This window comes from Polyodon spathula, chromosome 1, assembly GCF_017654505.1.
Source record: "Polyodon spathula isolate WHYD16114869_AA chromosome 1, ASM1765450v1, whole genome shotgun sequence".
NCBI lineage: Eukaryota > Metazoa > Chordata > Actinopteri > Acipenseriformes > Polyodontidae > Polyodon > Polyodon spathula.
The window spans coordinates 31,040,570-31,184,748 of NC_054534.1; the positions used below are offsets into that span (position 1 = coordinate 31,040,570).

General features: G+C 37.7%; 5 protein-coding genes across 5 annotated transcripts; 2 read left to right on the plus strand and 3 right to left on the minus strand.

Moving 5' to 3' along the window:
• Positions 1-30,925: 30,925 nt before the first annotated feature.
• Positions 30,926-107,434, plus strand: LOC121317212 (death-associated protein kinase 1-like). Its single transcript, XM_041252899.1, has 26 exons — positions 30,926-31,135; positions 31,803-31,977; positions 67,969-68,190; positions 70,282-70,420; positions 71,004-71,133; positions 71,979-72,027; positions 72,115-72,141; positions 73,289-73,441; positions 76,348-76,393; positions 81,592-81,681; positions 83,435-83,527; positions 85,853-85,972; positions 86,714-86,812; positions 87,061-87,159; positions 87,854-87,952; positions 89,106-89,303; positions 90,149-90,346; positions 90,882-90,980; positions 92,521-92,598; positions 93,846-94,065; positions 94,472-94,657; positions 95,276-95,473; positions 101,121-101,259; positions 102,204-102,324; positions 103,270-103,458; positions 104,861-107,434. Exons 2-26 carry the CDS (start codon positions 31,916-31,918, stop codon positions 106,100-106,102), a joined length of 4,296 nt encoding a protein of 1,431 aa, XP_041108833.1. The 5' UTR covers positions 30,926-31,135; positions 31,803-31,915; the 3' UTR covers positions 106,103-107,434.
• A 6,342-nt stretch (positions 107,435-113,776) lies between these two features.
• On the plus strand, positions 113,777-117,889 carry LOC121317218 (procathepsin L-like). The gene is made up of 8 exons (XM_041252914.1): positions 113,777-113,862; positions 115,159-115,295; positions 115,383-115,505; positions 115,872-116,030; positions 116,294-116,518; positions 116,824-116,992; positions 117,266-117,383; positions 117,490-117,889. The coding sequence occupies exons 2-8, from the start codon at positions 115,170-115,172 to the stop codon at positions 117,587-117,589; spliced, it is 1,020 nt and encodes a 339-aa protein (XP_041108848.1). The 5' UTR covers positions 113,777-113,862; positions 115,159-115,169; the 3' UTR covers positions 117,590-117,889.
• Positions 117,890-122,149: 4,260 nt separating this feature from the next.
• On the minus strand, positions 122,150-124,484 carry LOC121317229 (late histone H2A.2.2-like). Its single transcript, XM_041252940.1, has 2 exons — positions 123,433-124,484; positions 122,150-122,585 (listed from the first exon to the last, which is right to left on the minus strand). The coding sequence occupies exon 2, from the start codon at positions 122,565-122,567 to the stop codon at positions 122,151-122,153; it is 417 nt and encodes a 138-aa protein (XP_041108874.1). The 5' UTR covers positions 122,568-122,585; positions 123,433-124,484; the 3' UTR covers position 122,150.
• A 96-nt stretch (positions 124,485-124,580) lies between these two features.
• On the minus strand, positions 124,581-133,533 carry LOC121317224 (fructose-1,6-bisphosphatase isozyme 2-like). Its single transcript, XM_041252927.1, has 7 exons — positions 133,264-133,533; positions 132,045-132,207; positions 130,791-130,883; positions 129,650-129,790; positions 128,971-129,108; positions 125,695-125,814; positions 124,581-124,847 (listed from the first exon to the last, which is right to left on the minus strand). The coding sequence occupies exons 1-7, from the start codon at positions 133,431-133,433 to the stop codon at positions 124,653-124,655; spliced, it is 1,020 nt and encodes a 339-aa protein (XP_041108861.1). The 5' UTR covers positions 133,434-133,533; the 3' UTR covers positions 124,581-124,652.
• A 2,932-nt stretch (positions 133,534-136,465) lies between these two features.
• On the minus strand, positions 136,466-143,800 carry LOC121317239 (fructose-1,6-bisphosphatase 1-like). Its single transcript, XM_041252952.1, has 7 exons — positions 143,507-143,800; positions 139,823-139,985; positions 139,365-139,457; positions 138,597-138,737; positions 138,192-138,329; positions 137,666-137,785; positions 136,466-136,741 (listed from the first exon to the last, which is right to left on the minus strand). The coding sequence occupies exons 1-7, from the start codon at positions 143,674-143,676 to the stop codon at positions 136,550-136,552; spliced, it is 1,017 nt and encodes a 338-aa protein (XP_041108886.1). The 5' UTR covers positions 143,677-143,800; the 3' UTR covers positions 136,466-136,549.
• Positions 143,801-144,179: the final 379 nt, after the last annotated feature.

The following is a 144,179-nucleotide window of genomic DNA, read 5'->3' on the forward strand; positions in this document are numbered from 1 at the left end:
TATTGTCAAATCTAGGTGTGCAAAGTTGGTAGAGACCTATCCCAACAGATCACAGCTGTAATTGCTGTCAAAGGTGCTTCCACCAAGTGCTAACTCAGGGGGTATTTTTAATATATACTTTTTTTCTCAATGAAAACTTTTTTCCCCTTAACAGTGTGGAGTATGGTGAGTAGATAAGTGGAAAAAAAATCCTCATTTAAATGCATGAAACTCTGAGGCACTGACACAACACAATGTGAAAAAAGTTCAAGGGAGGTGTAGACATTATGTAATCAAAGAAATATAAAATAATATTGCAGAATTCTACTGGAAGCTATACTAGTATTACTGTATTTCATGTTAGATTTTGAAATGCCACATTTTTCAATTTTTGTCAGTTTTTTGTTAAGTGTATGGAAAACTACAAAGCCATATGTAATTCAATATGTTAACTTAATAATATTCAGCAGGTTTCATGAAGCAAAATTTGTTAACTCTGTGTTCATTTTGACATGAAGTTCATGGCTTTTAAAAAGAGGCTTTGTCTGTATTGTTTGCTTACTTCATTATCTGCAAACTGATATTCAGTGTCCCCTATGAAGAATTCAACCAGAATACATTAGGCCAGAAAACACTGTTTAAGGATGAGGGTGGGTGTGGTGGGAGTGCTGACAGATGAGACATAATACATAGACATGGAATGATATTTCATAACATATGCTTAAAGCTTCAACTGGAAGACTTTGAGTTGTAATTGGCACTCATTTTCTCATCCCATAAATCCATTATCCCTATCAGGTTACCCTAAATCTGGAACAGGGTGAAATGTGGATATATTGGTGCCTTCAACAAAAGGTTGAGAGACAAATCAGGGCCATACTTGAATCAAACGCATAAAGTATTTCACTTTTTACATTGTTTTATTTATTTATTTCAGATCTTTTAATAGTTTAAGTATTATGTAGATGAACCATTGCTTTTTACTCTGCAGCTATTCAGACTCACTGGTCTGAATGAGGTTGTGTTTACTAAGCTAGTTATGAATCATGAACAGACTTCTTCTTTTTGTTAGCTTGGACTGTTGCATTTGCAATCTAAGTGTCTTCACCGACCTGGTTAGGATGGCATTTGTTCGGCCTTGGGACACTATTTTATAAATTGACAGATACATGTATTATTGTTTTTGGATCAATGGACGAAGCTACCTTTTAGAAATAGGAAGAAAACTTTCTGATTCTCCTTTAAAAAATGATTTTGCTTTACTGAATGGACATGTACCATACTGTAAGTGTTGAATGGTTCATATCCAACAAGGAAACCCCTCTACAGGAATTAGCCACAGTATGAATGATACATCATCCATATACCATTACCACTTGTATGACATTGCTTTAATAAATCGGAAACAGTAACCTCTACAAATATAGCTTCAGACAAAATTTTCAGCCCACCACTGTCCAGCATGGCTGATTAATTAGGTTACCTATGCTGAAATCTGGTGATTTCAATAGAATATTATTATAGTTTCAATGCAAAAAATATATGATATAGCTAGTGCTTCTGATTTTCGGTTTTAACCAATAAACCAGATAAAATATCCCAGATACAAAAAAAATGAAATCGGTGGATAGCCAATAAACACCAGAAAACACCGGAAAAACTGTGGAAATGGTTAATCAATTCATGTTAACTTTACCCTTTTCCCATTAAAAAATAAAACCTACTTCCTAGTGTTGCTGGGCAATGTCCTGCCTTCCTGACTTGCATCTATCATTGATTCATTCTGAATACTTAAAATCCACCCCGACTACTGAGTGACAGCACATTCCTACATTTCTATTGGAGACTCCGCTTGCGAGATTTAAAACAAGATTACAATCAGGATGGAAGCTTGTTTGCCAGATTTAAAGCTGAATTGTGGCAAAATGACAAAAATGCCTAAACACAAAAAAAAACAGAATGTGCCCGTGACCATGGGGATTTCGTTGTGGAAGACAGCAAAAGAAAGAAGGTACAACTTAAGTGTACAAGTACTGTCGAGTTACTACTATACATATTTTGACAAAAAATAAATAAATAAATAACACTCAAGCATTTTGAAAAATAACTGAAAAAATGAATTTCATACAGTATATCAAGAACAAAACACGTGAAAAAAAGAGTTACATAAAACTCAAAAATAGCTAAAAATAAGTACCGAAAAATACAATTAATAAAACCCAAAAAACAGAAGCCCTAGGTATAATGCACAACCTTAAAAATGACAAATAGCACATAAAACAAATTTGAATCTGGACCGTGATTAAAATCTCATTCCTTGAAATTAAGTCAGCTGATCATCCAGTGACGGGTGTAAATAGACTAATAATCATGTGACTTCATCTTGCCAACTGTCAAAATGTGGGAGTGCTTTGTTTAAACTGTTGACTTGTTGTTTCTCATCCCTGTTTGTTTCTGTAAAATATATAAACTGGAGCAGAGTACTGTTGTATTCTCTAGGCTGCCTTTGCTCGGCTGAATATAATTGCTGGGTGCCAGAATAAACTCTTAGCTGAATTCGTTTTTTTGTGTGTGTGTTATTTTTACACAGCCATCTAGGCCATGCATTTATAGCCTCCCATTAGTCTTCCATCCATGCCAGCACATTTTTGGCAACACTACACAGAATCTGAGACAGTGTGCTGCTGCGCCAAATGCAATCACAAGTAATGCACATGCCCCACTTCTGCAAGGGGCTAAACTGACTGAAGAAAATGGCTGTTTCTTAAAAGCACTTATAGTTTGAAAAGGGCTAAACAGACTTCCTTTTGAACTGATTCGAACTATATTTCAAGGATATAGGCTAATAAGCCAGTCCAGAATTTCCACATTTTATACAAGCTTGGCCATTGTGAAATTCATCTTTACTCACTTAAATCTAGGTACTGTAGATCTTTTATTTAACCAGGAAGGCATAGGAGCACAACCAATACAAAGAAGTTAATCAGATCACCAGAAACAATTTCAGAGCACTGGCCAAAACAAAAATCTGTTTAGTCTGAACTGCTTAAAAAAGTATTGAGACAGTGAGTTTCCTGAAGTTTTTTCCAAGACCATGGAGCTAGAAAACTGAATGGCTTTATTCTAAATTCCATTTGCAACTTTAGGAACTGAAAATCTTAGAACAGTCTAAGATCTTGGATTATAAATACTGCTAGAGGTTATTAACAATTTATTAAGATAAATACAAGTTAATACATATCTTAGATTTAATATTGTGAACTATAAGTAAACATGTGTGTTATATATATATATATATATATATATATATATATATATATATATATATATATATATATATATATATATATATATTTTTTTTTTTTTTTTTAACTTTATTATGAATATTATTAAAATGATTATTCCACACACACAAACACACACAAGCACAGATATATATATATTTCACACACACACACACACACACACACACACACACACACACACACACACACAGACATTTGTGCTAGCCAAATGGAATTATTGTAATGATTAATTGCTTTGGATATTAAAGTTTACGGTTCCTTCTATCTGTGCAGTTTTAGAAAGAACAGATGTTGTGAGCTCAGTGGTGGCTGGTGCAGCACAGATACAATTCCCTGCTCAGATTGAAAGAGTCGGCCTTACAGGGGGTATGGAACACTTTTCCAAGTGGAGAGCTATAGTCAAGCATACTATGACATCATGTATTTGTCATGTTGTAATTAAAGGCTATTTATAAATAATAATAATAATAATAATAATAATAATAATAAATAATAATAATAATAATAATAGCATCTACTTTACAGTTTTAAATATTTGAGTTACAATAAGCTGTAGGTATTTGCAACTGAACTCCCCCAGGCTTTTTAGTCACCTTTGATTCAATCTACTGCTGGAATTATGCTGAAAAAATATCAATTAAAGAATACAAACTGTAGTTTTATGAAAGGGGTAATAATAATTCAGTTTCCTTTTAAATATAGCATTTCTGTAGAATTTGAAATCAAAGGCCTTTCAGGAATTATGTTTTATTAAAGTTCTCAAGAGTTCCTGAGTAGATCTGAGATTTTGCAGACTGTAGACAGTATTTTTCACCACCCATGCAACCAGACATGCATTCATGATTTCTTTACACGGCTGCACTCTGCTGCACTCTCCCGTGCAACCAGACATGCATTCATGATTTCTCTACACTGCTGCACTCTGCTGCACTCTCACTTGCAACCAGACAAGCATTCATGATATCTCTACATGGCTGCACTCTGCTGCACTGTGCCGTGCTGTAAATTAGATTAGAATCAAGTGTTTTTGTACGCTTTCTAAAGCAGAATCAAAGAAACTGCCCGTTTGTTGAAACTGTACTAAATTACACGTCAATTCCAATCACCACACAGCCAGAGAAGTAAAAAAAAGGAGATTTTTAATTGATAAAGCTATGAACAGTGCAAACCTCTGTCCAGAGCACAAGATAAATCTTGACACATTTATTTCAGGATCTCAACATTACAAACTATTATATTGTGATCATTTGTCTTGTAATCTCAACATAATACAGTTTCATTTAAATGTTTTTCCATGTCCTCTATGAGCCACTGTAATACTATATACTGTAGGGGTCTCCAACCCAGGCCCTGGAGAGCCCTGATCCTGCTGCTCTTGTAGGTTTCTTTACATTATCAATGGCTAAAGATCTGGAACACATGGTAATCTTGACTAATTAAGTCAATAATCGGTTCCATTAAGTAACTGAGAGCTTTGCTGAAACAAGGTCCTGGATTCTGGAGATGATAATACAAAAAATCATTCAAATTAGTTTTTTTGTACTAATGCATATTTGTCCAATGAACATGTAGAAAAAGGACTTTAGATTTAAAAGTCCAGCAAACTGCAGGTTGATTCTTAGTTGTTGAAGCATCCCCCAAACCAAAATTACAGCATGTGGAGAAATCCCAAGTATTTTTAATAAGAAATCAACAGAAAATGTTATAACAGTATGTGATGGAAATAGATCTTGGTGGTAAATCTCCCTCCCGACCTGTGAGGGCACTAAGTAATGGGAGCAGAGTACCTTGGAGTGGTTGGCCTGACAATTTATTCCCAGGGTTAAAAGGAAGTCGGTCATTTAGAAAGGGGATGGAGCTTCGGTGCACTAACTCATCGACCTGGAAGGGAAAAGATGTGGCAGCCTTAGATTGAAGGAGCAGCTGCAATCGTTTATCAAAGGGTTATGTGTGATTGTAGAAATAGGGGTCGAATCGACGTAATCTGTTCCTTCAGTAATGGTTACGGAACAACCTGGAAGGACCAGTGTTATGAAATATATAGTGTTTTGTTTGTTTTGTCTTGTCTAAAATACTGTTTGTTATTGTTTAGATGGCTAACAAGATCCAGAGCTGTCGCCAAAGGCCAGCACCAACCAGAACAACATCTCAGCACTTTGTTTCATTAAGGACTGTTTACTAAGAGCACTCGAGCATGCACTGTGTTTGTGTTTGTGTTATATGTGGGTGAATAATAACAGGACTGTTTATTATTTGGGAACCAACCATGGATTTAAACAGAGCAATACCCACCACTGTATTGCCTGTTAACATTGTTTATTATTTACTGTTGTTATGCCATCAGGCAATTCGAATACAAACCATTAAACAAAAATGCACCTGGATTATAATCGTCTGTCTGTTTATTGATCGCCTGCACCTGCACACTGTTAACCACTTTGCCACACAAGACCAGCTGTGTTAACCAGAATTTAGAAATCATTGACAAATTTAAAAAGCATTTCCTGGCTGCTTTTAATAATTTGACTAGCAATTTGATTAAGCATGAAACTATGCAGCCCAGTCTCTACTTTGCAGTTGAAAACAGCTTCTGCTCCTTAATGTGAAATGATGATTTTAACCCATATTCTGGATACAGAATTAGAACAGCTTTAAGACATGTATTTCACGTAAGTCCTAGTCTGCCCCATTAACACACATTTATGTTGGGGGTGTGAGGCAACCTCAGTCAAGCACCATCTCATATCTCAAACCCCTGGGCATTCTAAGACAAAAAGAAGAAAAAAATAGACACAAACAAACTGAAACTTTTTCTATCACTGAAAATATAGCCACAAAAATGCAGTAACTTTGTTGACAGTCTTTCTTTATTTTGCCTATATAGTTCATACCACCAGCTTGGTCACAATTCAGCACAGTTTTCACTATTGGATGGTCGTCATCCCTCATTATTAAACTGTTATCTCCCCACCACATATACATGCCAGAGCATGTATAAACCTCTTAGAATCAAGCACAGTGCAGAGCCATACCTCAGTGGCTAATTCAGCTGGGTCCAACTCCCTAACATGTTTCACTTCCACAAAACAAAGCATTGCGTAGCTGATGGTCATCTTTCTGCTGCAGAAACGGAAAGGGACAACCAAGAAGGACCTAAAATAAAGCTGAAAAGAATGTTTGGTACTTCATGATGAGAACAGCCCTTCCTTGCTCAAAGCAGCAAATGCATTTACCATAAGCTGACACCTCAGATATATGAGAGCATGAGAGTGGAAATAGGCCTTGTCGGGGCACACTTGTAAAATGTTACAGGATGCCTGCACCCAGGAGTGCTGAGCAATGCCTGGAATGTAATACATTTCCTCAAAGCTGCTTTATATCAGATTGCAAATGTTCCCAAATTAAAATGAAGTAAGCACAAAGCAGGACTGTGGATACTTCCCACCCACTGTCAAAACCTACCATGCTTGTTGGACTAATAGAAAATAACACTAAAGTTTAAATTAGAACTTTTCTTTTTTTTTTTTTTTTGGAAGACTCTTATAAAAATGTAATGCAAAGGAACTGGATTTTAGTTTGAATCTTTGTAAAGTAACTGTGATCCATAATTACTGAGCAATTTCAGCTATAAGACTAGCTTTGGTTCCCACATATTTAAGAGTTATTGTATGCATTGGAGGGCATTTGGATAGCTACAGAAGCATATAGAGCTGCTTGTGATATCATATTCTCTTTACGTTCTAAACAAACAGCAAGTCGGACATCTTGTAAATTGAAGAGTGAGTTGTATATTCCTCGAATACTGATCTCACTGATTTGGCCTATACAAGCTGCCCCAATGCTTTTGGTGCACCAGTTCTCTGCACACTACACTAATATATTAATGTTCTCTGAACTGCAGTCACTCTGTGTTCTTCTACAACACTGAACGAGACACTTCTTGCGTAAACCTTCTCCCACAACAGTTATTCAAGAGTAACACTGGTTAGAAGAGCGTGGAGTTACATTTCAGTTTCCACACTCACAGTGAAATATAAAGTACATTACATTAGTAAAAGGAGCAATGAAGTAAAATTTGCAAACAAGAGACAGCTATTTAGCCCAAGAGTGTGCTTCATAGCAGATTGATCCCAGAAGTTTTTCTAGTTGATTCTTGCATCATTTGAGTCCGTTTTTAAAGGACTGGATGACTTTGGGGGTTCCTTATTAGTAGACAAAAACTCCAGTGTAAAAATACAGAAACAATACAAACGCGGTTTGTAAAGTTGCATTTGTAACGCTGTTTTTAAAGTTGTGTTTGTTTGAATTACCAATGATTTGGAGGATCACGATGTGCAAAGTGATTAGATAAAGAAAAAAAGTGGTGTAACATTTTTTTAAAGCCTAGGTCGTTAACCTCTATGGTGCTATGCTGCTATAAAAATGTTAACTTTATTATTATTATTATCATCACAGCTTTTTTTCTCTCCTTGTTTAAATCATGCTCTATTTCAAAGCTCTACCGTATGTGTTTTGCTTTGCCTTAGGGTTATTATCCCACTCCTACCCATTCTGACACCAGCTGCTCAAAGACTGTTTAATTCTTATTATGTGTCATCAATTTACATTCTGATCCTGGCCTCTGGGTTTAGACTGTTTTGCCAAAACAGCTGCCAGCTCCTCAGTTGTGTCCATCAGCACAGCTCAATTATTTGAAGACAGGGTCTTTGAAGTTGTGTCACTCAGCCAGGAACAAAATACGATCACAGGTCTCAAAAGATTTATTACTTTAGCCACTTTGCTGACTTTACAGATGCATTCATAAAGATATACAAGACTGAATCGTGATATGTAGATGGCTGCTCACATAAATCAATGTAACACCTTTTTCTTTGGTTTAATTGCTGATTTCCTAAAGAACAGTTTTTTTCAAAACTGAGGGCATGATTAGAGCAGAAAGAAGTCAATAAACTAGGTAAGTGGTTTTCCAGTAATATATATATATATATTGCCCTCTGGTCACACTTTTTTTCCTTCTCCAAATAAACACTTTATGACACAGGATGTGAGAAAACGCCGTAGCGTGTGTGTATTATTTACAACAAAAAGAAAATAAACAAAACAAAACCTAACCTGTCCTCGGGCCCTAGCTAAACAAATTAAGTTACTAACTAATAACAAGGGAGGCTAAGCCTGTTACCTCATCTCCAAAACCAATTCACAATCCAAATCACAATCCCAAATACCTTTCCAATAATTCGATGGCCCGTTTCCACAATACCCTGCTTACTTTCCAACTTCCTAACCAAACTCCTACCATCACCCACACGAAACATTGCCACTCACACCATTTTAAACATTAATAATTAATCTGCTAATTAGTCAATTAAATAAACCTGGAGTTGCTCCTGACTCCTGTAACCACTACCGGGTCCTAATGCCCCCATGTATGGTCTCTGCACAATAAGTATTTTAAACCAATTTAACTATTTTTAATCTCCCTTATTTAACACACCATTATTATTTACCAGTGTATTCATTACCCCACCTTTAGCTTTTAATCCCAAACACTTCACATTAATTACTTAGTTTACTAACCAGTTAGTTTACATTGTCTTTTCCATTTTTTTAATCAACCAATCCCTTGCAATGCTTACATATAGCATCCTCTTTGATAATAATAATTTAATAATAATAATTTACCTTTTGTGAGATTTTATTTACGGTACTTTACAGAAAGATTATAGTATATATTGTTAAATACAAAGTGCAATACAAACATAAACAGAGCCGCTTAAAAACATTACAGCTTGTGAAGTCTTCTTTGAGCAGTTCTGTCAGCCACAATAAAAGTACCAGCATGAAGTTAGTGGACACTTTGCAGATCTTCAAGATGTGATATTAACCTAAGGTCCTGTCTGCTTTAGTTTTCAACAGGAGTGTGTGTACAGTGGATCTTCTATCAATCCCTTGAATTGAGTTATCGGTCTGTGATCCTGTGAGGCAGCCTGATGGGCTACAGACTGAACAGGCAGAATGTCTTTAACAAGTCACAGCGCGGGCAGCGCAGACGTCCACTCCCACTGCTCTTGGCAGGTTTCACTCAAGAGTTACGGGAGGATCTGATTTATGCTTTCTTTAGAGATGTGCCTGGAATGGTTGGTCACCCCCCTCTTTCACCTATCAATTCTAGAGTAGGTACATGTAATGCAGAGCTAAACAGGAAAATAGGAAAACATTACATGCAAAGACAGGACATAATAGTCCTGTTTTATTTGTGATACACTAATGCTTTATGAATAAAGACAAGTCATTTAAGTATACTAACAGAAATAGTGTCCAGAAATAATAGCTGATAAGAATTTGCTCACAAAGATTGTTTGAGGGCAAATATGTAAATCCTATGCAGTATGTAGGGCTTATAGGCTCCTAGTATTTTATTTATTTTTATATTTTCTATTAACTTTACTGTATAGACATAGGTAATAATTGATTAGGTTACAAAACCGCAACTCCACGTCTATTGTAGAACTGTGACACTACATGATCCAGTTCTTTAAATAAAAATCTGTTCTTTTTTGACAGAACAGTGCAATATAAGGACATGGGCCCTCTAGTGGCCGGCTGTGTCCTTACCTATAGTGCTCTAACACGTCAGTACATACGTACACAGATCATAGAGCAATTTCAGTCGCAAAAGGTCTTTCAGCTTGACAACGTGATGTTTTTCTTTCTCATCACTGTTTTCTATGAGGTGTGAACAGAACCAGTTGTTTTGGTTTGGAAGGAATAGAATTAATACACATACAACACTAAAGAGTGACCAGGCCAGGCACAAGACAATACTTGTCTCAAGACTGAATGGTGGGTGGAAGATATTATCCTGGAAAAGAGAATGTTTAAAGGAGGCTGCAAATCCGCAAATCAATGGTGTCACTTGTGTTGGGTTATAACCAGGGGACAAGCAACTAAACCTGAACTCTTTCCTCTTTTAGAAATCTTCTTCAGCAGCACCCACACGGAACAGCAGAACATCATACAAGACATATTGGTGCAGTATTGTGTCATATTACTCCTAGTGCAGTGCATATGCATTAATTGTACGATTAATATAAAACTACAACCAACTGAAATTGACTACTTTTCATTTTACAGTTTAAATAAGGCAAACCATATTACATACTGCATAGAGTAGCGTAGGTGTTTTACGTCAGTGCAATGGTATTCCACATGGGCAGAATCCCACTATGGACCATGATACTCCAGAATTTTATTTAGGTACTAGTGAAAAGGGCAACCTGGTTTCCAAAACATGCAACTGTGCCTAAAGAGTTACTTGTGTGTCATAGCCCTTAGACATGGCAACAGTGTTTGGTTCATTAGAAACACTGATCCCTGCAGTACAGTATGTCAAAATCCAAGGAGGGAGCATTATAGTGTAATCTCATTGGATGTGTCGTCCGTGCTTCATTGCAAACTCTGCTGATTGATGGTACACTGCATCTAGGTCTTCTTTGACTCCAGATTGTTGAAAATGACAGAACTGAAAATGAAATCTAACAACCTGAACCCATCTAATCACTTCAAACAACAATGACTAATTTTCAAATAAAAAATAGATTTTTTTTTTTTTTATAACTATCATTTAAATGTCTTGTGCTGAAAAAAAAAAAAAAAAACATTGTGTAAGATTGCCACCTTTTGAATATTCCTTTGTGATGTCTGTGCTGTGAATCAAAGTTTGTTGAAGGAGTTTTGTTTCTGTGCTGCATACACATGACCATCTGGATCAGAGTAAGTGAAGAGCATGGCAACCACACACAGGCAGTACATCATGTAATTATTGGGACATTGAACTCTGTGTTTGAACGAGAAAGAGAATAAACTAACTAATAAAATAACTCCCATTGTTATTCATTATTTCGTTACATTAAAAATACATCAAAACTTACTGAACCCTCAGAACAATTAATGGTGCAATCAGCAGCCAAAATCCTAATCAGGGTGATTAAGCACATTTACAATCTACAATGGGACCGCCTGCTGTTCTCAATGGAAATGTGTTCAAGTTCCCTGTAGGTCACAGCACCATGTCTGTGATGTCATTGGAGGCTGAAATGAAAACACTTTTTTTGTGGAATAGGCCTAGTTCTCAGTGGACAGGTTTCCACACCTAAACAATGAAACTCAAATTAATACTAACTGGCATTTTGTGTCTGTTCAGAGACCACAAGCACAAGTGAAGGTGTAAAGACTGAGAATTTAACAGTTTTGCACAAGAGAGTTCAGATACACTGGTGACACATTTAGCAAAAACCCCAGCTATATACAGTAGCTTTCCAAAGGTCTTTACATAGACATAAACCCATCCAAACAAATAAGCAAACATTATGATCTTGCAACAGATGTGTGGGATGAGGGAAATAACCATCATTAGACGTGAATGACCTTAACTAGCCTGGGCCTGTATTTGAGTCATGAAACTGGCTTTAACTGGGCATATACGGAGGATAAGTGTTATAACAGCAGCACTGAGGGAAAACACGCACGTGCAAGGTTACAGGAATGGAACTGTTTTATTGACTCCGCCCACCATGTCCACGCACCCGCATGCATGCACACGTATTGATGACTTTAACCCTTTGGTTACCACATCCTTCCCCCTTAAGAATGAACATTACTGGATCTCTGAAACTCCCAATAATTACAGGATTACAATGAAACAAACTCTGACTGAGAGCGGGGTAGACTGCCTGCCTCTAGCGGAGGTAGACTGCCCGCCTCTAGCGGTGGTAGACTGCTCCGTCTCTAGCGGTAAGGGAAGAGGGATTATTCTGCCCATACCTTCCCACCACTACTAACTACACATCCATACATAAGAGCACTCTACAAACTCTTGAAGACCGTTGCAAGGGGACTGCAGTTAACTGGATTAGGGCTCAAGGATACAGCCTTCATAGGAGTTCCACACCTTGTCATCACTGGATCCCATGGATCAGATGGAACAGGATTGCTCTGAGACCTTATAGCACTACCGGGTCTAACTCTTCAGCCACAGTGTTGGAATCTGGATCAAACTCAGACACCACATTGTTACCGGTTACATCCGCTTTGTATAAAAGGGTTCCGTGGAGCCTAACATTCATGCCGGCCGATGGACTTTCTGACTGTCCTCTCCTAACCACGGAAGACTCTACCATGGATATTTGGCCTGAGTAGGTTACACCTGGTTCTTAGAGGTCTACCAAACATAATTTGAGCGGAAGACAGGCCAGCTGTTTTTGCGTGAGGCCTAGAAAGATAAGAAGCCTTCAAACTCAGTACTTGTGAAAACAGTTCGATTGTCCGAAACGATTGGGTGTGGCAAGCCGTGAATGCTAAACAGCTGTCATAAATGCTCTTTGACCATAAGAACATAAGAACATAGGAAAGTTTACAAACGAGAGGAGGCTATTCGGCCCATCCTGCTCATTTGGATGTTAGTAGCTTAGATCCCAGAATCTCATCAAGCAGATTCTTGCAGGATCCCATGGTGTTAGCTTTACTGGGGAGTTGGTTCCAGACCCTCACAATTCTCTGTGTAAAAAAGTGCCTCCTGTTTTCTGTTCTGAATGCCCCTTGTTTAATCTCTATTTGTGACCCCTGGTCTTTGTTTCTTTTTTCAGGTGGAAAAATTCCCTTGGGAACATTGTCAGTACCTTTTAGAATTTTGAATGCTTGAATCAGGTCACTGCATAGTCCTCTTTGTTCAAGATTGAATAGATTCGATTCTTTTAGCCTTTCTGCATATGACATGCCTTTTAAACCCAGAATAATTCTGTTTGTTCTTCTTTGCACTTTTTCTAGAGCAGAAATATCCTTTTTGTAGCGAAGTGACCAGAACTGAGCACAATATTCTAGATGAGGTCTTACTAATGCATTGTACAGTTTTAACATTACTTCCCTTGGTTTAAATTCAACACTTCTTGTTGGCCTTTTTTTATAGCTTCCCCACATTGTCTAGATGAAGACATTTCTGAGTCAACATAAACTCCTAGGTCTTTTTCAATACTTCTTTCTTCAATTTCAGTATCTCCCATATGATATTTATAATGCATATGTTTATTGCCTGCATGCAGTACCTTACACGCTATGGTAGTGGCTGAAGTTGCTAACTATACTGGTAGCACATCCAGCAACTTGGAGTCTGTGTCTTATATGACAAGGAACATCTCTCCCGTAAAACGGACCTGCATAGTCAATATGAATTTGTGTCCACGGCCGGCCGGGCCATTCCCATGGGCAAATGGGAGTCTCTGCCGGATTCTTCCTTAGCTGCTGACACAATTCACATGACTTCACTAGTTCTTCCACAGCAGCGTCCAATCCAGGCCACCACATGTAGGCCCGAGCTGGGGCTTTCAACCTTGAGATAACTGGATGAGTTTTGTGCAGCTCTTCCAAATGTGCTTGACGGCCCTGTGGCGGCACAACTACTCTCAGCCCCCACAACAGGATGCCATCTTCTACACACAGCTTGTTATGCTTATCAAAGTACAACTATCCTACTTTAGGGATCCTCAGATGGGCTCATATGCGGCCAGCCCTCTCTCACTTGCTGACACACTTTAGATAGCAGAGGATCTCGGGATGTCCATCGCTTTAGCTGTTAACAGATGATCAGAGCTGATTGCAGCTGCTTCAGCAAACATACCAGTTCTGGCGGTGCTGGGGAATATAGTGGTGCACATGGCAAGGGCAACCTGCTAAGACCATCGGCATTGGCAATTGTGGGACCCGGTTTATATAGCAAGGGGTAGGTTGATCTTCTCTTTTGCTTTCCTGCTGCACACTCAAGGTTGGGGACCTCATTTTTTGCAAAAATGACACACATCTCATGAATGGTCGTCACCACAATGGTAGCATTGCGTCATCCGAGCTGAGGGTTTGGGCGCATTTGCACACGTATCGGTGACTTTAACCCTATGGCTACCAAAATAAGGTCATGAATAAACTCTGTTCAAATCAATAGGATTGTGCAATTCAAACTACAACATGGTTTGTGAGAAACATGAACTTAGATTTTATTTTTAAAGGAGAATTTCAATGTAGAATGAATGCAAAATTAATGAGAAATGTGTTATTTTAGTACTGCTGATCATACATGAATCCAGTTACCGTGTTTCGTGATTCTAAAGACTCCTTCTTAGAAAAAAAAAGTTGAATCACACACCCACTGCAAATTACATACTTATGATTTTATAAAAGCGTAACTTGTTACACAAATAAGCAAACAAACAACACAGAATGTCCTGAAATTGCTATGTGTGTGACCATAAAATTATAAGGTAAAACAGTGATTTTATAAAGCAATAAAAGCTTAAATTATACGTTGTGGGTTTATACTTCAGCAGCACACACATTTAGCTCTTCCTAAAGGGCTGAATACCTATTTGTTAATGCATTTAATTTCCCATCCCTTTTGAACAAACATTGTGGGAAGAAAATATTTTTAAAAAATAATATGTTGCAGGTTTTATACAGAGTCCAATGGAACATGTGCACATCATAAAATATGATATTCAGTGTATTTAATTGGAATTTGGAAAGACATGTGTTTAATCCTTAAGTGTAAGTTTAGCTCAGTGCAAAAATATCTAGAAACCATAATGGATTATACACAAGTATATTTTTACCATGACTTAAATCAGTAATTATTCTGCATATTCTATTCTAGCTTTTGTATATGTCAGCTATTTTTTAACACCATCATTAGTTCCTGTTTGGAAAACTGTATATAAAAAGTATAAAAAAAAAAAAAACGTTTTTCACGGTTTGTTTTGGATTAAAGAACACTGTTATTGCCTGGATAGAAGCTAGTTACAATTTATAAAGTACATTTTAAAAATATGTATATATATTTTTGTCAGTGCTCTCTTAAAACCAGATCTGCTGAACACACTATTGAATCTGATATCTACCCTGAAGAAGCTATAGCTGTGCCATTAGTAGACCTCAGCATTAACAAAAATTGCCGCTCAGTTGATTTGTCTCTATACAGTATGACATTGGTAGTGCTATAGTACCAGGCACTTCAAAACAAATACCAACTTGTATTTTTTAATTATGCCATTCATTCACCCTTTGTAATTCTGTTATCATGTATTACAACAAATAAAATGCTGTTTATACACAGTAAAGATGTCATTTCATCTCAGGGTGAGGTTTTCTAAGTCACCAGAAACCCCTGATGGAATTAAAAGCTTTTTGCAGTCAAAATTCAAAGTTACAAACACCACACTTAACTGTACAAACTGACCATTCCAGCAAGCTACTGTATGTGCAATTGAGTGTGCATTTGTATTTATTTATGTCTACCCCATCTACAGTCCACCCAGCAGCACATTCAGTAAGTATACAGCTCTTTACCAAACGCATTGACTACCGGGATTTCAGCTGTTGAGAGAAAACTCGAACATCAGCAGAACAGGGGAAGAAGAAGACCCCTGCAGAGATACATGCCCTGCTGTTAGGGGAGTTAAAGGGATGTGGATTTTACTAAGGTTTTGAAATAAGACGGTAAATACTGCAGTCTTTGTGATTAAGTATTTCCACTGCGGTATATTATTTTTATTTTTTATTTATTTGCATAAACATTCAATTAAATATCTTCCCTTTACAGAAAACACAAAAATGCTAATTTCTACATAAGCAATTTCCAAATTGCAAGGACGTATTTTATTAGTTTTCTTGAGCAACAGCTTTAAATATATACCTTCAAATGAAAATATTGTATGATACATGTTATACTGTATTCACAAACCCAATAACAATGTTTTTAATTATCTGCATATAATTACCTACAAGCAAAAAAAGTTGTTTTTTTTGTAATTGCTTCCGTACAGTGGTTTACATTCCCATTTTTTTGTGCATTCCTACAGTAGCCTACATTCCCAATGTGTCTCCTGTGTTATAATTTAAATTCTGGAGTCCTCAAATCACGCTCTCTGGAGCCCCAAAGGCACATATTGTGAATTCATAATAGTTTTATTCAAGAATTCATACTGTGTGTATCCTTCAGAAAAGGGTCTAACGGCCATCTTTTTAATAAGAAAATATGAGAAGGACAAATTAATGTGTAAACTAAATATGAATATAAAAAAAAATTAAAACATTTCACTTCCAATTATTTTAATAGGGGCTGACAAGGAGTGAAACGAACAACCAAAGGGCAACATCACATGATAGGAAACCGCTGGGGCTGGAGAATGGGGATCACTCAGATTGCTAAAACTGACACAGTTTAGGCCCCCTGCTGGACTGGTGCCATTATAGCCTTTAGGCTTCATTTTATCCAGTCTGGTGGAAAACAACCCCTGAAATAAACAGGTTTGCCTGGTCTGAGATGCCATTTTGTCTCATTTTATCTCTAGGATACTGGAATGTGAATGCAACAAAATGACAACTGATTAAACATTTCTTGGTTCACTACCAGCCCATTGATTTAAGAGGCAGTTGGAAAATCCCTTGGAGATCAAATGACCTGAAGAAAAAAAAAAATTGCACAAAAAAGTTATATAAGCTAAATCTTTCCAGTTTTTCCAGTTGTTTTTAGTGTTAACTCTAAATTGGACAATGTGACATGCTGCTGTGCATTGAAGCCATGCATTTTATCTCCTCTAGAGTCTGTGGTGGAAATGCCTTAGAAATAAGTTGATAGCCTTCTTTAAATCAGAAATACTCACTGTAAAATCCATTATCAGTATTGTTTTTCACGTTCGGGTCTATGGCTTTTCACAAAAATGCAGACAGGGTGTTTAAAACGTTTGACAGACTACTAATATCTTTTCCATTGGTAGCTTTTCTGAAATGGTTGTTGTAAAATAAATTGACAAAGCTACTTACCAGTCTTTTTCATACAAGTGCAGCTCAATGTCTAGTTGTCAATTGCACTTAGGGATTAAATGGATGGAAAGGGTTTTAAAAAAAAAGGATTATTATCTTACCCACATCATTCTTATTTCATTATCAGTTCTTGCCGTGTTTTTGTTTTTCATTGCGCTATTGCGACTTGAAATTTAAGCTCCCCAAGGTTCATCATCACAAGCTTAGCTGCTGAAGATAATTTCAACTAGCCTTGGTTCACTGTCCCACAAAGGCATCGTTAATGTGAGACTAAAGGCGAAATGCAGAGAGTTTGGTGTTTCTTTAAAAAACGTATTTAAAATGTATGACCACAAAGGGTGCATTAATACGAACCAACCAGTTTTCACAAGCATACTCTGACATCTTGTTAACAAGGTCTTAAAGGCATAACCAACAATCAAATTATTAAATAATCCTGTATGTTAGTAAATAAAGCCACAATTTACCAGTTTCAAATCGCAATAATTCTCAGGCATTAGCCTAGTAGTTGACCTTGTCTTTCTGCTAGCACACACCTGCATCCCAACATGACAGTGTTAATGCCCTCTAATCAGGGTTCAATTGTATAATTCATCGGTGCATTCTTTTTCATGTTCTGTTTTTTTGCGATCATTCTGAATATTGAGCTGTTAGAATTTCTCTTTAAAGCCTTCAGCTGGCTTCTGAGCTTCTCTAGAGAGCGCCAGCCTTCTTCATTCTATTCAAATAATTCCATTCCCCTTCTTACAATGATCAGACTCACTTATTGAAAAGCAATCATGAATGTAAGCTGCTTTTCAGGTAGTTCAGTTTTCTGTATGAAATCTATACAATTTCTATAAATATGTGGGCAGAAAAACAACCTCCTTGTTTGTCATAAATAGATTTCTGACAAAGAGGTTTTCAGTGCACAGGTGTAGTGTTGATGTGATTACATTACAGAAAACAGACAACAAAGTTCACGGTCCCAACAATACATTTATTTATAATCCCGGTCTGGTGACCGCAAAGAACAATCCCAGACAATACACAGCAATGTGTATTGCGCTGTTACAAATGAAGGGTTTAAAGTCCCAAAGAATAAACAAATTTTGAAGGAATAAACACAGTAAAACACACATAAAGGCACATACACGATCACAAGTCCAGAGTGAGTGCTGAAGTGCTTGTGGTGAAATACAGTTTATTCGTTTATGTTGTGAAGTGTTGTCCAAGTTTAGTGCTGGCCTGTAGCAACAACTCCAGATCATGTTAGCCGTCTAATAATAACAAACAGTACAATTAGACCCGACAAAACACACAAGCACTAAACACTCACAGTTATTGGTCCTTTAGTGTTTCTCTTAACCATAAACAAAAGAAACAGATCACCAAGCCACGTCCCCTTTTGTACCTTCAGTCGCGCTCCCTTGGTTAACAAGTGCAACCGTTTCTCCTCCAATCGACAGCTGTCACATCGCTTTTCCTCTGGAGCACCAACTTCCACCTAACCCTTGGAATGAATCATCTGAACATCCAGTCCAGGGCACTCTGTTCCCTTTACGCAGCAACCTCACAGGTCGGGAATGGAGATTTATAACAAAGATTCATTGTGTGTGCTGATGCGCTGGGGAGGCAAAATAAGCTGGGCCCTGGAGCCAGCATTACATTTCAGCCATCACCACCGGGCAGAAGAATATCTACATTATCGAATGGAAAGAAACGCAAATGGATGGAGATGCAGGTGGATCACATTAGTTTACTGTAAAGCTATGTGGTATTCTTACTGTTAGATTTCTTACATCCACTAGGGGCAGAGCTATACTGAAGTTTTAAAGTCGACAAGTCATACCCTTGATGCTGTAAGTAAATAATTGATAAGATGACAGATAAAATATAGTGGCCTATGATGCTCGCTGCAAGGAAACAGGATTTAAGAGGATGAGCATATGAACAGGTGTTAATGTTAGACCCAATGGGGCAATTATAGAAACATAGCAACTGACAAATTCAGGGAGACCACACACGGAAAATCTGGCAACACAGAATACCAAGGAATAGTATCTGCAAAGGGAGTCATTGTTATTCAATGTAAAGAGGCTACCCAAGGGGCAAGTCCTTAAGTAAAAATGAAAAGGCATTGAAACATCATGCAATGCCTTGCCAACTAAGGACCAATCACATTAGGGGAGCTTTGGGGATAAATGTTCCTATACTAGAACCTGGTATAATACTCACCCTTTTGTTTATTTAAAATGTTTTCGTGTGATATTAGCCAATGCATTTTTTTGTATTTAGCATCATCCAAATTAAAACAAAATAAGTAAATCTGGGGAAAAAGTAGATTTGGACCTATGTACTTTAATAAATACATAACTATAAAGAGCTGCCACAAACAAATAAAGCCAGCATGTGATGCATTATCAGGGATGAGCTCACAGTGTCACTATTGCTTCATTATACATCTGAATGTTAGGTATAGGTATGGACACAATTAGTGGCCCCTCCGCCCCCTTCTCAGGCTCAGCACATGATTGCTTAGTTCAATGTTTTACATTAAAAATAAAAGTAATAAACAAAAGAAGGCCATTTGGCCCATTAATGCTTGTCTGGATCCAAGTAGCTGATTGATCCCAGAACTGGGTCTATTGGCTCATCCCAGTGACTCAGCAGCAACAACGTGGCTTGGTAACCCCTTCCAAACACTCCACACTCTGTGTAGAAAAGTGTCTCCTGCACTATGTCCTGAGTCTGCGTCTTCTCATTGCTTATTCATTAAAATTAAGGGTATGAAATTAGATATTAAAAATGAAAGGGTACAAAATTAGATATTGAAACTTTAACTATTTAAATATATATCTCCATCCATCCATTATCATTAACAACTTAATCCTTTACAGGGTTGCAGTGAGCTGGAGCCTAACCCAGCAGACACAGGGCGCAAGGCAGGACTGCACCCTGGATGGAATGCCAATCCATTACAGGGCACCACACACACTCACAGGGCAATTTAGAGTGACCAATCAACCTGAACAGCATATCTTTGGACTGTGGGAGGAAACCGGAGTACCTGGAGAAAACCCACTTGAACATGAGGAGAACATGCAAACTCCACACAGACAGACCCCTAGGCTGGAATCAAACCCAGGACCCTGGCGCTATGAGGCAGCAGCGCTAACCACTATGCCACCCCTATATATCTTATAAAATACAAAACAACTTCTAGATCTATTTCAATAACACATTCCTAAACAACACAGGTGGTTGCTTGGCAAGCACGTAATAGGTTTGAAAATTTACTGTAACTGGATTTCTTTGAATTTAGGCTGTTTGCTGCAATAGTCGTTGCCTGGACAAATATTGTGCAGTACATGGCCGCGGCTTATTGAGTCATGCAGCAGCCTTATAATAAAGATAATGCAGCATTAGTGGGAAGATTTATACGCAACATGATAATAACATTTGTACGATGATTTTTAAACAGCGACAAACTGAACTGCATTTTTTTTTTCTTTTTTTTTTTTTGCTATGGCAGTGAATGATTTAAAAAAACATGTCTTACTTTCAGGTAGTATGTTACTGTGCCACTTCCTAGGTTATTTCAAATGTCGCTCTCCAAGTGAGATAACCTAGTTCGGGTGCATCTAAAGAAACAGAACTGCATGATCCACTGCATTGAAACTGTGGATCCTCAGGTGCAGTTGTATTCATTTTACATGGGGGAGGATCACCATTCACTGTAAATCACACCAAATCCCTGCCGTCGCAACTAGACTTGAACATTGAATAGCATTGACCTGTGAACTGTACAAGGCATGTGTAAACATCTGCCACTTGTCTTTGCACCACCATGAAGAAAGACATCAAGTGCAAATTACATTAATTGAAAACTGAAAGAAGAATTATGTGAGTTGGTTGGCATTGTTCTATAGTAAGGAAACACAACAATACAAAGCAGGTATTGTTTTCAGTTTCCTTTGTCTTCACCAATAAGGCAAAGGGTGATGACTTCCTGTATATTAACTGAGTTATCATCTGTCTCTAGTTTAAAATTGTATTTGTTTGGTCAAAATTGTTTGTAGATAAGGAAGGTCTGATTGCTGATGCTACTCTGTTCAATTCTATTGATTGTAAAAACATTTCTGACATAGAAGTTTGATTTAGAAGACAATATACAGTAACTTCTATATATGTATATTACCATATTAACCTGTACCAGTCCGGGCTATTAATTAATTAAATTTTTCAACACATAAAAAACCTTTTTGATTACAACTCTTTGGGAAAACAGAATTTCCATCGCCAATCAGCCCAGCAGTGTACAATTGTTACACACTACCACCATCAAGTGGTTTTGAAAGGATTTGCAGTTATTTTATTTTTTTATGTGTTTATTGGTAATGAAGATAAAAAATCTAGTATTGTAGCCCATCACAGTTTTACTACATCAAAGAACATAAAAAAAAGAAGTTAAGTATTTGTGAAACTCTAAATGTAACATTATAAGGTTTTGAGATTTCACTTCTGACCTAACCAGACTGGAAGGCTGAGGTCACTTCTTGTAGTCAGGTATTATAATATAGTAATGGTATTACCTGAGTACACACTATTACCCAAAGGAAGCTGGAATTACACAATCATTGCTCCTTGCTTGTTGAAAACTGCTTGTCCCTTTGACATTCTAAACAGTTTAATTCCTGCCTCTACCACAGCAATAGATTTTAAATTACATATCACAATTCAGCGATAGTTCAGGAAGACAAACATTACCAAATCATAACGATGTTTTTTTTTTTTTTTTTTTTTCAAACAGCTATTTTACATTTAAAAGTCATATTTTTTAAAATGGGCACAACACAAGATTATTTTTGAAGATTGCAGTTGCTATGGGACCTATAGGGGATACTCATGGAACAGTGCCCATCAACTTCAATTTCTGTGTCAGTATACAACTGTAAGCCACACTGACACTCACAATTTGAAAAGTGCCATTGGAATGAAATTCTATCCCTCTTGCATAGCATAACTCCAGACTAACACCACCTAGTATCTTCACTTCTATTGGATTTCCAGTAAATTATTATTTTTAGATTATAACTCGTCCTTCTCAGCCCTGTGTTTATTCTAGTGCTCTGCGCTGTACTTTCTCCAGAGTTGCAATGTCTTTTTTGTAAGGTGAGAACACTTCTGTAAGCTCAGTGCTTTTTACAAAGTCCTCATAACCTCCCATGGTTGCTGCTCTACACTTCTGCTTATAGAGCCAATGATTCTGCTGACTTTTCTAGTCGCCTCTACTCATGTGCCTGCTTGCTGTCAACAATGATTCTCCTACAGCAGCAAGGTGTTTCTCATAGAAGGCTTGTTCAAATTTGGTACCCATTTGGTATTTTAACTGTGTGTTTTTGTCAGGGACATCAGTGGCACTGGAACAGTTTCTAAAATGGGGGTGCTGAAAGCCATTGAACAAAACTGTAACCCCTGTATATGACGGATGCCATGCAAAGCCGCACCCCCAGCACCCCTAGTTCCAGCACCCCTGAGCAGCGTTCTACACTCATGAAATTCAATTTGCCTTGTTTCTTCCCTGTTCCAGATTCCCTGGGCCACCACACATGTGCCAGACACTCACTAAGCTTTGTGTTGTCTGCATATTTTACAAGCTTGCTTATTATCCCTGTGTAGATCACTTATGTAGATAAGAAAGAGCGGAGGTACCAGTACCAACCCATGTGACACCCCACTCATTACATGACCTCATTGTTTCTTGTGTTTTAAACAGTTATTCATCCATTATTATGATCAGTAACCTGCTGTATGAGTTCATTTTGGTTTAAGGCTGGTATTATTGATCATAGCAGTCACCAGTTGTTGACTTCTCTTTGTCATTTCACAATGGTCCTTGATTTCCAACTAGTGGTCCGACCCATCAGACACTGGCTATCGTGCCCTTTCAAGGTGTAATAGAGTTTTCCTTCACAGTTTTCAGTACTGGCTGTTTTTTTCTTTAAGCATAGCAAATGAGATTCTTTAAAAAAAAAAATCATCACATGGGATTTCAAATCAATTGAGGGACTGGAAAACTTCCATGCACAATTTGACATGTAATAGAATTACACGCTGCACTGCAACACTTCCATAATGCCAACCCCACCACTCACAGAGTAGAATCAGTGCCGGATGGGACAGTGAATGAGCACCCTTCATTTCTCATGAGCATGCATGTGGAATTCCTAAGAGACATGTTTGAAATCTTCCTGGGTTTACTGCGTTAGAAAAACAATTGAAGGTGAAATATACTGAAAGTCTGTTGGACTTGTTCAGGGTATTTAAACAAATTAATATTCAAGATCTGTTAAATAGGTTCTTTCTTTGTTTTTTTTGTTGGTAAAAATAAGCTATTTGCTAAAATATCCTACACCCTTCAATGAATTACTGGTGTGCAGTCTATATGTTATGTCCTGAGTAACTTGCTTTGAAACACAAAAAACATCCTGTAGAGGTCACCATCAGTACAGTAGGAGTTTGTGAATTGTGTCCGTACTAATGGTCCTTATTAAAGTTTACTGTAAAAGTAACTAACCTATAACCTACCTTTACTGCTTCCTTTTTCAAAATGAGGCCAATTTTACACTGGATCAAAAGCCTACTGCTTCTGCAAACTATACACTTTATCCACATTGTATTGAATTAGTTAAGTGAATAACATGAGCATCTTCATAGGTTCTATTACAAAGCAAAGCACACCAATACAAATGAACAACTTCAGGTAGAAGTTCAACAGTAGCATTTAACCCTTCAAGTTGATGAACGGCAGATTTATCAAACCCTGTGTGTATTTATTTTCCTTTAGATAGAGGGTCCCTCAATGTGGCAAACTTGTAACACATAACTAAAGACACATTTGATTAACAGAAAAACAGACAGATTTGATTTAATTGATTAAAAATTTGAATGGTATGTTTATAGTTGTATAACATTGACCAGTATTTTCCTTTCTTTAAAAAAAATATTCAAAAATGCTCTTTGGAGAAACAATCTTGACAAATCTGGCCTTCGCTACTAGATAATGCATGTAAAGCATAACCATGAAAATATGAACTGTGGGGAGTTCAGCCAAGACTGGGAAAGTTGCAGGCCAGACAGTCATAATTCTGATTAGTCCTAAAAAGCTGTGCACAGCACAGCAGGAGTTTTGAACCATATGTTTATAAAATATAAAAAATACACTGTTGTAAGTTTAGTCATTGGCCATTTCTAATTGTTGTACTCAGGAATGCATCAATTATTATTATGTATTTATTTTATTTGTACCCTATTCCCCACAAAGGCATATCCTTGCTTGCTACAAATGAACAGAAGCGGATCTAAATACTGTCCTTAACATAGTAAACCAGCTTATTGTATTTAGAGATGTTAGTCTAGTACAAGGCAAATAGATGTGTTAATAGCAGCTGACAGTTTGGGGTATTTTTGGGGGGAGGGAGTACATTTATAACTCAATATGCAATTGCTCTTGTTTCATTCCACCAATCAACCCAGTGTCATTCATAAGTTATATGACACAAGCTTCTATAGAGACGAACAGCCAAACAAACATGCATCCATGAAGGATATCGATTCATCTGGTGTCAAGTGCTCTGAGATCACCCACACTTTGAAGAGTATTTATTGTATAGAGTAATACTATGTCAATTGTTCCCCTGTGGTTGAACTGAATGTCTAGTTAGAGTAAGTAATTCGAAATGTAATTTCTTTTTCTCATTTACTTTCCAATTACAGTAAATCATTGTGAGTTTTTATTGTGTTCACCTGTACACAAATACAGTTTGTGTGTGCGTGTGTGTGTGTGTGTGTGTGTGTGTGTGTGTATACATGGCTGTGTTAAAAGTACTTTCACAGGAGCTGCTCCTAGATCAGTGAAAGTGTCTTTAGAGAAGTAAAAGCCAACATCATCTAAGCAAATCAAACGGTATTTGAGTAATTGCAATAAAAAACACTCAGTCATTGCAAACGTCAAGGTGAGAGAACAAACATGTAAGCTGTTTATTATTTAATACACAGTAAAAGGCTTACAGTATTTAACTATGCTGCTATTTATGTTAAAAAGAAACAGAGGTATTGATTGAGAATAAGGACCTTTAGATTGAATGGCTGTGCCCTAATGCTTTGCATTCTCCAAGTATTTTCTAAAGTGGGTATCCATATGAAACCAACCTCATACCAAGAAATTACTGCATTTGTGTTTAAATCAACCAACTAAAGACTTGAAATACTCACATTAGAAAAGGCAGTGTAACCCTGTGCTGAAATGTTCATGTATACTCGGATAAAGAGCTTGCAAGGGTTCTTGACATCTTAGACACCACTTGTGCCTAGTCATCTATTATCACTAATCTCCTGTTTAAATTATGGAACACTACCTTCCTCCCATTCTGACCTGTGCATATTCAGTGTCTGAGCTCAGGATGCTCTTTGTGAATAAGGAAACAAGATTATACAGTATATTGCTAACCCATCCAAAGCTGTTTGCAATACTTTGTGGGATATTTGCAGCAAATCCCAAGGAGTTAGCATTGGCAGAGGCTGAATCTCCTGCTCATGATTCAGTATAATTGTGACTTCAGTGATTTATTCATAAGAGAATAGTTCAGTAATCCTTTATCAATGTTTTATTATAACCACATTTAGCCAGGATAAGAACTATCTGTAGGCTGCTGACACCATGCTTTAGAGTAAATTATATAAACCATTCTAGATTTTTACTTATATATAAACAATTTCATTTAGTCTACAAGTTAAGGGAGCGCTAACCTATTTTCTTACCTTGTTGGCTTTATTAACATTACAGGTCCTTCTATTGACTGTGACTGCTTCTCTTCTTGTGTAATACACTGATAAATACACTGATGGTACCTTTGCTATAGACTATTCAAAAAAAGGGTTTAGTTTTAGTGGTCAATGCACATGCATAAAACATAAGCATAACTAATTCTACAGATTCACCCCATTGGGTTATATGAAGCCCATAATGCATGAATATGTTAAAAGTAAACCAAGATCAATTTTTACTCATAACATTGTCAACCAGGTTTTCCTCCAGATGTTACAGACATGGAGGCTTAAAGCAGAAATTATAAAAGATTTTAAAGGAGCTATGATGCCAGATGAAAAAAGGCAGCCAACAGCAATAATAATAATAATAATAATAATAATAATAATAATAATAATAATAATAATAATAATACTTTGGGCATCATGTTTCAGCTATTTGCATCTACAACTTGAAACAACTTGTTGGTGCCATGACCAGGTGCTGCGATGTTTGGCCTTAGCATTGGAAGACAAGTGTAACCTGACCAATAAGTTGCCACCAGTTCCGTCAAAACATTACGCACAAAAGACAACATCCCTCTGATTAGGACAGCAACTGCAAAGAAAAGGTGTTAAAACCAAGCCTCGCCCAGGACAACTGAAAGCCGCTAGGGACTGGAAATTACTGGCAGATGTTGGTCAACGGCTTATTTTTCCACCTGAGATTGCCACCACTAACCTTCAACCAGATATTGTCTTGTGATCTGGATCAGCACACCCTGTTCACCTGGTAGAATTAACAGCCATGGGAGGATGCTGTTGATGAGGTGTATGAGAGGAAGAAGCTTCAGGATGCTCAACTAGCCACTCAAGAGGAACAGCGAGGATGGAGAGTCCAGGTTTACCCAGTGGAGGTGGGTTGTCGAGGATTTGTAGCACCCTCTACAACCCTGTTTCTCAGAGACGTCGGATTCAAGATTTGCGTCGCACAGTGAAGAACTTATCTGAAGCAGCAGTGAGGAGCAGCAACTGGCTGTGGTTGAGACGGAAAGATTCTGGTTGGGGATCTCAAGCACAATAGAAATAAAGAAATGCTGATGTACTGAGAAGTAAGCTGGATTGAGTTGAGTGAAGGACAGAGGGGGGTGATGCTGGGTTGCCAGAATCACCGTCAAGCCCTCTTGAGGTGTTGTGGGCTAGTCAACGAAACACATACGATGGAAGGCACCCACTTGAAGACCCCAGAGATGTACCCTACTTAGCTCAATCCAGACGGTTGTCATGCTGATGCGCTGGGGAGACCACACTGGGTTGATCTCCGGAGCCAGCATCGCAGCCGTTGTGTGCTATTGCGCTGGGGAGGCAAAATAAGCTGATCCCTGGAGCCAGCACTACACTTCAGCGATCAATACCAGGCAATATCTACATCATCAGAAGGAAGGAAATGCAAATGGATGGAGATGCAGATCACATTAGTTTACTGTAAAGCTACGCCTAAATTGGTGCTTATCTTGGCCAGAGCAGAGTTCAAATCAGCATGAAGTTTTAACATCTACACTCATATAATGATAAAAATTTGGCCGAGCCAAATATTCTGTTTTTGTTTACATGCAAGGTTTAGTATAATGGGCCAGATTTATCAGGCAACTATTTTTCCTAGCATAGTAAAATATTTAGGAAAAAATAAACCTATATTCATTTTTAAATAAATATGTGTCTGTATGTTTATTTCTAAAAACTAGTAATCCATTTTATAAGCGGAATAAGACACTCCAGGGTGTTGGTTGTGTTAGAATAAGCGCACGCCCAGGGGCCCATAAGTATGGTTATTCCAGCAGAACCAACACCCTGGAGTGTCTTATTGCTTACATATACAACAAATAAAACCTTTATAAGCAGACTGAAGTTGGTAAAGCATGAGCTGCTGGAGGAAGAGGTTACCCCCTCTTCCTCAAATTATATATATATACATATATATATATAGTGAAAATACAATGCAGTATGCATAAGTCAGTTGGACCAGTACAAATGTGGATCTTTCAGGTTTAACCTGTTGCCAGTAGGTGTGAAATGCAGTTCATGGAAAATAATTAGTTTGGGAACAAGAAACCGAAACAGGGAGTACACGTGTCAGTTCATCCTACTGATCTGCAAAGGATTAGAGGGTTATTGTGAAAAAAACTGTTGAAAACATCTGCCTGGTGCATGGCTGAAATGAAAAGAGCAAAACAAAGTTCTGTGGTAGCAGAGGGACAGGGACAGAAAACAAATCAAGAGGTGGTTTTATAAGGCAATGAACGAGACTTTACCCAGAATACTGTGTAAAGCACATACAGTACAAGAGTCACCATATACTACAGACTTTATAATGTTTATTCCACTAATAGAATGTTGCGTAAGGAAAGCAAGATGTTACAGGGGATTAAGAAACAAGGCTATGAGGAAATGTTAAGGGAGTGTGGTTTATTCTTGCTTAAAAAAAAAAAAAACTCTGGAGGTAACCTACTTGGAGTTTTTATTATTGTTATTATTATTATTGAGCAAAACTCTGATGTAACCCAGACATTATTCTAAAAATAATTTAAATAGGAACAGACAGGTATTTCAGGCAGAACTCTTTGACAAAAATACTAAACACTGTATACAAACAGAAGCCATTGAAGCAACAGTCAAGTATACATGGTGTGAAAGGACATGAAGACAAAACAAAAATATGCAGGCTTGCTGGGTCCATAGAAATGGCCTGCTCCTGTTTCTAAAATTAATTACTATACCAGCATAAGCAATGCCTGTCAAGGAGATTGAGTCTTCTTTCAAGCTACTTTTTCAGAAGATTTCAGTAATTATAAACAATATCAGCAAGTTAGATCAAGTTCAAGTAAAGTGTGCAGCAGAACTGCAGTCCCCCTGAATGGTGGATCATTAGAATGGTGTGTTACAGCTGTAACCACTCTTCCCTCCACTAGCCACAGAGCTTTTGTTTTGAAAAGACTGCCCATCCTTTACAAAAGGAGTCTTGCAAACTGCTCATTCTCAACACCACAAAAAGATACATTTGAACTTTGTCAGAAATCAAGTTGCAAATCATGATGTCAAAATGTGTTACTATAGAGCAGAAACAAAATCATTTTTAGAAGTAGATCTTTTATTTAAATATGTGTATTATTTATGGTGCTGAAAACCTAGGTGTGTGCATAAACAAGTAAAAGGAATCGAAAATAAGTCTTTACATTTTATCTATTTGGAAACAAAGCCTGAATATTCCTGATGAATGTCTTCCTCCTTTCAGTGGCTGAGCTGACTGGTGGGTAGAAACCTGTTAGGTCTGTTGACCACAAACCAGTAAACCATACATTATAAAGGTTAAAGGGGGGCTCCCAAGTGGCGCATCCAGTAAAGGCACTCCACGTGGAGTGCAGGATGAGATGGCAGGTGTGAATCCAGGCTATGTCACTGCTGACCATGATCAGGGGTTACTAAGGGGCAGCGCACAATTGCCCGGGTAGGGAGTGCTTAGGTCGGCAGGGGAATCCAAGGTTTCTTGCACACCAGCGACTCCTGTGGCCAATAGGGTGCCTGCAGTTCAACAGTGGAGCCAACAGATCTGTGTTGTCCTCCAGCACTATAGGTCTGGTGGCCTCGCATTGAGAAAAATGATGGATTGGCAGGAGCACATTTTGGAGGACTTGTGTTCCAGTCTCCATTTCCCGAGTTGCCAGGGGGTTGCAGCAGTTAACTGGGATACAAATAACAATTGGGCATTCCAAATTGGGGAGAAAACCAGGGTAAAAAAATAAATAAATAAAAGGTTAAAGAAGGGGCTACATACAAGCACAAACAAATCTCACAAGACCATATATAGTAGCATCACATCCCCTTTTAAATCATCTAAAGGTGATGCCCACCTGTTAAGATGGTCAAACTTTTTTTTTTTTTTTTAAACTGTGTTTAAAAATGTTTTTTAAATGTTATAATAATATAACACAGCTTGAAAATGTAATGGTATAGTATGTTTCAAGGGAGATAGAACGTGTGTCTCTATGGTAATTACATTTCTAATCAAGCAGAGTTCACATAAGGTTAAACTAGGTTTTTGTTTGTTTGTTTTTAAACAGACAGTTTACAAATGAACATCATTTTAGGACTAGCTTTAAAAAGAATTACTACAATAAAAAAAATGCATTAAATTATGCTGTATGCATAACGTCATTGTTATTGGAAGAAACTATTTCTTGTAATCCAAACAACGTTGGTTCTAAGGCTTATAGTTGCAGGTTTGTAATATTTTCCACTTCGTGTTAAAGCAGAAGGGAGTGACATAAACAGTCTAACCTAAAGCCACCAACACATGGCAACAATTCAGACATTCAGACACGAAATTCTGTGGTCTTGTGGACCTTTACACCAGTCTAGCAACACCTCTCCTCTTCTGATTTGCATCACAATTAAAAAAAAAAAAGTACTAACTACCAAAATATGCGTCCAAGTTTGTCCTTCTTCGGGATTGATGAATAGGATTTGTGTGGATTTTGACATAGACCAGGTTTTATTGTGAATTTAATTAGACACACCTGTAATGTCCTTCTTTTTTTGTATTTAAACCCAGAATAGTTTACTTTTTTATGTACGGTAGTTGGGATGGACCAAAATATGATGGCAAAGGGAGTCTGATTTCCTGTGAATGTGAAAATGCACTTAGAGTTTTGTGCAAATATAGCTGTTTATGCAAAAACAAGTAGCAATGGGAAATACTGAAACAATTCTCCATTATTAAGGCTACTGCCAAACCAACTTCCCATTTTCTCAGTGAACCCCCGTGCCATACTGGACATTTTACAGCTCACTCACCTGAAATCCCAGAGTTGGGAGGTTTCCAGAGAACTCGCTTTGGCTTGCCTCTCCTGACGTTTAAGCGAGAGCTCTGTTATTGGCTGGCTGACTGTGCATTTCTCCTGGGTGACCGCACTGTGCTGCCTCCTTGTGTCCGAAATACACTATCCAGCAGGACTGTGTGTAACACATTGAAACACAGGCAGTTAGAACGCCACAACACATACACAGACATTGTTACAACCCTCCCATTTCCTGCAATATTGGTTTTTTTTTAATGTTTTCTTAAAACACTACACATTTGAACCCCTGGCTTCTGGGCAACTCTGCCTTACCTGGAAAATCACCGCGTTTGGGAACAAACAAAGGTACTTTTTTTTTTGGTCTTGTCTAGCGATGTTCGGTTATTCTGAACATAAAATTAAAGGTAGTGATAATGCCGGCGAGGAGTTATTGTAATATCTGTAAGCTGTTTATTTGTCCTGTTGCTTTTGCAGATATTAATTTTGGTAGTATCAGTCTGCCGACTGAGTTGATGCTTTATGAATTTATTTCGAAAGGGATGAATATTCAGCTCAGTCCTTTTTTTTAAGAGCTATAGAGAATACTCTTTCCACGTTGCTCTCCAGGCAACTGCAAGCTTTATTGTGGAATGCTTGCTTCCTGGTCTGGGTGAATGCTGTTTACAAATAGATGGACAACTGACATTCTGTACCGGAGAGCAAGCGACATGATTGAAAATATTACTAGAAGTGAGCTTTGTTAGCTGTAGACCGAACTGCCTTGTATTGGTTTACACTGGATGAGAGCTAGAGGGAGAGGGGGGGCTGGGTGCTGGGTGCTGCCAGTTGTGTTAGAGACTGAGGAAGAACGATTATCTTATTTTTAGGCGTAGCGGTGTGTCTTCTGACATTACGTATTCGTAGCAAATCATTTCAAATGACCTTCATTCGGTGTTTTTTTGTTGTTGTTTTTTAAAGCACCTGCATAATGTATTTGTATTAAACACACTGTGTACACCTCTTTCCTTCATAGATTAAATATGCGTGGGATTCAGTTAAAGCACATCGAGAGTGAGATAAAGGTGGGCTGTTGAAACTGGGAGCTGTTGATTTGGGAATCCAAGAACTGGCAAAGCGGCTCTCAACATGACTGTGTTTAATCAAGAGAATGTTGAAGACTATTATGAAATTGGAGAGGAGCTCGGCAGGTACGTGGTTGGGGAGTTTATTTGTATGCAGGGTTTATATTAGGAACACATTGTCAGGGCGTGTGTGCTTTGAATACGATTATCAAAATAACGAATACTATAATATATTCACTGTGAAGGTAGAGCGTAAAGTGGATTTTCAGCAGGCTTAATGGAAAGCTGGTCCTTCAAACTGAAAGTGACTGATAGAGCGAGCTGAACATAAGTAGTGGAATTATACTGGTGACAAACTTGCCACAATTTCATGAAATATACTGCCTTGGATAAATTACCTAATGAGTGACACATAATTGACAACATTAAAATATAAATTATGTATGTCCCATTAAGATAGTTGGTGTGACAAGAAAAAAAAAAAAAAAATCTGTCAATAGTTTAAAAAAAAGTACATTCATAGGTGAAAAAGGGAACAAAATAGTGCATTGCATTATAATCTAGATATTTGACCCGTTCAGTTAGATAAAAAAAAAAGAAACTTTGAAATAGTCACTGTTTCTCTGAAATCAGTGGACAAGCATTATGCAGAGCATGAATACTGTGCAGCAGTGTAACCTGTTCTAAAGCAGCACTGCTAGTTGGCCCTGCATGTCCAATGTCTCATAATGGGTGGTGCTGTAACAATGTGTTAAAACATCTTGATGCTGTTTGCATGCCTTTTTTATAATGTTCTAGGTGATCGCTTTTAATAACAAACAAGGGATTCTGCTTTTCTGTTTCACTGATAGCTGCGGAGTTCTCATTATCACCTAGCTATGTAGGAGGTGTCTCAAGCTGCAGTTCCACAGTCAGAGTTCTGAGGACAGACGATTTGTGGGCCAGTCACATATTTGAAGCATGGGAGCAAGACAACCGCCAAAATGTCAAATGGGGGACGGTTTCTTATTGAGTGACAGTGATGGAGTAAGCTCTGTATGAGTAAGCTGTCGTGTGCAGACTTGCCAATCATTTCAAATGACTATCGGTTGGGTATTGGAGCTTCTCTCCTTAACTCATATAGTTTATTGTCCACAGTGCCGGTGCTAGGGTTTACTGGGCCCTGATGCAAGACAGTGAAATAGACCCCCCCCCCCCCCCCATTTTTTTTCACCAAATCAGATTGTCCAGTTCTGTTCGGGCTCCCAAAATTACGCCTTTAGTATCGCATCTCCCAATGGGGCAGTCACATTACCTTAGCACTGTCCGCTCTGCGTCCCACCTCAAGATGTCAGCTGTGATTTGTGAATATGTGTTTTGATTGACAGTCCACCAATACTACCTTGCTACATTTTTTTTTTAATCCCAGTGGAGTAGACTATATATATATATATATATATATATATATATATATATATATATATATATATCTTTTTTCTTTAATCCCAGTGGAATAGACAATATATAATATAAGAAATATATATATCGATATATTTTTTTTTATGTCTGGTATTATTCTGGTCCCCTCAGGAAAAAAAAAGAAATGTACGCTGGGCTGGGCCCCCCTAAATGCTGAGCCATACATGAAGAATACTTACACTTGGGTGAAATCCCTGGACTGTAAATGAGGACTTGACTTCAGAAAATGTAGTCATTTTATTGGTTGGCATCAGTGCTTTTCTAATATGAAAAATGTGTTTTTTATTTTGTTGGATTCAAACATAAATGTAGATTTCTTGTTAGTGTTGCTAAAAAAATTAGTGGATTAGGCTATTACTGTAAAGTAGGGCTGTTTTCAAAGGTTCATTCAATAGCTTGGAATTTGAAGATAGTTTTAAACCTTCAAAGGTCTGTCAGACGACACTCGGGCACTGTGTTTTTTTTTTTTTCTTTTTATAAATGTTACTCACATGCACAGTTTGATCTTTTGATTTGTGTAGTGCATATTACTTAAACAGAAGTTGTATTAAAATCCAACCAAATCATTATATGTAGCAACTCTATATGGTGGTGCTGGGGGAGGGTACCTATTGCGGTTGTAGTGCTTCAGTAAAATATGTACTGAATACCTAGTGTACAAGACTGTGTAAGAGAAATCCAATGATAGAATATGTTTGAAACATACTACATATATGTGTGTGTGTGTGTATGTATGTGTGTGTGTGTGTGTGTGTATATATATATATATATATATATATATATATATATATATATATATATATATATATATATATATATAAAATAACACAAATAATTTTAATTTTGCAAACTGAGCACCATCCGCCTCTTCCACCTGATAGTTCCTCACGAATCAAGCTTTCTCGATGTAGTAAATGGTAATGGTCCCTATATATCTTTACCTGTTACATAGCCTTCCTTATTGTTTAGTTAAATATTTCCATTACTGTTGATTTTGGAACATCTCTGAACCAACACTTCCATGTTGGCTTGCATATATTTTGGTTGCCCATCTGAATTCATTATTTGTAGGACACAGTGTTGAAAGTCCAATGCTGTAAGGGTTTAGAGCTCAATGAGAATAGTAAAGTCAGTACCATTCTCATTAATCATTCATAGCACACCACATACACTTATTCAGAGACATTAGGCTCTATCAAAACAGTTCTGACCAATAAGGACGTAGCATTCTGGAAGTTGTCCAGGTTGGAAAAGTACGATTTGTTACACTGTTATTTTAGCGTCAGCAGAAGATTCAGAGTGTACCAGCTTTTAGCTACTATAGCCTTTCACACTGGCACTCCTACTTAGTTCCCGACCCAGGCTCTGGCTACCCGGGTCACAATCCCACGTAGTGTGAAACCACGTACCTGGGTCGTACCCAGGTTAAACCAGGTCGCATCGACCCACGTCAGGATGTGGGTCGACATGCTTTGACCCGGCCGTTATAAGCCGACATAGTAACAAACAGCCAAGACTGAGGGAAGGTTTCACTTTTGCAAAGAACGTTTTTGTTTATTCTGCTTAGCCATATTTCTGTTGATTGAGACTCACCATTAGTCAGATTGCAGCAGAGATAAAGAAACATTTGCTCTAATCGACATCTGGGCCGATGGTTCAATCCACAGAAGCTTGAATTGAAACGTCAGTAACAAGCTGTTGTGGGGCATTGGTACACAAGCTGTTTAGCTGACCTGTATGACACCAGGTCCTGACCCGGGTAGAGCATGCCAGTGTGAAAAGGGCTTAAGAAATAGGTCCCACTGATGGAGCTTCCTGGGTGTGAGAGAAAACTTTTGAGGTTTATAATTTTTGTTATGCAAATGACATGCCCAAAATGTGATGGGCCTTTTTGTAAACAAATTGTATAATGCCAACAGAGGTCTTTTATTTTATTTGAGTAAACTGCAGATAAGCAGCCTTTAACCCTGGTATTAATCTTTAAGCTGTGTAGATTTAATTTGATGGTATATAGATGTTATAAATAGAGGTGATTTTATATATTTACAGTAAAGTTTTGTAACATGCAAATTTCTGTGCTTCTATAAGTGAAAGGCACTGTGCTTCCGCTTTACCAGAACATTTAAGCCGGCTGCTGCTGATTTTCGTATAGCTATTGGTCAAGTTTTTTTTTTTTTTTATATATAGTCGCTTTGAACTAACTGACTGATTTTTTTGTTTTGTTTTGTTTTACATAACTCTCAAATAACCATATTTAAAAGGCATAACTGTTTTTTTGTTTGTTTGTTTGTTTTTTTTTTTAAAATAAATAAAGAACATATAAAAGTTTACAAACGAGAGGAGGCCATTCGGCCCATCTTGCTCGTTTGGTTGTTAGTAGCTTATTGATCCCAAAATCTCATCAAGCAGCTTCTTGAAGGATTCAGCTTCAACAACATTACTGGGGAGTTGATTCCAGACCCTCACAATTCTCTGTGTAAAAAAGTGTCTCCTATTTTCTGTTCTGAATGCCCCTTTTTCTAAACTCCATTTGTGACCCCTGGTCCTTGTTTCTTTTTTCAGGCTGAAAAAGTCCCTTGCGTCGACATTGTCAATACCTTTTAGAATTTTGAATGCTTGAATTAGGTCGCCACGTAGTCTTCTTTGTTCAAGACTGAACAGATTCAATTCTTTTAGCCTGTCTGCATATGACATGCCTTTTAAGCCCGGAATAATTCTGGTCGCTCTTCTTTGCACTCTTTCTAGAGCAGCAATATCTTTTTTATAGCGAGGTGACCAGAACTGCACACAATATTCAAGATGAGGTCTTACAAGTGCATTGTACAGTTTTAACATTACTTCCCTTGATTTAAATTCAACACTTTTCACAATGTATCCGAGCATCTTGTTGGCCTTTTTTATAGCTTCCCCACATTGTCTAGATGAAGACATTTCTGAGTCAACAAAAACTCCTAGGTCTTTTTCATAGATTCCTTCTCCAATTTCAATATCTCCCATATGATATTTATAATGTACATTTTTATTTCCTGCGTGCAGTACCTTCACTTTTCTCTATTAAATGTCATTTGCCATGTATCTGCCCAGTTCTGAATCTTGTCTAGATCATTTTGAATGACCTTTGCTGCTGCAACAGTGTTTGCCACTCCTCCTATTTTTGTGTCGTCTGCAAATTTAACAAGTTTGCTTACTATACCAGAATCTAAATCATTAATGTAGATTAGGAATAGCAAATGACATTATTACAATTAGTGATTTGACTGTGAAAGAATCTCTCAATCTCCCAGGCCTCCATCAGAAATCTGTGTGTAGGTTGCTTTCAGATTCACAAACAGCTATATTCTAGTGCCTGTTGAGGTACTTTTTATACATCACGCAGGATGAAAGCTGTAATTTGTACCAAGTTCATATTATCCCCCTCTTTACGCTGTCAATCATGAAGTAATCTTTTTAGTACAATTAATTATACTTACCCAAGTCTAATGGGAATGTAAGCATGCAAGAAAAGTCCCGTCTTCCATTCTCTACAGAAGATTGTTCATTTGTTTTATATTAATCACAGATCTAGTGAAGCAGCTTTAGTGGAGTTTCTTATCACACATCCAGTTTTAATTAATATTGCCTGGTTACAGATGGCTACAATCTTTTAATCACTAATGCTGTTTCGCTTCTTGCTGGATTGACACTGTACCGTTACTGTTGCATAATTTCTCTGATAATTGGCTTTCAAAATATGGCTTTGTGACAGGGAGCAGCCTGTCTGTCTGTTTTGTGGTGTTTAGAGTGGATGTGAGTTTGTGTGAGGAATGTGTGAAAGGTGCTGCAGCTGATGAGGTGCGAATTGCCCAATTAGCTGCAGCACCTGTATAAAAGGGAGTGGTTGGTGAGTGTTTGTGAGAGAGTGAGTGGTTCATTGGTGTGTAGTTTGTGTTTAGAACTTGTTGTTAATAGTGTTTTGTGTTTGTTCTTTTTATTTGGCCATCTGCGCTTCCTGACTGAGTCTCCTTACCCCAACCAGCCGGTCACAGGCTTAAAATCAGTTTAAGATAACCAAGATAAACCAAAGTGTATTTTTTAATGTGAACCTTGATACCCTGGCTCTTGTCCTGTAAGTAGGAGGTTTAATCCACATCCCTTGGAATTGCATTATTTATATACCCAAAGCATGCTTTTTTACATTAATTCTGAGTCAATTCTATAAAAATCTCAGCCGTTGTCTATCGCATTGCAGCCCAGGGTTAAACTCCTAGACCCTTTCAATCACACTGCTATGCTCACAGTCTCTGGAACAAGCATACTTGTTAACTGTTTTTCATTATTTAAAAAGCCTCTTACCAAGACTGTCTATAGTCTAAATGAAGTAGGTCTCTTGAATAAGTCTCTGTGTTTGCTTAGTTTGTATCCACTGAGTTGTGTAAAGTTCTGTTTTCAGCTAAAAGTATTTCAAATGCCTAAATAGGCAAGGAATATAGAATATGGATTTATTAAAGTTGTTAAGTTTTGTATTTGTTGGTTAAAAATATAACAAAGTGGTAGTAAAACTATACCTTTCACATCTTGTGATGAGTAAAAATAATTTGTCTAGTAAGTACAGTATAGCGTGATAACGTAAGGATGCGGATGCAACCCTGGTTCTCTGAAAGAGAAAATAGCCATCAACTAGTGGGTATTGCAGTCAAGTGATAGGATTATGCTGAGCTTAATATAGAATTGCCTTTAGGCCTCCGTAGCTCTGACGTCAGTGTCCCGCCCCTCGGGTGCTGAATGACTATGCAGAGCGTAGGAAGCCCAGCCTCTCTTGCTTCAGGCAGCAAGGGCTACTGAAGCGACCTCGCTGCTTGATGGCTATTTTCTTTCAGAGAACCAAGGTTGCATCCGTAATCTTACGTTCTCTTTCAATTCGAAAATAGCCATCAACTAATGGATACTGTGTACCAAAGCAGTCGCGAGGGAGACCATGCGGCAGTAGGACAGGATCGGTCTACTTGTAAAAAATATACACGGAACAGTGCCTCAGCGTGTGGTTCAAAAGACATATGTCCTAACACTGTTCTATGAACAGAGGGTCTTTAACTGTACAATATCGTACCGGGATACTCTTACCACATGGGTAACGCTGGAGAGTGTGCTCAAAGAGTACAGCAGTCTAATCCAGACTAGCACTAAGTGGTCTTTTCCACTGGTGTAATAGAGTCCTAGACCGAAGCTCCAAAGAGTGGAGCAGAGGAATCCAGCACATTCAGTTTGTAGAACCTCATGAAAGTGTGTGGCGTAGCCCAGCTAGCCACATCACATATTTCAGACACAGGGACACCTCGAAAGAGGGCCCAAGATGTTGCCAGACCCCTGGTAGAATGCGCCTTCAATTGCCCCGGAAGGGAAAGGCCAGCAGATTCATAAGCCAGAGCAATGGTGTCCACTGTCCAATGGGACAGGCGCTGTTTGGACAATAGCTGACCCAGCGTCCTAGAACCATAGCACACAAACAACTGTTCAGTGTGTCTGACACCCCTTGTACGGTCAATATAGCACCTCAATTACTGCACCGGGCAGAGCATGTGCAACCTTTGGTCCTCCAGAGAAAAGAAGGGAGGAGGATGGAATGCCATCAACTCCACAGATTGGTTCACGTGAAACGCGGATGTTACTTTTGGCAAAAATGCAGAGTTTGGTCGCACGGAGACCCTAGACCCGTCTCCAGCGAAGAGAGGGCAAGAAGGGTGCATTGAAAGCTCATGCAGCTCACTCACCCATTTTGCTGAAGCAATAGCCAGCAAAAACGCAGTCTTTAAGGACATGAGCTTCAAATCCACAGTGTGGAGTGGCTCAAATGGGGCTTTTGTAAGGGCTTCCAGCACCACATCAAGGCGCCACGAGGGGAGGCTAGATGTCCTGGGAGGAAGCATCATCCTCGCACCCTTAAGAAATTGGGATGCCAGGAAATAGTTTCCAGGTGATAACCCATCTATGTGCATGTGACAAGCAGATATGGCTGTCAGGTACACCTTCAATGTGGAAGGGGACCTACCGTGATCTAGGAGAGAGGACTTGTCCTGCTCCTGAACTCTAGCCTAGGAAAACCAGAGTTGCCGTCTGGTGACCACCAGCGCCGCGAGGCATCGGCCCTCCGCTCTGGTTGTGAGTTGGGCCAGTCTGGTGACTGCCTCAGAGACCTGGTTCAGCTCTTGTCTGTGAGCCGCGGTGACCATATCAGGGAGCTCCTTAATAAGGATGGCCTGATAAACAGAGAGCATGCTCGACACATTGGAAAGCCGGGCAGCTTGGGAGCAAGCAGCATACGCCTTCTTGAGGTGCATCTCTGTTGTCCGACACTGTCTGTTAGGACATTGTAGGTCCTTGGCTGGTCCAATGCCTGGTGTCTGTACGAGGGCCGCAATGGCGGAGTCCACTGGGGGGAAGATCTCCCTGATGAAGTCAGGGAAAGGGGGCAGTGTCCTGTCCTGTACTGGCTTAACAGAGGAGAACCAGGAGGCCTGAGGCTCCTTGTCTCTGGGCCATTCCACCCGTAGACGTTGAGCCGCTCACTCAACCAAAGCCTCAAACGCTGGGCCTGGAGATACCTCCGGTTCCTGTTACAGCTCGTCCACCGAGTTGCAAGAAGGTCCCTCCTGCACAAGGTCATCGTCACCAGATGCCTGCAAAGAGAGGATGTCCTCTTCATAGTCTGAGGTGGCCTCAGGTTCAAGCTCAAGCTCAACAGTCGGAACGGGCAGCTGGGGAAACGATGCAGCCGTTGTGCCAGGGGCTGACAACATACTCATCGTGAGTGACTGTTGTCCCATCACCACCTCCATAAAACGACCAATCTGGTCCATGAGGGCCAAGATCCCGTTAGGATGTCTCTACCTAGGGGACCTGGGGTGCGCATGCTTCCACACGGGAGGTGAACGCTCCTTAGGAGGGGAGCGCTGATGCTGCCCCACGTTCCTGGTAGGTGAGCGAGAGCGTCGCCTGAGAAATGGGGAGGGTGACCTGGATAGTTGCAGGTGGGCAGGAGATGATGCTGTACTACCTGAAGGGGGAACAGACTCACAATGAGATCCCCTGCTAGAAGGAGATCCCAACCCCACTGCCCTGTTGGCTCTAGCCTTTAGGACCCGCCTCTGGAACTTCCTGCAGATAGCGCAGAATGTTTTTTCAGACAGACCCAAAGCAGCATGTTCTGGACCCAGGCGTGAAACACAGAATTCATGCGGGTCCTCTGGGGGCATTTTTCGGCTATAAGAGCAGCATTCATGGAAACCCGGCATAGCGCACAGCACTTGCCCGTGTTGCACGGTGGGTACAAATGTGCACAGGGCACAAGAGCGGTTATGCGCACGATGTACATGATAAGTGCACGGGCACAGAACAGATGTGCACCGATGAGTGCACGGGGTGCTTGGATGCATGGGCGCATGGGCACCAATGTGCACGGAGAGCGCACAAGCCACAGGTGTGCGGATAGATGTACCAGCACGGAAGTGCACGTGTATGCACAGGGTGCACGGGCACGGATGTGCACGGAGCACAGGTGTGCACGACACGGATGTGTCTTACATGCACGGAGTGCACAGGGGCGTGTGTCGCTACGAGGTTGTGTTGAGACACACTTGGGGAATAATCCCTCAGAAAATCAGACTAAAATTTAGATTTGGAGATCTAAGCCAACACACAGGGAAAAAACTCTGTGTGCAGCTAGTGTCTGGAGCAGGCTATGGTCTAATAAAGATCGCTGCTGAGTGTCTAGCAGGCTATGATCTAAAAAGATTGCTGCTGTAGTGTTCCGTCTGGCTCACGGCCAACACACACACACACCTCATGTTTCTCTCTGAAAGAAAGAAAAGCAAATGTTAGTACAAGTAATAAAATATACAGGTAATAACAACAAGCTCTCAAAGTAGTAAATAGTAATAGTAAGCGAGACAGACTCAGAGTCAGCAAGCTGAAAAGAGCGAGAACACTCTAATAAGCGACTCATCCGAGTGCAATAAAGGGGCAGTGCCAGTCGGCACGCCGAATATGAGAGATAAAGGCGGGTGCAAAACTCAACCGAGCCCGGTGAATTGCGGACCGCGCTCAGCAAACGTAACTAGGTTTTCAGTGAGATAAACCCGGGGAAGGGGCAGCCACCAGCTTCCCGTGCACAATTAAGGCAACGGAGGGTACAAACACTGAATTTTATTTTTTAATAATAAGAGCGTTGTAGAACAACAATTAGATTACGCTCAATCCTGATCAGCAGCTGAAAGCAAAAGAGGCTGGGCTTCCTACGCTCTGCATAGTCATTCAGCACCCGAGGGGCGGGGCGCTGACATCAGAGCTACGGAGGCCTAAAGGCAGCTTTTATATTAAGCTAGCATTAATCCTATCACCTGACAGCAATACCCATTAGTTGATGGCTATTTTCGATTTGAAAGAGAACTCTAAACTATAACTTAAACATGGTGGTGGGGGGGGCATTATTAGTTAAATCCAAAACAACACAATCATACATCATAAATGTTGATGTAAAAACACAAATAGATGATGATAATAATAATAATAATAATAATAATAATAATAATAATAATAATAATAATAATAATAATAATAATGTTTTGTCTCATGCTTCCATCAGTGTAACTTTGTTCTTTCGAAATTATGTACGCAACATTTTTTATACCATTAGGCAAATCATTTGCCATGTCTTTGCATCTTTTGATAGTTGCATAAGCAAAAGGAGACAGAAAGCCAACCGTAGGTAGTTCTTTAAAAAAAAAAGTTTTAAAAAAAATGTAAATATGCAATTAAAGCAGTTATACAAAATATCTCTGGGAGAAGTGGGAATATTTATTTATAATTTGAAGTGGCAGATTCACATTGGATTTGGGTTTTACCTGCGCTTTAGGATTTCAGTAACAGACATCATGTCCCTTTTAACTAATGCAGAAAATCTTGGTGCACATTCTTCAAATGAGCAGATGTCATAATTTCTCTAAAGCCCCTTTCACACTGGCATGCTCTACCCGCATCGAACCCTACCCAGTTCATGACCCTGCTGCTTTTTGAAGAAGCAGGGTCTATCTGGGTGACAGAAGCAAATACACAACATGCGGAGCAATGCCCCGGAAGCAGCTTGTTACTGACGAGTCCATCTAAGCTTCTCTGGATTGAGTCATCGACCCAAATGTTGATTAGAGCAAACGTTTCTTAAAAATGTTTCTTGTGGAGGTGAAACCTTCACTCAGGCATTGCTGTTTGTTACGAACGGCCATCATGCATTTTGTCTCTGTTGACCCGGGTCAAAGCATGTTGACCCACATCCTCAGACGGGTCGCCGCCAGCCCAAGTATGACCCAGGTATGTGGTATCACACTACGTGGGATTGTGACGCGGGTTGCACCAGTGTGAAAGAGGCTTTTTGTGCCAGGGTAATTTATGAGAAATCGTTATCATTTTCCTGGTGGCACAATAAATCAGGTGCACTTATTCACATCTGTTGTGTTTCCACAAAAATGGTGGAGTGGTGAGGTGAGGGAAACAGACTTTATATGTATAAGGAAACAGGATACATCTTGGCCATTTTTTAAGCAGAATTGCTGTATAAAGCATTCTTTTATTTTTTTACTGTGCAAAATAAAAGCACTTTTGCTAAGTTGCACACACACACAAATTATATATATATATATATATATATATATATATATATATATATATATATATATATATATATATAATGTGTTTTAGAAAAAACTCAAACTGATTCACTACACTGCAAAGAATGAGGGAACACTGGTATTGTCCCTCAGTTCCGGTTTTAAGTTCAACTAAGGATACATATTTGTTCTATAGTATGTATCTGTATGCTAGGCTGCAGAAAAAAGGTTTTCTAAGGCAACAGGGATTTGAGTAGGATGCACGATTACATCTCTGCTTGCGTGTTAAAGAACTTGAACAAGCATATGTAAAATTGTAGTTATTTTGCAGCAAAGAAATAGTGCTAACAACAAGTACTGTGTTTTTTTGGTGTTGTGTTTTTTTTGTTTTTTGTTTTTTTTTTATCTCCCATTTCCCTGACCGAGAACATGGCAAATACAATTTAATTATAAAAGTATTTTATTGAAAATATATACTATGTATAAATGAATATTTGAGGGTTAGATCCCGAGTGTGGCAACTTTTATGTGACGGTCATTAGGTTTAGAATCTTTGTGTTGATCATTTTAGAATTATACAACATCAGGAAGGTCAGTGTCACTTAGGCATTTGAAGGTCAGTTATTGAATAATGTTGGTTTGGTACCACAAGTTTCCAAATTAATTTTTACACAGAGTAACTTTGTTTTCAAAGAATTGTAACCTACATTTTTATAAACAAATCTGCATTTTAGAAGTAAAACAGAGCAGTTGAAATCTTGGTAACAAATGCTACCAGTGTTGCTTGGTGACAGTACCATCAAATGCATACAATGTAATGAATGTCATTCTTGAATTCAGCTATTTGCTGTGTGTGATTCCTACAACAAATCAACTCATTCGGCCGAACAGTTAAAATGCTTTCCATTCCTTTTGGTAATAACCACTTAACCCTTCTAACTATTTTATCTAGAATGATTTTAAAAATTATTATTATTATTATTATTATTATTATTATTATTATTATTATTATTTATTATTATTATTATTATTATTTCTTCAGGTTTCTAAAGTATGTAGTCATTTAGCTATTTATATATTTTGGCTAGTGCCTGCATCATTGTTTGCATAGCTGCTGAAATTTACATTGCAGTGTTTCCATTTCCTGACATTTCCAGGGTCGTGTTTCTGGAAGCATAGATAAACGGTATCTCTGCTCACACTGTCTCTCTGCACTGCCAGAGCCCTTAAAAACAATACTGTATTAATCATAAGTAACATTGGTAATGAATGTATCATAGATGATGGATGAAGGATGTCATGGAAGAAGTTGATTACCAATTTTAGAATTGCCCTAACCAAGGTTTTAAAATCCATTTTATTAAGCACACGCTTTTATCTTCATGGCCCCAACTCTCTGGAACTGTCTACCAAGCTTTAGGGCATGCAGCTCCCACAGTCGCTCGCTTCAGATCAACTCTCAAGACCCACTTGTTCTCAATTGCTTTCAGTGTTCTTCAAGCTTGATATCTGTTTAGCTGTTGTCTAAATTGTTATTTCAGGTCTTTCACTCAGTCTTATTCAGGTGATTCTGCACAGGTTAGGTTTCAAGCTATAGCAGGCAGTATTTATATGGCTGCCTGGTATTTACAATTCAGTCTCCTAAATCTATGTTACACGGCAAACCAGCAAAGAAAATGAAGGAGTCTTTTGCACTTTACCATAATTTTTACATGAGAATCAGCATTAATGATGCAAAATGATTCTGCATGACTTACACATTCACAATGCTTTGAATTCGCATCCTAGCCTTGTATATAATGTATTTGCATTGTGTTTTTGTTTTTTTGATGTTTTTTTACTTCTTGTTTTAATGTACTATTCCCTGTATTTAATGTATTATGCATTGTTCCTCACTATCTTGTAAAGTGCTTTGTGATGGTGGACCACCATGAGAGGTGCTATATAAAATAAATAATGAGTGATTGAGTGATTGATTGGTTATCAGTGGTTCACCATTTGTTCTTCAAGCTCAGGAGACCTAATGGTCAATTATATAGCAGGTAATGACCGCTGTGAAGGACATTAAGCGTTTAATAGCCGAGTCATACAATTTTGTACTAAGTAGTACCCCACCTTTACCACAGTGTTTACACTACAAGTCCAAACTAAGGTTTATATATATATATATATATATATATATATATATATATATATATATATATATATATATATATATATATATATATATATTACTTTTTGGTGGTTACAATGACGGCCAATGCAGAATGACATTTTCTGTTCATTTTACCCTCAAAAGTAGGTTTCTGGCTAAAGACTGCCAGGGACAACACTACATTTATTATTGTATCAATCTTGGCAGTCACCACACAGAAAAATGGTTTTCTTGGGTAAAATAAAGAACAAATGCTCCACCCAGTCATTCAGCATTAGTAGTAAATGTACCTGCGACAGGACAGTCCAAGTGGTGACGTCCCCAGCCAAGGAAGTTGACACTGACACACAGGTACCGCAGTTGTATTGTTTTTACTTTCTGTTTCGTTTTCCCGGCACTCTCTCTCTCTCTCTCTCTCTCTCTCTCTCTCTCTCTCTCTCTCTCTCTCTCTCTCTCTCTCTCTCTCTCTCTTCACACTGCAGAAGCTGCTGTTTTTATACACGTGGCCATCTCCAGATCAGCAATAAGTTAATCAATCTGGAGATGGCCACATTCTGCACGGGAGTTTTAATATGTGGCCAACAGCCAAATTGTCCTTAATCATTAGCTGCCAACCACGCAGTCTCACGATATGTGGTCTGGCAGAGACAAGCTTCAAACATCACCCCTGCCAAACCATATTTAAACTGTACAATGCATTAATAACAACATAATCCAACACAGCACATCATTTTAAACACACCTCAAAATAATACACTTACCTGCAGGGCTCTTCTGCCGTGCTGGAGTCATATTTAGGGTACCACTGCTCCTTAGCATATTTTTAAAAAGGAAACTGTTATCTATTCAGTGATACCAAGATATTTAGATAGCAAATAGTCTTTTTTGAAGTTACCCAGTAACAAACTCCCCATCCTCTTTCCTAGATGAAGGAGAACATTTCCGGGTACCATTCTACTTGTGAGATGTGTTGCTCATTTAAATGGTTTGCATTTGGAAAGGATGATCTATTCAAGGATGCCAATATATAAGTATGGAGTCAAAGTTAAGACAAATGGTAGATAAAATCACATTTCCTGAAATTCCTTTGTATGAGGTGTTTGTTTTTCTGTAAATGAGTTTTAAATGTAAGCTTTGTGATTGATTTATAAGTAAAATATTACAGTTAAGTGATTAAGCTTGTGTTAAAATGTTTGCATCTGCTAAATCTAAAAGGATCTAAAAGGACTATGTTAACTCCGCGCACACTACCATTCCAGCACTGACTACAAACAGGCAACAATGGTAAACGTGGGTAGCATGCAGCGTGTCCGTCGACCTGTGGATGTGAATGATGCAAGGCACACCCAGCATCAGCAACCCCGACATAGGCGGAGATATGCTGAAAGGGTGTACCGGCCTCGGCACACATATGAGGAGCTCAGCAATGAGCTAGTCGTAACGTAACCTTTTTTACGAGTGAGACCTAGCCAAGCAGGTAGCAGCAAGTCAATCGGACAACAAGAACAAATGCACAATAAAATACAATTAAGCTATAAGGTATTCATTTAAATAAGTATATTAATATAATTTACATTGAATACCCTTATATACCAGAATATACCAGTGCTTCAACCTGCGTAAAGCCAAAGAAGTCCAACCTACCAAATCATATAATATACAATGATGAGTATTCAATCTTATATTTGTATTGTACCTCAATGCTGCATGGTATAGCGAGTCCAGTTTACTTAAAGTTGATGGTGATGCAAACCTATATACTGCATCACCATTGTCAATTTGTGGCAAAAACATACAAGCAATAAGCCGATTATTTTTTTTGTTTGTTTCCATAACATATATAACATGTGCATATCATAGTGACGTTTATAGCGTATTCCCATGCCCAACAGACGAGTGTGGAAACATGCCTCTGTCCAGCACACTGCCTTCCTTCTGTTCCTTTAATACGGTCCTATTAGCATATGGTAATGCATTGGCAATTAGAAACATGAGATGCAAATGCATTCTAAATGGACATTCAGTATGCACATAGTACAGTCAAATTTGAATTGGGAGAAAGCCCTAATTTGTCTGAATATACCAATATCTGCGCGATAATTATGATGCCCTAGTTCCAATAACTGCGCACCACTAGTTCCAGTAACTGCGCACTGCTGGCTCAAGTAGTGTCGGTAGTGTGTTTATATATACAGTGTTCTTCACTGCTCCACAGGCATATATTTTACTTCAAAAACATACAGCTATGTCGGATTAGCTGGCCTTTAAAGAAGCCTATATAGTATTTCCTCGTGATACAATACTGTCCATATTCATTAAAACAGTGGCGTTATCAGTTCATTAATTTGAAAACTCGGCGCCTAGCTATGGTGCCAGTTGTGTATTTGAATGGTCCATATGTATGTGTGCATGATATATTGTGTGGTCTTGTCTGCTGTTGTATCGGTACATACTGTGGCAACACCAATGATAGCAGATTGTCAGGGTAATGCCATTACTAATGGTGACTGTCCATCATTCTGCATTCTCGCTTGGCTGTTGTGTGCAGTTGCTATATTGGTAGTGAATGCGCAGACGGTTTTGCGAGGCACAAACAGATTTTCGAATTGCTCAAAAAACTGCAATATTCCAATGTCGCGCAACTGCTTTGTGCCATTTTGGAATATCTCTCATTTTGTGCCAAAGCACAATTTTTTTGCGAGGCATAAATTTAGCGAGGGGATTGCTGCGAAGATCGAAGATCGAAGATCGAAGTTCGAATTTTGGGCCCTACATGTAGTGTATCTGTTAACATTTGTGCTCCCTTCCTATTATATGAATAAGACCCGCTTTCAGACTACTATTTAGCCAGAACTGGTCTGTTTTACAGAAACATCACAATATCAGCATAGCATTTTCATGGATTGACCCTTGAGGTTTTTAGGTTAGCCTACTGGTACTTGTTTAATGTTAGTTTCTGTATGGGTGAGTGAACAATAGCAAAGCTGTTCTTGTGATTATCTGACACCTGCTCTTGTTGTTTTGTTTTTTATGTAAAATGTATTGTGTAAATATACTGTATACTTATCTATGATCTCCCTTCATGCATTTGTTCCATCTCAAAAGTCAACATGAATATACATATGGAAAGAACAGGTTGAGTCATCTGTAATGCTCTCCTAGGTTATTGTTTTCAAACTAGTTTATTATTCCAGTTTAAAGGTTAAAGAACAGCTTCATTATTGATTGCTTTGGGATTATTAGCTGTGGCAAGCAGAAGCATTAATTATCTTTGCAGTATGGTGTGAGTGTTATGTAGGAAACAATTGTTTACCCTGTGTATCGGTGCTTTACAGCACGCTGTCTATGCACATTCAGTACAGTCATTTCATGCCAAGTGCATGTGATGGGTCAATGTGGCAAAGTGGTTGGTAAGGGGAACAGATGTCGCGGTGATGCGGTGCAGGAGTGATGAACAGACAACAGTGATTCAGTGAATAAGTGCTTTATTGCTCTTTTCCAGGTCTGGCGACCGTCAAAAATAATAAATCCCCGGCAATACACAACAATGTGTAAAGCACGGGGATAATGAAAACAAGGGCACAGTCCCGAACAAAAACAACGGTACGGTCACCAGTCCTAGGTGATCGAAAACGTGCAGGTGCTCAGTGCAGTGGTGCTCCGGATAGTGCTCTCCTTTCGACAGCTCCGGAGATGTGCGTTAACTGTCTATTAGTGCGACAAAGACAGACAATTACAGACAGACAGAAAATAACACACAGCACGTAAAACACTCTTCACAAATACTCTGAGAGCTCCTCTCTCAGTCCTTCTCGCCTAACGTTAACCCAAACGAAGGAGAAAATCAGCGTTACCCTGGCCCCTATATGTAATCCCGCATGATATCGAGATAAACGGTTGCAGCTGCCTCTCGTTTGCCTTTCAAATCAATACGGTCTTACAACAGAGTCGCGGTTCCCTCCAGGCTGACCCACTTCCCTGACCCGGAAACGAACTGTCAGGCCAGCCCTTCCAGATACTTCTCCTCCCGTTCTTTAGCGCCCTCACAGGTCGGGAGGAAGATTCATCACCAGAACTCATCTTTCCGTCACAGTCAACCATCAGGTCATTTAGCTGGTGTATATATAAAAAAGAAAAATCCCATATTTCACCAACTACCAGTTGTTCGAAATATAATGCCCCTTGCAGATTGGGGGTAAGGGGCCTTGTGGAGCAATGTTGTATGGCAAGAACCAATAGAACTACAGCTGTGGTTATTACAGAAAAAAAAACAAAAAACAACTTGACATTCAAATATGTACTTTGTTAACTGTTTAATATCCCGTGTGAGTTCTGGTTTATTTGTGTAGTATTGTGTCTGCTTAAGATCATTATTTGCAATGCTTTATAAGGCTCCCAGCTTCAACCACTGGGCCTGCTTCTGAAAAGACTTCTTGGTCTTGGTGATCTATTGTTAAATGATACTGACCTACTTTGGTATGGTTAAGGATGTACTTACATACTTGCAGAATTTCTAAGTATCCCTGAAAGGAAATGTTAATAGAGGCAACAGAATATAAAAGCAAAACCTTTCAGAAACACAAACCCCCGCTTTTCTTCTCCCATCCGTTGCATTGATTTAAATTGCCAGGTTGTTGCCTTTATTGTATGAGCAAAGAGGAGGTGGTCCCGCCTTCAAACAGGTAGGAAATACAGCACAGTCATTTTAAATACTGTTGTGCTTTTGACAGACAGTTTTATTGTTATTGCAAACTTGTATTAATATTAGTGATTTATGAATATATGTACAATACTTATGCAACCAGACAGCATTGGTAGAAGATCAGAATATATCATTGGTAGTAGCCAGCAATAAACTGGAATTGGCACATTTGGGGGACTTTGCAATTCATACGTTTTGGCTGTATTTCTCTGACTTTTCTATGTTTAATGGGTAGTCAACATACATAGATACAGATAATATATCCTACGAGGTAGCTTTTACATTTTAAGTTCAGTTTACGCATTAGTATCCCCTTGCATGTATGTCAGTGTACGTAATGATCTCTTGAAGAAATGAGCTTGCTAAATTAGAAGTATTTTCTGTTCAGTTTGTGAAACTCGTATGTTTGCAGCACATCTTTATTTACCCGAATGTGTTGTTTGAAAGATGTTTGTGTTTGCAGATGATACTGTTACCTTGGTTACACTGATTGTGAAGTGAGGGAGAGAGTTTTTTTTTTTTCCTGTTTGGATTGCCCTGGTGCAAGCATACCGTGGGAGAAAATTGCACTGAATCACAGTAAAAAAAACAATGACTATATATATATATATATATATATATATATATATATATATATATATATATATATATATATATATATATATATATATATGTATATATATATATATATATATATATATATATATATATATATATGGATAGAATGGGCTGCTCATATAAATAATATAGATGTCAAATGTATGAAATTACCTTCATTTACAGGAATGAGGATTTCTGTACATTCTGAACTCTGTGTCCATACTAAGTTTAACCACATTAGTTCACGTGGTTCTGCAGATAGTCTTCATGAACTATTCAGAGGCGTAAAATCCAGAAAAGGTCCGGTGAGCCGGATTCTGATGTTAAGGAAGGCCCATACCAATCTTCAACACAGGCTGATAAACACCTCAACATATAGATGGAATGTACAGTAAGTGTGACTTGAGAAAGGATGCCTACAACAAAACAAATGCACACTTTACCAAGGTTATCAGATCACCAAATTCAAATATGTATTGTTTATTTATACTTCCTAGATCCTTGGCCAGTCTTTCATCTCTTCTTCACAGCAACACCTGTTTGATGCTGCACTGAGCTCTGAAAATCCATATATAAATGTATTGAATAACATGAATAAATAATAAGAGCCTGCTGTGGCTGAGTTGCAGGGCTATCATAAAAGACAAACAATCTGAAGCTAGTTTGTAACCTTTTAATAAAACAGACTCTATATTATTGTATTCCTGTTATTGATAGTAAAGGTACAGTAGTGTTGATTTGAGATGTTCTTGATCTGTAAGTTCTGCTGTATTTCCGATCTCCACAGCATCCATCGGTAACATCACAGTAAATGATATACCATATAGGGATGTGCTTTTGGTACATTTTTAAGAACGTTTAACCCTTTCGCTGCTAGGGCTTTTGGAAACCTCAATGATTTGGGACTGAATCATTTCAAAGTCAAATTTCTTTAAAGGAAAACCTATATAGTTTTTTTTCGGCACAATCTGAACTTCAGTGATGATGTGGGCATATCTGGTCAACTGATTGAGATACTGCAGATTAAATATAAAATAAAATAAAAAATACATATTATATGCAACTTTAAATCCATGGAAAAAGTTATTTCTTAACATGGTACGTGTCTCACATTGCCAGTATGTTGACCTGTATATAAAGAAAAACAAATTCTAACAGTTATGTTTCTGTCAAATAAACATAAAAAAAGAACACAGCTAGGTCAAATGATCTTTGTGCTTTTCTTAGTGTGAACTTTGGGGCATGTACAAACTATGTATTTTCTAAAACTAGATAAATGCAAAATTGAAACTGTATGACATTGTTTTGCTTGGAATAAAAGTGCAGCATGCGAGTGACTACCTTATATGACCCCTTTGCACATACTGTATCAAAGGAAGCTAGAAAACTATATACATTCTGAAACTCTAGGTTGTGAAGATTATAATGGTACTAGACTCATAAACATGAGATGAACTTGAACCCCTCTTGCAATGCATAGTATAACATGCCCAGTAATTTTCAAAATATTGATGTTAACCATACAAAAATAAATATGCAAAAATCACAAAACTTCATATTTACTCCCAGTGTTGTGCCACAAAAGCTGGATACATGAACTACAAATGTACTTAGATTTTCACAATCTGCAGGTTCTAAGGTTTGCAGGGATTAGGGCTGCTACAATTAAATTGAAAATCAATTTATCGATCGATTCCATTCCTCATTATATACGTAAATATAAATACTGGATAATAGATTCAATAATTACAATACAGTTTATCAGCGAAACTACACTGAACGCCCTGGGAGGGAGGGGGGTTACAATCATCAATATGTATTCCAACGATTCGATTTTGTTTGTCCAGTTAATCGATTGCTGTTAGGAGGCGTAACTGACAGCCCTAGCAGGGATACCAAACATGTTTACTTTTACATGAGGCTCCTGGCTTTTATAAGGCTCAAAATAAGACATGTCCTGGCAGGCATTTTCTATGATAATTCTGCCAATGTTGGCGTATGCAACCTCCCCATATTTAACATGGCAAAACTCCATGTGGGCAGCAAGGTAACCACAGAGAACCATATTTTTCTTAATCCCCATAAGTTACAGAATTCAGTGATAGATAACACCAACCTCCACCCCTAAAGTCTGTTACCCATAACCCCCTTTGAAATTAGGCAAAACTACTTAAAAAGTGGTAAAAATTACACAATTTTATATTTTGTTCCACAATTGTGCCCTAAAGAATACATACATCGAATGCAAATGTAGATTTCCATGTGATGCATGTGGTCCCAGTGTTCTTTGCTACTGTAGGAACTGGGCAGCATACCTGTTAGTGAGGAAATGCTGGAAATACTGCAGAGGGGTGAAGCCAGCAGTATCCACCTTTTGGACCTGGAGTACCGATAAAGCGTGGCATGTCCAGCTGTACATTATTGAGGTGGTCCAGTTGTACACTGGCACATATTTCCTTGGCCTCCTGGGGTGTGCAGGCTGTTTCTTAGACTCACTTTCTGGATTTCTAACAGGCTCTTCCTCGGTGACATCAGTCAGTGGGGTAAAAGTCAGTGCCAAGGTCTGACTCGGAGTCACTGTCAGTTTTCATCATCATCCTTGCCACCACCACCTCTGTGCGCAGTTTTGCGTGAAATTTAATTTACGGTAGTTATTGCAATATATAGCAATCAATGAAATAAACATAACACAATAGCAAAAAATATTTTAATAATAAAAATATGGAAATTAACTGTACAGTCGCAAATTTCTGATAACTACAAAAATTCAGAAAATCAGTAGGATAGCGCTGGCAAATATATAACAATTATTTCACAAATAAAAAAAAATGAGGTACATGTATTAGAACTAGAGTCGACTTCCTGGATTCCAGACAGAAAAACACAAATACTGCTTTTTACTGCCATCAGTAACTCCAGCCACAGTAATTTCTGAATGATTTCATTTCAAATGGTGGCACATTGAACGTGTTTCTATGGTACAGCAATTTTGTTTGGCATAATTATTTACATACCACTGTTTTTTCATCCGGTTCCTCAGAGTACTTCCAAACATGGCTTTGCTTCGTTCCCTTGTTTATAGATTCCATTTTATTAAAAATATATAACACACTTCAGAAAAAAATGCTTGTCATTAACTTTCTATATGCCATACCATGCCTACTACAGCATGAACACAGAGTGCACCAATGAAGCACCAGATCGACCGAGAATAAAACCCACCCCAGTGTCAATCTTTATGTCAATCTTTATGTTGCACCAATTAGAAAAGCTCTAGTCAATTGCCAAATCCCTTGCTTCTCAGCAGTTGGATACGTGACAGACTGACTGTATATGATCATAAATTACTAAAATGAACACATTAAAAATATGCGTATGGTGAAATGTGTCACATGACTGATTATACGTCTAGCATATTCTTCAATGTTTGGCGTCTCTGGCGTTTTAAGTTTAGCCGTTTCAAATTCCTATCCCTAATACTGTAGTGATTAAATGTGTACATTTATTACATTTGTCCCATTTGGTGGTATAAATTTGTGGTGAGGTGTGGTTAAAGCTGTTTTAGGTAAAAAATGAGTCATCGCCACAGTAATAGCTCACCCCCACCTCCAAGATCAGCAAAACACTACAGAACATATGCTGATTTGTTCTTGCTGTCTAGCTCAGCACAGCACAAGCACAATCATTAATATTTCACTGCGTGGAAGAGCACTGAGAGCTTGATTTTGTAACTGAGACTTGACTGCATCAAGGTTAGCCTGTTTAAGATAGCTAATGATTGTAAAACTTCGGTCGCCACAGCATCCTGCCAGAAAGAAATTGTACACAAGGGATGTGTACTGTAACTTACAAAAAGAGTAGTTTTACATTTTTAATGAAGGTTTCCAGAATTACATCTTTTCAAGGGAGGGTGTATTTGTTCAGTTTACTGCAGACAACACATATCCCATTTGGATTACTCTGGATTTGCCACGTTTCAAATCGAGTGTAATGCATTCAGTGCAGGTACACAGCATTTGAAAGGAAATTCATTTTGTACTCAGGCAGTCACAGTAGTGGCAGATTAAGTAATAGGTATGTGTTTTCATGGTTTAGTTATGCTAATGTAAAATGAAATACAGTTAGGTGATGATTTCTCAGAGTACAATTTAGATGGCCTGGTAATACTGAACACACTGTAATATGCACAGCACTCTAAAGGTGTTTCAGCTCTTGAGTATTGTGATTGTTTAAGCCAATAACGATTTAACGTTTGTTGTTGACACTTGTTTAGGATTCACCTAAACCATGCAGTCCTCAATACAGTACTGGCAGTGTCTAGGGGGAATGCAACACCTGCCATCCTGCCAGGCTCTCTGCATCGTGTCTCTGTATCTTTTCACTCAGCAGACACTCGGCTGGTGTTAGTGTAGTGAGTAATCATTAAATATAACTGAACTTCAGTAGGACAAGAAACCAAAGAGACACTCGGGATGTAAAGTAGGTAACCAACTATTTAATAATAGCATATAGTAAAATAATCTTTCATGATTTTCGACACCTTTGTCATATTCTTGTAGCATGTCTTGACAATCTTTTGAAGTTGTTGCTCTGGTAACTCTTTGCCATTTGCACAGCAACCTAGTCAACAATAACGCATTTACCAGCATGTTTTTATCCGTCATTGAATTTCACAGTTTATAAGAACATAAAGTTTACAAATGAGAGGAGGCCATCTGGCCCATCTTGCTCGTTTGGTTGTTAGTAGCTTATTGATCCCAGATCAATAAGCAGCTTCTTGAAGGATCCCAGGGTGTCAGCTTCAACAACATTACTGGGGAGTTGATTCCAGACCCTCACGATTCTCTGTGTAAAAAAGTGCCTCCTATTTTCTGTTCTGAATGCCCCTTTGTCTAATCTCCATTTGTGACCCCTGGTCCTTGTTTCTTTTATCAGGTCGAAAAAGTCCCTTGGGTCGACACTGTCAACACCTTTTAGAATTTTGAATGCTTGAATTAGGTCGCCACGTAGTCTTCTTTGTTCAAGACTGAACAGATTCAATTCTTTTAGCCTGTCTGCATATGACATGCCTTTTAAGCCCAGAATAATTCTGGTCGCTCTTCTTTGCACTCTTTCTAGAGCAGCAATATCTTTTTTATAGCGAGGTGACCAGAACTGAACACAGTATTCAAGATGAGGTCTTACTAGTGCATTGTACAGTTTTAACATTACTTCCCTTGATTTAAATTCAACACTTTTCACAATGTATCCGAGCATCTTGTTAGCCTTTTTTATAGCTTCCCCACATTGTCTAGATGAAGACATTTCTGAGTCAACAAAAACTCCTAGGTCTTTTTCATAGATTCTTTCTCCAATTTCAGTATCTCTCATATGATATTTATAATGTACATTTTTATTTCCTGCGTGCAGTACCTTACACTTTTCTCTATTAAATGTCATTTGCCATGTGTCTGCCCAGTTCTGAATCTTGTCTAGATCATTTTGAATGACCTTTGCTGCTGCAACAGTGTTTGCCACTCCTCCTATTTTTGTGTCGTCTGCAAATTTAACAAGTTTGCTTACTATACCAGAATCTAAATCATTAATGTAGATTAGGAATAGCAGAGGACCTAATACTGAACCCTGTGGTGCACCACTGGTTACCACACTCCATTCTGAGGTTTTTCCTCTAATCAGTACTTTCTGTTTTCTACATGTTAACCACTCCCTAATCCATGTACATGTGTTTCCTTGAACATAAACAACCTACACAGAGGTGTAACACTTTACATATTGGAATATTTTAACTAACTTTCAAAAAGTGTTGTTTTAAAACCTTACATTTCCCTTTTTTTTGTAACACTTCGAAATAGGTTGATCATTCCCCATTTGTTTGCTCAGGCAAAACATTGTTCAAGGGTATCCAATAACGAATGCTGTTCTGAACTTTTGGTTAGTGATCTTTAACTCTTTCTAAACTGCAGACCTCTAGAATAAAATATACTGTATAATCTAGCCTTTCTTGTTTTGTGTACAAGTGTGAAAAACTGTTGTCACCCATCAGATTTCTTAATCATTTAATAAAGGTCATTTCTACATTATTAGTGATGAATGAGCAGTTTTTATTAACTGATTTGCAAAAACAAGCCTACTGTATACTTAAGTATCCAGGAAATGCCAATTCATGAGATTTACAAAAAGAAAAGGAGAAATGAACAAAATGCAAAAACTAATTTTACTCTTGCAAGTTTCCAAATTAGATTTAAGAATATTGCTAATGTTTTATTGGTGCTGTACACACAATGTAGCAAGCCCAGAACTAAAAAATAAATGAAATACAGTATTGATATGGATGGATGCCTGTGCTCAAGGGCTACTCCCTTTGCATAACTTTAGGTTGAGCAAATGTAACCCTTCGAGTAACGTTTGTGTAATCTACCCTATGGTTTTATTTGAGGAGTTATTGCAACATTCAGTATTTAACCCTGGCACTTGACCTCCAGAGATGTTTTTTGTCTATATTTAAGTATTTAAGTCACGTCTGTTTGGGGGATATTTGTTTGTCTATCCGTCTGTCTATCTGTATAAAAAAAAAAAAAAAAAATGTAATGTGCCTATGTAGGATCTAGAACTTGATAATCTAGATGTTGCTGATCGCTTTCATTTGTATGTATAGCTGTGGCAGGGGGGTGTATAATATGTCACACATTCTTGTTTATGACTGGTGGCAATATCCATAATAACTATCATTACCATTGTATTGTTTAATATTCATATTCACTTTGTGTGCTGTACTGTATGCTTAGTCATTATTGTAGTTAAATGGCACTACCAGGAGGAATTAGGTCAGATTTTGAGCACTGTATTCTGTGTTTGCTGTATGATTAGTGTGACCCAGTCCATTGCATTGCTGATCGGTGTCATTTTTAGCCACGTTTTTAATATATTTAGCACAACGTAACTTCATTGTCAAGTATTATGTTGTTTTCTTAAAAAATTGAGGCCAAGTTATCTTTTGAACAAGTAATGTAAACTGGATCCAGGGAAGATCATTTCCTTTTATTGATTTGCCACTACAAATGGTAATCTATTTTTCTGAAATACAGATGCAGTGTATACAGACAGTATATATTTCAGTGATATTTAAGTAGGTTGTACAGGTACCACTAGTGTTGCTTAATAACTTTTTATCTACAAATTGCATCTAATAAAAGAATGAGAATCATGTCATAAAACACTGGCTAGCTCACCATGAGAATTATTTTAAACATTATTCATTTTAAACACCAAAAATAAAAAAATGCTATGAATCTAAACTTTGGTTAGTTTGACTGGGATTGCTTAACACTCTCTACTTCCCAACTACTGTCTATCTATGAGATGAACCTTAGTGGTTGCTAGGTTACAGTTAATCATTACAGCTTTCTACATAATAAACCAATTAAAGTTATGCACTTAAACTAACTTTGGTATAGATAGGGTAGTTGGTTACAGGTTATTAGATACAGTTTTTCTCTAATTTGTTTCACCATTGTTGGAATACCCCTAATACATGAATCGCATGCTGTAGGATATTTACATTGATGTCACTTTTTAGATAAATATCATAGCTAATAGCCGGGAAATCAGCTGTGCTACACATTACATATCCTTTAGAAATGTTTGTCGTACATTTGTAACCACACAATTTGTAATGCATGGCAAAAATCTTCACTTTGAAGTTTCTGCATATTATAACAGTGCTGTTTTGCCACTAGGAGGTTTGATTTTTTTTTTTTTTTTTTAAATAAGATAATGAGAATTAAATACATAATTCATGATGGAAGTATTAAATGTGTCATTGAACCATCAATAAGCCTGGAATCATGTACCCTTCTTGCTGACGGAAATGTCAGTGTTCTGGTTATACTGGAAAGCTGTCCTTCATATTGTGTCCGTCAGCTGTTGATTTCATGTTGAAAGGCAAGGCATTGTGTAAAGAGCTGGTTTTACATGTTTTTTTTGTCCTAAGGGCTTTGGAAGTTGCTGTTTTCTTTTTTTTAGTTTGCTTTGCCTCTGTTTACAGTACATGTTTTTTCTGGTTTTGGGGCTTAACCCTAGAATTGCCAGATTTTCAAACTACCTAGAACCACCACATGGGCCATTTTGACCCATCCATTTTTAAGCTGCTTCGTTATGAAAATGAAAGACATACTTTAGGATTGTGAACAGGCTGGCTGTAGTGGTGTCGTCCTGCCAGAAAGAATCACACAAGCAGGCAGTAGGTGTTGAAACAGAGACGCAATGTCATCGCTCAGTGTTTTTAATGACAAATAAAAAGGTTTAAACAAAAACAGCTCACTGCACTTTAGGCTAAAATAAACAGACAAACAAAACGTAGTAACACTAAACGAAACAGTCACTAACAAACAGGACGAACACTAAAAAAACAAATATTGTGCTGATCTAGTTCAGCACGTATGGCAATTGTTACTTTAAAGCTTACTCCCAACTTTCTCTCCACACTGAACACCCAAAACCGAGTGAGTGAAACGTGCATCTATATATACTGTTGTGCCAGGATTCAATTACTAATTAATTATTCACTTGAATTCCAGCACATGAACTAATTTGTGCAACCCCGTGCTCACATATTATTAAATACTTTTTAAATGCACATGAAGTGCAATCCCCCTGCCTGAATACAGCTGTATATTTTAAATCACTCGTGCTACACAGACCTGTTTATATCCCGTGCACCAATACCTATACACCAACATTAACACACCACACGCAACACATAACACAAAGTACACACATAGGCGGGGCACTTTGCCACATGGATACAACTCAAAGGTTTTAATAATGAACATCATATCTAACATTTGCATTGCAGAAACACCATATTTAAATGGAAAATTAAACATAAAAGGCAGCACAGTTTTTTTTTTTTTTTTTTTTCACTGAGGCTCCCCTGTTCAGCTGTCTTGGGCACTGTAGCCCACTATATACTCTTCTTAGGAAAAGTGACAAACCCATAATAAACTTAATCTAAATTGTTCTTTTATTCACTTGAATCTTTTCATTTTTTATCTTGTAAAATACATCCCATGGCCCCCTCAGGACTGTTGCCCACAGGTTGGGAACCCCTGCTTAAGAGGTCATACAAAAATCCTCAATTATAGCAGTCATACGTAGCGTGCTATTTTATGAAAAATACTCTGTTTTGGGTTTTTTTTTAATACATGATTTTATATTTCTAATCCCATTTGAATTCAGATGTACTCTCACACAGTCAGTTTAGTACGTCCTCCCTTGCACACCAGGATGCTGATTGTATTATATTTAAGAAAGGAAACGAGGACGGGCCGCACACAGTTATAAGCTTAGGAGCGAAGGCTGAGGATTCCCAGTCTTAGAGAACCTGACAGAATTTCACACTGTGCTGTAGTGTTTTGAAGAGTGGCTGGTTGCTGCTTGTTAATGCTTGAATGTCACCTTATTAAGGGGAGGAAATCAGTTACAGTAGCAGGGTGCTTGCTGCTGACTGGTGCTTCATTGTGGAAACTCTCAATTACCCTTTCCTGTTACTACACATAGGACTTACTGTTGAAGACAAGTCCATATTAAAAATACTTATAATGATGAAAATCCTGGAAGTTACTGGATATACGAGCACTAGATAATACTGTGGAAAAAACAATGAAAGCAATGTTTGTATATATTTTTTGTATTTCTACTTTCAAATAATGTTGTGTAAATAAGCCTAACAAGGCCCATCCTGAAATATAGTCCATGTCAGCCTAGTGTGTGTCTGTCCTGCAATTACTCCTAGTCTCTACATTCTGAGAGATAACAGGCAAATGCCACGACTCGGTGGTCTATATCAGTCAGCCCTGTTGTGTGCTGTGGACTGCAGTACTGTGAGGTACTGTCTAATCACTTATTTCCATATACCTCAGTACACTAGTCAGCAGTACTAACAAGTATTGATCTTTTGATTAATCAAAGACTCGTAGTACTTGAATGTTTGTGTGGAATTCAGGTGTATTTATAAACATTTCTTTTTGGACAAAACCTTACCCTTCTTCATTTCTCAGTGATGCAAATGTGTACCTTTTTTTGTTAGTTAAGAACCACTTAAGTAGCTATGTTCTAATCACAAAGAAAACCAATGGAAAGGAATGAGTTTGTTCTCTCTAATTATTCATCTTGGGGGAGGGGAGGAGAGGTGGCGTTAAATATAATCAGAAAATGGAACGGTTTAGGAAAAGAGCTTGTCAAGTATGTAGCCTAGCCTCCTCTCACACAAATGGCTGCAAGTAACCCCATGTCCACCATACGCTGCTTATACAGATTGGTAGACATGAAATCCACCACTGTTTTGATTGACTTAAAACTAGGGGTTTTAATCGATTATATATAGCAGGCTAATGTTCCTATTGAAGTAGGTTACTATATATTTATTATCATTAAAAAGTTATTGTTCTTTGTTGAAATTAATGTTCATCTTTCATATTTTGTTGTGTACTATTCATTTAATCAAACCAAGTAGTGTAAGAAGTTGCTTATTTGTGTATAAAAAAAACAACAATAAAGTTGCAGCCAGTGTCATCTTACTTAAAGACACCCAAGCTAAAATCGTAAAGTAGTTTAAAATAGGCTACAAACGTGGCAGCGGACTGTCTCTCTTTAGCGCACGCAAGAACTTGCAGGCTTGATATAACTGTGTTGAGAATTTAAAAAGAAAGTATTTTATGAGGTTTTTAACTAGAGGTACCGGGAGTATGACACTGTGCACGTCCAGAGGTTCCGGGACTGTCCCCAGGCAAGCACCGGCACAAATTAAGCACTGATAATAGGTAACGTTATTGTTACTTGTAGTGTATGCAATCTGTTACTTTTACGCTACTGTAAACAGTGATTGCCTGTTCTCATCTAGCAGGACTGCATAATTTAAAAGCTTATATTAAGTTTACACTGTGATGTACTCTCTGGTGAATTCTTACTCTCTTTCTTTTAGACATGGCATTTGACTGAAGGAAATGCAAACTGACAATACAGCTCAAAAGAACATGTCAGATTACTGTTACTCAATATACAGGGTGATTAGAAAGTAAGCTCACCACATCAATGATATGGTGCGTTGATGTGATAAACTTACTTTGTAATCACCCTGTATAAGGAGATAAGAATGTATAACGCAGGTCAATTTTAACTGGTTTATAATGACATAATGCCAAAAGGCCTTATGTAAGAGACTCCATTTTTTCTTCTTTATTCAAATCCGATTGAGATTTTTTTTACATATTTGAATAAGGTATTTTTAAGAGGTTCCCTGTTTTCTGCTAAACGTACTATGTGGAATTGGTTTGGGCATGAATTGCTATTCCCCCGAATTAGAGGCAGATTTTATTTTTTGATATTATTGAAGTGTGTCCATATCTGAATGGGATGGAAAGCTATCGCACTAATTAGGAGGACGATACGAATATCCTAAGAGCAGGGTAGTTTCTGCCAGCACCGTGTTCATTTGGAAAAGAATGTCATTATTTAATTATAGTATGCAAAGAAGAGCCTTACCTTAAAGACATTATTTACAAAAAAAAAGGGAAATATTAAATATTATAGCTGCTTTGGGGTGTTTTACCATCACGCTAACTAAATAACTGACTTCCTCACCAACAGCGATATCTAAACCTAAACTTTTCAGTGCACAGCTCTTTGTCTGTGCAGAAACACCAGCGACATTTCATATCATTACCCATGTAGGTTGCTGCTTCATTTGCTGCCTTACATAGAATGTCCATTTTGATTTTCCGTACTTCATAAATCACTACCCCTCCTATGATTACAGGCACCAAAATGGAAAAAGAAAAACTAAACTGGCTAAAAACATGACAATAGGTGGGGCTTTTTTTTTTTTTTTTTTTTTTTTTTTTTTTTTTAAAGTCTATTACATAGGCGGGATGTCATTTTTATTGCTTTTGGCACTTAATAAACAGTTTGAGACCCTAGATTACTGTTGATGCAGGCTGTATTGTGATGCTCTTGTGTCTGCCGCTGCTGGGTTTGATTCACTGAAGTGTCTGCAGAGTCTGTTGCTCGGTCGATTTCGCAAAGAGAGTACGTTGGTTTAAATTAAGGCAGGTGGTTCTTATTTGTTAAAGATAGAAGCACAAAGGGTACTGGAACTAGGGGTGCTGGCGGCAGCACCCCCTGGCTTTGCATGGCTTCCATCATATACAGGGGTTACAGTTTTGTTCAATGGCTTTCAGCACCCCCACTTTAAAAATTGTTCCCGTGCTACTGTAGAAGCGGCATTTTTTAATGCAAATTGGCTGTGGATGATTTGCCTTAGTTCTGCAAAGAGATCCAGACATGTTTGTAAAACAAATCTACATTTTGAGTCTCTCTAAATCTAAGCTTTGCAAGTAGTGTTTTTTTTTTTTTTTTGCTTCAGTTATATTTATTGAATTTACAAGAAAACTAAGCTTAAATGCTTTATTCCTGGTTTTATTAATATTCGTCTCTGAATTTTATAGTCCACTTTTCCACAGAGAAAGTAATGTGTATAAAATATTAATGCAGAGAAATTAATAAGGAGAGCATCATAAATCATACAGTTAATTGAAAAAATTAAATGTTCACATACATTTTGATGTATTTAATTAAAGTTTGCAGGCAGAACTACATCTGCAGTGACATGCCAGCCCTGTCCTCGAATCCCAATTCATGGAGGGCCTGTGGGATAAAAGGTCTCTAATGGTTACTTTCCAACATTGCATAGACTCCATGACCAAGCATTGTCTATAAACTGTTGTGGCTACAGTAAGTGTCAGACTTTGCTATTAAGGATAAACTTGATAAGTACTAATTTTTTGGCAGTCAACAAACAGTAAAATGTCATCTTTGTCTCTTTACCATGTTGTAATGGGAGAGGGGAGGGGCAGGGGGAGTATTCTGCAAAACAACAAAACTTGGCTTGTGGAGGGACTAAATGTTGGGCAACAATATGCTTTCACTACGAGTCACAGTTTAGCTTATACCAAAGGCATTATTGAATTGCCTATAGATGAGCTCCATTTGACTTGATAGAAGGGTTCCAGCATTACATTTCCAATAAATACAGATGGTTGTACCACAGCGTATGAATGTTAACCAGTGCCAGTTCATGTTCTTTTCAGCTCCCACTCTTCACTCTCTCACTCTCAACTCATGGCATGAAACTTAAGCTTTTCTGCCCTGTACAGCTCTTAACATGCCATTCCCAATTCAGAAGTCCTGCCCTAAAGGGAAGAATTCATTCTGCAAAGTAATGACTATCTGATTTAATCACTGTGGCATTCTTGGTGCCAGAGCGACAGCATTCTGCTGTTTGGACATTTTGATCCGTATGCCAGTTCTGTGCATTAAAATGCAAATTGCTTTTATAAAGAGCACTCAGCTTTATTTAACATTTAAAAATGAGGAATCTACATGTGGATAGACAAGTCTTTCTTTTTATCAACCTGTTGTAGCTGTATTATTGAACTGTTGACAATTGCACATTGGTTTGTAGATCTTTTGGGGGGGGGGGGGGGGGGGGGGTAGTTTAAAAAGAAAAAATAATCCACTTGTAGTACCATGGAAACTGTCACATTAGAAGACTTTACCAACCTTTATTAGATTGGTGTCACTAACAGATTCACGCTTCAGAAATGGAGAGTGAGTCTACCTGAATAAAAGGAGCTGACAAGCTGGCCCACTTTATGTACTCTGATCTTGTCTCCGAGTTTTTAAATACAGATAAGGTATTCATGTCTACTTTACTAATCCCTAGTGCTTATGTGCTTAGTAGTTATCCAGTGTTTCATTGAGAAATGTTTCAAAGGAATAGCTTTTTCAGAAATAAATGTTCACTTTTTTATAATATATTACTGTAACTTTTATATTGCTCCGTTTACCGAGTAGCTGTTGCCAAATGTATCTATTTTTCATTAAATTAACTTTTTTTTGGATTTTTAAGCATGACTTCCATAATTTGTTACCCCAGATTTTTGAATGAACATTTACACAAAGTTTCTTCACACACTGAATTTATTCTGAACTATTGTAGGCTACGTTTTGTGGATCTGCTGGCTGGTTCTATTTAGGATATTGCAGTGACAATGCAGACTGCGCAATCTGATGTGAGGAGTCGTGATTTTGTGTAGGCGTTTTATCAAAAAGTGGAACAATAATACACTATGTGAATAATTAATCGAACTGTATTATATACATGGGAGCTCCCATTTAGCATATGCCACTACTTTTACAAAGCTAATATCTGGTATAATGTTAGGTTTAGTCAGTAATCTTTTTTTATCACCAATGCGCTAATCTTGTTGATGGAGAGGTGTTTTTGTGTTTTATCTGAGCGGGACGGCTTCCCAATGCTTTCTATGACTCATGGTGATGAACCAGGGTTTAATGTTTATCTTGTCAGCTGTGATAACATTCTTCTGTCACACAGTAAGTGTTGCTGTTCCTGCTATCAAGCAAGAGTGTTGCTGTGTGTGTGTGAAAGGGCGTGTAATGCCTTTAACAGGGACATTACTTAAACTGCATGTGTTCTTTTATTACAGTGTCTAACCCTAAAATTGACTTGACATCGCATTAGACACTGGGAACATTTAAGTAACCGAGGTGAGCCCTGTTTTTATATACGTGTCCCGCATAATTCAGCACAATGGACTAATGGATTCTGCCCAGGACTAAATGACAAGAGGTGTGTGACACTGTTAGATCTTGAGGTTGAAGGTCTGTTTGACCCAAATTTGCTGAGGAAAAAATGAAGTGGACTCAAAGCAACCCACTAATGGATAGAAGCTCCATCCCGGACTGTTTTCTGGAGACAGTATTGTGTGTTTACCTGCTTTTATGTTGCTTTACTAGACAACAGTCTGGTTTCAAATGGATCAAAAGTGGAGCGTGATTCTGAGTGGCTGGCTGCTGTTTATTCTTTATTATGCACAATTGTTCAAGTGACCAACTCCAGATCCATTGCTGTGTGATAATGGACTGCAAAATACATAGAAGTGCAGCTGCCAAGTGAGCTGCGTCATTTGAGGTTCGTTATCAGACAGGCTGAATCACCGGAATGTTCTACCCATGTTCTTAATTCATATTGTTATATAACTGAAAACAAGTCCTCTTCCCTGTCACTGAAGTTACTCTGACAACATAGTGCCTCACAACCACTGGTAGTTGATTTCCTTTATTTAATGGACAAATAACAAACAACTAAAGAACAACCAACAGGTGAAAAAACAAATCAATTAAAAATAAAAACCTGAAAAGTCTTCATTTGATAAGTATTCACCCCCTTTGCTATGACACTCCTAAATAAGCTCAGATGCAACCAACTGCCTTCAGTAAGGTCAATGGAGTCCATCTGTGTGCAGGAAAAGTGGTTCATGATTTCAGATTAAATACCCCTCTGTCTGTAAGGTCCCACAGTTGGGTAGTGTATTCAAAGCAAAGGTACTACCATGAATACCAAGGAGCTTTCAGAACAACTCTGGGATAAAGTTGTGGAAAGGCACAGATCAGGGGAGGGGTACAAAAATATTTCAAAGGCATTGAATATCCCTTGGAACACAGTCAAGTCAATCATTAAGAATCAGAAGGTAAAAGGCACCACCCAGAATCTGCTTAGAGCAGGCTGTCCTCCCAAACTGAGGTATTCCACAAATCTGGCCTGTATGGAAGAGTGGAAAGAAGGAAGCCATTTCTGAAAAAAGCCCATGTACAATCTGCTTGGAATTTGCAAAAAGGCATGTGGGAGACTCTGAAAAGATGTGGCAAAAAATTCTGTGGTCCCTAATTTTGTGACTATATAATATTGTCATAGTATCGAGATACTTGGCTTTTTCTATCATTTAACAACTTTTGGTGCTAAAATGTAGCCTTGATATTATCTTTTAGAAAGTTGTAATAATAATTATATTTGTATATAGCGCCTTTCATAGTGAACCACCATCACAAAGCGCTTTACAGAGATGGGGAGTGAACTGTGCAGTATATGCAGAGTCACTTACAAAAGGACATTGATTTAACATCTCATCCATAGGATAGAGCACAAGGAGGTTAAGTGACTTGGTTAGGATCACACAGTGAGTCAGTCTGTGGCAGAGGTGGGATTTGAACCAGTGATCTTCTGGTTACAAGCCCTGGACTTAACCACTGGACCACACTTATCTCTGTACATATGTACCATTTGTTCTGTGATACCTAAAGAGGTCTGGCCACAATGTAGAAAAAAAAAAAAAAAAAAAAAAAAAAAAACAGACTTTTAACTTCACTTGATTGTGGGTGGGAGGACCAGCTCTACAACTAATAAAATTTGTTTTTTTGGTTGTGCTTTATTATTCAGGTTTATGTCTGAGATCTGCTGAAAATGTAACAGTTTCACCTTGAGCTGCTACTGAGCATATCTCTGAAGAGCACTCTAAATGTTTTCCTTGCATAGCCCGAAGTTCCCTGTTGGGGTTGTTTCTATGGTACCTTTACAACAAGTGCTTTGCCAGAGCATGTGTGCTCTGTTGCTAAAGTAAATGGTGATTTGGTCTAGCAAGTCACTGTGCCGGTCTTGAAAATTTAACCAGCTTTAAACCTGTTTTTTTAAGTAATATTTCCATACTTAGAGTCATGTGTTTGATTATGTTAAATGAAACAGGTGTTTCATCAGTTTACAGCTGGAATTGTGCCTGCGTGAGTTTGCTTATTAATATACAATGTGAAACGAAAGTGAAATCATTGCAAAAAGGCAGCAGTGAAGCTAGCGTTCAAATCTAAACAGACAAATTAGCTTACTCTTGGAAAATGTTATCTTGGAACTCAGTGTAAGATTATAAAACTAATACAAGCGAATGTAAAAAAACAAACAAACATGTTCACTTAGTGCGTAGTTAAGGTATTTCAGTAATATCAAGTATTTAAAGAATTTGGGGGAAAAAAAATATTTTAAAGTTTTGGACAAGTGCCCAAATAAGCTGTTTAGCAACGTGTGACAATAGTGGTCATTACATTAAAGTGCACAGGCCTGCTACAGACCATTTATTTAGGCCCAGGCCTACTGTATCCTAACATAAAGCAGGCTTTATTTAATGACAATATTTGCAATTAAATGAATTGAATTCATTAACTTTTCATATTGGTGAGGGTGTTTTAAACCCTCAATGAACTCAAGATAACTTAACATGTAGGTTATTTATTGAAAAGTTTGCTTTGGCCAAACTGTACTACAGTATGTGTATTTCACAGTAATGTTCTCTTGATTTAAACAGGTGTTTTTATCTACATGGAGAGTAGCCGTTGTTAAGTAATGAGGAAATGCTTTGACTTTTAAATACAAGGGTCCAAAATATTCTAACAATGTAATTTAATACTTTGACACAGCTTCTCTGTGGCAGTTCCCTTTTTACACTACAATCTGTTTACTCTTAAGTAGTAAACTATAAATAATCAGTTATTAAAATATTTACAGTGCAATAATCGGGCAAAGTACAAAGAGCCTCCACATGTAGAGAAATCATGCCCTAGTATCTTCCGTGTTGTCACAATACAACTTTTTGTTTTTTCTCTAGCGGGCAGTTTGCTGTAGTAAGAAAATGTCGGAAAAAAAATCAAGACCTGGAGTATGCTGCAAAATTCATCAAGAAGCGCCGGACGAAGTCCAGCCGGCGAGGGGTCACCAAAGAAGACATCGAACGGGAAGTCAGCATATTAAAAGAGATCCAGCATCCGAACGTCATCACACTGCATGACGTTTATGAGAATAAAACGGACGTCATTTTAATCCTTGAGCTGTGAGTACAGTTTTAGAATCTTTCACGAGGATTCTGCAGGGAATTTGTGTGAAATGGTTTGACTTTGTATTATTCTAATTCGGAATTTCGTTGTTTATGAAACCTGTATATCACTTGCGTGATCATATCGCAGCCTGACAAATTGATTCGTTCTATATATGTGCAATTCCCAAATGCAATGGCAATAGTTCAATCAGCAGTATGCAATTGTAATATTCATGTATAATCTTTATAATTGCTCACACAAATGTTAATAGATTATGAGAATGTTCTTCATTTTTAATTTATTTTGTAACAGTGGACTCTTTTTAACTAATTACAGCCACATTTCAACCATTTCCTTCATGGAATATGTATCAACAACAGAATGCAGTAGTTTGAGTTAAATATTATCAGAGGGTTACAGTTCTAATTTGCACAATTTTTAATGCACACAAAAAGTGCAACATTGGAATGAAGTGTTTGCTAGTCTGATGAAGTGAACACTCTAAAGAGAACAGGCTAAACGTAATTCTGATTACCCGAGTGACTTTGCATACTGATGGTCTGTTTTATTTAATTTTTGGCCGACTTCTATACCCCGTGGTAAGTATGTATTAGAAATGCTATGATTTTATTTTTTGTGTGATTTAAAACAAAAAGCTGGATATCATTGTTCTCTGGAGTTTTATGGCTGTGTTTGCCAGTACATTTAGCAGAAAAGTATATTTTTTGTTTCAGGAGCCTTTTTAAAATATTTGTAAATCTTATTTTTTTGTATTTTGTAATGTATTATATACATGTTTTGTGTTTTGCTGTGCAATTCCATGCAAAACATGTATTACTTTTGTTGCATGGAGCTATTGAAAGGTTTTCCTGTGGCAACTGGACTAACTTAGTAATTGACTTTCTAAAAGCTGTACAATAAATTAAATTATAATAAAAAGCATGAAAATGCACACACTGCAAGCTAGAACACAGGTTTGCATGGAGATGCTGTTATATAATGTATTTGTTGTTAAAAAAATATGGGAAACAACAGCATTGTAGAACAGTTATCACAGTATGAAAATGCACAACGTTTTATATCGCCTCAATAGTGAAGTCCTTGTAGTATGTTTTGTTTTTCGCATGGATGTTGCAAGAATAAAGCAACTGGCAAGGGAAATAGCTTTTACAATTGACCATTCTTTAACCCAAATTGTAGTGTATCACACTGTAATCTCTTCAGGCTATGAGGAAAAAAAAAAAAGCCTTTTGTTTTGGAGCATAAAATGGAAGCTGGTAAGCATCTTTCAGGAGTGATTTTCGCTTGCAGTCCACTTTCATTTCAAGTGCTAATTACAGGACCTTACAGTCATGCTGGTGTTCATTCTCACATTGATGGAATGCCCGATGTGTTATTAACCGCCTCCTCTCTTTGCCAGATTGTAGCTTTTTTTATGTTGTACAGCATCCAAGAAGTAATCCCTTCTGCAAATTCACATACATTTTGTTCATACATTTTGGTACTATTCAGCCATCTAGTTGAGCTGTACAGTGTTGGGAAGCGGTACTTAATCGGAATTCTCACTGGGCCGCGTGATGAAGACATTATGGATTTAAGAAGTAGGCTTCACAACCCCCTAACTACGTTAAAACAATGAAGTATTCAGTGTGTGTTTGCATGCAAGCTCTTTTTTGGTGTTTACTTAATTCTCTTTCTATCTTAAAATGTATTTTAATAACTGTGTAAGACCTTTTGGACATATCAAGATCTTTGCAGGACATATTTTGGCCAATGTCCATCGATTGAATACCAACATGGTATTTTGACTATTTAATGCCAGAGTTTTAATTGGCATAAAATAGTACCAATTTATAAGGGGGGAGTAGTATTTCATAAGGGGAAGGTGGTGTGCCATAATAACCTTTTCAGTGCAAAAAAAGGTTTGTCACATATCAGTTATGATCAGATTGAATATCATAACTAACAATAAGAACGTTGTAAAAGCCAGGTGTTCTTACAAGATATTATATTTGTAAATTGTCACTCAGCTCCCCTTGATGCTTACTTACCGTATGTTAATCGTTGTAAATGTTGGTTAACCACCTTCTGTATGTTTAAAACAGTGTGGCAGGTGGGGAACTTTTTGATTTTCTTGCTGAAAAGGAATCCTTGACTGAGGAGGAAGCTACTGCATTTCTCAAGCAAATCCTTGATGGAGTTCAGTACCTACATTTAAAGCACATCGCTCACTTTGATCTGAAGGTACTCACTTTTCTTAGCTGTTTTAACATTGGAAGAAATGGTAAGGCTGTGATAATACAGGTATACCACAATGTCTGGGATTGTAACTTTGATGTTTTTTTTCTTTTTATAAATGATTATTTCTGCAACTATATCTTGTGATTTAAAGATATGCAATCAAAATGTATCTTTATGCACAGGATGATAATCCCTTCAAAACTAAGATCATCTGCCCTCATGTCTGCTCATGCTTTCCTTTTAGAGATCTCCTGTTTTGTCATTTCATTAGTGTGGTGGTTTTTAGATATTATTACTTTTTTTTTTTTTTTAATAAAGACAGCTCCATTTATTCAGAGAACCGCTTTTCTGTTTGTGATGTGAATTGTTAGTCATTCCTTAGAACAAATTATATCAGTGGATCAGAATCAGAAGCAAAAACAATGCATTCAAATTAAAACTAAACATGCATACATATGTATTTAAATGATTTGCATTGTGCCTTAATCCCCATGCACGTGAAACATGTTTTTGTATTCATAGACAGGGCATCCTACATTTTGCATTTTATTTCCATATTTGATCCCTCTTTCCTGCTTTCCCACAGCCTGAAAACATCATGCTGCTAAACAGAAATGCACCCCATCCTCGCATTAAACTCATTGACTTTGGATTGGCTCACAAAATTGATTTTGGCAATGATTTTAAAAACATCTTTGGAACACCAGAATTTGTAGGTCAGTGTCAATATTTAATTTATTTTCCGTCTTTATACAAGGACAAACTTATGTGCAATGGAAGAGGTTCAGTTGATCACAGCATAATGAACTGTATAATATTACTTGGAAGTTTATTGTGGTTGCTTGTGTGCGCTGCAGGGTGGTCTCTGACAATGACAATGGTACTCTTCTGATATATTTAGTACTATTTATTAACATTTCTCTGAAATTTGGAATTCAACTCCAAGGAGTCTTTTTTTGTGCCAAGCAGAATAAATAATATTTCAATTCTCAGAGCTATTGCTTAAGAATATGAAGAAGATTTTTGCTTTGGAATATTTATTAAATCAATGTTGTGATTGACCCAGATCTATGGCATACTTTTTATTACATCATCATTTACAAAAGTAAAAATGGGCTAAGCATCCTAGTGAACTGCACAGTTCGTTTTTAGGGTATGCAGCATACACATTTGAGTAAATAGACTGCCAACCACATGACCAAGTCATGTGTTATGCAAGTGTATCTGTTGGGAGGGACACAATAGCAGGTGCTTGGTTGGCAGGTGCTTCCATATCCAAGAGTGCACAGAAGAGCTGAGACTGTGGGCTGTTTTAGAGAACATAGTCTGCAGCAGATTTCCACCATTAACTTCCCTGAAGGAACTGGAGGAAGCACTTCTTGATTACTCCATTCTCTCTCAAGAAAAAACTCCCCGTAGACTCGACACCTGGCTGCAAGGGATGGCCATGCACCCTGTTGTTATTGCAGGGTATTCTGTTTGATTAAACTCATTTCAACAGATGCATTTTGTAAGGTGCAGGTTTATTATAAATATAAATTATATTTTCTTTCTTTTATAGCTCCAGAAATAGTGAATTATGAGCCACTTGGCTTAGAAGCAGATATGTGGTAAGAAATCAATTTGGTGGATCATTTAGAAATGGTGCATTTCTTATGAACTATTGACCATCTTTTTTTCATCTTCTTTTTATTCAGGAGTGTTGGTGTGATAACATATATTCTGTAAGTACCAAGGATTTTTAAAGAAATGTATTGCCGCTGTTTAGCTTTGATTACACTTCTTGCCAGTACTTTTTACTGTGATAGTGTATAGTTTACACTGCCACTAAAAGCAGTTGGGTTGCAGATATGTTTATTCGCTAAAATAAGCTTCTTGCTACTAGCTAAACCCATTTCATTTTGTTCCCGACTTTACAGCTTCTTAATCACTTTTTAAATAAATGTGTATCCCTTAGTTAGTTTTACAATAGTGTTATTTTGTTTATTTACAGTTTGTGGCCCCTGTGTCCTATTTCCTCTCCCTCCACCTGCTGCACAGTCATTGTGTACTCGGCTTTTACATTTTATAAGAGCAATTTCTTCTTCCTTTTCTAACATGTCTACTCCACTTACAACAGTTATTGTGTCGTACAGCACAGTTGAGATCGATCTCCACTTCACATGTTGGAGAAATAAAATGCTAATTTTCAACCGACAGTACCCCATCAAAGTTTGTGATGGAAATATTATGCTTTTAAGATAAACAAAAAAAAATTGCCGCAATATATAACAGCTACAATAGTGTATTGTCTGGTGAATGAAAGTATTGGGCTACTATTACTATTTGAATTACAGAGGTATGTTAGAAATGCAAGTGCGCACAGAATTGTTTTTTTTTTTTTTTTTTGTGTTGGTTCATGTGACGCATTGCTGGTGTTCTGCTGACCCCTGTGTGAGACAGGGTGATAGGGTATGAGCTTGAAAATTGATCTTTAACTAGTCCTCCACTGGTGACAACAGTGTGTATTGGATTTTTAACTACAAAATGACATCTGACAAGTGCAAATGTACTACACTTGAGTGCAGTATGTTTAAATATTACAAAAGGGAGTGGACAGATGACTTAAGGCTGGGGAGTTCCAGAAAAATACAATTGTGAAGAACAGAATGAATGAACATCATGATTATGTTTTAATGACTAGAGAATGTTTCAAAGCTGACTTTGTCTGAAATACAGTAACAGTTTATTTGTTATTAAAAGGTTTGTCTTGCATCTAATGTAAAATGTATTTGCATTCTAAGAAAATAATTGTCTGTTTTTGTTTTTTTTCATAATGGTCCTTTTTTAAAATGTGTTTTTTTTTTGTGTGTGTGTGTCTATGTTTAACAGTTTGAGTGGAGCATCGCCTTTCCTGGGTGACAGCAAGCAAGAAACGTTGGCAAATGTATCTGCTGTTAATTATGTATTTGAAGAAGAGTTCTTTAGGAAAACTAGTGGGCTGGCTAAAGATTTTATAAGAAGGCTCCTGGTAAAAGATCCAAAGTATGTTTATCATTTCTTTAAAAAAAATTATGTAATTGCTGTTTTAACTATTTTATTGCAAGATGCTGTAGTTTACAATCTAGTCATATTTTGATTTGTATTATTTTAAGTAAATCAAAACCAGTTTACTTCCATATCAAAGCAAATACAGTGGCTTTCAAAAGTATTCACCCCCAGCATGGAATCAAAATGGATTTAATTAGGAGTTTTTGCCACTGATCAACACAAAAAAAGTCCATAATGTCAAAGTGAAAAATAAAATCTACAAATTGTTCTAAATAAATTACAAATACAGAACAGAAAATAATTGATTGCATAAGTATTCACCCCCTTGAGTCAATATTTGGTAGAGGCACCTTTGGCAGCGATTGCAGCCATGAGTCTATTTGGATAAGTCTCTACCAGCTTTGCAGATCTGGACACTGCATTTTTTGTCCATTCTTCTTTGCAAAATTGCTCAAGCTCTGTCAAGTTGGATGGGGACCTTTGGTGAACAGCAATTTTCAACTCTTTCCACATATTCTCAATTGGATTGAGGTCCGGGCTTTGACTGGGCCACTCCAGGACATTGACCTTTTTCTTTTTAAGCCACTCCAGTGGGCTTTGGCTGTATGTTTGGGGTCATTGTCCTGCTGGAAGATGGATCTTCTCCCAAGTCCCAGGTCTCTTGCAGACTTCAGCAGGTTTTCTTCCAGGATTTCTCTGTACTTTGCTGCATCCATTTTGCCCGCCTATCTTCACAAGCTTTCCAGGCCCTGACACAGAGAGGCATCCCCATATCATGATGCTGCTGCCACCATGCTTCACGGTAGGGATGGTGTTCTCAGGATGATATGCGGTGTTAGGCTTGCGCCAAATATAGCGCTTAGCGTTAAGGCCAAAAAGCTCTATTAGAGTAGAATCTTCTTCCACTTGGTCTCGGAGTGTCCCACCTGCCTTCTGGCAAACTATAGCCGAGATTTGATGTGAGTTTTTTTCAACAATGGCTTTCTTTTTGCTACTGTTCCATAAAGGTCAGTTTTGTGATGCGCCCAGGCTATTGTTGCCGTATGCACAGTGTCTCCCAGTTCAACCGTGGAAGACTGTAACTCCTTTACAGTTGCCGTAGGCCTCTTGGTGGCCTCCCTGACTAGTGCCCTTCTAGCCCGGATACTCTGTTCTTGAGGACGGCCTGTTCTAGACAGATTCACAGTTGTGCCATATTCTCTCCATTTCTTAATAATGGACTTTACTGTGCTCCGGGGGATTTTCAATACATTGGAAATGTTCTTATATCCTACCCCTGATTGGTGCTTTTGAAGAACCTTATTCTGGATTTGCTTTGAATGTTCCTTCGTCATCATGATGTAGTTTTTGTTTGGAAATGTACTAACCAACTGTGGGACCTCCCAGAGACAGGTGTATCTAACCTGAAATCATGTGAAACACCTTAATTGCACAAAGGTGGACTCCATTCAACTAATTATGTGACTTTAAAGACAATTGGTTGCACCAAAGCTTATTTAGGTGTGTCATATCAAAAGGGGTGAATACTTATGCAATCAATTTTTTTCTGTTTTATATTTGTAATTAATTTGAATAATTTTTAGATTTTATTTTTCACTTTGACATTATGGACTTTTTTTGTGTTGATCAGTGGCAAAAACTCCTAATTAAATCTATTTTGATTCCATGTTGTAACACAATAAAATGTGGAAATGTCCGAGGGGGGTGAATACTTTTGAGAGCCACTATAGAATATTTAAATATATGGGTGTGTACAAAATAAATGTCTTCAGAGGAATATGAAGAGGGTGCCTCAGACCCCAAAACCAACAATGCATTTTGCATTTGTGCTTTCAGTTCCCTGTTTTGATTAACACATGTCTAAGACTTATTTTACGGACTGGCCTAGTTAAACCTCTGATCTCCTGATGGTCTCTTACTGACATCCTTCTTTGTTCAACAGAATATGTGTGGTTTAATTTCATTTCCTGATGATTATGTTTTTAAAGAGAACTAAAATATGGAAGTTATTGTTGTTTCTGGGCAGTTACAGTAGGCGCGACAAAATATTGTCGTGTGGGTTATTGTTTAAACAGTAGAAAGCATGAGCTTAATGCAGTTTGCTCAATACTGTATGTTTTGGCAGTGTGATGGCATCATCAATTGATTTATTTCTTTATTGCAGAACAGTTCAAACGTTAAATCAACCAATATAACATTCTTTAATAACTGCTAATTATAAGACATGTGAATGACTGGCAATGATTTCCCTCTATCCCGATGTATTAACTTGGTGTTTTTGTTTTGTTTTTTATAAAAGGTTTGTAAGTGGGTTAATGTTAATGTCAGGTTCAACACATTTTTCAAATGTCAGCAAGATTACAGATTAATTTCACTACAGGCTTTTAAATCATCCAATGATCTAATAAGGAAAACATCAAATAGTTATCACAATATAACTGCTACCTAGAAGTGATATAATTTTGACAAAAGTACTACATTCACATAGGAAATAATTACTGGAAGTCTGATATATGAGTGTCACTCAGATTTGAAAATTGATGTGTAAAGGAACCAGTCCTGTAACACAGTGGTATTTGCATCCAGTCTTTTTTTTTAAATATCCACCAATGTCTTTTCATCACCATATTATTTATAAAAAGATTATGCCCTTTGGATGTGCAACGATAGCTTGACACGTTGGCAAGTATATATTTAAGATTATAACGTAACACTACCACTCACAAAATTTCATCATAACCTGAAACTAGGTTTAGTTGCAAATTCCTTTGCAGTAAGATCACTTTGACGCAATGTGGCATTTTAAAGGTCATGTGAAACCATAACAGTGCTTTTTAATTTAAAATGTTCAAGTATTTGTGACTGCAATATTATGTGTGTGTTTACTTCTATACTTCTAGAAAGAGAATGACAATTCAAGATAGTTTGGAGCATCCATGGATCAAGGTTAGTTGTAACTGAATATAAATTAATACCATTATAAACCTGGCAGGTTTGTGTATTTCTGTATATGCCATATATCCCTATCTATTCTATGAATATATATATATATATATATATATATATATATATATATATATATATATATATATATATATATATAAAATTTGTGACAGGAAATGGCATTGAGGTGACGTCAGATCAGAAGGAGGAACAACAACAGACGGGTACGGTTCATATAATAAAATATTTAAACAAAAATAAACACTGCTCACAGAGCACAAAAATAAAAGGCTGAACCAAAAATGATCACGAACACAAAAATACAAATACAATCCAGGTCAGGCTGGGCAATCGCCTTCACTGATCCTCCGAACAGCCACTTTTCCAACACCCACCCCAAATGTAGAGAGCTGCAGGCTTTTATTTACTATGGCCGAGGGGTTAAACTATCTCTCATTACCCCTCGGCCACATTCTGCACGAGTTTATTAATTGTGTGACTGCCAGCTAGTTTAACAACGCACTAGCCGACAGCCACACATTACCACAAGGTTTTTAAACAGAAACAATAACACACATTTTCAAAACAAAACACACACTGTTCGCCGACATTTTTATATATACAAAATAAATACAATAAACAAATACAAAATAACACAGGGGCGGAGGGTGAGACCCCATTCTAAAAATAAATACTGTACAGGGCTGCTCGCCCTGTTACATATCCCCCCCCCCCTTGTGCAACACACACATGGCTCCAACGGCCACCTCCCTCCTTAGTCTCAAAGTCCCGGAAAAGGGGAGCAAGGTGTCGATGGGGCGACCATGGTGGAAGGTCCTTCTCCCCCCACTCCTTCGTGGCTGGCACCTCCCTATTCCGGGGTTTCAGCCACTGTTCCTCCTGACGCGAAAGTGCGGCTGGGGGAGCTGGTCTCCTGACCAACCCCCCCCCCCCCCCCCCCCCCCCCCCCCCTTCTTTGTAGCCGGCAGCTCCCTTTTCTGATTCTTCGGCCCCGGTGCTTCCTGCGGTCCTGCAGAACTAGTAGTGGCCCCAGGCGGCGCAGAGCCCTCGGCGGCCCCAGGCGAAGCGGGACCGTCGGCGACCCTAGGGGATAAAAGAGAGACACAACCATCCCCAGGCACTGCGGAGCACCAGGCAGCCCCAAGTGATGCAGACATAGCATCCTTGGGCGGTGCGAGGCAGGGCAGCAGTGGACCCTCTGGAGGCAATGGCGGGAAGCAAGCCAGGCCTAGTGGTGGTGCAGGGTTTGGCCCTCTTCGCAGCCACTGTGGCCAGACGTTTTTCCCCCGTGCTCCCCTCAACAACCTATGCAGGGGCTGCTGATGTCTGGCAACATCACGCCCTGGTCCCTCCAATGTTGAATAGAGAGGCAGCTCCTGCTTCTCTTCCTCTAGCGGGGTTGGAGACAGAGGCAGCTCCTGCTGCTCTGCTCCTGGTGGTGGTGGAGACAGAGGCAGCTCCTGGTGAAGGCGGCTGGGGCTCCTGCCCTTCTGGCTGCAGTGGGGAAACCAGCAGGCATACTCCCTCTGCTGGTGGAGGTGGGAGCGGCACGTACTCCTCCCACGGTGGTTGAGGCGGAATCAGCAGGTATTCTCCCTCTGTTGGTGGAGGTGGGAGTGACGAGCAGTCCTCCAATGGCGGTGGAGGTGCAACCAGCAGGTATTCTGCCTCTGCTGGTGGAGGTGGGAGTGACAAGCAGTCCTCCCACGGCGGTGGAGGCGGAACCTCCCTCTGCTGGCGGGTACCTGGGCTGTGGACATTTGGCCTTCCCCTTCTTGGGTTGTGGACGCATCGTCTCCACCATCTTGGGCTGTGGACGTTCGGGCTCCTCCCACTCCAGGTCCATGTCCCCTCTCCAGCAGCTGTAAGACCAGTCTTCGGGGAGGGGGCAATTAACTGGGAAATACCCCCCACTCCCCACAGTTGCAGCAACAGTAATTCTTGCTTATACTGTGGAGGAGGGCTTCCTAGCTGATCTCCTGTGCCTGCTGTTGCTGCTGCAGCTGCTGTAGCTGCTGTTGTCTCCTTCCCATCCTCATCTTTCCTCCCGTCCTCCCATCTTTCCTCATCCTCACTCCAAAAAAGTTACAATAAAAAAAAAAGAAAGAAAAAACTGCAGTACCCTTGTGAAGTACCTCCTCTCTGGCCTGAGTCAGAGGCTGTGGTCGATCCCACGATGGACACCACGTGTGGCAGGAAATGGCGTTGCGGTGACGTCAGACTAGAAGGAGGAACAACAACAGACGGGTACGGTGCAATGTCGCTTGCGCCGTTTTATTAAATAACAAAAATAAATCAAATATTTAAACAAAAATAAACACTGCTCACAGAGCACAAAAGTAAAAGGTTGAACCAAAAATGATCACGAACACAAAAATACAAATATGATCCAGGTCAGGCTGGGCAATCTCCACTGATCCTCCATACAGTCACTTCTCCAACACCCACCCCAAGTGCAGAGAGCTGCAGTCTTTTATTTACTATCAATTCAATTCTCTCAATACCCGTCGGGCACATTCTGCACAAGTTTATTAATTTTAACAATGCACTAGCTGACAGCCACACATTACCACAAGGTTTTTAAACAAAACATAGACAGAAACCATAACACACATTTTCAAAACAAAACACACGCCGTTCGCCAACATTTATATTTACAAAATAAACACAATAAACAAGTACAAAATAACACAGGGGCGGAGGGGGGAGACCCCATTCTAAAAATAAATACTGTACAGGGCTGCTCGCCCTGTTACATATATATAAATACAGGGCTGGCAATTGAATGTGAAACAACGTCCCTCATAGAATTTAAACTATCGGACGGTAGCCATGTTGCTTTTACAGTTACAGATTTATAGCTGTAACTATGAAACTGAATGATCAATTACCTGCAAAAAAATCTCAAAGTCGCAAATAGACATGCCGATTTGGATGAAGAACAATGAAATGAACTGGAAGGTAGCAACAAAAAAAAAAAAGTCACCCCAACTTCGTCACTTAAAATTAATGTATTTTTAGCGGTTTGTAAACGCTACTGAAAAACACAAAAGACATTTCTAAACAGTATCCACCCTCACAGACACATCGTTTGTATTTATTTTTTATTCCTCCCGTCTCAGGTCAGTGACGGGAAAAAAATAACTCATCTCCACCCCCTGTTGTATCTTTTCAATGGCAATGTCCACAATATAGAAAAATACAGATTTACTTTCTTTTTCATCTACCGATAAAATTAATTTACTCAGCTTAATTTAGTGTGTAGTTCAACGTTATAAATGAGACTGCTTTATTGGCATAAGGATATTTAATAAAAAAATATTAAAAAAAAAAAAACTATTTTGCTCTAAACGTGATTTTATGCTTTTTTTTTTTTTCTTCAAATCCAAAGTTTATAAACTGGATTATAAATGCAATAGGCATTTGTATACAGTGAATATACAAACTTCTCGAGAGTTGGAGCCCCAGGCATCCATATATTCGACTCATACTGACACCCTCTCTGGCCTTATTGTGTGTGTGTGTGTGTGTGTATATGTATGTATGTATCTGTGTGTGTGTGTGTGTGTGTATATGCCACCCTTTGCCTTCAAAACAGAGGTTTGCCTTCATATTCTAGGTACACTTGCACACAGTTGTTGAAGGAACTTGGCAGGTAGGTTGGCCCAAACATCTTGGAGAACTAACCATAGTTCTTCTGTGGATTTAGGCAGCCTCAGTTGCTTCTCTCGGTTCATGTAATCCCAGACAGACTCGATGATGTTGAGATAAGGGCTCTGTGGGGGCCATACCATCACTTCCAGGACTCCTTGTTCTCCTTTACACTGAAGATAGTTCTTAATGACTTTCGCTGTATGTTTGGGGTCATTGTCTTGCTGCAGAATAAATTTGGGGCCAATCAGATGCCTCCCTGATGGTATTGCATGATGGATAAGTATCAGCCTGTACTTCTCAACGTTGAGGAGACCATTAATTCTGACCAAATCCCCAACTCCATTTGCAGAAATGCAGCCCCAAACTTGCAAGGAACCTCCACCATGCTTCACTGTTGCCTGCAGACAATTCATTCATGTACCACTCTCCTGTCCTTCAGCAAACAAACTGCCTTCTGCTACAGCCAAATATTTCAAATTTTGACTCATCAGTCCAGAGTACCTGCTGCCATTTTTCTGCACCCCAGTTCCTGTGTTTCATGCATAGTTGAGTCGCTTAGCCTTGTTTCCACGTCGGAGGTATGGCTTTTTGGCCGCAAGTCTTCCATGAAGTCCACTTCTGACCAGACTTCTCCGGACAGTAGATGGGTGTACCAGGGTCCCACTGTTTTCTGCCAATTCTGAGCTGATGGCACTGCTGGACATCTTCCGACTGTGAAGGGAAGTAAGCATGATGTGTCTTTCATCTGCTGCAGTAAGTTTCCTTGGCCGACCACTGCGTCTACGATCCTCAACATTGCCCGGTTCTTTGTGCTTCTTCAAAATAGCTTGGACAGCACATCTGGAAACCACTGTCTTCCTTGAAATTTCTGCCTGGGAGAGAACTTGCTGATTCAGTATAACCACCTTGTGTCTTTTTAGCTGTGCTCAGTCTTGCCATGGTGTATGACTTTTAACAGTAAACTGTCTTCAGCACACCTCACCTTGTTGGATGAGTTTGGCTTTTCCTCACCCAGTTTTATTCCTCTTACACAGCTGTTTCTGTTTCAGTTAATGATTGTGTTTCAACCTACTTATTGAATTGATGATCATTAGCACCTGTTTGGTATAATTGTTTAATCATACACCTGACTATATGCCTACAAAATCCCTGACTTTGTGCAAGTGTACCTAGAAGAATTGATGCTGTTTTGAAGGCAAAGGGTGGTCACACCATATATGGATTTGATTTAGATTTTTCTTCTGTTCAATCACTTTGCATTTAGTTAATTGATAAATATAAACTATTAACATGTCTATTTTTGAAAGCATTCTTACTTTACAGCATTTTTTCACACCTGCCTAAAACTTTTGCACAGTACTGTGTGTGTGTGTATTATATATATATATATATATATATATATATATATATATATATATACACACACACACACACCATGATGTAAACCCTACAGTCTAAATGATTTTATTGTTATGGAGAACTTCACATTGGCAGTTGTTAAAATGTTTAATATGTCCTCTATTTAGCCCAAAGATACACAGCAAGCACTCAGCAGAAAGGAATCAGCTGTAAATATGGAAAAATTCAAGAAATTTGCAGCCCGAAGAAAATGGAAGGTAACCTTAAGATATGTTATTTATTTATACATGTTACTCATTTCTGACAGTGTTTTTTTTAAGTACAGTGCTCCCTCACTATAAGGCTCTCGGTTATAATGTGCCTCAGATATAACGCTTCTACAGCATGGCCCCCAATTCCCTATACTTGTGATTCATGCAGTATTTCTACAGTAAATACAGTACCAGTGTACAAACTGTAAACAACTTCTTGGTCTAACTTCAGTTTCTGTCTCTCCCTTTTAATACAGTATCTGAACTGAAGAAAATCTGTGCTGGCACTTTATAACACAGACATCTTATTCATCATTTGTTTTATAACTAAATAAATATTAGACCTAGTACGTGGTTATCTAATGCATTTACTTTTTTGCTGCGAGAGGAGTGGTGGCTTTCTCTGGGAGACGAAACGCTTCAGCTTTGTTTCAGCCCCACTCAGACAGCCGAACCTGGGGCGAGCCATTCCCTCTTCCCCTCTCCCGACCCTCTCTCCTTCTCGCACTTGGTTTTCTTGTCTGTAAAGAACAACTTGGTTTTCTTGACCTTGACTTGTGAACTGACAACTCTTGAATATATATATATATATATATATATATATATATATATATATATATATATATATATATATATATATATATATATATATATATATATATTTTGTGAGCGAGTAGGTGCACACGAAGAAGAGAGACAGTAGTTTCCAAAACAAAGCAAGTCTTTATTCCAATATTCTATATGGCTTGCTCTTATATTGCAATGTCCAAAAGAAAGTAAACAGTTCAAACAAGATTTCAAACAAAAACAAAACCACCAAAACCAAAACGCTGATGTAAACCAACTGGACCAATAACCACATCCAGTTGGTGACTAGGTAATTCCACCTGGGTTTTGGGTTTTTCCTAGCTTGCATGGTTTCTTCTTTAGGAACCCTTCTCCTACCCTTATTCTGCAGTCCAGTCCCATTGTGAATCCCAGCAGCGGACAGGCCGTTCCTCGTAGCCCTGGTAGAGCACAGGGAATTGCAGATGCAAAGGACCACAACATTATCCGACACTGATTCCAGTTATCCCTTTCTGGTTTTATTGTAGATAATCCTCAGATGTTCTCAGGCAGGCAAACAAAACAAACAACCCACCAGACTGGCGGCACATGCTCCCTTTTACCAGCCAGGCATTTGGCTGTGACAGGCTACAGGTGTGGGCCAATTAAGTCCAATGATAGTCTAACAATAGTCAAACCCTTATTGCCTACCTAACCACACCTGCAGCCTGTCGGTCCATATATATATATATATATATATATATATATATATATATATATATATATATATATATATATATATATATTATATATATATATATATTAAAAACTACTAATTAAAATGATCTACGAGTGGGAATGTTACCTTTTTTTCTTTTTGTAAAGAATTATACAGTAGCGTTGATTACGTGGTGCTTTATGCATGGTTAATTCACTGAAAGTTACATTTTTGCTTCACTATATGTGCATTGTAGAGAGGGAGTTTTATTTTAGTCAGATGTGTGTTGTGTCCCGCGACACCCCCCACCCCCACACTGTTCGTTTATAACGTTCATATTGTGTGTCCCCTGAGCACAATATATACATTTAATATAATATTAAAAAAAAACAGATGTTTTACAGAATAAATAACAATTGAGGGTAAATAATAAACAAATGCATAAAGTCCTTCGTGTATCATGACACCAATGTTTTTATTGTTCTTCATATTTAGCAATCGGTGCGCTTAATCTCGCTGTGCAATCGGCTGTCAAGATCTTTCCTGTCTAGAAGTAATATGAGTGTTGCAAGGAGTGAAGACACCCTGGTAAGCAGTTTATATAATGTACTGTCACAAATCTTGGAATGGATGCCTCTGTCTCCAATGGGGATTAGCTGCGTGGGTAAATAAATACTGTGTTTAACTCGGCTGGTTTCACACCTGTTAGCACTAGTGTTGTCACCTTAAGTAAAGTAGTCCCAGACCAGTGCTAAGCAGGGTCTGTTTAACCAGCCCCTTGACTAATTTGTTATATATGTGTATTTCATTTGTGACATTTCACTATTTTAATCGTAGTGGCAGATTTGAACTAGGTTCTGACAATGAAAGATCAGGTCACTCATTTAGTACCATTATCCTATGCAAAAAACTTGCAACAAGAACCCATGAAAGAGCAGTGGTCATCATTGGGTTCAGTTAATTGGAGTAATTTACTAAAGAAGCACAAGGCTTTATTGAAAGTAAGGAAGTCTGAGAGTACTGTAGTTAATTGGCAGATCTATAAAGTCTACCTGTTCTGTAGAATGTGAAGAGGCTGGACTTGCCTGAGGGAGTGGTCTAAATATTCCTATATTAGTAATGATGAGTTCCAAATGTGCAACTCCATGGAAGCCAGCTGGTATGAGTTAAACTGCTCCCAGGTAAATGGTTAATGATTTGTGAAATATTAACTGTCCATGAGTGGTGAATACATTTAAACACCCTGCATATCACAAGATTACAAGGTCACATAGCTTGCAAAGGTCTATCTATATTTTAAAAATAAATAAATACAAAAAATGAAAATGTGTTTGACAAGACTCGCATTCATAGCTCGCACACCCTCATAAATTCTATCAGAAATGTTTCCTCTTCTAGATTTAAGCAAAAGCATCAAAGTTTGTATTTTCTGGTATCCCCAAACCCAGTCCATTTAACCTTTGCAAACTTCAAGGTTACACATGACTGCCCTCTAGTTGCTATTTTAGGGTTAATGCAGTTATATTTTCCAACTTGAAACTATCAGTTACAGGTTTTGTTGTGACTCTTACAATGTTTTAACAGCGGCTTCCATAATTCATAATATACTTAGTTTTGTTACACAGTTAAATGGATTAATGTGGAGCTGCATGATATAACTAATGCTGTACTATTACAAAACTAAATACAACTTAATATCCATTTGTATTTAGATTAAATTATTAGTTTCACCTATCTTTTCTTTATATCCTCTTGATTTTAAGTTGTATTATTTTCCCTGGTAAAACAGCTACGTCTTTGAGAGTGAATTTACGACCTGCTGGGAGTGTGCATTAAGGCTTGGCTGGGTCTAACCTTTTCCCTTTAGCTGTTGCAGTCTAGCTGTGCACTAAGCGTTCATAGATGCGTGTCATTTCTAGAACTCTGTTACAGGTTATGGATTTAACTTCTATTTTCTACCAATCATTTAAACACTATAAAGAAGTCGAACTCAAATCTTGCACAAAGTTACACTGCAACAAAGTCACTGGTTTGAGCTACATGCCTAGAAATAAAATAATTAGAAATAAAACTGAAAACCAGTTTTGTTTTTTGTTTTTTTTAGTATCTGTTAATAAGTGTGTAATTATTGCAAGACTAAATACTGTAGGTCTGATTTTCAATAACATTTCATTCTTAGGACAAAGTATTGTGAAATTCATACATGGATGGTTTGTTCATTAATTTTTTTTTGGTTTAAATGTATTCATTTCCCAAAATACCTTACTTTAACTGGATCATAAGCAGTATTTCTAAATATATTTACTGTGCAGTGGAATCAAGCACACCACTTGAAGCCAGCAATGCAGCCTGCCCCTGTGACTCAAGTAATTTGACTTTAAACAAAGCTCACCCTGCTTATTGCTCTTCTCTAAAACAAAATACTTTGCTTAAAGTTGTAATCTGTGTGTACAGTAAACAAAGTCTTTGTTTAAAAGGTACAAATCTGAAAGTACGAAGTTGTGATTTATATTTTATATTGTAGAATTCATCCATTAATAGTTAACGCTGCAGTAGCATTTAGTCATTTATTTAATTTGAGTTATTGTGGGTGTTTCTTTCTTGTGTATTTTAACTCGAGTTAAAGGTCTAGTAGGCAGTTTATTAATACAGCATATGCACATCCATGAATTAATTGAAGTTTCAGGTTAATCGGCACTCTAATTTTTGAGGTTTCATTGTAATATAAATTACAATGTCTTTAATGCAGAGACTTGGCTAATTCAGTTGATGGCCATAGGAAAAATCTTAGTCCTTGACTAACACAAAGAAAAAACTTAAAGGAACAAAAACTAGAAATGTGATTACTGCAAACAGATGCAAACAAATCCCAAGCTTGGGAAGAATGACTGTTGTCTCTGCTTTCTTTAAAAGGATGAGGAAGATTCCTTTGTAATGAAAGCAATCATTCATGCCATCAATGATGATAATGTCCCTGGATTACAACATTTACTTGGATCACTGCCAAGTTATGACATTAACCAACCTAACAAGGTAATAGTAAAATGTTTCAAAGGACTACTTTAGAACTTTGAGTGGGGTTTTAAGCAATGTGATTGTCTCAAGTGTAGCAAACAAGGTGCCAATAATTTACAATTCCAAGAAACTTTCATCTTTTGAGAAATGATTGTTGTTCCACATTACTTTCAAGGTTGGGTGACAGGAAATCTGAGATGCTTGATGGCACCCAAGTTTCTTTTGCCTGACCTACCACAACATGTAAAACATGGGTCCTGTGAAATTATAAATACAAAGGAAAAAAGAAAAAAAATTGAAGATATTGAAAATGACATGTGGTCGAAACATTTGTCATTGAATTTATTATGTTTCTTTAAGTATTTCTAAATACAGAACCATTGAGTGTTTCATAGTTATGAGTGATTTGTTTATCAGGAACACAATTGCAAATGATTTTGTACTCTTAATTTTGTAGTAGACGAGGATAGAAAGTAATGTAAATCTTTCTTTTTTGAACAGTAATAAACAGCCAAGATTTTTAATTTAATTGCTAGGAGGCATCCAGCTGTGTGTCAGTATGAGAGATTTTAAATCAACTCATGCTTTATTAATGTTAAATTGTTTCTGCAAATTGAGACAATTTGAGGTTTTGCTTGTAAGCAAATGTTATCTGTAACTGCTTATGAATCTTATTCTGCTTCCATAAAAACAGAAGAAAAACGACTGGAGACTTCTTCTTTTGCACATTTGAATGTTTCAGTGTTTCATTTCTTGCAGCACGGAACACCTCCATTGCTTACAGCAGCTGGCTGTGGAAATGTTCAGATGCTTGATTTGCTCATGAGAAGAGGAGCACAAATCCATGCAAAAGACAAGGTTAGGGCTTCCAGGACAGTAATGGATGTGTCTGTGTGTCTTGTTTGACCACGAGTCTGAAGTGTCATTGGTACAACTTCAAGAAGCAATAAACATGACATAAACGATACATGCGTATGTTCTGGCCTTCTTGACTGTTGAAATGCAAATTATATGAATGATCAGTGTTTTAGTGTACAGTAAACATTTTAAAATCAGAACCGATTGCTTCATTTTACCTTTTTTTTTTTTTTTTTTTTTTTTTACAGTCTGGATCAAATGCTGTTTATTATGCATCCAGGCATGGTCATGTGGAAACCTTAAAATTCCTTAATGAAATGAAGTGTCCTTTGGATGTTCAAGATAAGGTAATATAAACACTTGTACACACACATGCAGAGAAACACAATCTTACTACTCTTCCAGAGTGACTGAAACCAGTGCTGTATCTTTTAAATGATTTTCTAGTTTTAAGGCTTCTGATTTTGGGCCATGCATTTCAAAATGTAATCTGACTCACAAATCTAATTTCTGGATGATGTGGAATTAAGGTTTTATAAGACTTATTTCCATGGTTACTTGCAGAAGTCACAAAGTATAACAATAAATATGTATTGCAGAGATCTGACATAACAATTTGTAGTCATCTTGGATCTTGGTAGACTTCTATTAAATATTGCAGTTAAATGCTGTTAAAACCCAAGCTATGCTCCTAAGAGATTGGATATACCTTCCAGGCTTTCATATATTTAATGAGACAAGTTCCCAAGTAGTGGAATATATATGTAATTTAGGTAGTCATCTTATTATATATGTTTGGCTATTACACCTCCCAGTACTATCATTTAATTCACTGGGCTGTAAATTTACTTCCCCAACAAATTTGATGTGTACAGTCAGTTTATACTGAAGGTTAGAGAATGAGTTGTTTTGGCTCTGTGCTGTTGTTGTAGCAGTACTGTGTATTATCAGAAATATATTCATTAACTCATTAGCTACAAAACAATTACAAACAATGCTCATACATGAATGGCTCTCATTTTGTTTGTTCTATGAGCCCAGTCTGGAGAAACTGCTCTTCATGTAGCTGCCCGATATGGAAACCTGGATGTGGTTCAGTATCTCTGCAGTATTCAAGCCAATCCTAACCTTCAGGACCGGGTAAGCGCACTGAAACGGGAAGTCACAGATTGAAGGACATTAGCTAACAAAGAAACCTTTTCTCTAAAATAGGGTAGTCCTGATTTGCATGGAAAAGATCATGCAAGCTGTTGTTTTGTGGTTACTTTTTGGATTTAAAAACAGACAGCTTATTGCCCAATGTTTCTCAAATGAATTACTATCATAGCAAGGGGCAGACAATAGATTGGAAAGCACATGCGGTTTGTAGCATGCAGTTCCGTAAATAACCAATGAACTACCCTATGCAGCGTGTGTCATTGAGGAGGCACAGCTAGTTCAGTGTTATAGCACGTGGTTCTTTTTAATTGCATTTTTTTCAGCCCCTTTTATATGAAACGTCCAGATATATAATATGCAGTTTTATAACATGTCCTTTAAAAGTTCCTCTAAAAGCCTCCAAGTGCCTCTAGCAGTACTCTTGGACATTGTTTAATTTGCCCCACAGGGGATATTCCTTCATTTACAAAGCAACCAACAACGCTTCCTGCAGGAATGACATTTTAAATGCTTGTTCTGTTTCTGGTAGAGATTCTTAGACCTGTTTGATTGTTTGGATTGAGTTATTCACCCAGATGAAGGTTTAATGGTGTTGATTGGGCTAGTTTGCCATTACAAGTGAAACAATTGAAGAAGCTGCTGCTTTATTTTTGTGCCAATTGCTGCTCTCCACAGAGGCTTAGAAAAGCTGACCGCTTTGTGGAGAACAGCATTTTGCAAAAATCAATGCAGCTGTTTTATTTGTTTCAACTGGAATGGTGAATTAGCTCTATTGACACTCACCTGCAGCTAGTCTTTACTACAGTAATGATGCCTTCCAGTTGTTCATTCAGATATATCTAAGCAGCCACAGTCCCATTGTTCCCTCACCATAAAAGGAACATGTTAGAAAAATATTATAATTCTTTGCTATTTAATGCAGAAAAAGGTAACAAGAATTAATTTTAAAGTAGTGTGTGATTCAGTAGCCTGTTGGGAGAAAAGAGATGCAGCCATGCAGAAAAAGTGCTGTGGCACTCGCTTCAGGAAATCGATGTCAGATCTATAGAATTGTTAGGATTAATGATTTGGTTGTTCTGTTTTTTTTTTAAGTAATGGTAGCTATGAACTACTTTTCTTGCTACTTTATTGGCAGGAACAAGAAACCCCTCTACACTGTGCTGCTTGGCACGGGTATTACTCTGTTGCCAAAGCTCTCTGTGAAGCTGGGTGTGATGTGAACTTTAAAAATAAAGAGGGGGAGACTGCACTGCTTACAGCATCAGCCAGAGGATACCGGGATATTGTGGAATGCCTGGTGGAACACGGTGCTGACCTTGATTCAACAGACAAGGTTGTTCATTTAGTAATGGTCATTCTGAAAGAATGTTGATCATTTCAAATGATAATATGTCGTAACATGTTGGGTTTGGAATGTAGTGATGGTGTGTAATCTGTAATAACCCACTATTCTACCACATGTGTACAATACTCTTCAAGGCTGCTGTAGTGTAACGTTTATGCAATGTTTTTGTCATCGCAGTCAAACCGCCTGGCTACTGCCAGGTTGTACGGTTTTAAAAATACATTCTCAAATCTGTCTTCCTGAAATACCACAGTGAAATATACAAAAATGCATTTTAAGAAAACTGAACCTTGTGGTAGCAATAGGGTACTGCCTGGGGTCTTGTGTTCTGTTTGTCTTGGGGAGTTATTTATTTATTCATCATTATTTGTGGCATAAAACTGATTCCAGACAGTAACATCTTCATGGGCAATTACTTCTCCTTGGAGGAGTAGAATTATCCTATCCATTCAACAATAACCCAAGTTCTAAGCCAGTGTGGAATGTAATATGTGTGATTCTATGGGCTTTTGTGTCTGGCTTGTAAGCCTAGCACCATAGGTAACAAAGCATGTGGTTTACTGGTACTGTGGAATGTACTCCTATATAAAACCTGCATTTACATTTAATGTTGTTGTGTGTGGTGGGTGTTTTTTTAGTCAGTTAGTTCAATTTAATTGTTAAGGATATCTGGACAGCTATTTCCAAAGGTCATTTAACTTTGATTCAAGTTATTAATATGTTTTTTTTCTGATGCTAAGGAGACTCTTGTCCATGAAGAGGTTACTGCCTGTGGTGGGAATGTAATCAACATGCTTTTTAAATTCTCAAGATATTGTTGACATTTCTTTTAGGATGGACATATTGCCCTCCACCTTGCTGTCAGAAGATGTCAGGTAGAAGTGATAAAGTGCCTGATCAGTCACGGCTGTTATGTAGATGTACAGGATCGACATGGCAATACACCCCTGCACACTGCCTGCAAAGATGGCAACGTTCCCATCGTCTTGTGTCTCTGTGATGCAAAATGTAATCTGGATATCCCAAATAAAGTAAGTGAAATTCACGGAATTGGTGTTTTAAACACGTTTTTACTTTTTTTTTTTTTTTTTTTTTAAAAGCTTAGAAAGCCATTTTACATTTAGTATTGTTCTCCTTCATTAATTATATAAAGTGCCTCCATGTATAGAGTGTTTGTTTTCTTGCATGACACTGACTACAGCGTTTATTCATTTTGGAATATATCTGAAGTGTAGAGCTTGCTGTACTATCAATAGGTCGATTTGAAGAATAGCCTTGCAGCAAATCTCTGATCGATAACAGGCACCGGGGCAGTGGTAGAAAAAGCTGCACTTTACTTGACATTTAAAGTGTCTCTTTGTGGTTGAGAAACAAGATCACAGTTCCGCTGTCATTTTTTTAACCATGTTCCTTATTTAAATACTCAGAAGAATGGCATAATAAGAATAATTAGCTTCTGTATGGTATATGAAATATGCTCCCCCACCACCACCACAATGTCAGAAAGTAAAGGAATATCACAGATAGTACATTTCACAAGTCTGTATTCTTGATTCAATCTTGCAGTATGGAAGAACCCCTCTACACTTAGCAGCTAACAACGGAGGCCTTGAAGTTGTCCGCTGTCTTTGTCTTGCTGGTGCCAATGTAGATACCGTAACTTCAGTAAGTACCACATATGTCAAGTGCTGCTTTCTCAATAGATTATCCATTAATAGGTAACCTTTAAGCTTTTGCGGTCCTATGTCGGACCAGGTCCGACATTACAATTTTCCCTTTCCAGTCCGATGTCGGACCCTGTCCGACGTCATCAAAAAGACGTAAAGCACAGGTCTCTAGTCATTTTTTCTCTGGAAAAAGCTGAGAAAATCTTTCAATGGCCAACTGAGACCAACAGGAGACAAATGCAGCTGAAAAAAAAAGGCGTGTGATAGCCCCATGCACCACAGAGATAACACGGACATAAACAGAGGAGACAGCTGCTTCTACACCCAGCATTCAAAGAATATCGCAGACATTTGCAGAGTTTTTTGCGGTGTTGTAACAATAAAATAATGACTTGGATTGCATTATTGAGGAGTTTAGTGATAAAACAAGTGGTCAGGAGAGGATTTATCAGTATGCACATTTATAAAGAGGTATGTGAAAAATACAGCGAACAAGGGGTGGGGCTTGGCTGGAGATACAGTACTGAGTGTCCTTTTGCGATTCAGTGCCTTTTAAACCTGTGTTACTCTGGGTAAAAAAAAAATTTTAAACAGCGTGTGTGAAAATAAATTGGACCTGACGTGCCTGACAAGCGCTTAGTAAATGGACCGCTAAGGGTTAAACATGCTTGCTGGGCTTCTTTCATTAATGTGGGTATAGTATGGTGTCCTGGGTCTAGTTCATAGGACAGTATATTTCTATATTATAGTAACCTGGGGAAAGCTGTTCCAGCATTCTTCTGCACGCTCTTTACACACAGCACAAGTTATATTATAGTACATCTTGCCATTAAAAATGTATTGCACTGGTGTCAGTAATGGGCCTCTTCACTACAGTATTTCAACATTAATGTGCATCTTCAGAGCAATAAACCAGCAGCCTTTCATTGATTTGCCCAAGTCCACAGTCTGCTACAGATGAGTGCAATACAAAAATAAAAAAAACACTGTGCATGTTTCATAATGTAAGGTCACTTTTTGACATCAATCAAAATGTAGCTGAAATGATGCATAAACTGACACATGTCCCTTTCTTTACACTTTACAGCTTTTGGGACTTGTTCCCAGTATGTTGTGTTTCTTAATCAAATAGGAATCATTTGGTTCTCACAATTCTGTACCAGTCCAATGTACCCATTATGAGTCACTGTATCAGACACAAAGTCTATACTCCTACAGTGTACAGAAAATCCTGATTACATGTCGAACAGAGTCTGATGTAGGGTGCTGTTTTCCCCCACCTATTTGTAATTCATTTTACAAACCTCATGGACAGATTTTTACTGTAGATACAATAACAAAGAAATTGTAATATTTAATAACTTGCATTTTTGCATGCCCTGCACTTTCAGCAGGTGTTTCCTCAGGTGATAACAGCAGATATAAAAAGCTTTCTATTTTTTACCATCAGAAATTATGCTAGTGTAATAGCTAAGCCTTCTAGTACAGTAGTGCACCAGCATCAGAGAACACTGTGAGATTTTTTTCTTATCAAACAGGATGGAAAGACTGCAGAAGACCTTGCAAAAAATGAACATCACGAGCATATAGCCAGCTTGCTTGGGAAGCTTAAAAAGGTAATTTTATTTATCTGTTTGCAAATTGACAAAATGGATGAACTAGTCAAAGATGAAAACCTACTGCTCCAACAACTGTAAGGCCCGTAGATACATGACAACAAAAAATTGATACCTGAATTGCTGGTGCTAAATGTGCCACATGCACGCTGGAAAACTGACAATTATTTTAATAACTTAAAGATGGTGCCTGTTTGCAGTAAACTTTCTTTGATGCAGGAACAGCGTATGGAGGATTTTTTTTTTATTAATACATGTCTCTGTTGACATTTGAAGATTTTTTGTCTCGAGCGAGTCCTCTGGTGATTTCCCAAAAATATTTGCTAATTCCTTAGTCTTGTTTTTTAATTGCAGTCTTTTATATTCCGTGCATCTAGCATCACATAAACGTTTACTGTCGTGATAAAATCCATCAATTGCAAAGTTTCCTCTTGCATCCACTTGTCTGTCTATAATTACTATTTTGCAAAACTGAGAGTGAAATCAGGTGATTAGAAAATGCAGTATCATTGGCTGGACACCCACAGGCACATTGGAAAATTGTCAACTGAATTGCTGAAAATAGAGCAATGGTCTAGTCTAGCAACTCGGGTTCTCAGTTAGTGACACACGGTCAATTTTTATTGTCAGTTTGAGTTGGCGAGAAAAATTTGCTTTAAAAATTGCTTGTGTATCTCCGTCCTAAGTGGCATGAAAGAAACTGGCTTCAAAATTTGTTTTCTGCTCTCCTTCAACTGTTAATCTTTGTTTTTATTTCTTTTGACTTATGGGGATTTCTCTCAGAATCCGTCTTTACACGAGCTCTCGCTTCCTTTTGACATAAATGTCATACTAGAGGAGGCCACAGACAATTCAGCTGTTGTAGCAAAATAAATAAACTATGTCGGTTAGCTTGGAAACTGCAAACAGGAAGTTAATAGGCCAATATGTTCTGAACATAATCATTACTTTAGAACTGCAAATAAAAACAGCTACAAGTCTTCCACCAAATAGTTTGAATACAGCATTGTATGTAGGTATACTGATAGCATTAATTGTTTTATGTTTGACATTGATAGAACTAAAATGACATTCTAAAAAGTGTGCATGCTTTTAGTTATTCTTCTAAAGTGAAACTCTTTGTTGAGCCAGTAACGATGGTCTATATGGAATAGTACTGAAAAATAAAAAGGATATTATTGGTTATGACCTGACCGTAGCAACAAGGTTTTATTATCTTTGTATTTATGTAATACTTGTCCTCTTAGGATGCACACAAAGGAATTTACATTCAGCAGCTCCGGCATACTCAGAATCCACAACCAAGGATAAAGCTGAAACTATTTGGGCACTCTGGCTCAGGAAAAACGACACTACTTGAGTCCCTGAAGTGTGGTCTTTTAAGGAGTTTCTTCAGGAGACGACGGCCCAGGCTGTCCTCTACCAATTCCTCCAGATTTCCACCATCTCCTTCGTCAAAACCCTCAGGTATCTCCTGTAGTTAAGAGGTTCTAGCCAGTGCGAAACCTTTCTCTGTAAATACTTAGCAAGAACATTAACGTAACAAGATTAATAAAACACTGCCTGATAAGATCTAAAACTGCACAAAATGTCACTAAGTTGATTACTATAGAGTACTCTATCTAAACGTGCTTTAGGAGAGTACTGTGAATATAGATTTTAAATAAACATCACCCCCTGCTGTTTAAATTGAGACTTGGTCTTTAAATCTTCTGTATTTCCTAGTTTAAAAGCATTATAGTGCCACCTGGTGTTTTACCTTTGGAAATACCTTCCATGATAAGGTCAAACTAGCAAAAGGGCGCAATGCTTACAATAAAGCTTTAGTGTGAAAACACTTTAGTTCGCAATTCATGCTGTCGTTTTGTCTTAGTTTCAGTAAGTATTATGAACCTCTATCCCGGTTGTGAAAATGTCAGTGTCCGGAGTCGCAGTATGATGTTTGAACCCAGCTTAACGAAAGGAGTCCTGGAGGTTTTCTCACCTTCAAACAATTCCCACTCCACTTCTGACGATCAGTCGACCAAAGCCATCGATGTACAGAATGGCAACATAAATGGTATGAAGTTCCTTTATTTATTTTTTTTACATATGTAATTTAAAATTGTAACGTTTGTTCTTTTATTATGCAACACCAGGTTACAATGGTATTGTAATCCAAGCGGGCAGAGTACAGAATCTGTCCTGACCATACAAACTTCTGATGACTTCTTATTTACTTTGTACAGTTCTAAATATAGGATCCTTGATTTAATGAGACATGTCCTTTAGAAGAAGCAACATATTGGTGCCATGGCTGTTTGTTTAAAACTAGATGTAGCAAGCTACTTTCATTTTTAACGCCGTACTGAAAGCGATATGTTGTTCATCATAGCACATGTTGAATAAACTCCCCCCGTAATGGTGGTTTTGCACAGTTTTCATTCTAGAGATCTATGTATTTTGTGCAATTTTAATTACATAGATGATAAATAATAAAATGCACAAATAATGTTACTTTTATAAATGCATTTTGTGTAAACATGATATGAGTATTATCGGCCTGTATGCTTTTTGCTTTCTATATATATATATATTTTTGGTGCAGTCCATCCATGACAAATCAGAGGATTGCTAATCTGTGTAATAATAATAATAATAGTTGTGTGCATTTCTAAGGTGTGTTTTTGTGTTTCAGGAGTAGGTGATTTTAGTGTGTGGGAGTTTGCTGGCAATCCTGTCTATTACTGCTCTTATGACTACTTTGCTGCAAATGATCCCACTGCAGTCCACGCTGTAGTTTTCAGCTTGGAGGAACCCTATGAAACTCAGCTCAATCAAGTTACTTTCTGGCTTAACTTCCTTAAGTCCTTGATCCCACCAGAGGAACTCACAGGTCTGTCTGAATTTAAGATTACTGCAACTTTTGTTTTGTTGTTTTGTGTATATGTCATCCCCATCTTATTTAACTTTAAGCCTAAACTTTGCCAAAATGTACTTTAAGAAAAGTTAAAATGAAATGTGAACACCTGCCACTAATGAAAGCCTGCTGTTTTACACAGGTAAGATGAATACATTAGGCATGTATAATAGAACAAGAGAAAACACTGAGCAGACCTATGCCTCTTAGACCAGAAGCCCCCTGAGGGTCAATTGACCTGAACTAAGATGATGAAAAAGATAGGGTTCATGTCAAAGGACTTCTTTCAGACCTCTCCATGTCATGTGATGTATGAGTGGCGCCTCTTGTGGTTTCTTCTAGTATTTGCTTCTCACGATGCCTTTGTTCCTAACAATAAATGTTACTGCCCTGCAATGAGTCCATTTTAAACTACCGAACTGGCTGAACTATATAGCTGAACTAATATATATATATATATATATATATATATATATATATATATATATATATATATATATATATATATATATATATATATATATATATTTGGCAGTATTTGCTTTTCAAAGCTGTTCAAGCTCTGTCAAGTTCCTTGGAGCGTTGATGGACAGCAATCTTCAAGTCATGCCACAAATGTTCGATTGGATTTAGGTCCAATGTAGCTTTGGCTGTGTGCTTTGGGTCGTTGTCATGCTGAAAGGTGAACTTCCGTCCCAGTTTCAGCTTTCTTGCAGAAGGCAGGAGGTTTTCCTCAAGGACTTCTCTGTACTTTGTTCCATTCATTTTCCCTTCTTTCCTGACAAGTGCCACAGACCCCATAGCATGATGCTGCCACCACCATGCTTCACAGTAGGTACCGTGTTCTTTGGGTGATGCGCTGTGTTGGGTTTGCACCAAACATAACGCTTTGCATTTAGGCCAGAAAGTTCAATTTTAGTTTTGTCAGACTGCAAACTTTTTGCCACATGGCTACAGAATCTCCTGAGTGTTTTTTTGCATACTTCAAATGTGATTCAAGGTGGGCTTTCTTGAGTAATGGCTTCCTTCTTGCCACCCTACCATACTGGCCAGATTTGTGGAGTGGTTGGGATATTGTTGTCACGTACACACATAAAAGCCTGTAGCTCTTGCAAAGTTGCCATTGGCCTCTTGGTAGCCTCTCTGAACAGTCTCCTTCTTGCTCGGTCATCCAGTTTGGAGGGATGGCCTGATGTAGGCAAGGTCTTGGTGGTGCCATACTCCCTCCAGTTCTTAATAATCGTCTTGACCATGCTCCAAGGGATATTCAAGGCCTTTGTTTTTTTTTTTATACCCATCCCCTGATCTGTGCCTTTCAACAACTTTGTCCCGGAGTTCTTTTGAAAGCGCCTTGGTGCTCATGGTTAAGTCTTTGCTTTGAAATGCACTTCCCAGAAGAGGGAACCTACAGGAACTGCTGAATATATCCTGAAATCATGTGAATCACTACAATTTAACACAGGTGGAGGCCACTTAACTTGGTGTGTGATTTTGAAGGCGATTGGTTGCACCTGAGCTAATTTAGGATTGCTGTTGCAAGGGGGGTGGACACTTATCCAGCCAAACTATTTCAGTTTTTATTTTTAATTAATTTTCTGCAAATTTCTAGAATATTTTTTTCACTTGGAAGTTATGGAGTAGGATGTGCAGATTAATGAAAAAAAAAAATATTTTAATGCATTTTAATTCCAGGCTATAAGGCAATAAAAGGTGAACATTTTAAAAGGGGGTGTAGACTTTTTATAGGCAGTGTGTGTGTGTGTGTGTGTATGTATGTATATGTGTGTGTGTGTGTGTGTGTATATATATATATATATATATATATACACACACACACACACACACACACACACACACACACACACACACACACACACACACACACACACACACACACACACACACAGTGCCTTGCAAAAGTATTCAGACCCCTGACCAATTCTCTCATATTACCGAATTACAAATGGTACATTGAAATTTCGTTCTGTTTTGATATTTTATTTTTAAACACTGAAACTCAGAATCAATTATTGTAAGGTGACATTGGTTTTATGTTGGGAAATAATTTTAAGAAAAATAAAAAACTGAAATATCTTGCTTGCATAAGTATTCAACCCCTGTGCTGTGGAAGCTCGCAGTTTGCACCGATGAAAGAAATTTCCCTAACAAGGACACAATTACCATACCATTGGCCTCCACCTGTGAACCAATAGAGTTGCTGTCACATTTATTGGATAAAAACCCCACTGTTGAAGGATCATTGGTAAGGCTGTGAATCTGAAGGAAAATGAAGACCAAAGAGCATTCTGCAGAAATTAGAGATAAAGTAATACAAATGCATAGATTAGGGAAAGGGTACAAAATAATATCCAAGTGTTTGGATATCCCAGTGAGCATAGTTGGATCAATAATCAAGAAGTGGAAGCTGCATCACACCACCCAGGCACTGCCAAGAAAAGGCTGTCCCTCAAAACTCAGCGCTCAAACAAGAAGGAGACTTGTGAGAGAAGTCACAGAGAGGCCAACAATCACTTTGAAGGAGCTACAGAGTTCAGTGACTGGGAGTGGAATAATGGTGCACCAGTCAACCATATCAAGAGCTCTGCACAACACTGGCCTGCATGGGAGGGTGGCAAGAAAGAAGCCGTTACTCAAAGTACCATCTGAAAGCGCATCTGGAGTTTGCCAGAAAGCATGAGAGTGACCCAGCTGCGATGTGGGAAAAGGTTTTGTGGTCAGATGAGACCAAGATAGAGCTTTTTGGCCAAAACTCAAAGCGCTATGTGTGGCGTAAACCTAACACTGCTCATGCCTCAAGGCACACCATCCCTACAGTGAAGTGTGGTGGTGGCAGCATCATGCTGTGGGGATGCTTCTCATCAGCAGGGACTGGGCATCTTGTTTCAATTGAAGGAAGAATGGATGGAGCAAAATACAGGAAAATACTGCAAGAGAATCTGCTTCAGTCCAATAAAAAACTGAAGCTTGGGAAGAAATTGATTTTGAGTTTAAGCGTTTTAAAAAAAAATATCGAACAGAACAAAATTTTAATGTACCATTTGTAATTCAGTAATATGAGAGAATTGGTCAGGGGTCTGAATACTTTTGCAAGGCACTGTGTGTGTGTGTGTGTGTATATATATATATATATATATATATATATATATATATATATATATATATATATATAGTATATATATATAAAGGCTTATATAATATATATATATATATATATATATATATATATATATATATATATATATACCTTTTAATTTCTCTCAGCTCTTTTTGTTTAGTTTATTTTTTGATCCAATTTCATGATTTCAACTAGGCTTTCCTTAACTTTCATTTAGATGATGGTTCACTATTTGTGTAAGTACTGTAGAAAGCATTCATACTGTTGGATATAAATGTTGTGAGCTATTAGAGTAGAATCTTGATCAATTTATAGCTTGTGACATTTGTTTATGAATATTGTATTTTGTACTATGAAACAGTGTATACAACTGACTTTATAGCACTCCCTGTTCTAGCTGTTACTGGAGCCTGTGTACTATATATAGTTGCTTTGCGTGTGTGTGTGCGTTGATTACTTAATTGTGGAAATTACTGAAGCATGCTTACTGTTCTCATTGTTTTAGCAAATAGGTGCCAAGAGGGATTTTTATTTACACACAAACTTACTCAATATGACATTTAAAAAACAAAATAAAAATGTTTGTGTGGCAAAGCGTAAGCCTTGCACAATGGAATATGTAGTTTATTGTATGTCTTTTTGTTAATTGTTAATATTGATTTAATTGTTTAGCTGCTGTGGCGCTCCGCTGGGGACGATTATCCGTCTGCGTGGAGCAGCAGCTGAAAGCAATCAGCTGTTCCAGCAGGCAGGTGGGCGTGTCTCAACGGAGCGTCAGTATAAAAGCATGTTGATCGCTGTGATCGGGGCTGCTGCAAGGCCTGCCGTTTTCACGGCACCTTTTGAGTTATAGTTTGGGGTATTGTGTTTTATTTTGCACTTTTTGTACGGTTTTCTGTATCTGTCCTCTGTGCGTTACCATCGCTGGTAACGTCACATGACCGCCTTTATTTTACTTTCACTTTGTTTGTTGTTAATAAATCCTGCGCGCCTGTGCCGGCGTTTCAACACCAACCTCAGTCTCTCTGTATGCTTGAACAGCGGCTACCCACGCGTGTGACCCGAGGAAGACCCTGTCACATATGGTGTCGGAAGTGGATTCCGCTGCATCCTGCCGAAGCAAGGCTAGATGGCTACAGAGAGACAGGAGGAGCAAACCCCTGAAATTTTTTGGGGGGGACAAGGGCAGACCGCAGGTAACCCTGAGGGGCTGCTGAAGGAGAGGGATGGAGCCGCTGTCCTTAAAGGCACTGGGAAGGAGCCGAGACATCCCGCCCGAACGCCAGAGAGGCCGAGGAGGGTCCGTTCCCGAGAGCTGCAGAAGGAGGAGTTCCGGTCCTGGAAGCTGGCGAGGGAGGAGGAGAGACTGCCTGCCCGGACGCCAGCGGGAGGAACTGCCTGCCGAGCGTCAGCGAAGGAGGACCTGTCGTTTGTGGGGGATCGTCACAGAAGGAGGCGGGTCAATCCTCTGGAGAGGAGCCCCGTGAAGGGACACTGGGTTTAGGGGGTAATAATTTTGGGTGTATTGTTGTTAATTATTGGTATGTGGTTAGTGGTTGTATGTGTGTGCATGTTTATTGTTTATAGCAATGCTGACGTTGGAGCCTGGTGTCTGGTATGATGGTATGGAGGTTGCACCTGGCTCTAATGTTTCCCGTCCCACCCACCCTTGTGTTTTTTTTTGTTTTGTCGAATGGACCCCTATGGGTTCCATTCTGAGCGGGAGGATATGTGGCAAAGCGTAAGCCTTGCACAATGGAATATGTAGTTTATTGTATGTCTTTTTGTTAATTGTTAATATTGATTTAATTGTTTAGCTGCTGTGGCGCTCCGCTGGGGACGATTATCCGTCTGCGTGGAGCAGCAGCTGAAAGCAATCAGCTGTTCCAGCAGGCAGGTGGGCGTGTCTCAACGGAGCGTCAGTATAAAAGCATGTTGATCGCTGTGATCGGGGCTGCTGCAAGGCCTGCCGTTTTCACGGCACCTTTTGAGTTATAGTTTGGGGTATTGTGTTTTATTTTGCACTTTTTGTACGGTTTTCTGTATCTGTCCTCTGTGCGTTACCATCGCTGGTAACGTCACATGACCGCCTTTATTTTACTTTCACTTTGTTTGTTGTTAATAAATCCTGCGCGCCTGTGCCGGCGTTTCAACACCAACCTCAGTCTCTCTGTATGCTTGAACAGCGGCTACCCACGCGTGTGACCCGAGGAAGACCCTGTCACAGTTTGTGAATCCCTGTGGTGGGGAGTGGAATGACTTTGCTAGTGCTCCCCTGGGTTGAATAATGACCCAGAACATGCGCTTGTAGAAGTAGATCAAAACAGATTACACTGGAGGCAATATCATAGTGAATACATTACTGTGGATCTTATTAAATCCACAGGGGTTTCAGTAGTGTTAAACCAGGATCAATTATGCAGCAAAGTATTTTAACTAAATAGATAAAGATTTTTCTTCTCATTTGGAACATTTTCTGTTTTTTAGCATTTGGTGGGAAGATAAAAAATCCATTGAGAGTTGTGCTTGTGGCCACACATGCTGATATTGTGAATTTGCCTCGTGCATTCGGAGGGGAGTTTGTGTATGATAAGGACATCTCGTTACTGAAGGAGGTCAGAAGCAGGTAAGTTGCTGTTTCTGCTTTATTCCTGGGAATATCCTCGATAGGAAAGTATATCGTTCAAAACTCATTTTAAATATGCTTGTCACACTGATAGTTGTCCTGTTAGGATGCTAATATTCCACTATATCTTATTTTGCCACATGTTTATATTTAGTTTCAGGCACAGAAAACAATTAACTGACAAATAAACTTAATGGGCATGTGACAGGGTAGGCCCAAACTGTTACCGACAGGAAAGAGACCCAGAGACAGTAAGCTGCAGTTTAAGCGTAGGTGCGCACTTTTACTAACAAAACAAAAACAGGAACAGAATAAACTGGCACAACGGCCAAAATAAAATGTTCAAACAGAAGAATAAATCACTTGCAGGCTGGGCATTAACCTTCACTACAGAGACAAAAATAACAGCACAAACTCCTCCAACAAACAAAGGATTTCTCCTTCCTTATATACATGGGACCTCTCCCCATTTAGCATCAATTACCTATATGGGGAATGACTATACCTGTGATTGTGGGCAGGGACAGATTTAACCCCACCCATGCCAACTTTACATTCCCACACACACTGTTTACAGCAGCAGGGCTTCTGCCCTTCCACAGGGCAACAATAAAATTCTTAGCTCAAAACTCAAAAATGTAAGATGATTTAGAAAGGGTTTAATGTGTACATGTGATTATTATGGTATTATAGTATATCAGTATGCTTTTTGTTTGTAGCCACGTTCATTCTTTGATCTCATAAAAGATATAAGTGTCCAAGAGGATTAGTTGACAAGGTATTGGCAGGTAAGGGGTAAAACAGCTTCTTTTTTTCCCCCAAAAAGAAAATATTTCTAAATTTAATTAAATTATATAAGGCTTATTTATTTTGAGTTAGGAGTTCAGTTATGATTTTTTGACACTTGGTTTATATTAACTGCATATTCTGGATTTGTTTTTCAGGTTCGGGAATGATCTGCTGATATCTGACAGACTATTTGTTGTGGATGCAGGAGCCTCAGGGTCTAAAGACATTAAGCTACTCAGAAACCACCTACAGGAACTTAGAAATCTTCTTATTTCAGTAAGTGCGCCAAATGCAATTCAAGGCCTTTATACCTGACATGCAGTAGTGCTTAAGTTAGTAAAAGTGGCATCTTGTCTTAGTGTAACCTTTTAAACTTGACAAGTCAACATGATGTCCCTATATATCTTTTACATTGTCTATTGGTGCATTCCTTAGAGCTGAACTTTCAAGTCATGCCCACAGGGAGTATTTCAAGAGTCTTGGGGTTGTACTCAGTAAACAATACTGTCTTGTTAAAATGGAATTTCAGAGCACAGCATCCAAGTATTTTAACTCATTCCAGTAATCATTGTGAGGACCATACATGTAAAAGTAAATAGTGAAAACTGAATGAACTGTTCACAAAAGGGACTGGTCCTTTGTATCTGCTTAGGATTACTCAAGGTGTCATCTCTCATTCACTTGTAAAAAGAATATCTGTTCAGCCATGTAAGAGCAGGTGACCATTTAGTTCAACTTGGTTTTTGTAAAAACATGTTGAGGACATTCTTGATAACATGGTATTCCTGGTGTCATAATATGGGTTACATAGAGGCTGTCTGCTTGATGGTATTACAATGTGGGGAGATATGGAGGAATCTGTCAATCTGGCTATATTTCAAACTTGCATTTTTTCATATGCGTACATTAGATGCGTGTCTCCTGCTGCATTGTTTGAGTGGAAACAGGTGTGTCTTGTCCGGTGTTGAAGGGTTCTGTGATTGTGTCGCTTTATCACACTTGCTGCTTGTCACAATTCTCCATGACCTGGTTAAGCCCAGGGAAGCTCTTTCCTATGGGGAGGTTTCACCTGGAAGCTGGGAGGCTGTCTTGATGGACAGCTCAGTCAATGCTATCACTGCATTGAGGGACTAGCTGGTTACACTGTACCCGTGATTAAAGTAACGCATTCATATTGACTACGTTCACATTTAACAATTTTTTAATGTTCTTGTTTTTCAGGCTTGTCCCCCAATGACAATACTTAGTGAGAAAATCATTTCAACGCTCCCTTCCTGGAGGAAAATGAATGGTCCAAACCAGCTGATGTCCTGGCAGCAGTTTGTTTTTGATGTTCAAGAACAAATTAATCCTTTAATCAGTGAAGATGACCTACGGGAGATAGCCTTCCAGTTGCACAGCATGGGAGAGGTAATGCATGTTTTCCAATTCAACGTTATGTGTAAAGCACAATGTTTGATTGTTCATTTAAGGGTATGTTTTACATATGCACGTCATGAATAAGGCTGCCACCTATAAACATGTACAAGTCCAGTAATCTGTTGTGTATCCACCCATCAGATATCCGCCCTAACCATCAATCTGCCATGATAAATCTCTGCAGCACAGTGGGCGGGTGAGTGAGAGAGAACCAGAACCAGGGTTAGGTACCGAAGAGTGAGTAAGCAAGTCGAAACTGTCGACAGCTGGCAGAGTAGCCAGAGTTAGTTTATTATTGAACAGAGAAGATTAGTTCAGAGATTGTAGATCCCACTGTGCCCTACCATTGCTGGTTATGTCACAGGAGCTGTTCACTGTGTTGTAAAAACTCCTGTTAGCCTGCGGGGCATATCAACTTCAACGTCCGTTTCGATCTCCTGCCCATCACTCTACAGCGAATGCATGCATCCCCACGGCAGACGGCTGCTCTGTTACAAGCATTAATACCCTAATCTTTCTAAACAAGGGATTTAGCAGAGCAGCCTAATTAAAGCTGAATCTCAGAACAGTAATTGTGTGAATATAGCAATTTATACTGCTTGTGTACAATGGTATTTAAAACGGGATTCATTTATCTGATTTTTTACATATCCGCCCTTACTCTGGTCCCACCGCAGTTGGATACATGATGGACCTTGTAATAAACATGTAGAAAATCATAAACATTACGCAGAAGACCAGTCTGAATCATTTTACCCCCAGCGTATTTTTGTATTATGTTGCAATCGCATACTGACTGAATGGCATTTTGCTTCATTACCAAACAACCAGGCTTTTTTTTTTTTTTTTTCACAGCTGTTCACATATTTAGCTTTGCTGTTTGTCCACCAGGTGTCAGTATTAGTTCATTTAAGTGGGGCAGATTTAAAAAATATATTAAATTGCATTAGGAAAAAAAAAACCAAAACAACATATTAGAGTAATTAGCTCATAATTTCATTTTCTGAGTGACATTGATCCTAAATGGGATTATAAAAAAAAAAAAAAAAAAAAAGATCGATACTATAGTACAATGACAAGACTGTTTTCACCCTGTTAAAGCCGTCTGGTTTTCTGGGTAACTGACCCAAGAAACAAGGCACACCAAATATCATAACTTTGTCTGTTTTTATAAGCACAACACTGCCAGTTATTAACTATTTTAGCCTGCAATGCCCAGCTTGATAAGCATGTTTTTATTTTATTTTTCTACATAAATAAGTAAAATGCATGTTATACTGGGACAAGGTAGAGATTCACAATACAAACGTTCATGTATATCCGTTTTTTTGATGGCATTAGTGTATTACTGTTAATGTGATGGCTGACCTTGACATTATTTATTTTTAAACAGATTAATGTAATGCAAAGTGAGACCATCCAAGACGTGGTTCTCCTGGATCCTCGGTGGCTTTGCACCAGTGTGCTCGGGAAAATCCTCTCCATTGAGAACCCAAAAGCCATACACCATTACAGAGGACGCTACAGAATAGAGGAGGTCCAGAGCCTGGTGTCGGACAGCGATGTGGATGAACTGATCCAGATTTTGGATGCTATGGATATCTGTGCCAGGGATTTAAGTAATCCAACAATGATTGATATTCCTGCTCTGATCAAAACAAACGGCCTGAACAGATCCTGGACGGGGGATGATGATGATGAAGATGAAGTTTTGGTCTATGGAGGAGTTCGTATTGTCCCTGTGGAGCATCTTACCCCTTTTCCATGTGGCATCTTTCATAAACTGCAAGTGAATCTGTGCCGGTGGAGCCACCAGAAGCCAGATGGAGATGATATTCGATTATGGACAAATGGAATAAAGCTATCACATGGAGGGGCAGACGTCATGATCTTGCTGGTCAACCATGGACAAGGTATTGAGGTCCAGGTGAGAGGACTGGACACAGAAAAGATTAAGTGTTACATGCTTTTGGATTTAATATGCAGCATTATTGATAACCTGATAGCAACAACTTTGCCAGGTCTTCTTACTGTGAAATATTACCTCAGCCCCCAGCAGCTAAGGGAACATCATGAGCCAATAATGATTTATCAACCTAGAGACTTTTTCAGGGCTCAGACACAAAAAGAAGCATCCCTTGTAAACACAATGGGGGGTTACAAAGAGAGCTTTAATAGCATTCTGACTTTTGGGTGCACGGATGTTTACTATCAAGGAAATCTCGGCATGGATATACACATATCAGAGCTGTGTCTTTTGACTAGGAGAAAACTTAGTCGCCTTTTGGACCCACCAGATGCAATGGGCAAAGATTGGTGCCTCTTGGCCATGAACTTGGGTCTTACTGATCTTGTTGCTAAATACAGCACGAACAATGGAATACTGAAAGAGGTTGCATTCCATCCCAGCCCAACGTCTGCTCTTATACAGGAGTGGAGTGGCAGTCCTGGAAGCACCATCGGGATTCTCATTACAAAGCTGAGAGAACTGGGCCGCAGAGATGCAGCCGACTTCCTCATGAAATCATCCGCTGTTTTCAAAGTTATCCTGGAAGCTAATGGCCAAGAAGCTTACGCGTCAAGCTGCAACGGAGGAACGTCCTATAATTCCATTAGCTCAGTCATATCTCGATAAAATGAATGAAGTACATTGAAATGAATGTGCAATCTCAATAGACTTCTAACGTTAACCTGATTTTAGTTGTTGTAGATAGGGTTGGATTCCTTAACGCAAATATATAACACTGCCATTTTGATACTGTCTTTCTATTTGATAGGCTTTCCTTAATTATTGTGTTTGGCATATGGTTAAACTTCCCTTAACAAAGGGAGTATTACAAGCTTGCTTTTTACATTTAATTACACTTATAATTGTATTTGCTAAATATTGTGTGTTATAAAGTTACAATAATACAATGTGTATGCCTGGCAGAACGTATTACTACAGTATATTGTATTTAAAAAAAGAAAAAATATGCGAGTGCCTTTTTCTGTGATGGTTTAGTTGACCATCTTTTTACATAGACGCTCTCTGCCTCCCCGTTATTCACATTGAGGGGGTTGGACTAAAAACTGACAACATTCCTACCATGACACACTATCCATAATGTGTAGGGTTACTGTGGGCCCCAAGTACAGCACTGTTATGATACAACAAGGCTCAACGTTGTTTAAAAAGTTCTAGAAGGATATGTGACCAATGATTTACATCTTGTTTCTTGTAATACACACAGACATTGTGAATTATTGGATACGGAAGCACTTGGAAACCAAGTACCAGATATCTTTTTTCAGGCACTGTGTTAAAGAACAGTAGGGATATGGCAGGAATTCCATGAACAAATGAATCAGCTTGGCCTTGCTGTGAAATAGCAGTTACTTATTTCATTGAGTAGCACCCTATTTAGAAATATTTAAATAAATACATGGAAGAAACACTCTATTTACACCAAAAGGGTGTGCTACAAATGGAGGTATTTCTAATTGCTTGTCCAGCCCCATCATTGAAGGGGTACTTACTGAATTGCTTCTGTGTTATTAGACTGGTCTTTTTTTAAATACTGTTTCTGATGTTTTTTGTTAACAATATTGCAGGAATATTAAAAACATTTCGAATTAATTGTAAATGTATAAAGTTAAAATTAAGCATTTGACTATAAAAAGAAATTTTCAATTTTCAAGTGTCCCTGTACAGAATAATGTGATGTTTGTTTCTTTGTTTTGTTTTGTTTTTACACAGGTTGGCTTCACTTGTTTGTGTTTGTGTCTCGGTTCACAATGTAAGGTATCAGAAAGAAAAGGGAAAGAAGTCTATTTAAAACAGCATGTACAGTCATTACTTTGCACAAGACATTTTTGTTCTATTTATATGTTGTGTTCTTTTAAGCATGTCTTGGAATGCAATGTTCTTAATACCTTCTTAAACTTTATATACTAGTAATATTTTAAAATAAATTGTTTAATTGAGATTTTGTGTGTTTTTTCTACATATATTTTTCACAACACAAAAATACAAATAGTCTCAGCATTCAGAAGATTGTTTTGTGTGCCTTGGGCTCCAGTGCATTGCTGCGTGAGATGTTCATTAATAGCCTTTTATTTTTGTAATCTGTTTTCCACTTATTGTGTAGGTGAACTTAATGTCTAACCCATGTACTTAAAAAAAGCTCAACCCTGTTGGTCCATAGTTTTCTTTGCTAGAGAGATCCGTAGACTGTGGGACAGGGGACTGACACAGAGTCAATCATACATTCTGAAGTTAGACTGTAGGGAAGTGATGATCTAGTTTTATCTTGGACTCTTACGGTCGACGAAGCACTTGTCCCTTATTTCAAACATTCTACATATTGCCTTTTTGTAAGTTGTTGTATATCAGCCTCTTATCCAATAATGTTTTTGCAGTAGATGAAACGTGCAACGCATTGCTAACGGTGCCAGTTGCCTCTTCTGTCACTGAGGAATGTGCCTTCATTTGTATTGAAACAATATACTGTTAAACCTCTTGAACAGCTCTGTTGTTTTAGGAGAGAATTGCATTGCGTAATTTTGATTAATAGGCAGAAATTCACCTCTCCATCAAGGCTTCAAATAACTACAGCAATACAACTATATTCCTTGAGCTAACTGAATTGTTGCTTAAATGATATTGGCAAAATAAATAATTAACCAGGATTATGTTTTTTTTTTTCATATTTTGTTGCCCTACTTTTAAATATATAATGGAGTTCAACAGCCACATTATAAGGCTAACCAACAGAGTCATTTTATGTATTTAAGCTGCCATGTCTTGCATCTTAATCAATTTTGTTAAACAGATTCATAGATTTTTGGTGGCTGTTTTTTTTACATTATTCCATAGAGCAGTCTTCTGTGCACTTTACAGTACCTACTGTAATTAAAAAGCAAACCTTTTCAGTCTTGTGTTGTCTTTGAAATACCTACCTGTTCCAAATCGATGTAAAATTCATAAATAAATAAATAAGCATGGGGGGGGGGGGGGTTTATAAGTGGTAAAAATATCAATGTTAAACTGTGGTTAGCACTTTAATGAATGCAGTTTTGAAATAAACCCATGTTCCATTAAATAAGATAGCAGACATTACTGTAGGTTATCAAGCTGTTTTAATGTCTTGCTTCCAGACAGTTGTGCACTTCTGTGAAAAGGATGATGTCACTGGCAAGACTGTTTCTACCAGGAAGTAGACTCGAGAGACAAGAAAGCTGCAAGTTTGAACACTACTGCACAGTTTCTTTACAAATAATAATACAACAGCAATAACATTAGCCTTCCTGTACACGGCGATGTGTAGCAGGTCAGCTAAACAAAAACGAAGTAAACACAGACAGTAAACATGGGAACATCAAGACCCTACGAAAAGGCACAATCTTACACAGTGCGGTTTCAGGCCGAGTCACCTCTTCCATTCACACAAGGCACGCAAACTCTCCTAAACATCCATAGCACTATTAACATAGCCTTCTTTCCTATCAATAACCAAGTCGCTGTTTCCCCCGAGTTCTGACATGCTTTGCAGCAAGTGATAAACTCTGACTCCAAACAGACTGCTTAAGTAAAAAAATTCTATTTCAACGACATGCAAACCAAGCACTTTCTGAAAGCCATCATGGGACCAGATACAAAAAAACAAGTTTTCACTAGAACACATGCTACTTTTATGGAACTGTCCTTATTTGTGACAACTTAACTTAGTTCTGAAACATAGACCAAGTCAAGACCATTCTCTAGCTTTACGTAGCGGCCCTAGACATCTGCTTGAGGTAAATAAAAATAAAAAGTCCTCCAACCTGTTACCCTATCTGTCCATATTGAAGGAAAATGAAAAGGTCTGTTTCTCAAAATGACTCTGAACTTTATAGAATTAGGGTTCACATTATATTTGTTTGGGTGTTTTTTTCCACTGGACGTAACTGATTTAAATTCAGAGCAGTGTGGAGATGAGCCGGTATATACTTACTTGTACTTTCGTGGATGCCATCCAAACCATGTGATCAACAATCCTAATTTTAACTTTCTAAACACAACCTCCACCCTCTACAGCATAGAAGAACAGTAACCCACCTGCAGTGTGTGCAATGCCCACTTTGCCAAATGAGCAGTCACAAGTTATTGTATTCTAAATTTACAGATATCATTTTTTCTAGAGGTTGAGTTAACTGCTGCAAGATGTGGTCATATTAACATTCATTATATTATCTATGTTTTGGTGTGATCATATTATTCATGCCATTCATTTGATATTAAGAGATACTTGACCATGGTATTTTACAGATTCAAGTCAATATTTAACGATCAACCCATACTTTACAATGAGTCACAGTCACACGCTGTCTTAGTCAAAACTGCTCTGTGGTTTATTTGCCACATTTTACTTGTTAATGTAATTCACAGAAGGTGTTTTGCATTTTAAAGTATTATAAATCAGCTGAGGTGCAATAGTGCTGCTTAGAAGCCTATGATGTACTGCACTAGGCAGATGCGATCTAAAGTATAATCCTTTTTTGTTACCACATTTAATGGTGCTTGGAACTCTGTAAAGAAGCAGTAAAAACATTAGAAATAATACTTTGAACTAGCTGGCACAATATACATAGAATTGATATTGCATTTTTACTGAAGGTAGTAGCTTTGGCCTTTATTACAGTTTGTTGATTTCTTTTCTTTTTTTCTTTTTTACCAATGCCAATTGATATGTTTTTTTTTGTTTGTTTTGTTTTTGTTTTTTATGAAACACATTTAAATACAATGTAATAGTTTATGTGGCACTTTTATGGAAGCAAACTTTTAATGTTGTAAAACTTCTTACATAAATCCAGAAAGGTTATTATATGGCCCAATATATTTATTGTTTATATTATTTCCCTGATGCTGCTGCTATCCTTAATGAAGGGTTAACTGGACAAACCTGACCCACAATTTGAGATTCACCTTATTTTGCTGAGTATCTCCATCAAAAACTTTTTTCTGGAAAAGTAAAAGAAAGTTGTGGTGACAAAACAAACACACTACCTGTGAAGATGATATGTGACCCACTCCTTGATGCAATAGTGTGCGGTTCAACTTGAGAAAAAAAAAAAGTAATGCTTCTGGCAGATTACTCACAATCACATTACTAGAGACGCGAGACTGCTAGTGAAGCACACTGCCCGTAAAACAGAAACAAATTAAAAAGCTATTATCTTTGTCAGCATTTCAAGATCCAAACTGTTGCTCAAGGTTTTCACAAGCAACTTTGTGAAATATGGAATCTCGTATCCTCTTACAATAGAATATATATATATATATATATATATATATATATATATATATATATATATATATATATATATATATATAAAATCAGCAACTGAATTGAAGAATAGAATAGCAGTCTAGTTCATTCTGCCAAATATATCCCATAGTTCCAGTATCTAATAATGTAAATGCTATAGGATTTCAGTGTAACATTGTCCATGTTGGATAGCAGTTAGAAGTACCAACAGGAGAAATCTGTATTTGTTTGGTTAATTGAACACTAAATAATTATAACCACACTGTTCTGGTAATGCCTGCGCTTATTTGTAAACTGGAAAGTTACAAGTGGGATACCATTATAATGCCATTGTGTGTCCCTGAGTAATCCTCAGTCCACAATATTACTAGCAATGACAAAACAATGAATTTGGAACAGATATAGTCCAGTGCTACTGGTAGCACATTGGTACTGTTACAATTGCCACATAGTACATAAATGATTCATTATCTTTGAAGACAACTTGATAAGGGCTGTGGTTTTTATATATTAAAATCTTTTTTTTTTTTTTTTTTTTTTTCTCTCGGTTATATAGATTACCACAGAGATTATGCCGTGTTATGCTTTGAGGTAGTGGCAACCTATTCAATACCACAAAGTACCACTGGAATGTGAAGAGAAAGAAGGAAAAACTGTTATATTGTATGTATATTGTCTGTGTGTGTGTGTGTGTGTGTGTCTATATATATATATATATATATATATATATATATATATATATATATAGACACACACACTCAACAAAAATATAAACATAACATGTAAAGTGTTGGTCCCATGTTTCATGAGCTGAAATAAAAGATCCCAGAAATTTTCCATTCCCACAAAAAGCTTGTTTCTCTCAAATTTTGTGCACAAATTTGTTTACATCCCTGTTAGTGAGCATTTCTCCTTTGCCAAGATAATCCCCATGTCGCAAGGATCTGTACACAATTCCTGGAAGCTGAAAATGTCCAAGTTCTTCCATGGCCTGCATACTCACCAGACATGTCACCCATTGAGTATGTTTGGGATGCTCTGGATCGACGTGTACGACAGCGTGTTCCAGTTCCCGCCAATATCCAGCAACTTCGCACAGCCATTGAAGAGGAGTGGGACAACATTCCACAGGCCACAATCAACAACCTGATCAACTCTATGCGAAGGAGATGAGGCATGAGGCAAATGGTGGTAACACCAGATACTGATTGGTTTTCTGTTCCACGCCCCTACCTTTTTTTTTTTTTTTTTTAAGGTATCTGTGACCAACATATGCATATCTTTATTCAGTGATGTGAAATCCACAGATTAGGGCCTAATGAATTTATTTAAATTGACTGATTTCCTTATATGAACTGTAACTCAGTAAAATCTTTGAAATTGTTGCATGTTGCGTTTATATTTTTGTTCAGTGTATATATACACACACACATACAATTCTCATACATTAAGTAAGAGGAATGTACATTTGGTAATATGAAGTTAGAGGCGTGGTATAGACACATCAAACACATAGCACCCAGCTCTCTTTTACAAACATGTTCATAACTTGGAGGATGTGGCACTTTGTTGTTTTTCAGTCTAACCTTTGTGTTATGCATCTTGTTCCAGTGGTTAAAGTGAATATTAAAGTGTTCAGGGTTAAGTAGTATAAAATAGTTATTGACGCCAACAACAATTTCAATCAATACACACATAAAAACAGTATTTAGTTCATTTAAACCTAATAAGATTAACCACAGAGAAACATGATCTTCAACAGGAGTAGATGAGATCAGAAACATGATCTTCAACAGGAGTACATGAGATCAGAAACATGATCTTCAACAGGAGTACATGAGATCAGAAACATGATCTTCAACAGGAGTACATGAGATCAGAAACATGATCTTCAACAGGAGTAGATGAGATCAGAAACATGATCTTCAGCAGTACATGAGATCAGAAACATGATCTTCAACAGAATGAAATCAGAAACATGATCTTCAGCAGAAGTACATGAGATCAGAAACATGATCTTCAACAGGAGTACATGAGATCAGAAACATGATCTTCAACAGGAATACATGAGATCAGAAACATGATTTTCAACAGGAGAACATGAGATCAGAAACATTGTTTGTAATGGTGACAATGAGTTAAGAAACTGATTGTAGACAGAAAAAGTACATGGTCTGTATATTTTGTCTGGTCAGTTTTTCAAACACCTTCAGAATTCCATGTTAGTACACGACAAAGTGTTTTGTGCTGTGCTTCCCTGCCTGTCTTTACTGTCTGATAAAGTTTAATATTTTGCTACCCCAAGCTAGAAGAAGAACAAAGCGTACTACATTTTGCAAAAACAGAATCACAAGAATGATTAATGGATGAGTGTGAGTCCAATATCACGTTAGGATTGCATAATATGTTAACCCCAAGCCCTGATTGGAATGACCTGGCTGAAACTGATTAGGTTTCTCAAAATAACAGCTGTTGATGGTAACTAGGTTTGCCACCTGTTCTGGTTTTGCCCAGGTTGTTCTCTTTTTGAGGCAGCTGTGCTGGAAAATCTGTAAGAATTCCCGGGACACTATGTCATTAAAGTATATGATGTATTTATTTATTTATTTATTTATTGTACGAAATGACTCTGGTGTCCTGTTTTTTTTATAAATCAGAGGTAACCCTAGTGGTAACGCCTATTTTCAATTCAAACACATATCCTAAAATCCATCTGCACAATATAAATACCTTTACTTGTGTAGAAGAACTCATTATTTTAATGTTTTAAAGACTGTGGTAAGAAAAACGAGAACAATACACAATGTTCAAGTTGGCATTTCGCTTTATAAAATAAAACAAATACACACAAGTCAGTTAATAATTCTTCTAATGGTAACATTGACCGCGTTTTCATTTCCTAATCTTAAAGTTTGTTATTTTACCAACAGTGTATCACGTGAAGTCAAGTCTCAGTCAAGTGAGTGCGTGGGCGGGTTCTAGGAGATCACGTGAAATGAACCCCCAGCCAATGAGAAATTCTCATGGAGGGTGCATAATCTGTATAAAGACCGTGGTCAGCTTGCTGCACTGAAAGTCATCGTTTTGTGATACTGCTGGGAAGTGGGTGAGTGTATGTAAACTGAGGCAGTGGTTAATAGGCTTTAACTAACTATCTAAACAAATATTTAAATAAGTAAATTACATATAGTGCTGGGAAGGTGGTGTTAGTGACTGTTAATCTAAAAAAAAAAAAAAAAAAAAGTTGGAATGTCCTTTTTGTTTGCCGACAGTAGTTTGTTTGTGTCGTTTTTTTACGTTGATGTAGCAGATAGTTGTTTAGCTTTTTGGTGTGTAGTTGGTAACATAATGTAATGTGCAACCAAGTGCGGTAATCGTGACATTCTAAAGACTTCTGTGCTAGCAGTTGATTAACACCATAACCCAGTAATGAGTAATAAATACAGCAAGCGTTTACGATGTAGTCTTTATTAAAGGGGTAGGTAATTCAGTTTAAAATGTAATGGGTTGTTTGTTTTGAACCGTAATTGGTGCCGACAGGTCTCGATACTGTTTTTTTTTTATTTTATTTGTTCTCAGTACTGCGAGTTGAAGACGATGTTGTTTTGGTTTCATATGACCAATTTTGCTGAGCTATTCGTTTGTATGAAGGTTCGCATTTGTTCTGAAAAAGGGGATCATCGATTTGTTTAGGTCATGCTTCTCGCACGAGAAAGTGTTTCTTTTGAAAGTGTTTGAGTCGTTTTTTTTGTTCAATTTTCCCTTTGGATTAATTCTTAGTTGTTTTTCCTTGGAATGATTCAGCTGTTTGGAAACGCCCGGACCTCGTGATCCCTGGCTGTACAATGAAACTGGCTTTCTTGTTTGATCTCATCACTGGCTCGTGCAGTTAAACAGTGGTGAACGTGCACCCCAGAGTACTAGATGGATATTTAATTAGTTTCATGTCCAGCTATGGCTTGATATTCAAGGAAAATGCTTTGGTCACGTTGTGTTTAAGTCCTTGTTGCATTTCTTTGATCTTGGTGTCTGATTACACAAACTTAAGGTGTTCGCCTTCTAGAGTATGTTGTAAAATCCGTACTGTTTTGCTACCCGTTAGGCCATAGAGGTTTACACCCTATTATAGGGTTTGTGGACAACCTTAATTTAACACACAATTGCAACCACTCTGTGTAGTGTGTGTGTGTGTGTGTGTACATACATGTGTGTATGTAGCTGTGATTGTAGCACTTGCCCTAACTTTATAATTTGACCAATATTGATTTCTTTAATGTGTGTGTTTACTATGCAATGCCACCTAGATGTTCTAAAGGGCTTTTCCTTTTATTGCATAGTTCAATTGTAGCATTTACAAAGTATTTCTGGATAAACTAAACTATGAACTTCCTTTCTCTTGCAGGTACCACAGCCATGAATCTGTATTTGAGTCTGTTCTCCCTTTGCTTGGCTGTTGCTTCAGCTGCCCCAAGTTTAGATCCACTTCTGGATGACCATTGGCATCTCTGGAAGAATTGGCATAGCAAGAAATATCACGAGGCAAGTGTTAATATCTCAAACTATTTTAATAATTCCACCTGTAATGTAACATTTGTTATACTAACGATACAGACTTTCACTTTGTAGAAGGAAGAAGGTTGGAGGAGGATGGTTTGGGAGAAAAACCTGAGGAAGATTGAACTGCACAACCTGGAACACTCTTTGGGAAAACACTCATATCAACTGGGAATGAACCATTTTGGTGACATGGTAGGTGAATTCATTTAACTACAGTGAGCTGGCCCAAGTTGGAATGAAGAAGACTTGTTTCTTAAGTGACCCCATGGTTAAAATATCAATAGCATTATAGTTATTGACGTGGTGATAGGATTCTGGGTAGTTCAAATTGCGGTTGGCATGCTATTGCCACATTAGCTCTAAGTGCTTGGTTTTGAAAATGTGATTGTGAATGACAATCTTGTGCACATAGATTGCTATATATTAAATATACTGGGTGAGCTTCAAAGATGACTTGTAGGCCATGGTGGAGACCAGTTTTAAAATGCAATTTGTTATTGAACTGCTGTTGGGAAGATTGAGGGGTGTGTTGTATACTACCTTTTTATTCCCCCCCAGACAAATGAAGAGTTCAGACAGCTCATGAATGGATACAAGTACAAGAAGTCTGTCGAAAGGAAGTTCCATGGCTCTCTGTTTCTCGAACCCAACTTCCTGGAGGCACCACAACAGGTTGACTGGCGGGAGAAAGGATATGTAACTCCAGTCAAGGATCAGGTATCATTTCAGACATTTCTGGAAATTTTGCTTAATGGCTAATTTAGATAAAGGTTTTGCATACTACCCTACTTTAATGGTACAGGAGGGACACTACTAAGTGGACTAGTACTGTACCATCAGATATTTCAAATACTCCTATTTGAGGGCAGTGGTAGTAGCTATGTTAATCCTGTCATGTTATTCCTTCCAATACTTTGAAAGCCACATTATATCTATATCTATCATATTTTTTTTGTCAAATGTATTGCTGTTCATTTCAGGGTCAATGTGGTTCCTGCTGGGCTTTCAGTACCACTGGTGCTTTGGAGGGTCAGCACTTCAGGAAGTCTGGCAAGCTGGTTTCATTGAGCGAGCAGAATCTTGTGGATTGCTCTCGTCCCGAGGGTAACGAGGGGTGCAATGGTGGCTTAATGGATCAGGCTTTCCAGTATATCAAGGACAACAACGGCTTGGATTCTGAAGAGTCCTACCCATATGTGGGAACTGTAAGTGGACAAACTATATACAACTTTCAATCGTGGTGGACACTTTTAGCATGATCGTAAGCTTTTGAAAACTTCATCCAATGTATTTGGTTTCAGTGAAGTAGTTGTCTGTGAATTTAGTAGGTGGTGAAGAGTACAGTAAACTATGTTCATGTTTTGTTTAGTTGGAACATATATTTGTAATACAATGTTAATTTTCACTTTCTAGTGCAAGTTTTAAACCACACTGTAGTCTAGAATCAATTGCATGCAGATTTGCAAAGTGATTTTTAATTTATTTTTTATAAATGTAATTTTCTTCCCAGGATGACCAGCCCTGCCATTATGATCCCAAGTACAACTCTGCTAATGACACTGGCTTTGTAGATGTTCCAAGTGGTAAAGAACATGCTCTGATGAAAGCGGTTGCATCTGTTGGACCAGTTTCTGTAGCTATTGATGCTGGCCATCAGTCATTCCAGTTCTACCAGTCTGGTAAGACTAATCATTTTTAACATTTGTTTATTGATCTGTGAAACCACTGTAGATATGTAAGCTGGTATTGGGTATAACTGTTGGTAGAAAATAACCAGATACCCATTTTGGCTGTGTTCAAGCTCACATCTGGTAGCCCAGTGTTGTAATTTTACAAAGATGCCTCTTCTGGTTTATAGCAGCTTAGGTGTTCAAAGCTAGAAGATGTGCTAAGCTGTAGATGAAAAATGGTTATGACTTTGTATTGTAAACCAATCATAACCTTTTCTTCAGGTATCTACTATGAACCAGAATGTAGTAGTGAAGAGCTGGACCATGGTGTGCTAGTTGTAGGTTATGGATTCCAAGGAGAAGATGTAGATGGGAAGAAATACTGGATTGTCAAGAACAGGTAAGAATGCCTTGGCTGTAGCTTTTTTTTTTTTTTTTTTTAAGGGTGCAAAAACAAATTGGATGTACTAAATCTAAATGCTGACTTTTTTTCTCTCCTCTTGCAGCTGGAGTGAGAAGTGGGGTGACAAAGGCTTCATCTACATGGCTAAAGATAGGAAGAACCACTGTGGAATTGCTACATCAGCAAGCTACCCTCTAGTGTAATCTGCACTGAATCTAGTTTCAAAAGATCTTTGCAAGATTAATGGACCATGACCTATATTAAGGCCCAAACAACGCTTGAACATGTGCAAAACCTAGTTTTAAGTCCTGGTATTGTGTTGGTAACACTCTGAAAGTACTGTTACAGTGCTACACTTTTACTTTTTTTTTTTTTTTTTAATTTTGCTTTCAAGATAATGTAAATATTAGGGTGTTTTACATTGCACAGTGTCTTCTGTTTTTAGGGAATTGTTCAGCTTTTATTTAATTGTGATTTACTGTGCAGTGCACAATCTTATATTTGTTTTAAATAAAGATTTGAAACCAACTGGCTGAACTGCTCTTTACTGAGGTTTCATTTGAACAGGAGGCTGTGTGGCTTGGTGGTTAAAGGCTTGTTACCAGGAGGTCACTGGTTCAAATCCAGGTTAAGCCACTGACTCATTCTGACCCTGAGCAAGTCGCTTAACTTCCTTGTGCTCCTGTCTTTTTGGATGAGATGTAAGTGACTCTGCAGCTGATGCATAGTTCACACGCCCTTGTGCCTGTAAGTTGCCTTGGATAAAGGCATCTGCTAAATAAATTATGTGTATATACACACATGCTGTCTTCAATGTAGTGAATGCTGCATGAGAAAGGGTCCACTTAGGACTGCCTGTCCAGCACACTCTTTGACTATTGTGTGTTCAGTTGCTGTATCATTACATGTTTTTTTTTTTTTTTTTTTTTTTTTTTTTAATTAGTGGTTTGGCCAGTAGTCATTTTAAAGGTGGGGAATAGTGACAATTTAAGATGCCCAAACCATGACTAGTGACAACATTTTAAGGTTAATAAGAGGGTTTGATGTGATTGCTTGAGGAAACCCTGGTCTGCACTTGACATATTTTTAGAGCTTTAATATTACCACAGATGTATAAAGATTGCAAAATTTCAAACCTTGACATGCATCTCGTGAGGTAAAGTATTATATGTTAAACTAGAAAAAGAAAATCATTTGATTTTCTCCCTTGTTTCTCTGTCAAAGATTAGTCCCCTGGCTATCTTTCCAATTACATTTGTATCTTGGTGGTTTATAGTAATATATTTGGAAAACCAAATGGCTTCCTGGTTTTGAATGTGATATGTGTTTTCAGTATGTACTAATTTTTTTTTATTTTTATGTCATAACTTCCACCTTTTTGTTTTCTTTGTCAAGAAGTGTACTGCCATTATGTGACTGAAGCCGAGTGGCTCAGTAAATTGCTGTTTTACACGTCTGTATACACACGTTTTCCAGATGGGTGTGATTAAGCTGCGTTCAGGAATGTATCCATAGAAGAAGGGTAAACAGTAAAACCGCAGCAGTACTCCAAAATAGGTATCTAATGGAGCTCAGTTCCACCTACAATGTTTTGAATGCATGTTACCCTTCATGGCATTTCCTGTTGCAACAGTCCTTGCTAAGAGCGTGATTTGTTTTCATGTCCAGACATGGCTGGGAATCATGCTGTGCTGACTCATTTTTTTTTTTTTTTTTTAATAAGAAATTGTCAAACAAATACACATGAGCAGAATCCATTTTATCTGATGCAGCAATACATATAAATATGTGCATGTAGGAATAATTAGTATAAAACATGAAAGCATCTTTAAGGATATTAAAATCAATGCACTCGCATTGAATTTACAGAACACACTAATCAATGTTTGTGAGGCTTTGATTGCATTTCTGTTTTTTATCGTACTTCAGCATCAAAAGATAAATAAGCATCAACCTTTACATTTTTTTCAGCCTTGTATGTCTTCCATGCAGTTACTGTCCAGTTTAAACCAACCCATTATTTCCATTTGAAGAGAACGGAGTGTGCCCTTAATGATACATTGTCAGTGCCCTGCTAGTTGGTTCTACGTTTTACTAGCATTGTTACAGTTAATACTTCCATTATATGTATTGAGCAACAACTGTATATTAACTGCTAAAATAATTAAATTAACCATATAACTTAAGTAACACAAAAATAGCAGCATTCAGAATTCTGTTAAACAGATTTAAAAAAAAAAAAAAAAAAAAAAAAAAACATTACAGAAGATAGAGTACAGTATAATCATTTCTGGAAATCCACATAAATAAACAGACTTTATGCATTTATTGTTTCTAATGTGCATCAAGCTTCTTGTTAAAGTCATTACTTGCTTGAATCAAACACTGCGCAAGACTACTAGCCCTGAGTATGTATGTGTCTTACACACATTGTGTACTGGTTAAGCCTCTAGCTCCACTGTTCATGAGACCCTAGTATTGAAACCGAAATCAATTTCATTCAGGGTTTATTTTAAAAGAAATTGGCACACTGAGCTAATATGGTGTTATTTATTGTTTATAAGTCATGTTGAGTATATAAGACCAGGGTCCGTTAGTTGTTAGTTCATTCTGTAATGAGTAAGTAAGGGGCATGATAACCAGGAAGCTGTGTCAACCACAACAAGACAGAGGGAGGTATGTAGGATGGATTTTCATCCCTAATAAAGAGGTCATATCCTGTATATGAGAATGCTTGAAAGCAGATGTCTTTATTATCCCTCAAGCTGCAGAGGAATACAAAAATATTGCTGGAGGTATTCATCACATTCACATAGAAGCAACTGTTTTTTAAATACAAAAATGCCCCACTTAAACTTGTTTTTATTTTTTTGGTACAATTTTCAATTATTGAAGAGATGCCATACTAAACAGAACGCTTGTTGTTGTCAATTATTTCTGGCAAATCTGCCTGAAAACCAGGCAGAAATTAATACAGTGTTAACACCCTTTTTTAACATTGTACAACCTGGTTATGAACAACTATTTCCTGTACCTGGAATTCATCCCAAGTAACCTTAGTTGACCATGAATACATTAGGACAAGAATGCAGCTAATGAATGACATTGAGAATGGGTAAGCAGACAGTGTAATAAAGATGTTTGTATATATAATGCAGAGGTTTGGAACCAGGCTTAGGAGGTTATACTTATGCCTCAGTCTGCACCTCACAGAACTAGATTAAGTTTAAAAAGTTTAGATGCTTCCAATCAACTGAATAATTTATTAAAGCTAGTTCTAAATTTGTATTTAGGTATAATGAAATGATTAAGCTGTTCAGGGCCTGTTAAGGGGTTTAATTGATTTGACTAATTAAGGTAATGGTTGGAACAAATTCCTGACTTACAAGTGCAGAATTTATCTACCCCAGCACTAAACTCCTGTTACTGAAGTTCGCCCTAAACGGAAACAGGAAGACAGGAAATAACGAAGTAAAGAAGGTTTGACTGTTTTGGAAGTCTGTGTGTTAATAACAGTCTGAGCAGGAGGAAGGATACAGTGGGGGGAGGGAGAAGGGCGGGGAGGGTGTCTCTTTGCCTTAAGTTTGGTATCTGCAGCAACAGCTTTACACTGATGCAGCATTTTAGATTCACTACAGGGAATATTTACTAATTATCAGCTGCGGACAAAAGCAAATTACACCCTGGTTTAATGATTACAAAATATAACACAAGCCTTCTATCAGTAGTTAAAGACATCAGAAAAAAAGTCTGTCACTTTCTGCTACTGTATAACATTGTCTCATTCAATCTTGTTACCAGGAAGGGGCACATATACAGTATGTCATACTTTACAGTTTTGCATCTGTATAACTGCTTGTCTAATTAGTCTTAAAAATGTATTTTAAGTGCCTCAATCTGAGGATATATGGAGACCATCTGCTTGTTTTTACTTATATTTATACATCTATGAAGAGAACCAACCCAGCATAGTTTATTAATTGTATCTGGATATGTAAGTAGAGCCAGCCTGTCCAAATTTATTTACTTAACACTTACATTTAATGTATCTAGAATACATTGGCCAAAACTTACACAGGAAATTCTTCAATTAAAGTTATTTAGCATAGTAATGGGGGGGGGGGGGTAATGTCTGTATGACAACTTATATTTTCACACTTACAGAAGTGATTATCTAATCATGAGCATCACAACCTGGGCTATATAATATGGAGGCATCCAGGCTGCAGCAATCACCCAGGTTTCTCTGAAGAAAGAAAACTTGGTCAGGATATGCTTTAGTTTATGTTTGAGTATTAGAATGAACCTGCTTCAGAGGACTTCAGTTTATTGTGCTGTGTTATAGTACTATATTAGCCAACACTGTTAGAAGGGCATAAGTTAGAAGGCACCACATAGTGGTTGTCCAAAATTCTTGCTTTTTAGCCAATTCACGGATATATGGCTTCACAATAAAACTCAGGTTAAAGAAAACTGTTGCAGTATCCTTTTTTTGGATCATAAAACCCAAGGTCATAGGCCAACAAAGGAAACTGGAGGAGGGGGCAAGAGAACAGAAAGAAATCTGCCTCTAGATTAAAAATCACACCTTTCCTCAGCATCAAAATTGCAATTGAAATCTGCCACAACCCAAATCGTTTCAAAACAGATGAAAACGCATACCTTCTGGATATAAAAGAAATCTCTTTATTTATCGATATTAAAAGTACAACAAAATACCCACAATACTATCTCCCCCCCCCCCCCCAGTTTGGAGTCCCATTTCTAAAACTCTTGAGACTGAGTGTCTTTGCTGCCGTCGTCGGGAGAGGGCTTTTTAGTCTTCTTTGGGAGAAGTTGAGCCTGAATGTTGGGTAGGACTCCCCCTTCAGAGATGGTCACCCCTCCCAGCAGTCTGTTGAGCTCTTCATCGTTCCTTACTGCCAGCTGGATGTGTCTGGGCATAACTCTATGCTTCCCATTCTGTCGGACAGCATTGCCTGCCAGCTCCAGCACCTCCGCAGTCAGATACTCCAACACTGCTGCCAAGTAAACCGGCGCACCAGAGCCAATCCTCTGTGCATAGTTACCCTTTCGCAGCAGCCTGTGAATACGGCCCACAGGGAACTGGAGACCCGCTTTAGATGAACGGCTCCTGGTTTCGGATTTCGGCTTTGCAAGCTTCTTCCCTCGTCCAGACATTTCAAAAGTTGATCAAATCTAAAAGAATACAAGTTAGAAACATCCTCATTTACAGTGTATACAATATCGGGGGAATTTAAAATGCACCCATTCTACTACATGCATGGCTCATCTTGCATTATTTTGGGTGTTGATGGTATTTGCTGCATTAAAACCAGGCAAAGAAACATTCAAGGTTGAAAGCAAATTGGCAAACAAAACATGGTTTAATTTAATTTAATTTTTTTTTTTTTAAATATAGATTGCAAAAACCTTTATTTGGGAAACAAAACTCAAGCGGATGGTAACATGCTTACAGTATTTGCACCTTTAACCAATTAGCCACACATTTAATAACTATCCACCCAAGACTAGCAGCCAATATGAGGCCTGCAGAAATCCTGTTGTACTGGATCCCAGAATTACCCAGTAGTTCACACTTGTAGCTGATTTCACAGCTCATTAACGCCAACCTGACATGTGTGTTACCATAATTTTGTCAAAGATGAGTGTTAATTAAGGTCTGTGAAACCACCCCATAGTGGCCTATGTGGAACACTTTCTTTGTTATAATGAAGGTACCTGGTTCAATGTACAACGTTAGACTGCTGTGCAGCTGCTGAAATAGACATTTAAACGCTATGCAATACTATCAACAGAATACTAGTAATCACTTCCAATCGGGATATTGCGATATTTGAATAAACGTCCATTAATTGCCATTTCGATAAAGAAAATAAACATTTTATATACGTGTGTGTTTTATATAAATATATAAATAAATAACAGTTCCCTTAAAAAGGCCAGCATGTATAGCGAGGTGCTAACTTTTCTGAATGTGTTGGCGACAAAATGAAAGACTTTAAAAATCGGCACGACAACTTACCTCAAAAAATAAAAAAAATAAAATAAATAAATAAAGCAAGAAAGATCAACTCCGCGGTATTTTCCCCCCAGACAATTTCAACAGGCTCTGAATTGCATCTAACCGTCGTAGGCTTTTTATACTGGTTTAATTAATCTCCTACGTTTAGCAACATTTACCATGAACTCGTTGATAAATAATTACGACAGATTGGGTCTTATTGGTTAAACAATTCCAAATGTTTTTTGATGGACACGTCACGTGCCTAAACAGCGTAACATTTTCACGTATCTTCCGTGTTAAAGTTGAGGTAAATTTTAAAGTGTTTATCCACTTATGGTATTGTTACGGGTGTTGTGAAAAATCCTGCATCGTGACTTATATTTGCCTATACATAAAAATAGCCTAATTATAATTGTATTGTTGGGGACGTTACAGTATATTAGATAGTTTACTGGTCTGCTGTTTTGAGTGGAGTTACCATTCCAGTACTACAGTCTGCAGTTATGAGAGGAGTTATCTTTCATATACAGTGCCTCTGCAGTATGCCTGTGACCTGCTTTAAACTGATTGTTTTCAAACTGTCGGCAACTGGAATATGATAAATAAATAAATACATAAAATAACATGGATATATCCTGGTATAAACATAGGAACAGTCACCAGCTGTGAAAAATACAATTTCAGATTAAAATGTACGACTTCATAATGCTGTTTTTATTTAATGTCCCAGAGTAAAATGTTTCTGTTGTATGTATTAACAGTAGTCTGTTTTTTAATTGTTAAAGAGCGACTTGGTATGGGTATGAAATAAGTTTCAGGTAGATGATGTACAGGTATTATAAACAACAAGAATAAAAAATTAGTTAAGATAAGTCAATCAAGTTGCACTTTGGAGAAAATTATATGACACTTATATTTGTGCAGTAGGTAGGTGTAATGTGTATTATTAGTATGCTTTACCGAAAATGCCAGTACAACAAATGTTAAGGAAAATCATTATTAGTTCATGTATTGTCCTGAATGAGTAATTCCTTGTTAGTTTTACCTTATATAATTATCATTATTATTATTTGTATTTCTTTTACACAACTTGACAGCTTCAAAATAGTGCCATTGTTGTTTTTACGTTTTAAACTAAGTGTAATGATGATACCCAACAAGCAGTGGCTTATTAAGTGGTTCTTTTTATTTTTTCACTGTGTTTGAGATTACAGAGGAGAGTGGCCCTGACAGTGAGATTAGCTGCTTTTCTGATGTTTCTGTACACAGGCAAGGAATTCCTGCACGTCGTCAGGGGACCCCAGGATCATGGGCACCCTCTGGTGGATGCACTCTGGCTGTACATCAAGCACTGGCTGAGTGCCGGTGGTGGCCATCCCTCCAGCCTGTTCGATGATGAATGCGATGGGGTTGCACTCATACAGCAGCCTGAGCTGCAAGGAACAACAGAAGAGCAACATGCTTTGTCATTGCAGTGCAGTGACTTTAATCAAATCCCTTTTCACTTGTCACAGCAGGAATACTGGAACCCCCTTTACATAGAGATTTTAGAAGGGTGAGTGAAAACAGTAATATTATAGATGTTTTTAGTCCCCAGTTTTTAATTCTACTAATTTATGGAATTTTTGCATAACACACAACGCCACCTCAGACAAAATGTTGTAACTGTAGCAATTAAACCATGATGCGCTTTTTACATTCAGGTAAATAATTTGAAAATTAAAATCATTCATTCTGATTATGTACAAATTGGCCATACCTCGATAATTACTTTTTCAGTTGCTAATGTAGCAAAAACATGCTCATAACTTTAAGACACTGCCCATGATCATCAAAGTGTCTTACTCCAGGGTGAGCAATTATATTTGCCAAATGAAAACAGTCCAGTCATTTTACAAAACTAGTAGAAAACAACTTAAGTGGACTTTAAATTAGCATTAGAAAATTAAATTCAGTTAGAATGTTTCACACTGGATAAAAAAGCTACTAAGAAAATTCAATTCAATTCAGTTATATCCCAAAGGGGCTACATATCGCAGCAGTGGGGAGGATGAGGCTGTACGTATGTACATATCTATGTCAGGCGTTGTAGTTTTACATCTAGAGAACCGCTTTCCGAATTTTTATTAAGCTTGGTAAGTTATTGAGAGTATGTGTGGCACATTTTAGAATTTTACATACATCTAGAGAACAACTTAGAAATTTTGATCAATCCCATGCACATTGACATTGTGGGCAGCAAGGCTACTGTTTTTGTGGTCAGAAGTATTACCAGCTTACCTTTCCTTTAGGGCTTTTCTTGTTAGCTGGATACAGGAAGATCCCTCCATATGTTAGAGTTCGATGAACATCAGCCACCATTGAACCTACATATCGGGAGCTGTAGGGAGAACTGCCATCCTGCAACCAAAGAAACATTGTACTGTATGAACTGTGCATTACAGACATTGCATCTTGAGTAAGGAGCATCCGTGACAAAAAAGATTGTCTGTTACCACACATCTGTACATTATTGTAAGAGGTGCAAGTTTCAGTTACCTTAGCAAATAGAGGTAATACACACTATTTCATATGTGATATCCTCAGAATGCAACACCAGGTGCCACATTCACACCAGGTGCTTCACTTTATATCTGTCACCTGCCCAACAAAGGGATATTTGTTCAAGCAATGTGGTTAATCCAGGATTTCAGTTTGTTTTTGTGTATGTTTAATGTTACAATATCAATGGTAATGATTAAGGTCTAACATGAAAAGCAACATTTCTTTCCCTTTATGGTTCATTGTCACTTTGCACAAGTTAATGAGCAACTCACGGCACCTATTGCATCAAGCCGAAGCAGGTGTCTTGAAATGGGGTTAAAATCCTCCATCAAGCTAAACTCGTGCGTAACATGGCCATCTCCCAAATTAATAAAGTAATTACCAATTGGGAGATGGCCATGTATATAAAAGCAAAGCAGCCGCTTATAGTAGGTTGGTTGTTCAGAGAGGAGGAACGTGAGAAGTAAGATATATAAATAACAATTGCTACTCATGCTGGCTGTACACCAACATGCTACTTGTTAGAAGATTGTGTCTGTTTATTTTGTCCACTGTGCCGTTTTGTTTTGTGTCTAGTGTTTTGTTTTGTTAAAAATATTTTATTTATAATTAATAAAGAAAGAGCACATTTGCGACTCACCCGTAGTACCATGCCTCTGTGTGGTTACTTCCTGGTCTGTGATGTCACCACTCGACCATCCTGTCACATAGCTAAATTAGGTTTATGTAAGTCTTTGCAGGACCCAGTTCAACAAACATAAATGCATGAAATAACTGTTTTTCATCTTGATGCCAAATTCATGATGGCTTAATTGAATCAAATTTGAAACAATCTCTGCATATATTTTCTCAAATGCTTTTTCCCTGCTAAATGTAAATTGAACTGGTCCTTACTGTAGGTTCTGATAGGGCTGATTTTTTTTTTCAGCAAAAAATTTAAGTTTAAGCCCATTTTTTGCTACATTTAAACTGCTAAATTAAATTCCCGTACTAATCTTCAGCTGAACCATTTCAGAAGGAAAGCAAAATCTTGACTCCAATGTATATGCTAATGGAATAATGTAAATCCTAAATGTTTTTTTTTTTTTTTTTTTTCTGTGTCTTGGAAAGTCTCTGTTCTGCTTTTGACCTTCTAAACCTTTACTAAATATAGTAATTCTGTACATACATTGTAACAAATGATAGGGTAGTAACGATGAGCAAAATTTACAAGGACAATTTGGCTTTTTTTTTAAATTTACGATTTGTTATGAAAGAAGAAAAACAACAACTAATTGGAATTTTTGCCATGTAAACAACTTGAATTGTAAGGCATTGCTAATTATTAATAATAATTGGTAATTTTCTGCTCCATGAGTTCAAGGTTTTTGTTGTAAAAACTGTTTTGATTGTAATGGGTCCTTTCTAGACTAGATCATTGATTTAAAAAATAAATCACATTAAAATCAAACTAATTTTAACACCTTACCTTAAACTTTTTTAAATACCAGTACTTGAGACTTTCTCTGCCAAGACAGCTTATAAAACCCTGCTTATAAAATGCATCTGCTTGAGGTCTTTTCTAATGCATTTGGGGTGGATGCATTCTATTGTATTGGTCTTTGGTCCAATCAATATTTTGAATACAGGGCTGCAGGCCAGGTGAAGGTCATCTTGCTCCTTTTTGGAACAAATAACTTAATAAAGAATTACTGATTGACCATGGTCTGTGGTGGAAAGCAGTAAACAACAAGGAGCTGGTAAACATGCAGAGAAGAAGATGTCTTGTGAATGGCTGAAGTAGATTTCTCCACTAAAAGATGCACACTGAGGTTTTATTTTTAACAAAATTAGCAAAGGTTTTGATCTATAAAAACACTTTTACTTATCCCACTGAGTCAAAAACACAGTCAGCAATATATTTCCAAGTATTTAAAATAAAGGTAAGAGTACAAATACTAAATACCATGAACTGGTATAGACAAACAATGTTTATAAACCTGTTTACTTTGAAAGGATTGTTGGAATACTTAAAAACCCTTCAGATAAATGTATAGTGATATTTTCAACCAGATTTAAAAATAAATAAATCCATAATATAACTCATGGTAATTGTTTTAACAAACATATATATATATATATATATAATATGATATATATATATATATATATATTCTTAAAGCAGTTCTGATGAATTCAATGCAGTTTGACACAATCCTTACCGACAAGTTCTTAAAAGGGTTTCATTGTAAGCTTGGCGTTGTGTGTTTTCAAGCTTGTTTGGATTCAAGCAGGCTCATGCAGAGAAGCTGTTACACAGCAGCTATACTGAAGACTTTATTGGTCAGATGATAAGGCACAGCTGTTTATTTACATTGAAATAGGACAAGGCATGTCTGCATATAATGGCAGGGATATTGAAATGTAGTTGGTTGTTGATCAATGAGTTCATGTGCTTGACTTGGTTGATTTATACCGTCATTAAGCCATTTATTAAATACATTTTCATTGCAGTACATTAGTCACTCCTGTTTAACTTTTTTTTTGTACTTATGTTCATGGGAATCTAAAGCAATTTTAAATCTATATAAACACTGCCCTAGCCTTGAAACAGCACAATGGGAGTGGAGGTGTTATTGCACATTAATCCCACTCAGACCGCTTGATTAATCTTCAAAAGTATGCAAAGGATTTTAGTAAGCAAGACGTCCATAAGTACAGTGTTGAAGAGGGCAACAAGATTCTAGTACTACTTCCATATGATGTGCTGCAACTATACTGTAGTTATTCAAAACAGCAAACAGTAGTTTTGAAAAAACCCTCTGTCTAATATCAGATAACATCTGATAGCAGAAACATTCTGGATTTTTCTGGATGTTTTTGCTATAGCTGCAGTTAAGCTTCAGAGGTCAAGCCAGCCAGTGTGTTTGACTTGAACGTACAGAACTCAAGAAAGAACATGGAGTTTGTTACATATCAGTGCAATGTTAGTAATGATTCAATGTTCATTTTAAATAAGTTTTATGAGCCTACCTGTGGGAATTTCTTCTTCTGTAAATACTCAGTTATTGCAGGATCAAAGTACATGGCATACCCTTCATTAAGGCTGTAAATATTACCCTTTTTCTTTATCCTCACATCTTTCTCCACAAGGATGAATTCCCCTACAGCCTAAGCATAAATAAAATGGGATCACATTTTAGGTCACAATTATTGTCATTATTTCCTAACAGTATATTATTATCTTTTTCAAACATGTTTCCTCACAAACTAAGATGATGAGGAAAGATTGACAAGCTGGTAGAAGCAGAGACCTTTATGTGCAAGTACAGTAGGTTCATTCAAATCATTTCCCCATTAATTTGGCAGTCTCAATCTAATACACAATAGAGTGTAATAATTACATTAAATAATCCCTAACCACACAGTATGGCACAACTGATGGAAAAGTCCAAAGAATACTTTTGCATTTGAATTGTAAAAATGTTTTATATACATGTATGAGTAGAGATATATATTTTTTAGATTTTTTTTTTTTTTAACATAAGCAGCTCTTGCAAACCAGCAGCTCTAACTTCAAAACTAATTATGGTCAATTCTAACAGTGTGGATAGAATATACAGGACTATTATGCACAATATTATGGTTTCAGTATCTGTCTAGTATGATAAAGCAGGTTAATCTGCCTTGTGTTTGTAAGAGGAGCACTGACCGGATCCAGCATGAAGCAGTTGACTCCTTGTCCAGTGGTGAGGGCAACCAGTGTGGCACTTCCATATAGGGCATAGCCAGCAGCGACAATGTTCCGACCAGGTTGGAGGGCATCTTTCTCTGTGGGCTCGCCTTCCCAGGTCTGGGAGGAAGGGGAATGGGATGGGAAGAGTGGCACAAAGCTTCTATTTGTATAATCATTCAACAAATCAATTGTTTTCAGAAACAGAACTTTATACAACAGTCTCTATCTACCGATCTGTCTGCTGCCTGTCTTCTATAGTACTGTAGCAGTACATGGTACTGAAATTGATAAACCTATTAAATAAAATGCCACATTCTGTAATAGTTATTACAACACTTTGTCCTCACCAGAGAGTAGGATATTTAATGCATAACAATTGTCCATTTTGTACATACATTTTATATGCACTGTTCAGTATATGCTATTTATATTCATTTGGATTTGGATAAATAAGATTTATACCACAAGATCAGAGATTCATTCACAAACGATTGATACATAATAAATATTGTTACCGACACTAACCCCTCAGTGCTTCTGTGTTTTGTAGTTGGATATCTGTTTGTATTGTCTGTTCTCTTATTTTCTCAATTGTGTTCCAGTAGGCATGTTTGAACAGGGACTTTGAATCCATGATACATCATCCCAAGCCTTAATAAATACCTGGCTCTATTTGAGATGCAAGTAAAATATCTAAATTACATTGAATCCCAAACCAAGCTATAGTGTTCAGCTTGAACCAGGTAGATGTGAAATGACTCATTGAATTTAAAAGTTGTAATTACTGTAAAGAATGTACTGTAAAAAGCAGAAATTCAAGTCAGGCAAGGAAGTCCAACTCATGAATGGTGACTCATATCCTTTAGCAGCTTGATACAGTGTCTCATGAGCACTATGCAAAACCCCTTTTCACAGTTACTGAAAGGCAAGCATTATCTAATCTCATGTCTTCACTCACTCATCTCCTTGTTACCAAGCACCAAAAACATATTTTGTTTTCAAGATCCAAATAATTTGGTGAGCAATGAAAAGGTGAAACACTGTAACTAGCTCTTGTACTTAATTTTAAACGTGGTGACCTATTTCTATTTTCACTCTGTCAGACGGACACACTTACCTTTCTATGGATAGAAAAGATTGTCCCAATAGATGCCAGGCAATCTATATTGGAGGAGCCATCCAGTGGATCAAAGCAGACAATGTATTTACCCTATGTTAAAGACACAGGGGTTATACTTTGCTTATAGCTGTACAGCTTGTCTACTTCATATACTGTACTGTTTATGTGCTACTTGCAGTGTGAATCTTTTCTTTAGCAAATTCCATTACTTTAGAAAAAATAACATTACTTAATGATTGCAAGAAGCTTCTCATATATTTATTGTTGACAAGATTAAGGAAAATGTTATAAGACATAATGTAAACGACCTTAAAGCTAAATACAGCAGCTCTGAATCTCCATTGTGGCCCTACACCCTACTGAGAGTGATATGGCAGGTGTTCCCATATAAAGAAATGACGACAGTTCCATCTAAAAAGTTATGTTAAATTATGTTTAAGCATATTCTAGAGTATATTATAGAAAACTAATGTTTTGGACTGTGCTGCATGTATATGTGTTATCTGTTCCATGCAAGTCAGCATTGTACTAGAATGCTAACTTGGTTAAACTTTAACAAAAAAATAAATAGAATGCAGGTCTTCTGACAACTGTTGTTTTTCTAATACTGCTTGATCTTTCCAAGTGGACACCTGACTGGGCATTTAGCTGGACTCAAAGAGCAAAGTAAAGCAATCAGATGATTCTGTTGAGACAACAGGTTGACCACCTGTACCAAAACGTATGTGTTTGTATAGCCTCTCAGCCATGCTGATCATGTAGATTCTCAGAAGCACAAACTGTTGTGTGTCTGGGAGGTTGGCTTGTAGACATACAATACATAGTCGCTGCTAAAGAACAGCATTACAACATTCATCAGCAGAACATCATTCTTACAAACACCTTATTGTTTTGCTGCTACAAGTCAGGCCCAGTTATCCATTTATTCAAAATACTAACCCACCTGACCAAATTATTATACAGTTTTCTATGTGCAGAAAAAAAAAAGTAATTTTGGTATACGATAAGTGTGCTGCATATCCCTCTTGAATGTCCAGTAAACTAAACACAATCATTCATTAGTAAGTTCTTAAAGAAAAACATTCAATAAGATACTGGTAAAAAGGAAAAAATTACATAAAATAAAAACAGTGAATCTTAATCCTCAAGAGAAAATGTGAACAGACAGAATTACACCTAACAGGTGTTATCATCCAAGTCTAAAGCAGTATTAGGGCGCCCTCATGTGGTTCTGTGGCAGAATGAACCTACCCTTTTGTCTGGTGGAGTAATAATGGCATGTTCGTTTTCTTCCGAGACCATGACACAGGTGCCGTAAGAAGACTGTAACATATTAATGACTAGATCGTTGGAGAGAACATCCAGTTTTTTCACCTGGTCCCCAGTGACATTCACAGAGCCAGCAATCCCATACCTTAGCCATGGGAAGACAGAAAAATGAACTACAGTCATTCAAATTACAATTCTGCAACTTTGTGCTTATTACCTACTGTACAATGTATGTTTCCACCTAAAATGGGAAGCACAACATGTTTGGCTGGTATACAACATTTAGATTCTTCTAGTTTTTTGTATTACCACAATATTTAGATTCTTCTAGTTTTTTGTATTACCACAATATTTAGATTCTTCTAGTTTTCTTTCAGTTTTTTACTAAGGGGAAATTGTAGGGTTTTTTTTTTTATTATTATTATTTCAATCCATTAAAACTTTTATATAAGAGTACTATTAGAAGTTTCCAGCCAAGTCTGCAACAGCTACATCCATACTCCACGCTGTATCCACCTCTCTGTAACTCTTTATCAATAATAATATCATGTTGTGTCAAATGGGCTATATTTTTGGATCTACCACATCTCATTCTCTGATTGTTTTGATATTGCATATGGGAAGAAGGAAGAATCCACAAATATTAGCGCTCAACTCTCATTATTTTTTAATTGATGATCCTCTAATGATACCTGTGAGGGATGAAAATAAGCACTGAACAGGGGCCATTATTGAGCGGTCAGATCTTAAAACATATTACATTGACATCTCTGTATCTGACACCTCTTAAACTAGAAGAGCAGTTCTGTGTGTGTAGCAAGTCTCAAATAGATACCTTGAATACTTTGAAAGACCTGACCTTTTAAACATGACCCCCTTTCAGTGCTTTTTCATGAGCACCACCCCATCATACACCCATAGCTTTAAAAATAATGACAGCTAATATTTTGGGATTCTTCCTAAGACCATGTCAAATTTTATATGATATGCCTTTTTGTATTAATCTCATTGACAACAGTGCACCCACATCCTGCCATATTTAGAATAACTTTGTAAAAATGGTCTCTTACACAACTGATCCATATATGTTATTCAAATGACATCTCAGATATGTATTCTGTTATAACAAAAGCTATATCTCCCCAAAAAACTGGCAACACTTTCTGTACAACTACTTTAGGATCAGAATGTGAGGACTCACATGTGTGCCAGGCCAGCCTTCCTGACAGCTGAAGAGATGGCCTTTATAGCAGTCAGCATGGAGTTAAGGAGTTGGGTCAGCTCCCCAGTCCCTTTAGCCTTCCTGCCCTGCTCCATGACAAACCGTGTCAGGGTGATAACATCTGTATCGAAGGGCGTTTGATCCGACATTTTCCTCGGCAACTTCCAGCTTTTCCCGCAACACAGAGAAGTGTGTGACACAAGGAGGTTGTGAGTGGTAAGTAACTGTAACTAAGCTTTCACATTTCAGAGCTGTTTCAGACAGGGCACAAAGCCAAGGCTATATTTATAAAACGAATGGATCATGTGACTGAAATGCCTCTGGTGTCTAGTAATGTAAAATACATAGGACTGCATTGCTTTTCACAGACTTTATTCTGTTGTAAGCATGTAAAGAGTACTATTAAATTGACTCTCTTGAGGAAAGTAGTTTACTATCCTTTTCTGTCAAAGTATCCTTTTCAGAGCAAGCTTAGATCCATTTTAATAATAATAATATATATATATATATATATCTATAGCATTATATATTAATGTTTTAGTATTAGATAATATTAACAATATAATTACAAACTCAGTTCTAACGTATTTGTTTTCTTTGATTATATATCCCAAAAGCTATAGTAGAGCCTTGAAATATTTATGAGACACATTTATACTGATTTACTAATTTTAATAAATACATGAACACACAATACAGTTGGCACTGCCGACTTGCATTGAACTTGACCATGTCAAGTCTGAAATGTCAATAGTCCAAGGGCTCCGGTTGACTTTTACTGAAAGGTCGCCTGGTCTAAAAACAGGCAGCTTAGAAATCCCTGACACACGCAAACTTATCTGATAACGGTAAAAGCCCTACTTTGATTTGTGTCTGAAATCCGGTGTTAAGCCAATTTACATAGCTTCTGCAATTTTAAAAATTAGATAAAAAATATATATATATATATATATATATATATATATATATATATATATATATATATTATATATATATCAGGGATGATCCACGCGTTACAAAATTTAAACTGTGCCTTGGTTTAATTGCATAATTTAACCTGATACAATTACTGCATCCATCTCATTTGTTTGTTTTTATTACTGATGTTAATATTAGTCTTAGTTGTTATTAAGTTCTTATTTATTACCTATAAGTGCCTTAACATGGGTCTTCAAGATCAGCTGACCCCGTTCTATGTCCCCTGGTCCATTCAGTGACCAGAGTTAAAAATAAGTTTGAACTCTATTCATGTGCGCATGCATGTACACATATGATATTTATATATATATATACTGAGTGTACAAAACATTAGGAACACCTTCCTAATATTGAGTTGCACCCCCTTTTTGCCCTCAGAACAGACTCAATTCGTCGGGGCATGGACTCTACAAGGTGTTGAAAGCGTTCCACAGGGATGCTGGCCCATGTTGACTATGCTTCCCACAGTTGTGTCAAGTTGGCTGGTAGTGGATCTCTACTCCGAATAGCTTGTTCCATCTCATCCCACAGATGCTCAATTGGATTGAGATCTGGTGACTGGGCACACTGCAGTTTGAATTCACTGATGTTCGTGGAACCATTCCTGGACAATCCTAGCCTTGTGGCATGGGGCATTATCCTGCTGAAAAAATCCATTAGCAGATGGATACACTGCTGCCATGAAGGGATGCACCTGATTGGCAATGATGTTCAGATATCCCATGGCATTCAAACGTTGCTGACTTTTATCAAGGGGCCCAATGTGTGCCATGAAAACACATCCCACAGTCACCACCTGAACGCGGCATGATGGATGCAGTACTCATGTGGTTTTCTCCCTAGGACCATCAGCGTGAAACAACTTTCAGACCAGGCAATGTTTTTCCAATCCTCCAGTGTCCAGTGTTTTCGTTCCTTAGCCCACTGCAACCACAGTTTCTTGTGTTTTGCTGAAAGAAGTGGAACTCTGTTAGATCGTCGGCTGCCATACCCCATTCGTGTCAAGGTACGATGAGTTGTGCATTCTTTTACGAGTCTTTCGGCACCAACGTTGTACTGGACTGTCAGTTAACTAACTGTAGCCTATCTGTTGCTCTGCACAATTCGTGTCAGCCTCCTTTGGCCTCTTTCATCAATGAGCTGTTTTCAGCCACTGGCCTGCTGTTGGCTAAATGTACTTTGAGTGGTGGACCATCCTTGATACACATGGGAAACTGTTGAGTGTGAAAAACCCAGCAGCATTGCAGTTCTTGACACACTCAAACCGGTGAGCCTGGCACCTACTATCATATCCCGTTCAAAGGCACTTAAATATTTTGTCTTGCCCATTTACCCTCTGAATGGCACACATACACAATCCATGTCTCAATTGTGTCAAGGCTTAAAAATCCTTCTTTAACCTGTCTCCCCTTCATTCACCTCGTTAGTCAGTTTCATGGAAAGAGCAGGTGTTCCTAATGTTTTGTTGTGTGTGTGTGTCTTGTGTATTCGTGTTGTATTATATATATATATATATATTATATATAATATATATATATATATATATATAGATATACCATACTATATATATAAATTTTCAGAGTTTAGTAACAATTATTCTTTAATAAAAAATAATGAAGTTTCATTAAACATTCAAAGCATAATTTTGTTTATTTTTTTGTGCAAAACTTGCTGCACGACTGAAGAACACTTTCTTTTACTGTTGTCCATAAATGTTTAGGTATTTACAATCTGTATATATGACATATATACTTGTGTCACAGTAAATAAAATTTTGTACAATTTTTTTTATAATATATAATATAATATATAATATCTATATATATATATATATATATATATATATATATAGATAGATAGATAGATATTATAGTTAGATAGATAGATAGATATTATATAAGGCCTTACATGGGTCTTCAAGATGTTACATTCTGTTAAATAAATTTAAAAAATCTGATAATTGAACAGGAATTTTAAACTGAACTTCCCAGTTTTTTGCCAAATGCCAATTTTAAAATAACAATGAATTCATTAACAGACACTCTAAGAAAACAATTACCAAGCAGCAACATGACTTTTATTATTACAGTGATATTCCTTCAGTTAGACAGTCCAAATATACAGATAAGTGTATTTAACAATCCCATTTAGCGTTTAAAAAACGCATGGTGTTTTGACTGTTTTAGCTATGTTGTATAAACAGCTGTGTTGTATAGCTTTCCTCTTTGGTCCAGCTGCATAGCCTGCCTTCGAGTAGTTCTCAGTCACACCCGAATTGTTTCCAGCTTCACTTGCTGGCGTGTTTCTTGAAAATGTCGATGTATTCCTGCACATCGTCTGGGGAGCCCAGCACCACAGGCACACGCTGGTGAATGGAATCGGGTTTGATGTCCAACACATCCTGACTTCCAGTTGTGGCCATTCCTCCAGCCTGCTCTATGATGTAGGCCATGGGGTTGCATTCATACAGGAGTCTCAGCTTCAAAGCAAAGGAAATAGAAGTATTAATGTAATGATGGAGCCATACAGGAACCAGTACAGGTGTTAATTCTGGAAGTCATCCCCTTTCCCAAGAAACCTTAGAAAACAACACATGATCAAAACATTTGACCTTTGAACATTCAAGTAGTTTCTTCTTTGCTTTGGCTTCAAAATAGTGTCCTAATAGAGCAAGGAGTTTTAATAGAACAGTAAAAAAACCATATACAACAGCATAACCTACTCAAAACCTAAAAAATTATTTAATTTCTCTTTCCTGCAATCAAACTGTTCATTTGTAATTGTATTCAATTAAAACGGTTTTGTTCCTCTTAGCCTTTGCACATTCTTCAAAATAAGGCCTTGTGTTCAAAATACTCAAGGTGGCAGTCTCAGTACACCGACCGTCAAACATTAAAAGAACAAGGAGCAGTAACCTCAGTGCACTGTCAAACAATTCAAGAACAAGAAGCAGTAATCTCAGCACACTGACTGTCAAACATTACAAGAACAAGGAGCGGTGCTATCTTGTATCTCCAAGCAACGGTACTGATAAAACAGATGCTGGACACTTAACTGTATGGATTGTACCGATTTAAATGCCCTTTTAACTTAATGGAGTGTCACAGCAGGCAATACAGGCTGCTAATGAGTTTGTCTGGGGTTCTAGAGATGTTTGTGTTATTTTTATCTGGAAATTATATTAGTTCAAAGCATTGTGCATCTCCTACTGCAAACCACAAGTAATGGCAAAAATCCAGTTTCCTTTAAAGATAGACAGTCTGGTAAAGTACAGTTTAAATTGGCTGAATTCTTCATAAAGCTCCTAGGCAGTCAGAGTTTCCACGTTTTCTTATTTTGTTTAGGTGAGATCTAGTAATACTTGAAAACACTTTAATAAATAAATATACTTCATTGTCCTTACCTTTCCTTTGGGGCTCTTGGTGTTGGCTGGGTACAAGAAGATGCCTCCATATACTAGGGTACGATGCACATCAGCAACCATGGAGCCTACGTATCTCCCACCATAAGGGGCACTACCATCCTGCCGAATTCAGAGGATCATTTAGTAAAGAAAAAAGCTGTATTTATATTCATTTTTAGAGTAAAGCTGAATGGCACAGCATTTGCTACAGTGGAGTTGGGTTCTAACTAGTTTGGGTCTATCTGTCCATTGAAAAGACTTCAAAAACAAATATAGGGGAAGAAGCTCTACTTAAATGATAAAAACAAGTTTGATTATCGTGAAACTGTTGTTGGTTTATTTAACGATAAACTAGAACAGAACTTTATTTAATCAAAATGGTTAACTTTGTGAATATATCTCAACATTTCAATATGAAGAAAATGTACTTGAAATTAAAGCTTGAATGAAAACGTTGCAAATGCTTAAAAGGCTTGTGTGCGTTCATGATGTGTAAATTAGGTTCGCTGCACATTAATACATTTACCTCAGGAAATTTCTTCTTCTGTATGTACTCTGTAACCGCAGGGTCAAAATACTTGGCATATCCTTCATTAAGACTGTAAATCTTTCCTTTCTTCTTAATCCTCACATTTTGGTCCACCAGAATGAATTCTCCAATAGCCTAAAATACAGCAATTATAAAGAATCAACAGCTGTATTACTTGTGTCTCTTCATAATTTTGAACATGTTTGTTTTACTATTTTGTGGGTTCTTTGTCACATATATATTTTTTTTGTGTTTTTTAACAATGATCTATGTAACTAAATAAGGTTTGATTTTGAAGTTGGTTCTTTTCATTCATTTTCAAACAATCAAGCAAACCTGCATATCTGCTTCCCTTGCATGAATTTCAAATGTCAGAATAATCTTGTAGGAGCTGTCACTTACTGGATCAAGCATGAAGCAGTTGACACCATTTCCAGCGGACAACACCATCATTGTGGCGCTGCCATACAAGGCATAACCCGCTGCCACAATGTTCCGTCCTGGTTGTAAAGCATCCTTTTCATTGGGTTCACCATCCGTGGTCTGCAAAGGAAGAATGTTGAAGTCAGACAGGGTAAGAATTGAGTCTGACACTGCACTACACAAGCTGATGCTCTTATTCTGAGCTGATGTTACTTTGCAAGTAGATTTAAAACAGGTTCTACTCAATTGTTCTAAACAAAATTGACTCCAAATACAGATGTCACTTATTTAATTCAAACAGAACCATCCCACACTTAACAGATTTATCAAAGACCCAACTGGATTTAATAAATCAGTGAAATAGAACAGTAGGCTTTTTTCTTAATCATCTGTGCCTCAGACACAGTGGCATTTATTAAGATCCTATTCAGAATCAAACTCAAATATATTTAATGTTGTACAGACCATATTTTTAACAAATAAAAGGATAAAAGGACATTGTGACACAATGATCTTGTCACTACTAACACCCAACAATGTGGACAGGCGATCCATTATATCCTGTTTATCCGCTGCTTCTTGGATCCTCCATTTGGAGTGCCCAGTCACTACTAAATCCTTCTTTTAAATCTGTATGAAACTCCATTTCCTTTCAAATACAGGGGGGGGTCTGCAGTATGATAACTGTAGCTACAAGCTCAATTGGTCCAAAACGTATTATGTTGTACCACACATTACTTTATTTACCTTTCTGTACACAGCAAAAATGGTGCCGATTGAAGCAAGACAGTCAATGTTTGAAGAGCCATCAAGAGGATCAAAGCATACAATATATTTACCCTAAAAATAGAAAATGAAAAATGAAATAAATAGCTGTTTAATAAATATATAGTACTGTATTACACATACACTATGACATTTTTAAAAAAATCTGTTCTGTTCAGAGCAGAACTGTACCTGTGGTTTCTTTCGTAATTATACACACATCCACAACAATAAACACTTCTAATAAGATCAAACAATATATGTCAGTGAGTTATGGATTCTCATAGAAGCTATCGGTCTTCCAATCACACAGGCACAAGGACTGCATTGTAAATTGATGTGGCTCATGATCAAATAACATGCAGGTTCATCTTGGAAAGAAAAAAAAGTCACTGAATCTCATTCTTTCGCTTAGGAACTTAGACCACTGAAATACCAACCCTCTGGTCAGGATCCACAATGATGGCTTGCTCGTCTTCCTCCGAGACTAGAACACAGGTGGTGAAGGAGGACTTGAGCATGTTAATGACCAGATCATTGGAAAGAATGTCCAGCTTCTTCACCTGGTCTCCGGTAACATTGGTGCTGCCTGCAATGCCATACCTGAAGAGTGGGAACGTTACAGGTTACAAAGTGGTCTAGAAGTGTTGACACATAGTGCTGTTGAGACAGAACTGAGGAAAGTTGCGAGAGTCTAAAATGCGCGTTTTGCACGAATCACTGATGCGCTTTATGCTGTTCATTGTCTATCAGTCAATAAATACAACTTTTGGCAATGAAATAATAAGCATGTCTTTAATCTGACTCCTTATCTATTATTGTGCATGCCCATTGTGACTTTTCAATGATATTTTGCACCTACTGAGAACTATTTATTTGACTTTTTTTTGTGACAGTAGATTTGATTGTTGCAACCTGGGGAACCCTTTGAATAACTGTCCACTGTTTATTAGTAGCACCAATAAAGTGGAATTGTCTTTTAAACAGAAGATTTTCCACAGGAAACACATCACTGCCACCCAGGGGATTAACTCTTTCACAGTCAGTTTAATCAAATACCATTTTACCTTTTGCTTGGATGACTAATTTTTAAACTACTGTAAAAACGCCTAGACTTTCCTCAGATTGTACAAATAAACTAAGTCATACAGCAGAAATGCAAACAGCATGAAGACAATTAGCCTACAGTGTGTTTATCAACACAGAAACTCTGGATGCGCTTGCTTAGCTGGAAAGCAAAATTATATTTCAATAGGCTGTGAAGGTTTACATTAATATGATATGCTTTTGTACAGGTACATGTTTTGAAACATGAGCATGTAAAACCTTTAATACAAGCTATTACTGCAGCTCGTTCAACAGCAGAGACACAGTTCACCTGAAGATCAGCTGGACGAACAGTAAATCAATCAAAGATGGGCCAGGTCTCGAGAATGGTTAATAATGAGTGTGTTGATTGACATAGAACATTCCACTTATCCAGTACAGTATGAACCAAGAAGTGAATGAGTAAAGTGCATTAATGCAACACAGTGCACAACCAGTCATGTGCAACTTACATGCATATTTTATTTAGTGGCACACTGAAAGTAGCTTTTGCACTATGTTCCTCCAAATGATTCATTAAGGCTAGCACCAATTAAGAATAGTTATACAAATAACTTACATTTCATGGCCCATGGATAGAAGACAACAAATTATTATATAATATTTCCTTGCCAAAACACTATACTTGAATACAATATGTGCAATCAGTGACATTTTACTAAGAAATCTGTGAAATGAAAGTCTACTTGTCCACTGGCATAGTTGTCTCTGTACAGGATCTGATCCAGTTTAGATTAGAGACAAGTCTGTCAAAGCAATCAGACAGTAAACAAGGAAATGCTCCTGTTACAGTCTGAAATGTTAGCATGACCCAGCAGTTTTTTTGACTAAGGAAGTATCTGGGGTTTGTCCATGACTACACTGGATGTTACTGTCAACTAACATGAATATTATGTCAGCTGAAAAGTACACCATTGAAAACCTGCCTAATCATGCCTCCCCTTTCATAAGAGATTCTTAGCATATTTAGCAGAAAGATAATCCACAAACTCCAAGCAGAATACATATAAAATGCATGAACTGGTTTTGCATTACATTACCCAAAAGATCATTGACTTGGCTTCTTATTACTTTTGCAAATCTCTCACAAGCATGGCCTGCTTACAGTACAAAGCAATAAAATATAACACTATATAATTGTAAGCGTTTTTTTTTAATTATTATTTAAAAAAAAAAAAAAAAATAATTTTAAAGGGTTCCTAATGGTCTCCCATACTACATGTTAGTTGTGTTCGGAATTATTGTTCTAAGTAGCATCTTGTGATAGACAGATAGATAGATAGATAGATAGATAGATAGATAGATAGATAGATATGGGCCTCGATGTAAATCTGAAGTGTTCTAGGGCAGGCTTGATACACGAGTCAACTATCTAGTGGAACACTTACATGAACCCATGCTGTGCACTTTCTAAACAAGAAATCCACAACTCATTTAACTTGGAGACAAACTTTTCTGATTTTAGCATAGGCTACTACGCTTCTACGGTGCCAAATCTAAATAAAATCAGCTCACTATGACTTGCATTTGTATTTCTGCTTCTTGACAGTGTTGTGAAGTAGGTGTCTGCACTCCCACACAAAGTAGCATGCTGTACTGTCTGAATGCATGAGCCAGCATTGCCTGTGCTGCAAGACAAGTGATGTGATTGGTTGACTACTGACAACACCTCCTCTGCACTAAGGATCATGAACAGACTTTCTGTTCACAATGATGTCAAAGTGGTTTATAGCCCTGCAGACAGTTATCCATTACTGATCCAATAATCACTAATTAACTCAGTATCTTAAACACAAACCACTAAGGTTTAAAGCTCAGACAATTGCCAAATGTTTATTGAGAGGGTTTACTAAAAACAAAAATATATGTACTTTTACAAAAGATATGTAGAAATAAGTTTGTAGTGTCTCCTGATAATTAGTATGTTTAAACTGCCACTCTGATTTACCACAAATCCAGCAATGACCAGCAATGGTGCATCTCAGTGCTGTTTGGTACAGGAGGCTTGGTGCCTGTGGAGAAGCTAGTTAGCTTGTTCAAGAATAAAAAAAAAAACTACCATTAAAAATCCCTTACTTCACTGCAAAGTGTTAAGTGAACTGACTATTGTCCACATTGCTCTACATGTTGTAAACCTTGTCTGGGCATTACAGTACATATTGAGCATGCTTGGTGCCCTGTATGAGGCCAGTAAATATTTGTTCCAACTGCCAACTGAGCTGGTCAACAGCTGGGTAAAGTACAAGCCCGGTTACTCATTCCTTACATTTTAAAACAAAATGTTAGTTAAGATGAATGAATGTTTAACAAACCTCGCTTTCCTTTAGCCCAAAACCACACAGTAGACACCTTCTGTATATTTCACAATACAATACTTTCTATTTGCACCTGTACATGTGTTTGGTACGCTCATTGTAATATTTGCTGTTGAAAATTTAAAGGATTTATTGGTTAAGGACTTTGCCCTTATTAGATTATGCTAATTAGGTCAACATTTGTGTTTCCTTAATGGTGGCCGTCCTTCAGGTGTAGAACAGTACTTAAGATGATCAAGACCTCAGACCTTTATTCCAATAAACTGAAAAAGCTGATAAAAAGCCACTACTTTTTCACAAACTAATGCAACCACACTGTACCTGCAGTATAATGTAGGTCTAGTGTGTATTTTAACGTGACCCAGTGGAAAATGTGTACATTTACTTTTTTTTCTAAAATGAAAAATAAACGTATTTTGTTACTAGTTTATAAATATTTTTAAATGTGTATTTTTCATTGTTTTAGAACATGCAAACATGCCATTAGTTTAAGCAAACGGGTAAATTGGGCACGCGCGCATTAAGAACATTTTACCAACATTGTAAGGAGGGCTAACTTCTAAATAAAATTATTGTTGTCTCACTTTCCGTGCAATAAATCTGCGATTTAACAAACTGCGGCCTCTTTTTTGTTGTTAACTTAAACCCGTTTTGGATACAACATTAACAAAGTCTGTGCCTACATAATAAATAAATACCTACAGGTTGGCAATGCCAGCTTTCCTGACGGCCGTCGAGATGGCTTTGACGGCTGTGCAAAGTGAATTGAGAAGCGTTGTCAGTTCTCCCGTCCCTTTGGCTTTCCTCCCTTCCTCCAGTACAAATCGCGTAAGGGTGACAACATTGGTATCAAATGCACCTTTGTCTGACATGATGGTGGTGGTAGCGACTGCAGCTGGCTTGCGTTTCTCTGACTCAGGTGAAAATGGTATGTGGCAAAAGAAATCTAACCTAGCTGTTCAAAACAATCTGCGCCAGTTCAAAACAGGAACTAGGGGTGTGCGAACAGATTTCACCAATCCAATGTAAAATCGTAGAAAAAATGGGGGCGTGGCCGCTGAAACTCATTTTGCAAAAACAAAAGTGGGGCAAAGTTCAAGTAACCAGGAAAATAACTCGTTGGGAATTTGGTCTGATTTGCGATTGGGCAAATGCTGAATAAAGCGCAGGACAAAATGATTTTAAAATGCATTAGACTATCACTATATAGACATTAGAGTATATTTAAGGTTAGTTTTATTGAATGACGACTATAAAGTGTATTTGTGGACTGTTTTTAGTTTTTATTGTCATAATCCTTTTGTGAATCACACTTATCTGTATTGCACGTAAAATGCATTTGGGTCTATTTTCATATAAACAGCTGGTGAAAGAA

What these genes read in the sequence shown, in the direction of transcription:
- LOC121317229 (XM_041252940.1), bottom strand. Translation starts at nt 122,567, where the DNA reads ATGTCTGGACGAGGGAAGAAGCTTGCAAAGCCGAAATCCGAAACCAGG.
- LOC121317212 (XM_041252899.1), top strand. Translation starts at nt 31,916, where the DNA reads ATGACTGTGTTTAATCAAGAGAATGTTGAAGACTATTATGAAATTGGA. An exon ending in ATGTAGATACCGTAACTTCA is followed by an intron (nt 90,981 to 92,520) that starts GTAAGTACCACA and finishes CTTATCAAACAG; the next exon opens with GATGGAAAGACTGCAGAAGA. An exon ending in TCCTTCGTCAAAACCCTCAG is followed by an intron (nt 94,066 to 94,471) that starts GTATCTCCTGTA and finishes GTTTTGTCTTAG; the next exon opens with TTTCAGTAAGTATTATGAAC.
- LOC121317224 (XM_041252927.1), bottom strand. Translation starts at nt 133,433, where the DNA reads ATGTCGGATCAAACGCCCTTCGATACAGATGTTATCACCCTGACACGG. An exon ending in AAGGCTGGCCTGGCACACAT is followed by an intron (nt 132,208 to 133,263) that starts GTGAGTCCTCAC and finishes CCCATGGCTAAG; the next exon opens with GTATGGGATTGCTGGCTCTG. An exon ending in ACTGCTTCATGCTGGATCCG is followed by an intron (nt 129,109 to 129,649) that starts GTCAGTGCTCCT and finishes ATTTATGCTTAG; the next exon opens with GCTGTAGGGGAATTCATCCT.
- LOC121317218 (XM_041252914.1), top strand. Translation starts at nt 115,170, where the DNA reads ATGAATCTGTATTTGAGTCTGTTCTCCCTTTGCTTGGCTGTTGCTTCA. An exon ending in ATAGCAAGAAATATCACGAG is followed by an intron (nt 115,296 to 115,382) that starts GCAAGTGTTAAT and finishes TTCACTTTGTAG; the next exon opens with AAGGAAGAAGGTTGGAGGAG. An exon ending in TACTGGATTGTCAAGAACAG is followed by an intron (nt 117,384 to 117,489) that starts GTAAGAATGCCT and finishes CTCCTCTTGCAG; the next exon opens with CTGGAGTGAGAAGTGGGGTG.
- LOC121317239 (XM_041252952.1), bottom strand. Translation starts at nt 143,676, where the DNA reads ATGTCAGACAAAGGTGCATTTGATACCAATGTTGTCACCCTTACGCGA. An exon ending in TTTTTGCTGTGTACAGAAAG is followed by an intron (nt 138,738 to 139,364) that starts GTAAATAAAGTA and finishes CTTCCTTTGCAG; the next exon opens with ACCACGGATGGTGAACCCAA. An exon ending in ACTGCTTCATGCTTGATCCA is followed by an intron (nt 138,330 to 138,596) that starts GTAAGTGACAGC and finishes GCTGTATTTTAG; the next exon opens with GCTATTGGAGAATTCATTCT.